This window comes from Trichosurus vulpecula, chromosome 1, assembly GCF_011100635.1.
Source record: "Trichosurus vulpecula isolate mTriVul1 chromosome 1, mTriVul1.pri, whole genome shotgun sequence".
Lineage (NCBI taxonomy): Eukaryota > Metazoa > Chordata > Mammalia > Diprotodontia > Phalangeridae > Trichosurus > Trichosurus vulpecula.
In genome coordinates, this window is record NC_050573.1 from 30,704,932 (window position 1) to 30,849,110 (window position 144,179).

Here is a 144,179-nt window from a genome sequence, read left to right on the forward strand (position 1 = left end):
GGGGGCCTTAGTTAGCTATGTCTTAATCTTTTCTCTAGCTCCCTTTGGTGTCTCACCCTCCGACTAATTCATTCTAGCACCCACTGGCCCGTACTCCCTTTCTCATAGCTGCGGCAGCATATTCCACAGAAATCAGCATAGAAGCTTAGGGTCCTTCGCTCTGCCGCCACCTCCAGGACTCCAACCTGGTCTGTCCCCCTGGTTTGCCCAGAACATACAAGGAGGGGATGAAGGAGTGAGGGGCTGCTTTCTGATCTACCTTCCTGGGGTGCCCATCTGGAGATGCGGAGAAGCCTGGATCATTCCTTCCACAGTGTAGGCAGGGGACTGGGCCGGGCCCTGGATAAAGAGGCCGGCAGAAGATGGGTACTTGGGGGTAGGGATAAGAAGGAGTGATGCTAGTGCTGGGTGGGGGGAGCTGAACTTTAGCGTTTTCCCTCTGGGACTTCAGGACTGAGGGGAGAGAGACTGGGGGGGGGGGTGGCGCTTTCCATGGTGTCTTTCTGTGGCCTTATCCTTCTTGTTGTCTTGCAGGGCATGGAGGGGATTAAAGTGTTTTTACACGAGCGAGAACTGTGGCTGAAATTTCATGAAGTGGGGACCGAAATGATCATCACCAAAGCGGGAAGGTAAGACCTTGTCTTGGCTTTAAAGAGAAAGCAGAATGTGAATTGTATGAAGAGAGAAAGGTGGGGGGAGTGAGAAACACTTTTTAATAAAAGGAAAATAGATAGGTAGATGGATAGATAGATAGATAGGTAGGTAGGTAGGTAGATAGACAGATTAGTTACTTGTTTAAAAAATCCCTGCGAAAATTCATCCATTGATCTCAGACAAACAGGAGGAGTGTAGGGGGAGGGAAAGTCAACTCTTCAGCTCCGGAAATTTGGCTCCTCTTCCACCTCGTATATAGACAGAAGAAAGGGCTCCAGAGAGCATGATATCTTAAGGGATTAGTAATGAGAGAAAGAGAGAAAAGAGGGAGAGGGAGGTGGGGTGGGGGAAGAGAAATCGAGAGAGGTGAGACTGAGAGAAGGAGATGCAGAGAGGCGAAGCTGAGAGAGGAAAAGGGAAGGAATTGGGGGCCTGGAAGGAAGCGGGGTGGGGGGAAGAGAGAGACAGAGAGAGAGGGAGAGAGAGAGAGGGAGAGAGAGAGAGAGAGAGAGAGAGAGAGAGAGAGAGAGAGAGAGAGACAGAGAGACAGAGAGAGACAGAGAGAGAGACAGAGAGAAGAGGAGAGGAGAGATTGAGATAGACACGAATGAAAAATGGGAAGAGACGGGATTGGGGGAGAGTGGGAATTATTGAAGAGAGAACCAGCGGAGTGAGACAGAAGGGGTTGGGAGGCGGGGAGAGATTAAGACAGAGGACAGAAACTGAGAAAGATTGGAAAAAGAGAAATCGAGGGACGGAGGAAGAGAGGAGAGAATGAAACAAAGAAAAGAGAGAGACGGAAGACTGGGAGATGAGAGAGAATGAGAGATAATGGGGAGAAGAGAGACAAGGGAGGAACAGGAGGAGGAGGAGGAAGAGAGAGAGAGAGAGAGAGAGAGAGAGAGAGAGAGAGAGAGAGAGAGAGAGAGAGACGAGAGAGAGATTCCATTTAATCAAGCACGAGTCCAAATTTTTCTCTCTGCTCTCCCCCCTCCTTGCCCCCAAACTTGGCATCCTTCCAGGGTCCCACCCGTTTGCCAAATCCCGAATGTTGAATGTATTCGCTACCTCTCTCATTGTTTATAGGAAGCAGCCGAAGCCTTTGAAACGTAGACGGGGCTCTGCTGAGCTCTTTATACAGACACAGATAAACACGGCAGCTCTCACAAATAGACACTCACCCCAGAGTCGCTGTTAAAAGCCCTTCAGGGCCGAGCGAGAAGGTTAGCCCGCCTGGCGGAGGAGGCTAGCCGAGTTCTGCTTGCTCTGAATTCTCCCCGCCTGCATGATTTAAGGAAACCCACCCTCAGCCAATCAGTGCCCTCATATCGGACTTAGGCCGGTGATCCCCATTCTCTTTCTCCAGCCCTAGGTGGTGAATGGACTGGGGGCTGTCTTAAAAAGGATCTCTCCCCCCCCGCCCCCCCACACCACCCCTGCGGCCTGAGGACCGACAGGCTCTGGCTCAGAGGGGAAGAACCTCTTCAACACCGCCCCCCCCACCCTAGGCCTGTTCCGCAGTAAAATTGGAGAAATTTGACATTTATTATTATTTGGAATTAAACAATGTCTCTGTCCCCGCCACGCCGAAGGGCCCGAGTGATATATTACCGGTCTGTTTACAGTAAAATAGAAAGGGGAAAAAAAGGCAGACTTTCCTCCGATTCCGTTTTGGAAGCTGAGGCCGCGGGCCCAGCGTAGTCTCCAGGAAAGATTTCACTATAAAAGGATTGCAAAGCACTCCTCGACGCTAAGACTTCTGGACGAACCATTGTGCATAAACACAGGGAGACTCAGGTTACCTTCCGAGGAAAGGGAATGGAGGGAAGCTGGGGGGTGGGGACGTTCCCCCCACCAGCTTAACTTTAAACACTTCTCACCCCCACCTCCCCATCCTTCCTGCCTGCCTGCCTTTGGAAGACACCACCAACCGGGCTCCTTTCCCAGGCAACTGGAACCGGTCATCCCGGAGATGCTAAGGGAGACCCCTTGTGCATGATTTTCTTCAGGGCAAATGTCACTGAATCCTGACTCTAGGTAGAAGGCCAGACTGCTATTGGCATTACTTCCAAAGAGGATGCTCTTTTCGGTTTGATTCCCCGCCCCCTCCCCTTGATGGAGTCCATGCAGGTTAGATGCCATTGGAGTGGGTGCAGGGGTTAGAGGTGGAAGAGAAGAAAAGAAGAGAACGTGGATAAAAGGGAAGAGGAGAGACAAGGAGAGAGAGAGAGAGAGAGAGAGAGAGAGAGAGAGAGAGAGAGAGAGAGAGAATGTAAGGAAGAAAAGCAGAAGAAAAGGAGAGAAAAGGAGGAAGGGAGAGACGAGGAAGGGAGGGGAAGAGGCAAATGGCAGAATCAGTTTCAAAATCACGAGTGTTAAAGGTGATCAAATGAGATAATATTTAGAAACCACTTGGCACATAGTAAGAACTTAATAAACACTTATACCTTCCCTCCTTTCTCCCCTTCCCCCAGCAAACCGGGCTAGTAAGAGAACCGCACCAGTAGGGAGAAGGCCTGCGGCCCCAGTGTCTGTGTGTGGATGTGTATTGGGGGCGGGGGGAGGAGACAGGATTAGTCGTCTGTAAATTCCCTTGGGCTATGGGCTTGTGTGTGTCCCCCGGGGTCTCCACAGGATCCTGTGTGCACGTGTGTTTCCGGGGTCTCCACAGGATCCTGTGTGCACGTGTGTTTCCGGGGTCTCCGCACGATCCTTGTGTGCACGTGTGCACGCCCAGACCGTTATCACCACCAACGATAACAACTCAAAGAGGAGAGGTTATTATGGAGTGAGCTTCCTCCTGAAATACCTGCCTCTGGGAACTAAATTTAGCCGGAGTTGAAGAGTTGAAGTGCGTGTGTGTGTGTGTGTGTGTGTGCGCGCGCGCGCGCGCGCGCGCAGAGGGGTAGAAGTGGTGGTGAACTTTCTATATTCCAAACGAGTCAACAAAAAGAGCAAGTCGTCCTGGCTTTTCCTTCTTCGAGACCGCTCTGTCGCTCTCCCCCACCACACCTCCGCTGTTCCTTGGCCCCCGCCTCCATCCCTGTTCTCAAAATAGGCAGGAAAACCTGGGCTGGATCAGTCCTGGTGTGGAACTGGAAATCAGGCTTTCCCTCTGGATCAATCCCTTCTTCTGCTGCACAGGTGAAGCGAGATCTCTGATCTTCATATTAGTATTAATCAGTTATTCTGTCTTCTCCCCATCTCTGTCTCCTCCTTTTCTCCCTTCAATCCTCCTTTTCTTTCTGTTTCTTGTCTCCGTGGAAACCTCCTTTTCATCCCTTCCCTTTGTCTTTTATTACTCTTTCTCTCCCTCCTCTCCACTCTTCTCTCTTCTTCTTCCTCTTCCTCTTTTCTCCTCCTCGTCTCTTCCACTTTTTTTCTCCTCCTCTTCCATTTGTCTCTCTTCCCTCTGTTTCTGTCCTCTGTCTGTTTATTTCTATCTCTGTATTGCCCTGTCTCTTCTCTCTCTGTTTCTCTGCTTGTTTTCTGTCTCTACCTGGTCTTCTTCACTTCCCTCCATCTCTCCCTTTCCCCTTGTGTCACTCCTTCTTTTCCCCATCTCCCTCCATCTCTTCTTCCCTCCCTCCCCTCTCTCTAGGCGTATGTTCCCCAGTTACAAAGTCAAGGTCACTGGACTGAATCCCAAAACGAAGTACATCCTGCTCATGGATATTGTACCAGCTGACGACCACAGATACAAATTTGCAGATAATAAATGGTAGGCATCTGGGGGAGGGGGGAGGAAGATATGTAGACACAGAATTCCAGGCCCATCACCATTATTCCCAGATGTGCTGCCCTACCTATGGGATGACTCTCTAATGTCCCTATGTGAAAAAAGTGTTTCTTAGCATAATGTCAGCACAAGGTTATTTACTATTTTTTAATGAGTTAGCTGCTTTGAACATGCCTTTTATTAAACCACTGACTTGGTATTTAAGCGAGCTAAAGGGCCAGGGGAAGCCAGAAATGGGATGAGAGAAAATAGTCTTCAGAGTCTTTGAAAATCCCTGGAAGGGATTTCTGGCTCCTGTTTCAGATCTTTGGTGATTGGATTGTGGTGGTATTGTGACCCAGGTGAATCTAAGGGCTCCAGAAAAGACAAAAGTGAGAGAGAAGGAAAAACGAAGCCTTAGGTGTATGCAAAATCGGGCTACCCCAGGAGATGCTGGGGCCCTGGCAGTGCATCATAAGGATTGCAGGAGAGGGATTATATTAGATCCACAGTAGCTTAAAGAAAACATCAAGAAGAAAGAAAAAACATTTCTGGATGAGAAACAGAAGTCCAGCTTTCTGTAGGGTAGAGCAACCTTTTGTTCTGAACTTGTGGCTTGCCAGGTTCACTTGGTGGGCTGGATTAGGCTCCTTGGCCCTTGGACTCAGTGGGCTGGAATTTCCTTTGGGGCTAGGTCTGTGACTGGGAAAGCAGAACCTGCTATGCCTGGACGGCTGTATGTGCACCCAGATTCTCCAGCCACAGGTGCCCATTGGATGCGGCAGCTGGTCTCCTTTCAGAAACTGAAGCTCACCAATAACCATCTGGACCCATTTGGACATGTGAGTACCGGGCACTTGGTGTCCTAGCTCTTCTACTTCTTCCCTTCCTCCTCAACCTTCCCTTCTGCCTCAACCTTTCTTCCTTGTCCTCCTCTTCTTTCACATTCTTCTATTATTCCTACTTTTTTCTTCCCCTTCTCTTCCTTCTTTTCCTCCCCCTTTCTTATCTATTCCTTCTCTTCCTTTCTCATTTTTCTTTCCTTCCTTATCTTCTTTCTCCTTTTTCCCTTTCCTGTTTTCTTCTCTTTCTACCTTTCCCCTATATTGTGGCCCTCCCCACCTTCACCAACTCTTCTTCCTTCCTTCCTTGTCTCCTATGACAATCTCCTTTCAGGTTTTATAAATCCAAGCTTTCCACTGCTGATTAGGGCATTGAGTCAGGGCTTGGCCTAGGTACCCTTGCCCAAGATGACACTGCATCCATAGTCCTCCTAGCATCCCCCAGTTTGGCCCCTCTGTAGGTAAGGCTAGGGCTGAAAGACAACAGAAATGACCTGTTGACTTGGGCAACAATATCCTGTCCCAGTCCTGTCCCAAATACAGATCCCAATTGGTGTGCTTGGCCTGGGTGATAGGGACCCTGGGGAGAAAGGGAGGGACCTGCCAGGTTTTTGATATAGTGATTCATCAAAGAACCAGCGTCAAGTCACCTGGGCCAAGCTGAACCTTTAAATAACCATAAATGGCAGGTACACGACCAAGGCCAGATAGAATGCCACCTCTTCAAAGGCAAGAGTTATGTCTCTTTCCATCTTTTGGAGCAAACAGGAGGTTCAAATAGTCAGCCCACAAATATTTACTAAGCTCTTACTGTTTTCAGAGCGCTATGGTGGGTACCGGATGGAGAGAGATATTGAGTTTATCAAAGACCAGGTCCTCCTCTTTGAGTAGTGGATAAGACATTGAACAGAGAGGTGTAAGGTGTGATATCAACAAGTACTTTAGATAGGATGGAAGCAAGTCCCAGGTGAGGTATAAGGATCCTGACTTGCCATGGAGATCTGGTAATATTGTTAACAACAAGAGCAGAGACTGTAGGCAGCAAGGCAGTGGGTTCAAGTACGGCTTCTAATTTACACCAACTGTATGATCTTGGTCAAGTCACTTAACCCCTGCTGACCCTAGGCACCTCTCTCTAGGGGACCTTGAGACCCTTTCAGGGATCATTGTGGTCAAACTAGTTTCATAACACTATTGCAACATTTTAATTTCCAATATGGTAGCTATCCATAGACATAGATCATGCACAGGGAGGGAGTTCCTCAATAATTTTAATTGTAAGGGGTCCTGAGGCCCCAGAGTTCTGACAATTAGCTGATCTACATGTATGGAGGAAGTTTTCACTGTGGGGGTTCCCCACACCAAGAAGTCACAGGCCAGGCTGATAGCATGGTGCCATTGTAATAATAATGGACGTATACGTAGTAGCACTTAGGATTTTTCAAAGCCTTTTGTATAGAATATCTAAGGGTGCAGTGGGCAAAATGATGGACGAGGAATAAGGAAGACCTAGCTTGAATTCCTGCCCTATGTGTCAATGGACAAATCGCTTAACATCTCTGTGCCTTGGTTTACTCATGCAAAATGAAGGGCAGCCAGGTGGCAAAGTGGATAGAGTGCCTAGCCTGGAGTCAGGAAGACCTGAATTGAAATCCCACCTCTGAAACTTACTAGCTGTGTGACCTTAGGTAAGTCACTTCTCCTATTTGCCTCAGTTCCCTCATCAGTCAAGTGAGGTTAATAGTAACCCCTAACTCCCAGGGTTGTTGTGAGGACCAAAGGAGATCATAATTGTAGAGGGCTTAGCACAATGCCTGGCACATAGTAAGTGCTATGTAAATGTTAACTATTATTGTTATTAATTATGATTTATGGCCTCTAAGGTCCTTTCCAGCTCTAAATCTTCTAACCGAGTAGATTTAAGGTAACCAGAGAAGGGAAGACACTAGCAGCTGGGACCATGAGGAAAGGCTTCATTAGAAGGAAGTGTTGCAGCCAAGCCCTGTCTAACTTCCCTACTTCATTTCTCTACACCACTCCCCTTCCAAATTGAAGCAAAGTGTATTAAATGGATCTACCATGTGATAAAAGTGGTCCAGAAGTCCTTGAATCTCTGTAAAACTCAGGGAGGTATGTGCAGGTCACCACCTGCACCTGAGGAAGGGTGTGGGAAAGGGCTAATTCTGGGACCTCTGTCAGGTTTAAGATTATTTGAACTCTTAAAAAGTCCTGTGAACAGTTATTCCTGTCCAGGGAGGAGACTAATGTAGTTAGGCCCTGAAGGCCTGAACTGAATTCACTGGGGCCTAGGCAGGAAGGAGGGAGTTTAATGGGGTTTGGGTGGGGTGTCTCACTTAAAATCTTGACCTTCCAAATGGGGTCCCACAGCCTTGTTCATTTGTTCTCCCAGGAGAGTGAGAACGATGTATTTTGGGATGTGGGGCCCTCTAAGAAGCGAAATGGCCATATTGGGACAATGAAAACTGCAAGGGCATTGGGAAGGAAGACTAGGAGAAGGGGAGTAGACCCCAACCCTATCCTCTCCCAAGGTTGATGGGGAAGGACTATTGTAAAGAGCACACGCTTTGGAGTACAAATTCCCACTGCTACTTATTGGCTGTGTGACCTCGGACAAGTCACTTCTCTGCCCTTCAGTTTCTTCATCCGTAAAATGGGGGTGGGGTAGGTGTTAGATGTTCACCTCTTAGTGATCCTACAGATCCTTAGGTCCTATAAATAATAATGACAATAATCATAGCTAAAATATAGTGCTTACTACATGCCAGGCACTGTGCTAACATTGCAGTTATGATCTTGTTTAATCCTTACAACAACCCTGGAGGTAGGTGCTGTTATTAACCCCATTTTACAGATGAGGAAACTGAGGCAAACATGGTGAGGGACTTGCCTGGAGTCACAAGCTAGTGAGTGTCAGAGGTCAGATTGGAACTCCTGGCTCCAAGGACCCCAGCACTCTATGATACCATAACTAAGTTTTTTCCCCTCAGGAGGGACACACTGGCCTAAAAATGTGTACACATGTTATATAATACATGTACATGATCTAATACATAGATATATTTGCATGCATGTAGGTCACTGGACTGATTGCTTGAGTCTGGGCTTGTACCGGGGGTTGTTTGTCTGTACTTCCAGCCTGTGAGCCCCAGAGTCTCTCCCCCACCCCCACCTCCCATGTTTCCCTGGAAGCAAAATATTTACAGTGTGATGAGGGAGCATCTCTCAACAACTCCCCCACCTCTATCTGCTTTTCTGAAGCACGTTTTGCTCAGGCTGGGCTCTTTTGACGGCCTCCAGGCCACTCCAAACAGGGTTCCTGGGTTAGCAGCAACCTCTTGCTCATCAGAAAAATATGCCTTGGGTCACAGACTCTAAGGTGGAAGGGACCTTAAAAGTCATCCCCCTCCCCCTCCATTTTGTGAGAGCCAGAAAGGGAACTAGTCTGTCCAATGTCACTCGGGGACTGAGGCAGAAGGGACATCGATGTTAGGTTTGGGGTCTCCAAAATTGCTTGTGCCTTTGCAGTGCCTAGGATTGGGGTCCCAGACTCCACCTCCTGGGGCTCTCCCCTCATTCTAGGTTTGGTTCCCGGGAATCTGGACCGCATGGGATTTGCTGTCCACCCACTAGCGCCTCAGATGCACGCGTGGATTCTCGGCAGCGCCGGCCTCCACGCCTCCCCTCTCCAGTTAGTGGAAACTCGGAGGTGCCCACGGCCTCCAAGTCTCCGCTGGTTCCCAGAGCCCCAGCTGGGGCTTGGGCCCCCAGTGGGGGGCCGCCCTAATGAAATTAAAGGCCATTAGATCGTTTCGCCGTTGATGGCCAGCGACTGCCCTTGGATGTCAAAGCAATTTGGTTAAGCCGGGGCGATGGCAGCGCCGGCCTGGGGGCTCCGGCGGGCCTCGTGCGCCCAGCTGCGTCTCTCGGTCGGTCGCCAGGGCGCCCGGCTCCGCGTCGCCATCGGGCCGGGAAGGGAGGGAGGCAGGCAGCCCGGCGGCCGCTTCCCGAGATTAGACGGAGGCCCAGGAGTCCAGGGCATCCGCGGCATCCCAGGGCACTGCTGGCCCCTCCCCGCCTTCCATTGGGTCCACTCCCATTCCCGAAGGAAGGCCGGGAGGAGATCTCTACCGCCTTTGTCTTCCTCCTCTTCCTCTTTTTTCCCCGGATCTTTTCCTTCTTCTCCTCCTCCTCCTCCGCTTCTTCCACTATTACTACCCATCCAGTCTATTTAATGAGCATTCTCTTAGAAAGGGAATTAGAGCCACTTTCTTTGCTCATACTTTAGGAGCGGCCATGAACGGTGATCCCCACAAGTTCATCTGTAAAGTTGAGAATAATAGTGCCGAGAAAGGACTGACTTCATAGGTTTGTTGTGAAAATCAGATAAAATACTATAGGTGAAGTGCTTTGCAAACCTTAATGCACCGTTTTCCTGGTGATCAAGAGATGGTTGCTAAACCAGGAATCATGCACTGTTATTTTGGTCGCAGCTGTGAAGGAATATCTCCTGGAGAGAAAACTCCCCACAATAGTGATTTTGGCACCTGTAATTCAAAAGCACTTATCTGTCAGTACAAATGACTGTCCTATGTTCCAGGAACTATACAAAGTCCCCAGGATACAAATTCAGGCAAGCAAACAACACCCTGCCCTCAAAGAGCTTACTTTCTAACAGGGAAGTCAGAACTGGGGAGGAATGCTTTGGTAGTGTGGGTCTGTTTACCCTTTTCCAGAATTAGGGTAACAAAGTTGCCTGGGGCAATGAGAGTTTCCAGGAAATGTCAGAGGTGGGATTGGAATCCAGATCTCACTGGATGCAAGCCCAGTTTTCTAGCCACTGATCATAGCACTTTTTACACCAGCATCAAAAGTGCCCTCAGTGGTATTTTAATGAATTTTTTTATAGGAATGCTAAAAACAAGTTTGCTTTTATGCATTTATTAATTTCTTATATACTGGTTTAGAAGGGAGAAGCCCAGGAAATGAAATGGAGGTGATAGTGAGACAGTGAGTCTAATAGGATCTCTTCCCCTGTCACATGCTGCTTCCAAACCCAGCCCAAATAAAGTGATGGGGGTAAAGGGAGAAAATATAATCATTCTAAAATGAAAAGGCAGACAGTTCTGTGCCTAAGGAACTGTGCAGAAAACTTGGAAAGTTAGGGGCTGCATGGCTAGTTAAGATCCCTTTGAGAGGATTTGAACCTGGGTCTTATTGACTCCAAATCCACTACCAAAGGTGTCAGACTCAGGCCCACAGGCAGTATGAGAGAAAATGTGGCAGAACCAGATGAAAATGTAATTGAGAATGGTTTCACAAAATAAATAAAAATCTAATACACCATGAAAAAAAGACCTCTTAGATGAAATCTAAAAATCAACCCTAGGGTTTTACTTTCTAGACAACACCACTCTAGAATTCAAATGAGTGAGGAGAAAGCTGTTTTGTTGTCCTCCTACCCAACCCTACTAGGCTTTTTCATTTCCCCTGCTGTTCTCTGACTTTCAGTACTCTGAACAAAGGGCTCCATCTCCCATAGTGTGGCCACCAGGAAATCCATTCCCAACCCCTACCAGGTAGCCAGGAGACCAAGCTGTGAATAGTACCTCAAAGTCCCAAGTCCCCTTCGCCAGGCCCCATCTACACTCCTCTCTCCCTCTTTCCTCCTATGTTCAGTTCCCAAGTTGCCATCCCCGTTTCCTCCCAGAAGAAATCATGGGAGCTGACTATCATAGTGGTTATTTAAGGTTCTGTGAGCAGGGAGATAATTTATCGAGCAGCATTTATTAAGTATCCTGATTTACAGTTGTGTATGCCGTTGGGTATACTCCCTCGACATTTTCCAGGATATTTCTGGTGAAAAAATTTCTTTGGAAAGAAAAAGAAATCGTTGCCATTAAGCTGCTTACCATTATCCACTTTAGAAAGCCCCCAAACAACCAAGCACGCAATATATAGATCGTCATCGTTGTTATGGTTGTCTTTTAGTGATTCATAGCGATGCTTCCTTATGCGGCCCGAGGTTTTAATTTTTTTAAATTTGTTTTTAGATTATATTGAATTCCATGCACAAATACCAGCCTAGACTGCACATCGTAAAAGCAGACGAAAATAATGGATTCGGCTCGAAAAACACAGCCTTCTGCACCCACGTCTTCCCAGAGACGGCTTTTATCGCTGTGACCTCCTACCAGAATCACAAAGTAAGGAGATCGGTTGGTTAAAACATCCCTGTGTACGTTGTAGATACTGCGGGGCCCGGGACCCAGGACCGTGCTCCACGCGGAAACACCTGTGCGGCTCGCTACGGTTTTCCTTTCCAAAGCCAGAGAACAGGGGACACGCATGCGCACCCTGACCCTCCCTTTCCCTCCCCCGCCCCAACCCCTTTCCCCCTTCCCGTTATCCAAGAGTGAGTCCCCATCCTATTACATTTACATGCCCTAAGTATATATACTCCGCAGGGGTTGCTGCTCTCGGACTCCCACCATGGGCGTGTAATCTCAGGGCAATCTGTAGTTTGTAACTGTCTGTTTTTCCACTCTGACGCAGAGCCGCACAAAGAACAACAGTTTGTACCTACCCCAGGGCGAGCTTCAGAGGGGGTTAAGTTTACTAGAGGGAGTACTGGCCAGGAAAATTCTCTAATAGGATACTTAGCCGAGCGTGCTCTGGCCCAGCACCTAGTCTCTTCCCTTCCTCCCCACCCCCATTCCCCTCCGCCTTCTGCTAGCCACGAAGGCTGGGAGAGGATGACTCCCCCAAATAACTGTCAGGGATCGCGGCTACAGTTATCCCCTGCCAGGGATCTTCGATTCCTCGATTCTTACTTGGAAGGGGAAATATCACACTCCTTTAAAAGCACACAAACCAGCCACAACTATCTGTTTACTTTATGTTTTTTTTTTCCATTGTGGTTATTCCACAATGGGATAATAGGACCATAGATTTAGAACTGGAAGGGAACTCAGAGGTCATTCAGTACAACTCTCTCATTTTGCAGATGGAGAAACTGAGGCCCAGAGTTTAAGTAACATACCCAGGTTCACACAGCTAGTAAGGGGAAAGTGCCATATGCTTGCCAGATATTGTTAATATCCTCACTATGTAATAATAATAATAATTTACTAGGCTGGGGTTGAGGGCCCTTTTCTTTATACAAAGAAAAAAAGATGTTAAGCAAAGCTGACCCATACAGCAATCAGGTCTGACAACTAAGGACTTAGCGAGACCGAAATGAAACATGTCGCATTGGTCGTCCCCGCCCCCCCCCCCCCCCAACCAAGAGGAGGGATGGAACATCTCTAATAAACACGAAGATTTCCATCGAAAAGAACTTCATGGGCCACATAGATTGAAAAAAAAGGAGGGGGGGGGAGGAGAAGATAGTTAACACCTTCCAGGCTACAACACCTCTCCCCACCATGGGTTGAGCCGACCAGGACTATTTGTATTGCTCAGAGCAAACACATATATAATCCATATGTAACATGGGCCGTGGATCGAGAGAGTGTGGCGTAGTAGATAGAGAGCTGGGTTCGGGCCCAGCCTTTGCCACATTCTGGCACTGTTGGCAAAGCGCTGAGCTGTGTTGTCTACGTCAGTGAAAGGAAAGGCGCGGTCCCTGTCCCCCCATGCTGAGGTAACAAGTATCCGGCGGCCCAGAACCCCTACTGTGATTTTATCCCCCACGGGTCCGGATGTCAGTTTCTGCATTTTCGCTTTTCTCTGCTTGTATGCCTGCATTCAGTATATATTTTTGTGGAATGTTTCTCATAAAGGGGATTTGCAAAAGCAGGGATTGAAAACATGAGGCCTGAGTCTTGTTCCCGGGGAAAGAAAGGAGCCCCACCTTTTATTTCTCGTAGAGGGACGACAACTTTGTTTTCCTCTCTGTCTGACCTTAAAAAGCCGAGTCGTCTTAAATCCTACTCCCCTCACCCCTAGGAAAGAAGCATCAGCCTAGGTGTTAAAGGAGGTGGAGGAAAGAGGTGCTGGTAGCGGCCACCTAGGCCGGGGTGGGAGGGAACGGTTTGGATTACTCTTTTTATGGTTCGTGATTACCGGGGAATGGTGAGATGGTTGGGGCTGCGCCAGGGGGACGATTGGAGCCACACAACCTGCCCGGGGCTCCATTCCCCAGCGCCCCGACGTGGGCGCAGGGCAGTGTAAGGAGTGGCCCCAGGAGTCGAGTATCCCACGGTAGCCTGGAGCTCCCCAATCCCGGTGCAGTCAGTCCAGCACCCCAGAGGTGCGGACAACGTCAGAGGGAGGGGACTTCTCCCCCAGACTCCTTACCAACCTCCCTGTCTCATCCCAAAGGCCTGGGAAGGAAGGAAGCTCCGTGGCTGGGTGGTGGAGACCCGCGGAGGATGCGGAAGGGGGAGATTATGAAATGGTGTGGTTAGACTCCAGCTGGGGACTGTCAGTGCCTCGGCTGTGCACATGACCGATGGCTTTCCCCAGAAGAGATGGCCCATTCCTTTGCTGTGCTCTCCGAGGCTGAGCTCCGTCGGGGACGTTCCACGGGCGGGCCAAAAGCAGCCAACCCTCAGAGATCGGCTTTTAATAGGGAAAGAACCCGAGGGGCCTGGCGAGGCAACAGAGTAAGAAAGAGGGGAATGTGTGATGCCCAGGAGATTGCAAAGGTTGAGCTGCGGCCACACTTTCTGCTTTATAAGATGTCTGCTGTGCGCGCCTTAAACCCACGTCTAACTTCTGATTGCTGACCACGGCGGGGGCGGGGGGTGGGAAGGAATCATTGGAAAAAATAAGGGGCATAGAACAGGAAAGATTAGCCCCCTCCTTGGAAAGCTAGAGTCCAGGCATGGTTTGGGTTTGTAAGTACGAAGAGAGATGTAGTATGATGTAGTGGGACTGAGGAGGAGAGAGACAAAGATGGAGGGAGAGGGAGAGGAAAAGGGAGAGGGAGAGGGAGAGAAAAAGGGAGAGGGAGGAGGGAGAGAGGGAGGGAGAGGGGGGGCGGGGAGAGAGAGAGATCTGTGATTTCCTTAATACAGGGAACTCCCTGGTAAGGAATCTCTCTCCACCAATGCAGCTAGAAACCTTCACTGCAGTTTAGAGTCTTAAAGAGTTACCTGGAGGCAAGAGAAGTTAAATTATTGACCCAGGGTCACACAGCCAGGATGGATCAGAGGCAGCTTTGAAACTAGGTCTTCTTGGTTTTGAGCAGCCTCTCTATCCATTAAACCAGATTGCTATTTTATTCAATATATAACATACTGAATGATGATGATGGTGTTGATGAAGATGGTGGTGGCAGCTAGTATTTATATAGCTCTTCAAGGTTTGCGAAGTGCTTTACAAATCTCCTATTATATTCTCACAAAGACCCTTAGAGGTAGATACTATTAATTCCCCATTTTGCAGATGAAAAAAAAAACTGAGGCAGACTGAGGTTAAAGTGACTTGCCCAGGGTCACACAGCTGATGAGTTTCTGAGGCCAAATTTTGAACTCTGGTCTTCTGGAACCCAGGCCCAGTGTTCTATCCCCTGCACCACCCATGATGCAGAATATTAATTAAGAGTAGAGATACTCTCAAAATATTATGTGTGGATATGCATATGTATATAATAGTGGAATGTCAACTTTCAGAAATTATTACTAAAGTGTGAGGATTAGGTAGTAGAAGTTGGTATTTAGAAATATATGCATCCTGATGTAGGATAGTGGGGGATATACACAATACATATATACTATGAGATATATTATCTCCAATATATATATATGTGTGTATGTCTAAATGTTCTTACACCTTTAATGTATGTCTTGGTGTATACACAATGGTATGCATTTGGCTTCATGGAATGTTTTTCAGTGTACCCATCATTGTGTGTGTAATGGGTCTGGGGTACTTTTATCTGAATCAAAGATCTGGTTGTGTGTGTATGTGTGTTTTCATCAAGCTTTCCCTAGCCTTTTCTAATCAAATAAGATCTATGATACTTCTCTACCTATATCTATATGTCTACGACAAATCTTTACCTCTATCTACATCTATATAAAACTTTGATGAGATGGGGAGTGGAGAGTTTATTGAACCTCAGACTTATTCAAGTAACAGGAAAACACAGTCATGAAAAGATACCTCCCCCCCAGCCCCCCATAACTGACATAAAAGAAACCAGCAGCTGTTTGACTTTAGAAACTTACTCTTGCTGAGACCATGCAGGACAAAATCCCAAAACGTGTTCTTCCCTCCAGTATTAAGGATTGTGAGTAATATTAAGATTATGCTTTTAATGTTCAGTGTGCACATGTGCTTTCTCCCCCATCCCTACCTGTTTTCCAATCTAACCACATAGAGCACATTCTTTTCCCCACATTCCGTGTGTATGTAAACACAGATCATGTGTGTATGAGGCGGTACTAAATGTTCTCAAGTCTGGCTTCCTTTAACTGCACCTGGAAAGCAGGCTCTTTAATTCTTTGCTCTTCTCTCCTCTATTTCCTGCTGCTCCCAACCCCCATCCCCCCAGATCTGACTGTGTCTAGCAAAACAATAAGTTAAACTACATGAACAGGTCAGTGACTAACCAACTAATTAGTTCCAAGTCCACAAACCATCAGTCCCATCCCCCAAACCCTCCTTTAGGCACAAGACATACCCGTTACTTGTAAGCCCGTAAAAGTTTGTAATTAAAGTCACCCCCAAAAAACAAACAATCTCCCAAACTACAATTTCATTAGTGGAGGCAGTATTGTATGTACAATGGAAAGTTAATTGCCTCTAGATTCAGAGGACCTGAATTCAGATTCTGATCCCACTAGTACTTGGATGACCTTCGGCAGGTCACATCCCCAATCTGGGCCTAATTTGCTCTTTTGTAAAACCGGGGGGCATCCCCAACTAAATGGCCTCCAAGGTCCCTTGTAGCTTGAGGTCTGAGATCCTAGAGTAGGAAACATATCTGTGATTCCTATTGGTAGAGAGGGGCCTTTTGGGCACTGAGGGGTTAATGGCCTCACCTATGGTCACTGAACTGGGATCATAGGCAGGACTGTTTGAAAAACATTTTAAAGCTTACAAAGCATCCTTCCCCCAACCTTTGGGAATTCCTTTGTATCTATTTAGTATTTCTTTTTCTAAGTATACATTGTTTGCCTTTGGTAGAATGTAAGCTTCTTGAGGGCAATGATTGTTGGATTTTTGTGTTTGTAGCCCCAGAGTCTGGCATAGAGAAGGTCTTCCACAAATGCTTATTAAACTCAACAGACTTGAATTGAATTGATATGCCTTATAACACACATACATATACATGTATTTACATATATATGGGGGGGAGGGAAGGAGAGGGAGAGGGAATGAGGGAGGAAGGGAGGGAGAAAGAGAGAGAGAGAGAGAGAGAGAGAGAGAGAGAGACAGAGAGAGAGAGAGAGAGCTTAAGGTCCAGCATTCAACCAGATTTAATTCTGTGAGGGGGAAATCTGTTCAGTCTGTTGGACTGAATAATCTATTTTTGTGTTTGTATTTTTTAAAGTCAAATAGATTGGCTATGCTAATTAGGGTTCTGGAGCCTGTAAAAAATCCAGGTCTCAGTCCATATGGCAGGTCCAGCATAGTAAAGTGAGAAGATGCTTTGATTTGGAGAGAGAGGCCCTGGGTTCAAATCTTAACTCTGTTATCACCTACTTGTATGATGCCAAGTAAATCTTTACTTTGCTTCTCCAGACTCCAGTTTCTTTCTCCATAAAATGAAGGTGATTAGATGAGACAATATTCAAGATCCTTTTCCTACTCCTAACACCATGAGTTCTTAACTTGGGGTCTGTGAATGTGTTTTTTAAAAAAATATTTTGAAAATTGTATTTTAATATAATTGGTTTCCTTTATAATCCCATATATTTTATCTTATTTATTTTAAAATACCATTCTGAGAAAGGAGTCCATAGGCTTTATCAGATTGCCCAAGAAGTCCTTGACCCACAAAAAGATGAAGAAACCTTGCTCTGAGCCAACCAACCAATCAAAAACCTTTATTAAGGCACGACTGTGTGCCAGGCACAGTGTTAGGCACTGGGGATGAACTACTCAGTCTCTTCCTCCTCTACTTAAAAGCACAGCTGGAACTGAGAAATAACTTATTTCCCCAGATGCTTTATAGCCTGAAAAGATATTTTAAAACCTGACTCTTCCCCTAGTGAGACTGACACTGAAGTGGGGTTTTGTAAAGTTTTCCCTAAGTTGTCAGAAGCTCTAGGACTGAACCCAAGAAATATTTAGGTGTTAAAAAAGGTCACGTGGATGTTTCATTTCCTTGCTAGTCCAACAATGGCTGTGTATGTGGAGCAGGTTTATCCTCCCCCCGCACCCCCCCCACCTTATATTAACTTCCCTTGTAGTTGGCCAGGACTTGCTCTCTGCCTGAGTCATTGGGTAACTGGTTCATATTTATTAGGTTTGAGTTTTCTGGTCGGCATCAGGAAATGACCCTCTCCTCCCCATATAGAGAAATAATTAAGATTTTTTGCCCTCATGAGAATTCTTTTCAAAAGCAAGAATTTGAAACAATTATTCTCATTAATTTTTACAACATCTGCCTTGCCAGTTGGACATGGTATTTATTTTTGTCCCCTTTCCCAGTCCCTAACCTGCGTTCTCTCCCTGGGATATCCGGTTTGGGGCTCATTTGGGGGGAGTTGTTTAGTATTGTGGGCAGGAGGGGCCTGTTCCAGTGGTATACTTGGCATGAATATGGACATCTGCACTGTTTAGATACTTAAAAACATGTGCTCACATGCAGAAGATGCCAAGATATAACTAAGAATAGCTCCCATTTATCCAATTCATTAACGTTTGCAAAGTTCCCTACATACCAGGCTCACCAGATTCTCACAACGACCCAATGGGGGACTGTTATTGTCATCCTAATTTGGCTGATTAGGAAACTGAGACCCAGAGAGCTTAGACTAAGCCAGATTTGACCAGGGTCATGGTCAGGCTGAGATGGGCTTCCAAACCAGATTTTTCTGCCTCCAAACATATAATACTATTCTGTACAGAGTCTCATGGTTTTTGTACAGTCAACAAGCATGGGGGGGAACAAGGTGCCTGTATAAGATGGAACTGTGCTTTTTCCATATGTGAAAAGCACTGACAACATAAAGGTGTATATTTCATTTTTTCCATGCGTAATTGACATCTTTCTATACACTATAGATATGCATATATAGACATGTGGGTCTATATATGCATACATAAATATGTGTCTATATATAAAATATGTGTAAAGATGTGTAGACACACATATGTGTGTGCATATATACATTCATCTTTTAAGGTTATACATATATATGTGTGTGCATTTGTGTATATGTGTATATATATGTGTATAAATATATGTATGTGTGTGTGTGTATATATATATATATATATATATATAGTAAAAGGGGTTTGCATGATCCATACATGTATATCAATCATTCAAACAACCTGGGTTTATTAAGCACCTATTATACACCAAGTACTCTGCTAGGTGCTGGGGATAGAAATACAGAGAATGAAACAGTCCATCCTTTTAAGGAAATTACACATATGTGTGACTTAACAGATTCAAACTCCGGTGAAAAGATAGGGAGAAGAAAGTTAGGGAGACATATTAGCTGTGTATGGCCATAGTTCAAGCCACTTAACGCCGTTGATCCTCAGTTTCCTCATCCATAACATGTGTGTAGTAATAAAAATCGATTGTGCTTCCCTCCTCAAAGGGCTGTTGGAAGGCTCATGTGAGACAATGAACACTAAAGGCTTTGTAGATCTCAGAGTGCAATAGAAATTTCAGATGTTATTTTGAGAGGTGGCACATGGTGTAGTGCATAGGGGAGTAAAGAAATCCAACTTTTAATATCTACTAGCTGTATGACCCTGGACAAGTTACTTAATTTCTCTGGGCCTCAGTTTCCTGGCTTTTAAGTGACCTTCTAGCTCTAGAACTACAGTCCTGTGATTGTCAGTATGGAATTCTTAGCTTCCTGGCTATGTCATTTGCTACCCATGAACCCTGGAGAAGTCAATTAATTTCTCTCAAATTAAGTGATTTACTTAGTTCTCTCCTACGTAAAATAGCAGTGGTGGTGGTATATGGGAGAATGAGATGAGTTTTAAGACTCCTCGCAGTTCTGTGGTCAACGACAGTTCTGTTAGTTTTAAATAGAGGGAGTTTGTCACTCCAACAACAGCCTTCCTTGGAAAATGAATTCCTGCAATGTGAACCAAGTTTCATAGGATCACAGCTCTGGAGGTAGAAGGCATCTCAGTGGGTCATCTAGCCAGGTGAGATCAGCAACATTAGGTGACTTGCTTGATGTCAGACAGGGAGGATTTGAACCCAAGTCTTCTGCTTCCTTTAGGGGTCAGCTGAGGAAGAAGAAATGTTTTTAGTGCTACTTCTTTGTAGATTTCACAGTTGAAAATTTAGTTCCAAATGTCCTGCTTCAGTGATTTTCCAGTTCTTTGGGAATTCTTCATCTCTCAACCACCTTCTTTTCCCTACACAATCCTCTCCTGCCTAAAAATGATGTAATACCATGATTTATGATCAGCTAGTTTGAATTTTATTATGTCAAAAATATAAGTGAGGACTTTGGAGCCCCTGAACATCAACTTTTGGACAGATAGGTGATTTAGTGGATAGAATGCTGGGCCTGGAGTCAGGAATACCTGCATTCAAATCTGGCCAAAGATATTAGCTATGTGACCCTGGGCAAGTCACTTAACTCTGTTTGCCGGTTGAAATTCTGTCTCTGACCCTTAGGTAGCAGCTTGAGAGTTGGCTAGTGAGCTTCTGAACTTCTCACTTTGATGGGGGGTATAGGTTGATTTCTCACAGAGTTATTTTGAGGAGCCAACAAAACAGACAATGTGAAGTACTTTACTGTCAATGTCAGCTAATAGGGTTGTTTTTACTTTTGAGATGGCCATTTTAGTGAATGTATAATTTGTCATAGATGTCATGTATTGTCTTATCGAGCACTCTGGGTATATACATATATACATATATGTGCATGTATACATGGCTATTTGTATACATACAAATATGTGTATATGTGTTTATTTGCCTTGCTTTATATCCCCAGCCTTTAGCACAGTAGCTGTCACATGCCTCACTATATCATGCTGTCTCTCAGCCACAGGATAGATTTTATGTGTGTGTTTGTGTGTATATATGTATATATACACATTGAAACAAATATATATATATAGAAAATATATACATGAAAACAAACGTATATACACGCTTATTCATACATGTCCATATACACGCATATGTAAAATCCATCCTGTGCCTGAGAGCATGATAGAGTGTCTGTCAGTCTGTCATCAAGTATTTGTTAAGTGCTTACTATGTGCCAGGCACTGTGCTAAGGGCCACTGGTACTAAGCAAAGCAAATATATTGTCCCCATCCTCAAAGGGCTAGCATTCTAATGGAGGAGACATCAAGTAAACAGTGATGAACATAAGGCATTGACAATATCAGTGGACAGTCTCTCAGAAGGAAGGCACTAGCACTGAGGGTGGGGGTGGGGAGGAGGAGAAACCTCTTACATAATGGGAAATTTGAGTAGAGTTTTAAAGGAAGCTGGGTTCGAATCTTGCTTCTGACACTGTGTATGAACTTGAGCCATTCACTTCACCTCGAATTGAACAAGCGAACTCACTACAATTATCATCATTGGTGCAATGAACAAAAATGCTGGGTCTGGGGACAGTAGACTTGGTTTTTAATTCTGTCTGCCATTGTGTCTTTGGGTAAGTCACCTGACTTTTCTGAGCCCTCAGTTTCCTTGTCTGTAAAATGAGAGTATTGGACTAGGCCTCTAAATCTGGATCCATGATTCTATGACTCTGCATAAAATCTATTTGAGAAAGCATCAGTGTAGACTGTGGGAACTGTATTGTTGTTGCTTTCCTAGGATTCTCAAAGCAGCTTTGGGAGAGACCATTTGCTTTCCCTCAAAACCTAGCTTAGCCCTTTATTAACCGGTTGTCGTAGTGAAGATTGCCACACTGCCAGATAGGGAGTGAACATGTCAACGAGTTAGATTTAAAAAAAATTAAGTGTGGGGACCTCTATTGTGTCTGAAATACCCAATGTCATCGAACCAAGCTGGAAGGATGCAAAGGATATGCATTCAATTAACAGAAAACAAATCCAGGCTCCCCCTAGCCCCTCCCCTTTGAAATGAAGTCTGACCGTGGACATTTTTCAAAGCATCCACGACAATAAAGCCCAGGGCCCCGTTGACGTGATTGGCTTAATCTGCTTTGCTGCTGCCAGCCCTTGAATTTCCATGGTGCCTGTTAGCTCATGTTATGGGGTGGCTTTGTAGCAATCTACTGCAGACTCATTCTGTTCCCTTCCTCCAGATCACCCAATTAAAGATCGAGAACAATCCTTTTGCCAAAGGCTTCCGGGGAAGTGATGATATGGAGCTTCACAGAATGTCAAGAATGCAAAGGTAAAAAAGAAATTTAAATGTTTTAACTCCCTCTTTCCTAGCCCTGAACCAAATCTGGAACAGAAACAGAACTTCTGGGTTTCTTAGCATCATCCTTTGGCCACTCCTGGAAGCCTTCATATCACAAGAGATAAGTAGGCAGAGACAATTTTAATTCTGCATTCTGATAATCAGCCTTTTGGGGTTTTAGATCTCTAGGTGAGAATCAAGTACAGGGGTGGGGAACTAGTGGCCTTAAGTGCCTTCTATATCCTTAAGTGCAGCCTTTTGACTGAATCCAAAGTTTACAGAGTTCTGTAAAATTTGGATTCAGTCAAAAGGTCAAACTTAAAGACCTAGAAGGCCACATATGGCTTTAAGGCCACAGGTTCCCCACCCCTGATCTAGCAGGTAAGTTGAAGCATCTCCCATCCCACCTTCTAGGCCTTCTCCATCTGCTCTTTCAGCTGTCCCAGCACCTTGTTCAATCTGGAGCTTGGCAGAGGCCTTGCTGTCTTCCTTCCTATAAGTCACAGCTGATGAACGTTCTCCTTTTGGCACCAGCTCTGGCAAATGAAAGGAAAGTTAATGACTTGATTTCCTGGGGGTAAAGTAGAAACAAAGTTGACGCCATATGCTGTCCAGGGCTCAAGGGAATTGGGACCTGGTGCTAAAAACTGCTTGGTATTCTTACATATCCTGTGGTCACAGTTGCTGATATGATGGATAGAAGGGACTGTACCAAATATATACGGTGGGAATTTGGTCTGGTGGAAGGGCCATGTAAACAGTGCCATATTTTCTATTTTCTGCCTCGATTTCATTCCAAAAGAACTTACCAGATGGCAGAGGGATTATAAGTACACTTTTTGCCTTTTTACAAAAAAGTTACATTGCCCTCCTGCCACCTGCCTTTCTTTGGGGGAGGATTCGTTTTTTCAAAACCAAGAAAAGATAGATGAGATTGAGTTCTGTACATCTTTTTGAGAAGACAGAAAAATGTATGTCTCCCCTAGTGAAGGATGCATATAGGGAGAAAAAGAGGGCGAGAAAGGGAGAAGTAGAAAGAGAAGAGAAAGAAAGAGAGGAATAGGGGAGGTAAAAAGAGAGAGAGGAGAGAGAGGGGAGAGAGACAGATACAGAGAGACAGACACAGAGAGGAAAATGAGCAAACTTTGTGATTTTACAAAGGTTTATTAAATTCAATGAGAAGGATTTCCCCCACCCTACATAAATATCATCTTTCCCTCAGCTCAGGAATCAGGAAGTGATTGTGAATCAGAAAAACCTGGCTCTGCATTTGGCTTCTGATGCTAACAGTATGACTCTGGGCAAGTCATTTACTCTATATGAATTTTATTTTCCTCCTCTGTAAAATGGAGAAAATGATACCTTTCCTTGGATGGTTGTTGTGCAGCTCAAACGAAATAAATCACATAAGGTGGTTCAAATCCTTGAGACCTCTTTATAAATGCTAGCTATCACCCTTATCTTGGGGATTTTAGATTCCTTCTTTCCATCTTCCCTTCCTTCCATCTTTCCTTCCTTCCTTCCTTCCTTCCTTCCTTCCTTCCTTCCTTCCTTCCTTCCTTCCTTCCTTCCTTCCTTTCTTCTTTCCTTTCTTTCTAAAAGAGAAATCAAGTCATGGTTGGCCAACCAGTTTGGGGACTTCAGAGATGGTTGATTAATAAGGTGTCAATTTTCTTAGGCAACATAACCAATGATGAAAGGAATTGGAGCCCCATTAAGAGAGGCTGACCCCAAGAACTTGGGAGGTTACAGGTGCTCTGTTTCTGCCCTGGTCAGATCCTACCTGCAGGACTGTGTACCTCTCTGGGCCACCATAGTTTAGAAAGACTGTTGATAAGCTGGAGAGATCCAGAGAAGAGCGATCAGGATAATAAATGCCTTGGTTGAAGGAGATGGGGAATCTTAACCTGGAGAAGAGAAACCTGAGTGGGGGACATGTCTTCCAGTATTTGAAGGCTGGTCATGTGAGAGAGGTATTGGGCTTGTTGTTCTAAAGGGCAGAATCAGGATCAGTGGATCAAAGTGATCCTATCACTATATGTGACCTCCGGGCCTCAGTTTCCACATCTGTAAAACTGAGGGGTTGGACCAGATGACTTCTAGGATCCATTCCAGTTCTAGATCTAGTCTCCTAAGTTGCAAAGAGGCAAAATTTGGCTTGATGAAAGGAAAGGCTCATTAAAGTAGAAGGAGTCCTAGCCTTGTGAGATAAGAGGGTCGTAGATCTCAGCCTGGAAGGGACCTCAGAATTCATCTAATCCATTTTACAGATGAGGAAAATGAGACCCAAGGAGTTTTAATGACTTGCCTGAGTTCACTGAAGTAATAAGTAGAAAAGTCAGGATTTGAACTCTGGCCTTTCAATTCCAGAGCCAGGATTCCTTCCTGTAAGTTGCTTCTAGGGCAGCTAGGTGGCACAGTGGATAAAGCATTGGGTTTGGAATCAAGAAGACTCATCTTTATGAGTTCAATCTGGCCTCAGACACTTACTAGCTATGTGACTGTGGGCAAGTCACTTCACCCTGTGTACCTCAGTTTCCTCATCTGTAAAATGAGCTGGAGAAGGACATAGAAAACCACTCTAGTGTGTCTGCCTAGAAAACCCCAAAATGGGGTCACAAGGAGTTGGACAGGACTGAAACACCAAAGAACAACAACAAAAGTTACTTCCTCCCCTAACCTTCAGAGGCTAGGTGTCCATTTGCTAATAGTGCTGTCGAGGGGATTTATGTTCATGTACAAGTTGGACTTGATGGCCCCTGCTGATGAGAGCCATTGTTACCTAAGAGAGGTGTTCTTTGGAGAGGCAGAGTGGGTTATGAATAGAGAGCTGTCTTTAATTTCTTTTTCTTCTTTTTTTGAGGGGGAAGGAAAAAGCAATTGGGATTAACTGACTTGCCCAGGGTCACACAGCTAGTAAGTATTTGAGGCCAGATTTGAACTCACATCCTGCTGACTGCACAGCCAATTCTCTATCTACTGTGCCACCTAGCTGCCCTTTAACTCTCGAGCCACAAAAACCTACCTTGAATCCCCATCTCAATGGCTCTGTGACCTGGCTTGTCACTTAACCTTCAAGGGCCACTCCGACAAAAAATTACAGAGAAGGTGTCTACCTGCATTGGGAGAGGGGTTTTCCCATTTGGGATTTTCCTGCATCAATGAAATCATGGGAGTAGTTCCTGTCCTATTGTTTGTCATGGTTTGAAACTGGGTCCTGGGTTGCTGGTTGGGGAAGGTCATCTTTCTGCCAGCGTGACCAGAGCCAGCATCTCAGCTTAAAGGAGAGATGGCAAATCGTCTGCTCCCCAAGGCTCAGAGGACCGGTTTGTTCCTGTTAGGCTGAGCAAAATTCCATTCTATTCATCAGTTATTTTTACAATCCTCATCACCATAGTGAGTAAGCCTTTACCAAACAAAATCCTGTTCCTAGCTTGGGAGGGAGGGAAGAGTTCTCTGTGAGGGCCCCTCTTGTCATGGCTGGGGATGGGGTGGAGGCAGATCATATTACCCTCCCTCCTTCCCCCAACTCCCCCCTCCACTCACTTCCCCACCAATATGGCTGTATGCCATGGTGAGGAGGGGTCATTGGGAGCAGGCCCAGGGGGATGAAAGTAGGGGAGGAGGAGCAGGGTGAGGGATGGTAAGATGTGGGATGCGAATACCCAGGTTTAATTCCCAGAGCTGTTCTTATTTCCCATGTGCCCCTTCACTTCACCCAGTAACAGGTAAGCTCCTTGAGGACAGGGCATATACCCCAAAAGATGTGGATATAGGTATAGATATAGATATAGATAGACAGAGATAGATGGAGATAGATGGATAGATAGATCGATAGACAGAGAGATTGATAGATAGATGATAGATACACAGATAAACAGATTGATTGATAGATCAATCCATAGATAGACAGGATAGATAGATAGATGGATAGATAGAGATAGATCGATAGACAGACAGATTGATAGATAGACAGACAGACAGATAAATAGATCCATAGATAGGTTGACAGATGGATAGATAGGTGGATGGATGGATGGGTAGATAGATAGACAGACAGACAGATAGAGACAGACAGCACAATACAGTATGCAAGTGCTTTGGTTCTAGAAATCAGAGGACCTAGGTTCAAGTCTTACTCCTGACACTGACCATCTGTGTGCCTCTGGGGAAGTCGCTTAACTGCTCTGTGTCTCAATGTCCTCATCTGTCAAACAAGAAGTTTGTATTGACCTGGCCTCTGAGGTGCCTTCCAGTTCCAGCTCTGGGATCCTATGACCTTGGGCAAGTCATTTAGCCAACTGTACCTCAGTTTCCTCACAGGTAAAATGGGAAGTATGAGCTGAAATGGCCTCAGAGGTCCCATCCAACTCGAGATCCCATGACTGTTTCATTCTTGTCTTTGTATTCTGAGCATAGTGCTAGCCTTGAGACATGAATGACCTTAGGAAAGTCATTTCATACAATCGTAGAACCTAAGGATTGGAAAGGGTATCTAGTCCAGCCTATTCCTGAAAATGAATTCTTTCTACAAACAACTAATAGTTCCCCTTTCTCAGCCTCAGTTTTTTCACCTGTGAAAGAAGAGGGGGGGTCACTCTAAATTGTCTTGAAAGTTTCAGACTTTAATCAGTTTAGGTAAGGTAACTGCTGTTGCCTAAATTACCTGGATTTGACCTCAGTAGGATATCAGCTTCTCAAGGGCAGGAACTGTGTGCATTTTGTTTTCTTGCTTTTGCCTCTGCAGCCTCAGCATGGTACTTTACATGTAATAGCAGGTGTTGAATGGACTCTGTTTTTAAGTGGAATGCAGTAGAAAGAGCACGGACTTTTAGGTTAGAGGATCTGGGTTCTGGTCTCACCTATGACTTTTATTTGAAGTGTGATCTTGGACAAGTCTCTTCCTTTTCCTGGACCTCAGTTTTCTAGTCTGTAAAATGGAGGGGAGATTGGATTAGATTGCCTCTAAGGTCACTTTAAAGTGTAAGTCTATGAACAATCCAGTTGGCTTGGGCATCCTGACCATCTCAAGCTCATAAAATGTAGAGTCTTGGTTTTGACCAGTGTCAGGGAAGGAGAAAGGACAACAGGAAGTCTCAGATGAAAGACCCAGAGCCTTTGATTTCAGTGTCCATTTTAAGAATTATACATGAGAACCACAAGACTGGATCCATCCTTGGGCCCAAGTATTATTGGGCCCTCTGCTTTTGCTGCTCCAGCTCTCCCATCCTACCAACCACAGGTCTGCTCCAGTTGTGGTTCCAGTGTCTTTACGGATGGCTTGTAGCTGGGAGCTCGGCTGGATAATAGAAACACAGAAGCAATGACCATCTCGGAAAACTTTCAGCCATCATTTTGGAGCTGGCCTCTCAGATGCTCCCTGGCTTGTGAGAAACTTCCACACACAGCCCAATTCATAGGATTAGAGCTGGGATGAGTCCAATCCAACCCTTATTTTACAGATGAGGAAATTGAGGCCTAGAGAGGTTAAGTGAGTTGCCCAAGATCACACAGCTAGTGTCAGAAGAGAGATTTGACTTGAGGTCCTTCCTCTGGGTCCAGAGCCAGTGCTTAGCGCATCTCCTAGCACACAGTACGAGTCTAATCAATGTTAACTGACTGATTGATGCCCACAGAATGTGTTTGAGGTGGGATATGAGCTTGGATCTTCTTGATCCCATGTCCAGTGTCCTATCCCCTTCACCATGTTGCTTCTGTAACTACTTTAGTCTTTGGGTCCTAAAGGCAGCAGAAACAAACGGTCACCCCCAAGTGTCACATCAGCTTGGAATTCCTCTAGTAGGTGATAGTTTCCTGAGATGAAGGAGATCATATGGAGGACCCAGGTGTAGACATGGTTTTGGAGAAGCTTGCAGTGATAACGGCCAGGGCCCCAATGCTGAACACTTTGTCAATAGACAAGACTGTGCATTCCCCTCCTGCATAGACCAAAGGTCAGTTGGGGGTGGCAGAGTAGAGAAGGTATGGTTTATCTAATGGTAGAATCAGAGATTTCAAGCTGGAAGGGGCCTTAAAGGTCATCTGAGCCAATCTCTGTCTCTTCCAAATGAACAAACCCAGAGAAGTGATAGAACTTGTCTGAGATCACAGAAGCAGAAGGTGGCAGAGAACCAGGTCCTCCTGCTCCCAACTGTAACATGCTGCCTCCAATCCAATGCCCAGGATAAAAGAACCTACGGTAAAGGGCCCAAAGTCACATCTAGATTTGCCCATATGGATTATTTGTGGGTTGTGGTATTTTTTTCCATAGCAAGCCCCCCCATTACCCAGCATACTTCTGGGGACTCCTTCCCCACAAGCACGGACACATCTGGCATGTGCTTATGGGAAACAGATTGGTTTTCCTATTATACCAAGCCCAGCATACTTAGGAAGGTAAAGCCTCCCCATACCTCCTCCTCCCCCACCTCCCCCAACCCCTGCCATTGGGAGGGAGTTTTTGGAGTATACTTTATGCAGCTTTTTTATGCCCCTGCTTTTCCCTTCCTTCATAGAAGCTTCTCTGCTCCTGTAGTATGGATTAGCAAGACTTGGGGACTTACTAAGGCCTTTTAGAATTAACGGCTTCCTTCAAGGCTCATCTCAGGCGGCACCTCCTACAGGACACTTTTCCTGATTCCCTCAGGTGGTTAGTGCCCTCCTCCTCCTCCTCCCCGTCCTCCTCGTCCTCCTCGTCCTCCTCGTCCTCCTTGTCCTTGTCCCCATCCTCCTTGTCCTTGTCCTCATCCTCGTCCTTGTCCTCCTCCTCTTCCTCTTCCTCCTCCTCCTCTTCTTCCTCCTCCTCCTCCCATGTATTTATTGCTCTCTTTGCCTATCATATGTTTCTTCTTCCATAGAAGGGCAGCCTCTTCAGGGCATGGCCTGTCTGGCCCCTCCTAGTCTCTTTTTTCTTTCCCCCTTCTGCCCCCCTCCCCTGCCCTCTCCTTTCCTTCCATTCCAATTCTTCATCTTCTTCACCTTCTCTCTCTTTTTCTTCCCTCTCCTCCTTCCCTTTCTGTTTTGTTTCCGACACCATCTAGCACAGGACGGGAGGTGATGAATGCGTAATTATTGGCTGATTCGTTAAGAAAAAGCACTTGTGGTTTTGTTTTTATTTTTGGATCCATATATTCCCAGCACTTGGTAGAGTGGATCATTTGGGGAAGCCCATCCATTCTGGAGGTCAGTCCCCCCTCCTAGTCTTCTTTCTTTCCCCTTCTGCCCCCCATCCCCTGCCCTCTCCTCTCCTTCCATTCCCATTCTTCATCTTCTCTCTCTTTTCCTTCCCTTTCCTCCACTTCTTCTTCTCCACTTCCCTTTCTTTTCTCTCCCTCCTTCTCCTTCCTTTTTCTCCTCTTCCCTTTCCTGTCCTCCAAGCATCTTTTGAGTGAGTGCCTGGCGCTGATTTCAGGGCTAAGACCTTGCTTAGAATCCTGCCTTTGCCAATAACTGGCTTGGTCCTCTCCCTTCTGTGCCCTCAGCTACCTCATCTTTAAAGTAAGGGCCTCAGTCCTTGTTCCCCTTACCTCACTGGGCTTGAGACAGGCATTAATGTATATCAGGTGCTTTAGAATCCTTCAGGTGCTACATAATGCTAGCCATTAATGATACTAATTGGTATCAATAAGTATAAGATTTAGACCTGGAAGAGACCAGTTCATTCAACCCCTACATTTTACAGAGGGGGAAACTGAGGCCCAGAATGGCAAAGTGACTTGTCCAAAGTCACACCAGAAGTAAGGGAAGGAGTCAAGGTTAGAGAACCCAGCAAGAAAGAGTATAGTTTCCCCTACATCATAATGTCTCATGTCTTCTGCTAAAAAAGAAAAAAGAAAAAAGGCAGCATGTTGTCATTTATAATTCTCTCTCCACCTCCAAGGAATTCTAGATAAAAATCAGCTGGCCTTTAATCATAAGAAATATTTATATTTATATCTATAGTGTGCTAGTAAGTAGAGCCTGTGTTAGAAAAGAAAGGGCAGCCAGGATTTTATACGCACACATACATATACACAAACACATTTATTTATATATAAACATATGTAATATGCTACCACGTATATTTATGTATATATACACATACATCCATTTATATATGGATATATACATGCATGAATACATTTATTTATATATAAACAGATAACATATTTGCATTTATGTATGTATACATATATACATACATGCATTTATTTATGTATGAATGGATAATATATTTACACACATATACATTTATTTATAGGTAAATATATAATATTTACATATATGTATATGTACATATATGAACATATACATTTATTTATATATAAATATCTAATATTTACATATATATTTATACACTGTATATATGGATATATGGATATATTCTTCTTAGAATGTATCACTCCCTTGTTTCCAATAAACAATGTTATAATGAAGTACAGTTAAGCCAAGCAATTCTACACATTAGCCTTGTCCGACATTATATACCCCATTCCACACCTGTAGTCCACCACCTTTCTCATAAGATTTGGGAATACCCAGAATTCAGAGTAAGTTGGTTCCCTGGTTGATTCCTCTTGTAGAAGTCAGGGACCATCAGTTAGGTGGCCAGATCTTTTTTTCTTCTCCCATCATTCCCACTCTTGCTGGGTGAGTTGAAGATGTCTTTAGCACAAGTTCATTCCTGGAGCTGGGATACATGCTTTGGCTAGTGGCAGGTCTGAACCACAGAGGAGATAAGATGGTGTTTGGGGCCCCATCTCCTCCCAGCTAGGCAAGCTCAGTCACTTATGCCTAGATAGCTTGATCTGTCTCACTAGGGTAATAAGAGGCTGACACTATGTATCCATTTATCTGTCTTTGCTGCAGAGACTAGAGTTATGGGTGGAGCCTCAAAGCTAATTCATACCTCTGGGCAGATGGACATGTTTTTCACAGGGGTGACCTTAAGATCATAGCTGCAGTCTAAATGACCAAGACTCATGCCTCTGGGTATCTGCCTATCCCGCTCTGACATCAGTGCCACGGAAGTCATTTAGTTGAGTGGGCCTTCCTGTTACAGTATTGTCTGTGGGGGAATGCAAACCTACTTGATAAGTGGCTGGTCCATAGATCGCTGGCTTGGGAAGTCTATTCTTTGCTCTTCTCCTTATATCCTACTCTGAAAAATGAAGATGGTTTCTAACGCCACAGAACTTCCACTGATGAAATTCCCTGTTCTAAGCCTCCTTCCAGCCCTGACATTCTCTGTTCTAAGCCTCCTCCCAGCCCTGACATTTTGTGTTGTAAAGCCCCTCCTAGCCCTGACATTTCTGTGTTCTAAGGCCCTGCCCTGTTGTAACACTCTCTGCTCTAAGAAATGCTTGTATCCTTACATTTTGTGTTATGAAATTTCTCCAAGCTCTGGTATTCCATGTTTTAAAATTCTTCCTAGCTGTGAAGTCTGATTTCTTCAAGCTCTGGCATTCTATATCCTAAGACTATATCCTTCCCAGCTCTGACATTACTAGGCCCCTTCTGGCTCAAACATTTGATGATGCTTCCTAGCTCTGATATTCCATAATTCTATCTTACAGAAGTGACACAATCCAAGCATTCCAAGCCCAATGTTGGGGCAATATTGGGGGGTGACCGTGAGGGGCACAGCAGGGAGTGGTCTCTGGGTGCCCTTCAGATCATACCATGGGGGAGGCCTAGTTCTAGCTGTGGATTCTAGTTTGGGGCCTTGCTGTGTGACTGTGGGAAGTGAACATAACCTCCCTGTACTCTTGTTTTCTTAACTACGCAAAGTGGAGCAGACAAATCTTAATGACTGTTAATCCATCTCCCCAGGTTATTGGTGAGGATTGTGTAGTAAAACCAATTGTAAATCACTTTGTGAAAATAAAGGCTCATTTGATTATTTAGTATTTACATGGGACCAAATCCCTGACTTGGGATTCCCTTTGCCTGCCCCAGCTGCTGGGTATATGCTGGATGAAAATAACCTCCCTGATGTATTAGAAAGTTAATAACATGGGTAGGATCACTACGGGCCTTGGAGGCAGCTCTCCCTCCCCTTAAAAAAATTACTGAATAAATGGCTAGTGAGAGGACTCACTTGATTGGCTAGAATGAGATTTTATAGTCTCTTGGTTCACCCCAACTGGCTTCTCTATTAGTTTGGAAAACCCTGCCAAGCACTGGGTAAGGTAATTGCCAGGGGGAGACTGGCCAGGACCCTGCCACCTGCTGCCATGAATGGCCAATTCAGGCGCTGTGGTCTAAACAGTGAAGCCCGGCCCTTCGTTAGCAGGCAGCCCAGGCAGGCAGTCAGGCTGGGGGTTTCAATATTCCCTTGTAAGGTTTTACAACCTCGAACCCTGGCAACAAAGGCAGCATTCACTGGGCTCACTCATGCAAGACAGAATGCAGAAAGGGGGCCAAGTCCACAAGCCCTGCTCAAGGTGAGCAGAGGGCATCTTCTGGGCTTGAGCCTGGGCCAGGAGTTAGATTCTTGGCCTCTAGGCTGAGATGAATCTCTGCATTGTGTGGAGTCAGTATGACGGGGAACCCAATGGGCATGTCGCAGTAGCAGCCAAAGCAGTTGCTGGGCTTTGTGTTGACTGGGGGTCTCCAACCAGTCAGTCTTCACTTTTCTTGGTAGAACTTCATTTGTTCGTCAATAACAACTGATATTTTCAATAGTACTTTGTATATATTATCTCACTTGAAAAATGACATCCCATCTCCTCTTTCTAAGTCTTTGCATGAGCTGTACTCCCTGCCTAGTACACACTCCCTCCTTCCCTCCATGTCTTGCCATTCTGAGCTTCTTCCTATGCTCAGTTCAGGTGCCAATTTTTGCAAAAGCCTTTGCTGATCTTCCCACCTCTCCCTCCTCCAAAAAATTCTTGTATTTATTTTGCATGTGCTGATAGGGTATTATCTTTTCTGACAGAATGTGAGTTTCTTGAGGGCAGGGATAATCTCATTTTTGTCTCTGTATCATCACTTGTGCCAGGGCACAATGTCTGACACATAGTAGGTGCTTAATAGGGGCAGCTAGGTGTCACAGTAGATAGAGTGCTGGGCCTGGAGTCAGGAAGACTTATCTTTCTGGGTTAAAATCTGACCTCAGATGCTTACTAGCTACCTTATGAACCTGGGAAAGTCACTTAACTCTATTTGCCTCAGTTTCTTAATTTGTTTTTTGGGGGGGGGTTTGGAGGGGGGAAGGCAGGGCAATTGGGATTAAGTGACTTGCCCAAGGCCACACAGCTAGTAAGTGTGTGTCAAGTGTCTGAGGCCGGATTTGAATGCAGGTCCTCTTGCTTCCACCTAGCTGCCCCAGTTTCTTCATTTGTAAAGTGAGCTGGAGAAGGAAATGGCAAATCACTCCAATATCTTTGCCAAGAAGATCCCAAATGGGGTCATAAAGAATAGGATGCAACTGAAGTGAATGAACAAGAACCATAGCAAAAGGTGCTTAATAAATGCTGGTTGATTAAGTCCCAAGACATCACCAATGGGTAGGTGCTATAGATGTTAGCCTTGTGCTACAGATGAGGAAACTGAGTCTCAGGGATTTTAAGTCATTTGAACCTATGTCTTCTTGATGACAAGCCACCAGGCTCTAGTCACCATACCACATTCCTTCTCTGCCTAGTTTGTTGAAATCATCTCCATCGGAGGATACCCAGGATGGTGAAGATTAGTTGAAGGAAGTGGAGATTTTTAGCCTGGAGAAGAGGAGACTTGGGCTCCCAGGAGAGTTCTTTTAAATTTTCTAAAAGGCTGTGATGTGAAAGGGGTATTAGATTTGTCTTGCTTGGTCCTGGAGGGCAGAGCCAGGAACAATGGACAGAATTTACAAAGAGAAAGATTTAGGCTTAGTATCAGAGGGGAAAACAAATAACCAACAACAGTAAAGCTAACCCAACTTCCTACCAAGTACCTGGCCCCCAGATGGAATGAGCTGACTTGAGAAGTGGTGACTTCTCCCTTCTCAGAAGCCTCCAAGCAGAGGCTTGACAATAACCTTTGCAGATACGTTATAGTGGGGATTCCTTTTGTATATGGATGAGTTGGACTAGATGGCTACTCAGGACCTTTCCAACTCTCAAATTCTTTGATTCTGTAATTTCCATTAGGGTGGAGAGTGTGGCTGACCAGGATGCTCACAAAGTCATACAATGATTTTTTTCTCCCCCTAATACATCCACCTCTCCATGGCTGTATCCATGAGTAACTGTAAAGTTTTAGGGTACAAATGTTTGGTCGACATCATTTTTGGTCAATAATCAATCAGGAATCATTGTTTAGTCATGTCTGACTCTTTGTGACCCCGTTTGGGGGTTTCTTGGCAAAGATACTAGAATTTTCTGCCATTTCCTTTTCCAGCTCGTTTTACAGATGAGGAAACTGAGGCAAACAGGGACAAGTAAGTTGCTCAGGGCCACATACTAGTAAATATCTAAGACCAGATTTGAACTCAGAAAATGAATCTTTCTGACTCCAGGGGCTCTATGTACTGTTCTACCTAGTGCCAGACCAGTAGTATCAGACACAAATAGAAATGAATCCCCACTGACCACATGTTGACTTAGACAACCACAACTTAACATTATCTAGGTTGTGATATATTATTTATTTTGTTAAACATTTCCCAATTACATTTTAATCTGGTTTGGGTCCCACTCTGGAGCAGTTTAGTGTAGATAACCTTTGCCCTACCCTGTGCAAAAACAAAACAAAGCAAAACCCTAGCTTTCTGTTGTTTTAAAAAAAAAAACCTCTCAATTTTCAACCTGTTTCACGTTGCGTAGACTAGGCCTCAGCTAGAGGCCCTCCACTGCCATGTACATCCCTTGCTCCCATTTTGGTGCCTATAAATTGAGGTTGTTAATATCACTGTCACATTCTAGCGCAGATAAAGAAAGGCCTCCAAGACTAAATGAATCAACAAACACTTATTAAGCCATCTACTAAGTTGCAGGCAGTGTGCTAAGCTCTGGCATTACAAAGAAAGGCAAAAAGAGCCTCCATCCTCAAACAGTTCACATCCGAATGGAGGAGGGAGGCATCATGTAAACAAATAGGTCCATACTAGACACATAAGGAGTTGATAGAATAGAGAGGACAGTTCTAGAGCTGGGGGATGCCAGTGTAGCTGGATCGTTGAGGGTGTAGAAGGGAGTAAAGGACAAGAATTTCCAAGAAATAGGAAGGGGCCTGGTTGTAAAAACCTTAAGGAGTGAGGTGCTGTTGAGAAGGCGCTTGGAGCTCTTTGGAAAGAGGTACTATGTAAGGATGGAGTGATTATTCTAAGCCATCGCCATTATGCTTAGGGGAATGTTGATAATCAGAAACAGGATTTGGTCTTTGCAGAGCATTATTTTGGAGCTTGGCAATATTGCCTTACACTTTGAGAATTCTATGAAGCCTGCTGATACAGTCCCTTGTAAAATCTGGGGGCCAACATTTTCAGGCCATTTTCCTTTAATTAAAAAAAATAAACATCTCAATATTAAAAAAGAAAGGAAGACCACGCCCCCATCCCCCATCAGTTCTGCTGGAATGCCAACAGTGTGTACTCCGTGACTAAGTAGGCCGAATACAATTGGCATCTTGGTTCATCTCCTCCTACATGCAAGGGAGAGGGAGGGGAGAGAGAGAGAGAGAGACAGAGAGAGAGAGAGAGAGAGAGAGAGAGAGAGAGAGAGAGAGAGAGAGAGAGAGAGAGAGAGAGAGAGAGAGAGAGAGAGAGAGAGAGAGAGAGAGAGAGAGAGAGAGAGGGAGAGGGAGAGAGAGAGAGGGAGGGAGAGAGAGTTTGTAGTTCAAGCTGTGTAATGGAAAAAATACAAAGTAGGAGTCAGAGGCACATCTGACTGAGGCCCATTAAACAAAATTCATTCCATTAAACCTTCTAGCCCTAAAGCGTGGTTCCTTTTGGAGTGGTTTTTGGTTAGGTTTTAATCAAAGTGGTAGAATGCATAGGGTTAACAATGGAAAGTATATTCCAGCAGGGAATAGAAGGGCTGGAAGAGCTCTTAAAATAGAGCAGGGCAGGACCTTAGAATAGGGAATGTCAGGGCTTGGAGGGGCCTTAGGAGAGGGGATGTCAGAGCTGGGAGGGGCCTTAGAACAGGGAATGTCAGGGCTAAGAGGGACTTAGAATAAAGAATATCAGCAGTGAAAGGGGCCTTAGAAGAAAGAATGTCAGAGCTAGTAGGGTCTTTAAATCCCACCTATTCCAGGACAGATTTGAACTCAGGGCTTCTTGTGCTTGGTAGAAAGTTGAATCAGCCACCTTCATGACCATGGGTAGACATCTCCCTAACTCACTGATGGATCTGAGGCCCTTTGGTTACCTTCAACCTGGTTTAGCCCACCTGCCGAGGTAGTTTTCCTTAGGTGTGGCCTCTGTGCATGCTGTAGCTTCTTGGAGCCAAAGGTAAGCATTGGGTGAAGGTGAACATCAAAGCCGAATGAACAGCGCTGAAAAGAACCCAGCGGCCCTCCTGCTAGAGATGCTAGTCCTCCCTGAACCGCGCCCCCCAAGTATGGGAAGTCTTCCCTCGTGTGTTGGGAAGATGAGAACAGCTTGTTCCAATAACCATGGAGGCAGCTGAAGCAGATGCCGAGGAGCGCTTAGAGCTTTGTCATATATGGAAGATGCCAAGGTCACCCACTGCATCCCGGGCCATCGCCAGTCATCTTGACCTTTGTCCTGCCACTGGACTTCAACAACTCTGGAAGAGAGAGTGAGGCTGGTGACTTTGTACAGCTCTGTCTCATTTAAATCCAATTGGCCCATGAGTCAAGACATCACCCCAAAGGACAAATACCAACATGCCCAACACCCCTCTCTACAATACATTATGCATATAGCTATTCAGCTGGTAACAAAGGGGAGAATTTAGGCTATGAGGCTGACATTGTCTGAGTCATTTTGATTTTTTTTTCATGTTTTCCATATTTATATATTCTATCTATAGTATCTATATGTAATATATTTATATTTTGTGGACCAAAGGGCAACATCTATTTTTAAAGTGAACCCAATATTTTTAAACACACCTGTGTTTTCCAGTAAAGAGTACCCAGTGGTTCCCAGGAGTACGGTGAGACAGAAGGTTGCTGCCAACCACAGCCCCTTCAGTGGGGAGGCCAGAGTTCTCTCAGCCTCTTCCAACTTGGGGTCCCAATACCAGTGTGAGAACGGCGTCTCCAGCACCTCCCAGGACCTGCTGCCCCCTCCCAACCCTTACCCGCTCTCCCAGGATCATGGCCAGATTTACCATTGCACCAAGAGAAAAGGTAAGCCTTCTCTCCCCACCATCCTTCTTCCCATTGGCTTTCCCCTCTCTTCTCTCCTTTACCGCTCCACCTCATCCCACGATGCTTCTCACCCCATCTGGGTTGAATGGCTCTTTCCTCATCCATGCTGGAGAGTTTCAGGTAGATTTTGAGTTACCATGACAGCCAGAAGTTAGATGAGGCTTTCGGCAATCAACAAGCATGTATTAAGCACCTACTGTATGTCAGCATTTTACTAAGGATAAAAAAAATGAAATAGGCATCTGGTTACTAAAGTGCTATCCGGAAAATAAATTTTAGAGAGATCGTTATATCTAATTTCCACGGGAGGAAACTGAGGGAAATTATTTATCTGAGATCAGAGAATGGCTGAGCTAGAACCCAGCTAGATCTCCTATCCTTTGCCTCCTCTCCTCCCCGGCTTTTCCCATCGTGCTACATTGTCTAAGAAAAGCTGCTACAGTCATGCCCAGACTGAAACTCATTTAGATGATGTGGTTGTTTCGTGTGGCAAAGCATTCTGGGCTTGGTCTCAGGAGTCCTAGTAACACCTTTGACATTTACTAGCTGTGTGACCATGGCCATATCACTTACCCTCTCTGAGGTTCCCTAAGCCACATTTTTAATAACACCCATAGGACCACAGGCTTTGCATTGTGGATCAAATATAACTTTTCTAACCCGAACATACTATATAAATGCTAGCTTGTTGTCACTGTTAACATTATTATAAGTCACGGAGATATTGTTTCATCCAGGAAGCCAGTCCCAGGAATAAGGAGCTGGTGTGTTGGTTATTTCCATAAAGCTTCTCCGGGCCGATAGAGTGGGCTGGGCTATACCTGGATTGGAGTCTAGAGGATCTGGGTTCAAATCCTCTTTCAGACTCTTCCTGTCTGTGTGACCATGGGAAAGTTGCTTAAGCCATCAATCGACAAGCATTTATTAAGTACCCACCATGTGAGGAGTTACAAAGATAAAAGGCAAAGTTCTCTAAGAGATAGCTCTTTAGTTGGAGGACGTGGGCCAGATAAATGATATCCAATCAGGGGTGTGCTGGAGCCAGCTCAAAGTGACTCAAGAGAGATGATTGTTAAATGTTCAGTGTGAGCCTTTACACCACAGAATTTGGTAAATGCTACACAGCAGGGTTTGATTTTTTTTTTGATTGTCTAGACTGAGAGGAAGTGATGGAGAAAATGTTAAGTATGCAGGTTCACTTTAGAGTGTGTCATGTATGCATTTTTCTCCCTTGAGAGCTGGTTGTTAAACATTTGCCAGCACATTCCCGCTTCCAATCCAATCTAACCCAATTCAACAAATTATTAGCAATTGCCTACTGTATATTCAGTGCTGGGAATAGAAACACAACCTAATAAATGATCCTTGTCCTCAAGTGGCTCACATTCCAGTGCCAGAATAGTAGGTAATGTTGTTGTTGTTCAGACATTCAGTTACGTCTAACTCTTTGTGACCCCATGAGTCATATTGTCTCTGGGCTTTTCTTGGCAAAGATATTGCAGTGGTTTGGCATTTCCTTCTCCAGCAGATTAAGGCAAACAGAGGTTAAGTGACCTGCCCAGGGTCACACAGCTCATGAGTATCTGAGGCTAGATTTGAACCAAGGTCTTCCTGATTCCAGGCCCAGCGTTCCATCCATTGAGCATCTAGCTGCCTATATTAAGTAACAGAGACAGAAATTGAACTCAGGTCGCCTGACTGCAGATCCAGGGTACTCCCCAATCTTGCTGACCTTCACTATATCTATAGCCAAAAATGAGTGATTTCCCCATCCACATGAGAAAGCCCCACAACCTCCCAAATCACTGCTGGTTGTTTTCATGTTTTGTTTTGTTTTTTGTTTTGCTTTTTTCAACTTCTTAACAAGTGACTTTGGTTAAAGTGTGATTTTCCTCTTGGAATCCAGATTCTAGAGGAATCCATGTGTCTCCTCCCACCCCCTACCCTCACCTTGGAAAGTTGAGTTTGTCTGGGGATTGTTCTGGGGCTGGGCTCCCCTCAGATCAAGGCCTTGTTCCCAGAGTTTCTCAGCTTACCTGATGCACATTTCAATGATCCAAGCTTCAAAAGCCTGAACAATATCACTTGAAAGGGCCCTCTGGCAACGTTCCCAGCATATCTACTCCTGACACATGTACACAAACATTTCTGAATCTCCTTTTGGAGTGATAGGCTGGGTTGCTCAACTTAGCAGAAATGGAAGGGCTTTCTCTCAGCAGATGAGCCTGATAAAATGGTCCTTCCAAGACACCAGCAGGAGACCCATTTTAAATGCACCATCTTTTACGTCCTCTCCTTATCGGCCATGGAGCCCTCAGTGTAGAGCTCCAGACTCTATTGTGGCCCATCCAGACCTGGGACTGGAGATAGGGGTCTCTGGGGGCCCCAGCCAAGACTTACAAGGTTTGAATTATAAAACACTGTCGATTAAATTAATACCAGACCCAAAGGAGGGGGAGGAAGAATTTTTAAAAGAAATCCATGCCCTTTATAGATTAAATATTTACAGTAAAGTGCATGTAAATAAATTCTTCTAAATGCATTTGGAAATCTTGGAATACCTAATGGGTGAATGCAAACTTGATGTTATGAAGTTGCTGTCGTTGTTAAGCCAGGATAGATTTTTCCAAGATCTAGTTTAAAAGCCCCTGAGGATCATGGACCTCAAGCTGGAAGGTACCTTTGAGGGCCTCTTAGCAAAAACCTCTCATTTTTATCAGAAGGAATCTGAGGTTCAGAGAGTCTAAGTGACTTGCGCAGAATCACACAGCTAATTAATTTAAGGCTGAGCTGGGAATGAAATTCAGGTCCTGTGGTCTCAAATCCCAAGGTATTTCTGTTGTATCATGATTTTGGCTAGTGATAAAAGAGGCAGGTAGGAGAAAGATTTGCTTAGTTTACAGTCAGAGGACCAGAGCCAGATAACTTAAGTGCCTTCCAATTGGGGGTGAGTTACAGTCAACCCAGTCTGGCTTGAGAGAACCAGTCGTTAAATTTTACTATGAGCATTCATGCTTTGGAAGTTGGCAAATGTTACAAATCAGAGTGTTGGAGCCAGCTCAGACTGGCTCAAGAAAACCGGTTGTTAAATTTAACTACGAGCATTCATATTTTGGAAATTGGCAAATGTTACATATCACAGTCCTGGAGCCAACTTAGACTGGCTCGAGAAAGCCGGTTGTTAAATTTCAAATCGGAGTGCTGGCTCTGCCTCCTTACTACCTATATGTCTTTGGACAAGTTATTTAACCTCTCTGCCTCAGTTTCCTCACCTATTAAAGGAGGAAATTGGATTAGATAACCTCTAAATTCCTTTTCAGCTCTAAAACTATGACACTGTGATCTTGAGTAAGTCACTTTGCCTCTCTGTGCCTCAGTTTCCCCATCTGTAAAAGTAAGAGACCCAACAGTTCCTTCCCATTCTGTAGCAAAGATCTTATGATAGAGGTGAGAGGGCAAAGGCCTGCTGATGGAGGCCACTGCTGCAGTGGCTGGACAGCCCCATGGCAGTGTATCTCAGACTGCCTTAACCTTTACAGAAATCTCTGCCCTTCTCACCCTGCTGGCTGGTCTGTCCCAGAGAAGTGACAGGCAGCATTCCAGCCCATCTCTGACTGCTCTGCATCCAGACAACTGCAGACCATTCATCATGGGCGTCCACATTGTAAGGTGATAAGGAATCAGCAGAAATTTCCTTCCAGTTTGGAACCCCTGTTAAGTGATGTCTCCCTGGGTGGTTTCCTCACCACCCCCATCTCCATTATCTCATTTCCCCTCATTGTCACTGGGGAGACAACTATCTCTTTGCCAGTGAGCTCCTGAGCTGGGGCCCCTGTGATGGGAAAGGGCCAGAGCTGGCCAGAGGGATGGATGGAGCTCTTGTGTTTGGACTCTACTGTCTCCTGCCTATCTGTCTCCCAGTGGATTGAGTCAGCCGGGGAAAGGTCTTTTATCAATGTCATGAAGCAGGGGGGCAGGCCGGGGCCTGGGAGAGACCCCCCACTGGGCCCCTCCACTGGCCACTGCAAGTTAGAACTGCTCCATCCTTGTTTTGATTTCTCCCCTCCCCCCACCTAAGGAATCAAACAATGGCAACCAGCAGGCAGAATTTCACCCAAAGCATCATGGTGAGTGAGGAGCTGGTCACTGGGTTTGCTGTTAAAAGGAAAGCCAGGGTAGGGTGAAGGGGTTGAAGCTCAGTCTCCTACTTGTCTGGTGCTCCTCAGCATGGTGGTCCATTGGATGGACCTCGATTCCAGACTCGCCTCAGATACTCACTAGATGCATGATGTAAGCAAGTTACTTAACCTCTCCCCTCCTTAGTTTCCTCATCTGTGAAATGGAAAGATCAGACTTGATGGCCTCTTAAAGTCCCCACTCACCCTAAATCTAGAATCCTGTGGTGCCATGACTTGGAGTCAAGGAGAATTGCATTCCAATCTCATGTCAAGTAACTTCTCTGAGCCTGAAAGATGATAACACGTCCCTCAGAGGACTGTTTGGGGGCCAGATGAGATAATGCATGCAGAGTGCATCCAAACCTTAAAGCACCAAGGACAGGTCAGTTATTATTAAAAAAAATCACATCCAACATCAAACCATCTGCCTAGGGCTTCAAATACTCATTGTGTGATTTTGGGACCACCTCTGTACGATACCTGCTTCCCAGGGTTGTCAAGGCTCTAACCATAATAATAATAGCAACAGCTAACATTGATATAGCACCTACTATGTGCTCAACGCTTTATAATGATGATCTCATTGGAACCTCACAACCACTGGAGGTGGGCGCTGTTATTATAATACCATTTGACAGATGAGAAAAGTAAGGCAAATGAAAGTTAAGTGACTTACCCAGCATCACACAACTAGGAAATATCTGAGGCTGGATTTGAACTCAGGTCTTCCCCACTCTATACCTGATGCTCTATTCATTGACCCATGCAGCTGCCAATATAAAGCTCTGATATGCATTGTGACCCTGGACATGTCATTTAACCTCTCTCCACCTCAGTTTCCTCTTCTCTAAAATGGGGGTAGTGATACTTCAGTCAGTCAACTAGTACTTATTGGTACTTGCTACATGTCAGATGGGGCAGCTAGGTGGAGAAGTGAATAGAGTGCTGGGCCTGGAGTCAGGAAGACTCATCATCTTCTCAAGTTCAAATACGGCCTCAGACATTTACTAGCTGTGACTTAATGCTCTTTGCCTCAGTTTCCTCATCTGTAAAATGAGCTGGAGAAGGAAATGGCAAACCACTCCAGTATCTTTGATGAGAAAACCCCAAATGGGGTCACGAGGAGTTGGACAAGACTGAAAAATTAGTGAACAACAAATGTGCCAAACTCCGTACTAATCGATGGGGAGACAAAGAAAGGGAAATGCCAATCTGTGCCTTCAAGGAGCTCACAGTCTAAGCTTCCCAGGATTGGCAAATCTTAAAGAGCTATAGAAATACTAGTGACCACTATTGTCCTGTGGCCTTAGGCGCCTCCCAGCTCTGACATCCCCTGTTCTAAAGTCCCTCCTGACTTTTTTGTTGTGTTCTAGGATTCCTCTCCCCTTTCAGAGCTCTGACATTCAATATTCTAGAGTCCCCACCAGCCTTCACATTCTATGTTTTAAGGCTCCTCTCCTGGCTCTGAGATTCCATGTTAGAGACTCATCCTAGCTCCTCCTCTGTCAAATGAAGAGATTTGTGTTGCATGATCTCTAAGAACCTTCCAAACCCTTAAAATGGGATTAATTTAGTTTCTTTCTTAAGTTCCTCTATTTTAATCATTATTTTTTTAAAAAATTGCTCATTTCAGCAGAACAGGGAAGGGTAAAAGCAACCCAGAACATGCTACTCTGTGAATTATTTTAATCCCGTCTAACCTTGCATGCTGTAGGCGTCTAATAAATGTTTACTCATGGCAGCCTTGAGATAGCCTCAATCAGTGGGATGGCCCATGAAGCAACCTGCCCTGAACATTTACTCTAGTTAACATCCTTAAAGTTTAGGATACTCCTTCTGTAAATTGTCTCAAACATTGGAAACAGTTTTCATTTTCATAAGCAGTCCTTAAAGGAAATGAGCCATTTTGAAAAGGTATCGATGCATTTGGGAGTTAGAGATTTTTCTGTTGTTTCTATTGCTGGACTTTTTACAGCAACTCCCTATGTCCTGAAAGTACAGTAACAATTAGGATAGCTAGCATTTGCAAAGGTTTGCAAAGACTTTTACATATATTCATTCAACAACTTGGACAGGTCTGTGCAAATATCATCCTCATTTGATAGATAGGGAAACTGAGACGGAGAGCAGTTAAGTGACTTGTCAGGGTCCCACAGCAAAGTGTCTGAGGCAGGATTGGAATCCACATCTTCTTGACTCCAAGGCTAATAGTCTAGCCACTGTATTTCACCGGGCAATGTGATTGCTCCTATTCAACATGACTTTAAGGGCCACTGGGTTGAGGTTTCCTAATTGGCTGCTGCTCTTTCTCCCTCCCTGATTCTGAAAGTCCAGGGTGTGCTCCACCCAGCACAAGATGTGCTGGAGTACAAAGGGCGAGATGCCAGGAATGAGGAGGCCTGGGCTCCAGTCAGTCCTGTTAGCAAACAACTGCTTGGTCTAAGGTGTCACAGTTCTTTTCTAAGTGTCAGTTTCCTCATTTGGAAAAGTGAGGGGGGAAGGGTGTCATTCCAAGGGTGCCCTGTTCAGCTCAGAAAGTCTGTACTCTTAGGGTCTTTCAGCTTTTAAAGGGGGATGTGGTGAGACGCCCTATATAATGGATAAACTTTCTAACAATTTTGAGTCACCCTAAGGGAAAGTGGGTTCATGATGATTTGTTGGAGATGCTGGAGATGGGATTCTGGTTAAGAAACAGTTGTACTATATAAACTTTCAAGGCCCCTTCCAACCCGGAGATTCTATACCTCCCAACTCAGATATTCCATGATCTAAAGCCCCTCCCAGCCCTGACATTCTCTGTTCTAAGGCCCCTCCCAGCTCTGACATCCCATGATCTAAGGCCCTTCCTACTTCTGACTCTGTTTTAAGACCCCTCCCAGCTCTCGCGTTCTCTGTTCTATGACCCTTCCTTCATCTTCGACATTCAGTGTCTAAGGGAGATTCTGATATTGTGTTCTAAGCTCCCTTTCAGCTCTGTTATTCCATGTTCTACAGTCCATCTGAGCTTTGATATTCCATGGTTTAAGATCCCTTTTAGCTTTGGTCTTTTATATTTTAAGTTTCTGCCCAGCTCTGGCATCGTTTGATCCATAGAAAGCCCCTCCTGGCTTTGACATTTTCTGTTCCAAGGACTCTTACAATTCAAACATTCTAGATTCTAAACTCTTTTCCAACATCAATGTTCTGTGTTTTAGGATTTCTATCTACAATCCAAAGAACCAGATCCATTTTTCAATAAATGAGAATTGGTCTTAATAATGGTGAGTCTGAGGCACTTTTGGGTCCTGCAGTGACTTTTGATTCTTCGAAGAAAGATTCAGTCCCCATTCCATGTTGTCTTCATCATTCGTCTGTTTTATTGGCCTTCTTTGAAAAATACTCATCCTCGTTACTCTCAGCTAACCAGAAGATAACTAGAACTCCTTCCCTCCCCCCAGGTTCCCACCCTTACTGCAAAAAAATGAGAACTTATTTGAATAATTTAAATAATATGTTAAATTTATATTACTCATGTTTTGCAAAATAAGTGCTTTATCTGCACAATGACCAACATTCAATCCTTTTGACGATCCTGTGAGAGATGTTTTTAGTATCTCCTCTTTACAGATGGGGAAACCGAGGCCCAGAAAGAGGTAATGTAAATTGCCTATGGTTACATAGATGCTAAGTGTTGGAGATGGGATTGACTGTAGGTCCCTCCAGACAAGTCTGTTTTTTTCCCATGATGCCTAGCATAAGGCAGCAATGAAAATACATCTCCATAGATTGTACCCCAAATTTTTTCCATGGACCCAAAACCCCTATTCCTGCTTAAGCTACAGGGGATTTGAGATGGTCAGTGGCCAGTTTGAATGAGGGAGCTTCCATTTCATTCTGCTAAGGTTCAGAATCAGATCTCTGAGGAATTAAAGACAGGAATTGATCATTTTACAATTTTCTCAAAATGTGTGCTGGCCCCTTGCTTATTTTTCTTTCTTTTATTTGCAGCAAATTTGGAAGGGGATCAGAAACTCTTGAGTAGTATTTTTCCCCCCTCCCTGCCAAGGGTGCCCTGCAGCTGTATTTTCTATTATCGAAAAGGGAAAACGCCCTGGTTAAATGGAAAAATTTGATAGTTGTATTTCAAACAACAATGGAAAAATACAGAGCTATGGATCTTATCATCTCTCCTCTTTCTTCTCCTCTTCTTATTCTTCTTCTCTTCTCTCCTCCCCTCCCCTCCCTTTTTCTTTTCTCTCCTCCCCTTCCCCTCCCCTCCCTCACCTCTCCTCTCCCCTCCCCTTCCCTCCCCTTCTCTCCTCTCCCCTCCCCTCCCCTCCCCTCCTCTCCTCTCCTCTCCTCTCCTCTCATCTCCTCTCCTCTCCTCTCCTCTCCTCTCCTCTCACTTCCCCTTACCCCCTCTCCCCTCTCTTCTTCTCTCCTCTCCTTCTTTCTTTCCACTCCTGAGTGTCAGAATTTTAAATTTTTCATCCAGATGCTTTGGCATCCTGGGTCTCCAGGCCCCAGATGTGTCTTGTACTGGAGGGGAATAGCTAATAGCACTAGGCCTTTGGCCCTAGGTTAAATAGGTACAGAGCTGGCTGAATGAACTTTCATTTTATGAGAATCAGGCTGAGCGGCTGCTGCCATTTGTAGATATGGCAGTTTCACAAGCCCTAGTGGAGCAACCAAGGTCCCCCACTGCAGGTGTCCTTGCCCAGTTGTGCCTTCACAACCCTGTAAAAAACCGTGAAGTTGACCAAATTCTGAATGGACATAATCAGGTTCCTCCTCAGTGACCTCGTCTCTAAATCTCTCCAGTAACTGTTAATGCATTTCCTTCTCTGTGGTTTTCTCCCCAGCCTTTTTAAAGAACAGTTGTCAGGGCCACCACAGGTGGAGTACAGAATCTTAGAAATCCAAGAACCAGAGGCTGCTTGGCAACAATGAATTCAGACCTCTCCTTCAGCTCCGTCAGTCAACCCAATACACTGTGTTTCAATCTGTCCCCACTTCTCCCAGACATCCCTATTGTACCCTAATGGGTGTATATCAGAGGCGAAAATTCACTGTGGGTTATAGCCGCTCTTCTTTCAATTCTTGGGTTGCTCGTATACACACTTACATGGGTGCATGTTGTACTCTTGGAGGGTAGAGGCCAGACTTTGCTCTTTCTTTGCATCGTCAATGCTTATTATGTGCCTGGCACATAATAAGAGCTTAATCAGCGTTTGTTTATTGGCTAATTGAATTCAAGTGACCTCTGGACAGAAAATAAAGCCTTCTACATCTCTGCCTTTGAACAAAAGCTTAAGATTTCGAAGGTTGATTCAGAGAGGATCCTTGCATCTCTGTAAAGTGGGAGTCTAGGAGCACAGGGTGGGGTAGCAGAAAAAAAGGCAGAGAATCTGGGTTAGAACTTTGATGCAACTACTCACTACTTGTATAACCATGGGCAAGTCACTGAATTGCTCTGTGCCTCAGTTTACTCATCTGTAAAATGAGGGTGGATGGATCTAGATCAGTTAATTGACCAACATTTCAGTGAAATCAACAAGCACTTATTGGGTTCTTCCTACATGTTAGATACCATGCTAAGCTTTGGGGATACAGAGAAATATTAAAAAAAAATCTTCCTGCCCTCCAGAAGTTCTCATTTTACTGGGGAAAGAATATGTGCATAAGTGAGTATATACAAGAAAAGGGAACCTAGATGGTGCAGTGGATAGAGCACTGAGCCTGAAATTCAAATCTGGCCTCAGACACTTATTAACTGTGTGACCCTGGGCAAGTCACTTATCCCTTTTTGCCTCAGTTTCCTCATCTGTAACATGAGCTAGAGAAGGAAATGGCAAGTATCTCTGCCAAGAAAACCCCAAATGGGGTCACAAAGAATCAGACAACTGAAATGACTGAATAATAACATCCACATAATGCACATAAAGTAGATGCTATATAATCTTTGAGGAGAAGGTACCAGCAGCTGGAGACACCAGGACAGACTTTTTGATTCAAGGCAGTACTTGAGCTGGGAGTCTTGAAAGCCAGGGGTTCTAAAGACAGAGGTCAGGGAAGGGCATTGAATGGAACTCCAAATCATGGAGATGGGAGATGGAGCTGTGGGTGAGGATCAGAAGCTAGGCATGGAGGGAGGTCCAGAGGACTGGAAAGGTAGGATGGAGCCAGGTGGTGAAGCACCATAAATGCCAGACAGGGTTTCAATTTCTTCATCTGTCAAATGAAAGGGTTGGACTAGATGATCCTTCAAGGCTCCTTCTCACTCTGAATCTTAGGATAGTAACATTGCTTTTATTTTTGTGTAACTGTTCCTAGTTCAGGGTTTCAAATGTTTTGGGTCCTTTGTAAATGCTTGTTGATGCATTGATAGCTTCTATCTCTGAAGGAGTAAAATGGAAAAACAAACAAACACTAACTCACTTTTGTTGCTAATCTGTCATGTGAGTTCAGCTTTGTGCCTCAGTTTCTTCATCTATAACTTTGAGGTACCTTCTAATTCTCAATCTATAATGTTAGGGCTTGAGTGACCTTGGTCAGATCACTTTGGGACTCAGTTTCCTCACCTGTAAAACTGGACTATATGGCCTCTAAGGGACTCTTCCAGATCTAAATCTTGTGTTCTTATGAGGTTACCTCTTTGGGTCTCAGTTTCTGCGTCTGCAAAATGAGGAGTTTGGACTAGGTGATCTCTAAATCCTGCGACCCGTGGGTGTGACCTTTTCCAGGTCACACGTAACACAGTGGAAATGGCTACTGTGACAACAGATGAGGATTAGAAACCAAGTTTCCTAACAAGTCAGTGGACTTTTGTTAAAATTGTGTCTCTGCAACCCATGGGTCCTTGGGCATTAAATGGATCACTTAACCCTTCTAGGTTTCATCCTTCTCCATAAGGTGAGCAGGTTAGACTGGCTGGCCCCCGAGGTCTGTTCCTGATGTAAGCCCACTGTGGTCCTGTGTTTCACACTCACCAACACTGAATACTTCTGCTTGTCCCCTAACTAGCCCATACCGAGATTGTCATTGCCAGCTTTCTCTTACTGTCCTTTGCTCCACTCGGGGGGCTTTGGTGTATTCACTTTCTTGTCTTTTAGCAGATGAGGAATGTTCCACCACTGAGCATGCCTACAAAAAGCCCTACATGGAGACCTCCCCCACTGAAGAGGACCCCTTCTATCGGTCCAGTTACTCCCAGCAGCAGGGGCTGAATCCCTCCTACAGGACTGAATCTGCCCAGCGCCAAGCCTGCATGTATGCCAGCTCTGCTCCCCCCACAGACTCCGTGCCCAGCTTGGAAGACATTAGCTGTAATACCTGGCCTGCCATGCCTTCATACAGCAGCTGTACAGTGACCGCCATGCAGTCTGTGGATAGACTCCCTTACCAACATTTCTCGGCCCATTTCACTTCGGGGCCCTTGGTGCCCCGTTTGGCTGGGGTGGCTAATCACAGCTCCCCCCAGCTCGGGGAGAGCATGTTTCAGCATCAGACGTCCGTCTCCCATCAGCCTGTGGTTCGGCAGTGTGGGCCGCAGACCAGCCTCCAGTCCCCTGGCAGCATACAGCCTGCTGAGTTCCTGTACTCCCATGGGGTACCTCGAACCCTCTCTCCTCATCAGTACCACTCTGTCCATGGAGTGGGCATGGTGCCAGAGTGGAGTGAGAACAGCTAAGACTGAGCAAGGGGCTGTGATGATAGACATGAAGAGGGAGGATGAGAGACAGGAAACCCCTTTGGCAAGATTTCCTCCAACTGGGCCCTTGTGCCAGCTGGATGCTGATTTGAAACCACAATTCAAAAAATGTGACTTTTTTGTTTTGTTTCAAAAACTCAAAAAAAGGGAAAAAAACCCAACCCCACAAAAAGTCAACCTGTTCCATGACTCCCTTTCCTCTCACCTTCCAAACTCATCTTCTACAACCACCCTGAGGCCTGAGCTGTGTTTTTGCATCTCAACACCAGAGTTGTAACTAGGGTAGGCCAACTAGTGCTTGGTCCCAGAGTGCTCCGATTTAGGGAGCATAGACAGCTCTTGCAGTCAATCAATCAACACATCAAGTCAACAACCATTTATTAAGTGCTCACAGATACACCAGGCACTGTGTTAATTACTGAGGATGCAAAGAAAGGCAAAACCAACTCCATACCTGAAGAAACTCACATTCTAATGAGGGAGACAATATTTAAAGTGCCTACTGTGTACCAGGCACTGTGTTAGGGGCTGAGGATACCAATACAAATAATGAAATGATCCTGATTTGAGACTTCATGAGCTCCTCCCCCATTTTTCTTTGTTTCCTGGAGACCCTTCATCATCCTCCCAGCAGTGGCCTCACGTCACACCAGTGTTTCAGGGTCTTCGTCTCCCCTTTCCCCTAACTCTTGGTAACTGATATTGGCCTTTCTAGCTACTTGCCCCAGGCACTGTTTATGGTGCTTGTCCTTGGTACGACTCTGCTCAAAACATATTCAACAAATCAAGCTAAGAAACTTTTACAAAGTGCCTACTATGTACGAGGCACTGTGCTAGGTGCTGGTGATACAGAGACAGACAAAAAAGAGGTCTACATCCCAGTGCATCGGATGTTTATTTTCTAGCCCTGGTCCCTTGGTGTTAATGTTAACATTGTTATATAATAAATTATAATATATTTTTTCTTTCTATTCTCTGAAAGGGACCTGGTCCCTTTTGTGGGGGAGACCTAGACAGGTTGTGTTCCAAAGTGTGCTTGTGTATGGGTTTTTTTTAAATCATCTCTTGCTTCTTCCTGCCCCTCCCTGCAAAAGACCCACATTCCCCTTGACTAAAGTTAGGTACCTACCTCTGACATGTGATGTTTCTGCAAATATCCAACACTTACCTTCGTGATTGATCTTTATAATAAACACGACACTCTCTTTTGATTTGCCAATGGGACTAAGAAAGCTATTCCTGTCTAGGCCTGGCAATGTTTCTTGCAAAAGACCCTGTCTTCTTTCCTGCTCTCTTTCTTTGGATTCAACCCACGTTGAAATGTGAGCTGATGGGAAATGTGTTGCTTTGGGAAGAAAGTGGAAAGTGGTGGGTTTTGACTTGGGCAGAACTCGGATGATAAGAGGACCACCAGCTCAGGAGTTGATGCAGAGACAGAAAAGCCAAAATAAATGTACTTACTGACCAAAAAGCAAACTGGTAGAGACTCCAGCCTCTATCCCCTGCCCTTGAACCCACTGCCCCTGCCTGCCAAATGGAAGAAGACTTTGCAAGGCGCTCTTTTCTTTTCAAATTCTTTCTTTCCAAAGAAACCACAGTAATGCCAAAAGGAAACAAACTGTGTTGGGTGGTGGGGTGTGTGGGTGTGTGTGTGTGGGGGGGATTTTTTTAAAGAGCATAAAATGATAAAAAAAAAGTTTGTAAGTAAAACTATTGCAGGGTTCTTCAGATGTAATATTTTACTGGTACTATTTATTTATAAATAGGATTTCTAATTAAGTAATAACAGGTAATAAAACCAGCATATCTGCTGGTTAAGAGCTTTTTATTTTATTGATACTCGAATCTAAGTTTGTTGTTTTTTCCCCCTTTTCACAGTGCTTTTCTTGTATTTTTTGTAATTGACCCTAATGAAGAGAACAGGGTAAAATGTCTGAGTGTGGGAAAGTGTGAGTAAGCATGTGTACGGCTGTGAGTGTGCTCTTGCTATGTCTCCATCTATGTTGCTAAGGAAAAAATATCCCCAAGTATTCTTTCCATATTCTTGTGTGTCAATTTATGCCTAATAAATGCCACGTGCTTCAAAAGCACCCAGCGCCCAGATACTTGCTTTGATGATTATTCTAGTTCTTTTTTTCAATTAATCAACATTTATCGAGCACCTGCTATGTGCCAGGCTCTGTGCCAAGCAGTAGAGATGCCATAAGAGCAAAAGACAGTTCCCACCCACAAGGAGCTTACAATCTAATGGGGAGGGGAGAGACAACATGTGAACAAATATATCCAAAGCAAGCTATATACAGAATAACTAGGAAATAATTAACAGAGGGGAGGCATCGGAATTAAGAGGGGTTGGGGAAGGCTTCCTGTAGGAGGTGGGGATTTAGTTGGGATTTAAAGGAAGTCAAGTCATAAGAGTGGAGGAGGGATAGCATCTCAGGTATGGTGGGTAGCTGAAGAGAATTCCCAGAGATGAGATATGGAGTGTCTTGAGGTCAGTGTCACTGGATTTCTGTCCCTTGCTTCATAAATTGAAGGCAAGATGTGTTGATAAAGGCAATGTTGGAGTCAAGTCCATGAGCTTTCATTAAGTATTTACTCTGTGCAAGACACTGTGCTGGAGGTACAAAGGAAAATGTCCTCCACGGGAGGGAGACCACACGTAAACAATTCTGTACATACAAGATATATGTTGGAGGAGAAAGGCCTGGGCTGCCTCATCTGCTCATTTTGGTTGCCCCCAATTCTGTCATCTGTGGGTAAACCACTTCATCTTTCTGAGCCTCAGTTTCAATGTGTGTAAAATAAGAGGTTTGGGCTAGATTATCTCTAAGGTCCCTTCTAGCTCAATTTTGTATGAACCAATGAAGCATCTGAAGGACCATTAAGTGGAAGAGGGAGATCACTTGCTTAGCCCAAGAGGGTAGAACCTGAAGTAGAGTGTGGGAAGTCAGAGAGCCATGTTTAGGATTCATATAAAGAAAACACGGCCACACAATTGGAACTGTCCAACAACTGCATAGGCTGCCTTGGGCATGGTGAATTTTTCTTCACTGTAGTAGGGCTTGAAAAAAAAGAGGGACACCATTTGTAAGAAGTGTTATAGAGTATGTTTTAGCAGAAAGAGCAGTGAATTTGGAATTAGAGGCCCTAGGCTTGAAACCTCCCTCTGTTCTTACTACCTGGTACATCAAACTTCTCTGGCCTTCAACTTCCTCATCTTTAAACTGAGGGAGACTGGCCTAGATTTTCCTAAAAAAGACAGGGGGAAAAGTACTTTGTCTGAAGTCAGAGCACCCAGATTCAAATCCTACATCTGATGCTTATTACCTATGTGGTCTGGATAAGTTATTTAATCTTTTTTGAATGGGTTTGTATAAATGGCTTTTGGGGACCCTTCCAGTTTTAGGTCTGTGATCCTCTGATCCATCCCAACTCAAAAATCTATGATTTCCAAGATTCTTGTTCAGGAGTAGGTTGGACCAGATGGTCTTTTCCAGAAATTCTCTGATAGTTTTTTACATTCAAACAATTTTGTTCTCCTTTTTACTCATTAGAGATCATTCTTAGCTGTGCCTTTGGAATTTCCATTAGGCACTTTGTAAGCCTGGCTTGAATTGTTTTAGGTACTTGAAAGAGACCAAATTTCTTGACAATTCTGGGTTTTCTTGAATTCAGAATAGCTTTCTGCATATGAGCCTAGCTTAAGAAATACCTATTGTATAAGGTGTGACTCTAAAGCAAAAAATGTGGGTTTATTAACAAGACCATAACTAGCAATTTTTTCCTCTTAGAGCACATTATGTGAAACATACTTAAACCAATTTTTAAAACAAATAAGGCACAAATAGGGTAGAAATGGGCTAGAGAGGCATGACCATTGTTGGGGAGTGGGTGGAAGATGAATCTTTTAATCTTGTAGCTTCCTATTTCAACTGAACAACACTGGCAAGTCTCTTTATCTCTGTGGGCCCCAGTTTCCTCTCCTGTAAAATGAAATGGTTGGACTCATTGGCCTCTGACAGGGTTGGGCCAGATTATCTCTAAGGTAATCTAGCCTCTGCTTCTAACTCCAGATGATATTATATAATAACTTACTTGTCTTGCTGACAGGGAACTAAACTTGGTTGCTTCTGTATCTGTTGCATGACCAGTGCTGGGAGTGTCCTAAAAATGTTGGTGCCCTGTGTCAAGGCTCCAAAAGGTTCACCGTGGTTATTGCATCTTTAAAAATAACAAGGGGAAGGGGGCAGGGAGAAGGGAGGACAGAAAGAGGAGGAGAAAGGGGAAAGAAAAGAGAGGGGCACTGATAGAAGGGAGGGCAGATTGAGGGAGGCAGTGATCAGAAGCAAAACACTGGTGAGGATGGACAGGGTGAAGGGAGAAAGAAAAGTATAAATGGGGAAATAGGATGCAGGGAAATATACAGTAATCATAACTTAATGGAAATGGAATGAACTCTCCCATGAAACAGAAGTAGATAGCAGAGTGCATTAAAAACCATAATCCTACAACGTGTTGTTTACAAGAAACATCTGATGCAGCGAGATACATACACAGTAAAGGTAAAAGAATGGAGTAGAACATATTATGCTTCAGCTGAAGTAAAAAAAAAGCAGGGGTAGCAATTCTGATCTCAGACAAAGCAAAAGCAAAAATAGATCTAATTAAAAGAGATAAGGAAGGAAAGAAACTATATCTTGCTAAAAGGTACCATAGACAATGATGTAATATCAATACTAAGGATATATGCACCAAGTGGTATATAGTATCCAAATTCTTAGAGAAGTTAAGTGAGTTACAGGAAGAAATACACAGCAAAACTATACTAGTGGGCGACCTCAAACTCACCCTTTCAGAACTAGATTAATCTAACCACAAAATGAATAAGAAAGAAGTTAAGGAAGTGAATAGAATTTTAGAAAAGTTAGATATGATAGACTTCTGGAGAAAATTGAATTGAAGTAGAAAGAAATATATCTTTTTTCTCAGCTATATGGCACCTACACAAAAATTGACCATGCATTAGGGCATAAAAACTTCACAAGTGCAGTAATACTAAATGTATCCTTTTAAGACCATGATGCAATAAAAATACATGTAATAAAGGACCACAGACAGATAGATTAAAAATTAATTGGAAACTAAATAATCTAATTCTAAAGAATAAGTGGGTCAAACAACAAATCATAGAAATAATCAATAATTTCATCAGAAAGAACAACAATAATGAGACAACATACCAAAATTTATGGGATGCAGCCAAAGTAGTTCTTAGGAGAATTTTTTTTTATCTCTAAAGGCTTATATGAATAAAATAGAAAAAGAACAGCTCAGTAAATTGGACATGAAACTAAAATGACTAGAACAAGAATAAACTTAAAATCCCCAATTAAATACCAAGTTAGAAATTCTGAAAATCAAAGAAGGGATTGACAAAACTGTTCAACTAATAAATAAAACTAAGAGGTGGTTTTGTGGGAAAAAAAACAATAAAATAGATAAACCTTTGGTTAATTTGATTAAAAAAAAGAAACAAGAAAATAAAACTATTAGTATCAAAAATGAAAAGGGTGAATTCACCATCAATGAAGAGGAAATTAAAGCAATAGGAGCTATTTTGCCCAACTGTATGCCAATAAATCTGACAATCTTGGTGAAATGGATAAATATTTACAAAAATACAAATTGTCCAGATTAACAGAAGAGGAAATAAAATACTTAAATAATCCCATTTTAGGAGAAGAAATTGAACAAACCATTAATGAACTCTCTTAAGAAAAAATCTCCAGGGCCAGGCATATTTGTAAGTGAATTCCACCAAACATTTATAGAACAATTAATTCCAATACTATATTAACTATTTGGAAAAATAGGTGGAGTCCTACCAAATTCCTTTTGTGACACAAATATAGTGCTAATATCTAAACAGTGAAGAGCCAAAACAGAAAGAAAATTATAGATGAATTTCCCTGACGAATATTGATGCAAAAAATTTAAATAAAATACTAGCAAATATATTACAGCAATTTGTCATGAGGATAATACACTCTGACCAGGTGGAATTTATACCAGGACTGAAGGGCTGGTTCAATATTAGGAAAACTATCAGCATAATTGACCATATTAATAACAAAACTAACAGAAATCATATGATTATCTCAATAGATACAAGAAAAGCTTTTGACAAAATACAGCACCCATTCCTATTAAAAACACTAGAGAACATAGGAATAAATGGAGTTTTCTTTAAAATGATAAGTAGTATCTAACTAAAACCGTCAGCAAACATTATATGTAATGGGGATAAGCTAGAAGTCTTCACAATAATGTCAGGGGTAAAACAAGGATGCCCATTATCACCATTATTATTCAATAGTGTACTAAAAGATGTTAGCTATAGCAATAACAGAAGAAAAAGAAATTGAACGGATTAGAATAAGCAATGAGGAAACAAAACTATGACTCTTTGCAGATGATGCCATGGTATACTTAGAGAATCCTAGGGAATCAACTAAAAAAAACTACTTGAAATAATTACCAACTTTAGCAAAGTTGCAGGATTTAAAATAAACGCACATAAATCATCGGCAATTTATATATTGCCAACAAAGTCCAGCATCAAGAGACAGAAAGAGAGATTCCATTTAAAATAACTGTAGAGAATATAAACTATTTAGGAGTCTACCTGCCAAGACAAACCCAGGAACTGCATGAAAACAATTAAAAAAACACTTTTCACACAAATAAAGTCAAATCTAAACAATTTGAAAAATGTCAATTGCTCATGGGTAAGACAACCTAATATATTTAAAATTACAATTCTACCTAAATTAATTTATGTATTCAGTACCACACCAATCAAACTACCAAAAATTATTTTATAGAGCTAGAAAAAATAATAACAAAATTCATCTGGAAGAAAAAAATGATCAAGAATATCAAGGGAATTAATGGGGAAAAATGCAAAGGAAAGTGGCCTAGCCATATCAGATCTAAAAGTATATTATAAAGCAACAATCATCAAATCTATTTGGTATTGGTCAAGAAATAGAGCGGTGGATCAGTGGAATAGATTAGGTACACAAGACACATTAGTAAATTACTATAGTAATGTAGTGTTGATAAACCCAAAGACTCCAGCTTCTGGGATAAGAACTAACTATTTCACCAACACTGCTGGGGAAACTGGAAAATACGGCAGAAAATAGGCACAGACCAACATATCATATCATATACCAAGATAAGAACAAAATGGGTACGTGATTTAGACAGAAATGGTTATACCATAAGCAAATTAGGAGAGCAAAAGAATAGTTGATCTGTTAGATCTATGGAGAAGTGAATAATTTATGACCAAAACAAGACATAGAAAACATTATGAAATGCAAAATGGATAATTTTGACTACATTAAATTAAAAAGGGTTTGCACAAACAAAACCAATGCAACCAAGATTAGAAGGAAAGCAAAAAGCTGGCAAAAAATTTTTTTACAGCCAGTTTTTCTGATAAAGGACTCATTTCTGAAATATATAGAGGACTGAGTCAAATTTATAAGAATACAAGTCATTCCCCAGTTGATAAATGGTCAAAGGATTGGAGCAGGAAGTTTTCAGATGAAGAAATTAAAGTTATCTATAGCCATATAAAAATAGTCTAAATCACTATTGATTAGAGAAATGCAAATTAAAATGACTCTGATGTACCACCTCACACCTATAAGTTTGGCTAATATGACAGAAAAGGAAAATGATAAATGTTGGAGAAGATATGGAAAAATTGGAAAACTAATCATTGTTGATGGAGTTGTGAACTGATCCAACAGTTCTGGAAAGCAATTTGGAATTCTGCCCAAAGGGCTTTAAAAGTGTGTATGGCCTTTGACCCAGAAATATCACTTCTAGGTCTGTATCCTAAAGAGATCATAAAAAAGGAGAAAGGACCCACATGTACAAAAATTTTTATAGCAGCTCTTTTTGTGTTATCAAAGAATTGGAAATTAAGGGGATGCTCACCAATTGAGAAGTGGCTGAACAAGTGGTTGTATATGAATGTAATGTAATACTATTGTTCTATAAGAAATGATGAGCAGGCATATTTCAGGACAAACTTGGAAAGACTTATACGAACTGATACTGAGTGAAGTAAGTAGAACCAGGGGAACATTGTACACAGTAACAGCAACATTATGTGATGATCAACTATGATAGACTTAGCTCTTCTCAGCAATACAATGATCCAAGACAATTCCAAAAGACTCATAATGGAAAATGCTATCCACATCCAGAGAAAGAACTATGGAGTTGGAATGCAGATCAAAGTGTACTGTTTTCACTTTTTTTCCCCTTTCTTGTGGTTTTTCCCTTTTGTTCCAATTCTTCTTTAATGACATGACTAATGTGGAAATATGTTTAACATGATCGTACATGTATAACCTATATCAGATTGCTTGCTGTCTTGGGAAGGGGAAAAAAGGAGGGGGAGGGGGAAAGAAGGGAGGGAGGGGGAATTTGGAACTAAAAAATCTTATAAAAATGAATGTTGAAAATAAAAAAGTAATTGAGAAATGTCTACAAAATAAATAAAATTATAATACAGCAGGGAAAAAACAAATACAAAAACAAAAAAAAATGAGAGGTGTGAGGGGAACTGATTTAAGAGGATTCTAGTGCTGAGCACCTTTTGATAACAAATGATAACAAAGATGTTGATAAAGCCTATAACCTTGCACTTTCTACTTGTAGACAAAACCACCTGTTTGGTGGCTTAAAGGTAGTACCACCTTGTGACCAAATCATATACTACACTCCTTAGCTAGTATCTATTCAGTCAGTTGTTGGTTTGTTTCTACAGGTTGCAAAGAGGAAGGAAAGAAGCTTGATATGCACTATTGTCATGATAATACCCACTGAGTATATACTAAGTCTGCACCAATATCACAGTGTTAAACATTTTGCATTCTTCTGTGGCTCAAAGGACCAACTTATTATCTTTTACTATTCAATTAGGAACAGAACCTCCAGTTATGAGGTCAATTGGAATAAACTGAAGGAAATATGAATATTGCTGGAGTGCAATAAATGTAATTTGATGGTTAGAGATTTTAAAAGTGACTTAACAATTAAATTATTTGATACAAGGACACTGAAAAATCCATAAGATAAGCTAAATTATATTTAGGATATATGTGTCCACCAAGAGAATAGACCTAGAATGTTGGGAGCAATTAATTTTAATTTAATATGAAAAGACAATCTACATAAAATGGATATTATGCTCACTCTATTAAGTTGAAATTATTTAGCACTCTCTCTACCTATGGGAATACCTCATGGAGTTTTATAATGATGATTAAAAGATGATTGGAGAATTTCTATGTGATAAAGGGAAATTGAGCATATATTACCTTATATGACCTTGCCTAACAAGGATGGTGGATTTGCTATTTCTGGCCTTTATCAAGGCAGGAGTCATCTGTAATGAATGTGGTAGCCTAGGGACTTTGGATCAAGAACTATGAGCTGATGCAGAATGAAATCTATTTTATTGTACTGTTTACCAGAAAATTAAAGAGGAAGAAAAATAAGGGGAAAAAAAATAAAGAACTTACACACCTCAGTGTAAAAAAAGGTGCCTTTTCAGAGGCAGTTAAGGAACCACAAGATGTTTTTCCCTTCCTTTATGGTTGCCTTTTATTTAAAAAAAAGTATTATTAAAGTGTTTTCATATTAAATGTTTCTGGATTACTCCACACTTTGAGAGCTCTCTTATAGCAAAGTAAAACTCTTTGACCAGAGCTGACATGCCCCTAGGTTACTTAATCACCTAATTGACCAAGTCAGACTCCAAAAGATCCTTGGTGGTTTCCAAAAATCAGATTTGACCCCACTAAGGAGAGCTGAAGACTGCCCAGCAGTCTCCGAAGGCAAGGTGGAAATGTGGAAAGAATGCTGGATTGGAGTTACAGGTCTTGAAACAGATCCAGTCACCTCCCTGGGCCTCTGTTTCCCCATTTATGAAGTGAGGAGGAAGAATTCAATGGCCTCTGAGGTCCGTTCCTGCTTTAAATTTGTGATTCTATGAGCTCTAATGGAGGCTAATGGATGTTGGTTTCTGTGCATGCTCTAAGCAATGGGCACATCTTTGGAATATGTGTGTAACCTTCCAAAGATGATCCATTACTTTGGTCTATAAGGTGTAGCAAAGCAACTGGTAAATCAATATCTTAATTCCCTTAACTTCACCACTTATAAAATGCTTCCAGAGACCCACAGAAATGATGTCATAGGGTAGTGGTCACATTCAGAAGGACAGGATAAGATATAGGGAGCAGAAAGCCAACAAGGCCAAGCCCAGATTAACCAAGTAACACAGAGATGCTTCTGATTTATCTTTTTGCTAACCTGACTGGTTTAGATGATGGAATTAACCCACTCTACTAGGCCATGGAATTGAGGATTGGATGGGGATAACTCAAGACACTTATCTTGTAACAGTGACTCATTGGCCAGGAAACCCCAAAGGTCTTCCCCTCCCAGTTTGATTTGCTTTTTTGAGTTTTGATTAAAGGGGCCATCCTTTGATTAATTTCTTAAAGAGACCTATTCACTGAATGGGCATTACCTCACTCAAAGTGAGAACCTGAAAAGACTTTAGCCTGAAAGGACCAGGGTCTCCCAATGCATCCTGGGCCATCTCCAGTTGTGCGGTGAATATCAGGTCACTGGACCCATATGGCTCTGGAGGATAAAGTGAGGCTCGTGACCTTGCACAGCCCTGCCTCACTCAAAGTCAACTGTAAGTCATGGCATCATCTCCCTGATGTCATGGTAATCTTTGAGAACTTAGGACAAACACAACAACAATAATACTTCTAAAAGATGACACAGTACATTCTTCACAGCATTGTGTATCTGGTACCAAGAGGTATTATTCTTGTCTTATAAATGAGGAAGCCAAAGTTCTGAGAGATGGAGTGCAGCTTAGTATCTTAGAGAGCTTCCCAGGGCACTAAGAAATCAAATGACTTGTTTAGGCTCATACAACTAACATGTGTGAGTGGCAAGACGTGAACCCATGTCTTGTTGAATGGGAGGCTGGCCCTCTATCTAGTTATCATACGATCCTGTTTCCTAACATGGGTTTAGGCTACAGTAAGAGAATTATAGCATATGGGGCATCCTGTTATAGAGAGACAGGGATGATGTGATGGTAGAGGGGAGACAGTATTGGAGGAGAAAAGGCACGGTAGGCATGTCCTGCCTGCTGATCTTGTTTGCCTATGACTCTGTCACTTACTAGCTCAGTGACCTTGGGAATGTCCTATCACCTCCCCAAGCCTTGATTTCCTCATCTCCGAAATGACGAGTAAGTTTTCTCCCAACTCTATTTTTATGGTCCTATGAATTTAGGGTCACATTTTATCAAAGGGTCTGGGCTTGACTCTTTCATCTCATGAATATTAAAGAGCAGAGTCAGGATCTGAATGCAGGTCCTCCAACACCAAATGGTTAGTGGAAGCAAAACTAAATGTGGGGTTCAAATTGCTGCTCCCTCCCTTGTTACCTGTGTGAAGTTGGGTCACATCTCTTTACCTCTCTGTGCCCTCACCTGGAAATGAGGTCAGATTAAGATGACATCCAAGGTACCTTTGAATCCAATGTCCTTTGATTCTTGCCTGGCCCCATTTGGCCACACTTAGTTCTGAGTCCACATCTTAGGAAGAACATTGACAAATCAGAAGGTGCCCAAAAGAGGATGACTCAAATGATGAGGGTACTAGAAACTATGTCACAGGATTCTATTATCTTAAATCAAACCAATAATGAAAATCTTCTTAAAATTATATTTTATCACTGTAAAATATTCAATTTGTAAATTTTTTCAGAACTTTCAAATCTCAAAAAAATTTCAAAATTTTTTTAAATTTTAAATTTTTAAAAAAATATTCATTTTGAAAATGAAGAATCACCTTCTCTCCCTCCTCTCCCATCCCCTCACCCCTTCATTGAGAAAGCAAGCAAAACAAAACTCCTTTTACAAACATGTATAGTCAAGTAAAATAAATTCCTGAACTGACCATGTCCAAAAAAGTCTCTTGGTATCTGAGTTCTTTGCCTTTCTATGAAGATGTGGATAATACAAGTCGTCTGGAATTTTTGTGATTATAAATTGTTCTCTTGGTTCTGCATCAGTTCATTCAAGTCTTCCCAGGCTTCTCTGACACAATCTCCTTCATCATTTCTTACAGTACAATAGCATTTGATATATCATAACTTCTTCAGACATTCCCGAATTGATAGATACCCCTTCAGTTTCCAACTCTTTGCCGTTGAAGAAAGAACTGCTATATTTTTACACATCAAGAAGACCCTTTTCCTCTTTCTTTGATCTCTTTGGGACATAGATCTCGAAGTGACATGACTGGATTATTTTAAATGCAGGTATGTACATTGTAATAGTTTTGGGGACATAGTTTAAAATTGCTTTCCTGAATGGCGGGACCAGTTCATAGCTCCATTAGCACTCTATTACTGTATGTTTTTCCTACAGCACTTGTCATTTTTTCCTTATTATCAATCTTGCCAATATGATGGATATGAGGTGAAATCTAAGAGTTTATTTTTATTTGTGTTTCTCTAGGAATTAGTAATTTAGAGCATTTTTCATATGCTTTTTGATAGCTTGGATTTCTTCCTATGCAAATTGCTTGTTCATATATCCTTTGATCATTTAATTAATTATAGAATGGCTCTTAATCATAAAAATTTGAATCACTTTCCTATATGCCTTAGAAATAAGATCAAAGCTTGCTGCAAATATTTTCCTATGTAATTTACCCATTTTCTTCCCATTTTAGCAGCATTATTCCTGTGTATGCAAAACCTTTTATTTTTGTATAATCAAAACTATCCATTTTGCCTTCTGGGATCCTCTCTATCTCTTGTTTGGCAATGAGTTATTCTCCTGTCCATAGTAGATCTGACAGGTTATTTTTTTTCCCTCTAATTTGTTTGTGATATCATCCTTAATGTCTAAGTCAAGTACTGGTTTGGAACTCAAATTGGTATACAGTATGCACTTTTGGTCTGTATTTAGTTTCTTCAAGATTGTTTTTCAATTTCCCCAATAGCTTTTGTGAATGGACAATAAAAGCACCTACCTCCCAGGGCTGGTGTGAGGATTAAATTAGATGATGTTTATAAAGACAATTGCAAACCTTAAAGTGCTAGTTCTTATTTTTCTTAGTAGTATTGCTGTAGATAGCATTTCCTTAATTATATTGAATAGTAATAGTTACTATGGAGATCATTGCTTTACCATTAAACTTATTGGAAAGGCTTCTAGTTTATCCCCATTACAAGCAATGCTAGCTCTTCATTTTAAATAGATATTACTTATCATATTTGAGGGAAAATGCAGATCATATGCTTTTTAGTGTTTTTAACAGGAATAGGTGCTGCATCTTATCAAGAGCTTTTTATGTATCTATTGATCATCTTAGATATTTGTTGTTCTTGTTATTAATATGGTAAATTTTGTGGTTTTCCTGGTATTGAACCAGTCTTTCATTTCTAGTATAAATCCAGCCTGGCCATAGTGTATAATATTTGTGATGTGTTGCTACAGTCTCCTTGTTAATATTTTATTTAAAAATTTTACATTAATATTCATTAGGCTATTAGTCTGTAGTTGCTGTTTTCCTGGTTTGACTCTCCCTGGTTTAACTATCAAGATCATTCTTGTATCATAGAAGAAATTTGGTAAGGTCTCCTTTTATCCTATTAAAAAAAAAACAGTTTATGTAATATCAGAATCAATTACCCTATAGATGTTTGATAGAATTTGCTTGCAAATCTAACTGGCCCTGTTTTTTTTTCCCTTTGAGAGTTCATTTTTGGGTTGTTCAATTTATTTGTTTAAGATTAGATTATGCAAGTCTTCTACTTTTGGCTGTATTAATCTGGAATGTTTATATTTTTGTAAATATTTATCTATTTAATTTATTTTGTCAGTTTTATTGACATATAATTAGTTAAAATCATTCCTAGTAATCTCTTTTGTTTTTGTTTTCATTGGTTTTGAATTCAATTTTTTTTTCATTTTTGATAATGGTAATTTGGTTTAGTTCTTTCTTTTTGTTTTTAAATTGTGTCAACTAATGATTACCCCTTTGAAAAAAAAGCTCTTAATTTCATTTATTGTTTCAATAGCTTTTGATTTTGTTAAATTTCTTCTTTGATTTTCAGAATTTTCTATTTTGTGTTTAATTGAGAGCTTTAATTTATGGTTTTTTTAGTTACATGTCCAATTGATTGATCTGTAATTTCTCTCTTTTATTGATAGAAGTGTTTAAAGATATGATTTTTCCCTTAATAACTCCTTTGACTGAATCCCCCAAATTTTGATATGTTGTCTTGTCATTACCTTTAATGAAAGTATTACTTGCTCCTATAATTTGTTCCTAAACCAGAACATTCCTTAGAATTAGATTGTTTCATTTCAATTAATTTTAATCTTTCCTTCAAAGGCCTTATACTGAATGTAATTTTTGTTACATTATGGTTAGTAAAAATTTGTTTAATTTTTTTGCAGTTGTATGTTTTTTACGTATTAATGCATGATAATTTTTTTCTCATGCATAGCTGAGGAATCAGTATTATCTTTTGTATTTCCTTTCAAAATTCTCCAGAGGTCTTTCCTAGATAATTTTTATAAAATTCTATTCAGGTAGTTATCTTCTTTCTCATATTTTTTGATTAGATTTATCTGTGTCAGAGAGGGGATAAATTGAGGTCTCCCATTATATTTTTACTATCTATTTCTCCCTACGGTTTATTTAATTGTTTCTTTATGTACTTAGATGCTATGACATTTGGTGCATATATATTTGATATTTATGTTAATTCATTGTCTGTTATCTTTCAGCAAAATGTAGTTTCCTTATTTATGCCTTTTAATTAAATCAACATTTTTTTGCCATTGTTAAATGGCTACTAATTCTATATGATCTTGACTATGGTTCCCTTGGTATTTGAATTCTTTCTTTCTGGTTTCTTGCAATATTTTTTTTTTCCTTTACTTGGAAGCTCTAAATTTTGGCAATACTGTTCCTGGGAGTTTTGATTTTGAGGTCTCTTTCCGAAGATGACTAGCATGTTTTTTTCTATTTTTACTTTGCCTTCTGGCTTTAAGAGATCTGGACAGTTTTATGAATTCTAGGAATATGATGCTAGGCTCTTAATTTTTTTTTTGTTCATGGCTTCTAGATGGACATGTGATTCTTAAATGATCTCTCCTCAATTTCTTTTCCAGATCTGTTGTTTTTGCTATGAGAAATCTTATACTTTCTTCTATGTTTTCAGTCTTTTGGCTTTGTTTATATTCCTTGTTGTCTCATGGAGTCATTAGCTTCTATTTGATTCTCTAGTTTTCAGGGAGTTTGTTTCTTAGGTAAGGTTTTCTACCTCTTATTATAAGCTATTAATTCTCCTCAAATATTTCTTCCATAGCTTATTTCTTTTCCCACTTCCCCTCTAGCACTCTCATTTTATTTTAAAAATCCTTTTTAGCTTTATTAAAAACACTCTTCTTTCATCTTCCAGGAATTCTAGTTCAATTTGTGCCCAAGGTGTGTTTCCCTTTGAGGCTTTGTTTATAGATGTTTTGGAATCATTCTCTTTTTCTGAGTTTGTATCTTGAACATCCGTCATCATAATAAATCTTTTCTTTTTGTGTTTGCTAACTTTTACAGCCTACTTTCTGACTTTGGACTTTATGTTAAGGTCATGCTTTTGTATACTCCTGGGGGGAATGTCTGGGTTGATATTCTGTACTCTTGGGTCCTGCTGACACTTTCTTGGGAGTCCTGAGTGTTGTGCTATTCCAAGATCTAAGGAACAGCTCAGGCTAGTGACCTGCCAGCTTCAAGTGCTCCCAGAGTGTTCTGATCTAGCATAAAAGTTTGTTCCTTTTGCTCTTGGTTTAAACTTTGACATTCCTGACCTGGCTCTGGGTCTAAGTAACACACCTGCGGGCTTGCCCTTGGTTAAAGTTCAAGTAGACTGTTACTAGACTAAGTCACTATCAGCCAGCTGAAAAACTCTGCAGGTTCAGAATGATAGAGCTTGGGTTCCCCCTTGGTCTGAGAATCTTGCCTAGGTTATTCTGCTTCAGCTTCAGACTGCACTGAAGGCTGGAATTGTGACTCTGTTCTACTCCTGGGTCAGAGCAACATGGCTACCCCTTGCTTCTGAACTTGCTAAGTATTCAGTATACAACCCAGGAACACCTGAGACACACAGGTTCTTTCCACAGTCTGCTCTGGGGGTCTGTGATATGGAATTTAGTGAGTAGCAAAGAGCAGAATTACCAGTTGGCAACTTCCTATAGCCCATACCAGATCAAGGGTTTATGAGTCTGGGATCTCTTCTTGCCATGGTGCACAGTCTTGATTCTCTTTCAATTCCTGTGTGCTGGAATGCTCCACATGATGCAGTCTTGGCTGAATCAAGTTTCCATTTTTCTCTGACATCCCTACCTCCTATTCTGACCTTGACTGGAAATGTGACTTTTTTTCTTGGATTTCATAATCAAGGATTGGGTTGGTGCATTTTCTAGATCTTTGTGGAAGAATTGTGTTGGAGAGCTTGGCTATATTTTTTTTCCTACTACTCAGGGGTGTGTTGGTAAATGTTTAACAACCAGCTCTCTGAAAAAAAAGATACATGTGACACTGCCTTACTGACATTTTCTCCCTTTCTTAATTCTAGAAATCAACAGCAACAACAACAAAATAGTCTAATTTGTAGCATTTGCCAGTTTTGAGGGGTGAAAACTCATGTGGAAAATTTAACAATATGCTCCCTTATATAATAGCTCGTTCCAGCATACTCCTGCTACTGCTCCATTATCTGTGCTATGCCTTCCTGTAGTCAGAAGTTTCAGGGTTAAAAATAAAGAAAGGCTTGCTAAATATTAGAGCTATACAAAAATAGGGTGGGCTGCCCCAGGTGATAGGGAGCTCTCTCCATTACTGGAAGTATATAAGCAGAGATTGGATAATCATTTATGTGGGATGTCCTGGAATGCCCCACAGTTGGTAGAAGGGACTCTTGCTGGGGTTTTTTTGGGGGGGAGTTGAGCTAGATGATATCTGATGTGCTATCTAACTTTGACATATTATGGATCTATAGCCTCCATTTTACAAATTAGAAAACTGAGTCCAAGAAGAGGATGTGACTTTCCCAGCATTACACAAAGAAGATATGAAAAAACCAGGACTAGAAACATATTCTCAATTCAGAGGGCAATGGCTGTTCTGCTTTAGAAAATAAATATATTCTGAGGGGTCTCTTACCACTGCAGTCTATGCCATATTGCCCTTTGGAAACCATTTTTCTTTCTCTTTCAAGGTAGCCATTCACCTCAGAATTGCTGGAGCCATCCTGTATACTGAGTATACCCTTTGCAAAGCTAGCAAATCACACATAGTCCAGGAAAGAGAAGTAGAAAGAATATAGAAGCCAGATTCTAGAAAGGGCTTTTTCCAAATGATCTTGGACAAATTACTTTACCTCTCTGGGTCTGAGGGGTATTTAATATAAAATGAAGTGGATGAAATAGATGGTTTCTTAGATCCTTTCTGAGTCTCAGTTAATGAAAGGTACAGGAGTAATAAATTTGGTGTTGGAGGACCTGAATTCAAATCTTGACTCTAATATTTATTCTTTATGTGATACTAGGCAGTATTTTTCCCCTCTGGATCACAGGCTCCTCATCTGTAAAATGAGAGGTTGGATTTAATTTAATTACCTCTAATGACCTTGTTTGCTCTAAATATATGGATAATATATTGGATTTGCTGCTTATAATCTGGGCAACCTCTGATTGACTTTCCTCATTAGTAAAACAAAGAGGTTTGAATCAGTGATGTTTATGTCTCTTCCAGCTTTATGAGACTAATTTTGTTATGTATCAAAAAAAACCCTCATAGTAGCCAGAAGGGACATTCAAGATCATCTGGTCTAATCCTCTTGGTTTTTCTATTGGGAAAAAATGAGGACCCAAGAGAGTCAACAATGACCCAACATCACACAGAAAGTTCATGGTAGGGCCAAGATTAGAGCCAAGGACAAAACTAGGATGAGGCAGATAGAGTTTTGCCCTAGGGCATCAATTTTAGACAGTCTCTTTTATTGAGTGTTCTGACAGCAATTGCTTTCCTTTATCAGCATAGAAAGGACAGGAGAAGTTAACACCAAATTAGCAGAATAATTAGTTAAAATAGGAAGCTACTGCCTTAGAGGGCTGGGGAGCTTCTCCCCACCAACTGGTACCTCACAGCCTCTATCTCCACTCCTTAGACACTTAATCAGTGCATGACTCTGGGTGAGTCACTTTACCCAGGCCTCATTTTCCCCTCCTGTAAAATAAGGGGGTTGGACTCACAGGTTCCTAAGGTTCCATGACGCTCTGAATCTATGATGACATTTTACTAGTGGACTTTCTTATTTAGTCCTTTGAAGCAATGGTTTTCTTAGGCTAGAAGACTGACCCCAGGCCCTGTAGGAATTGGCAATTTTTAAAGCCAAGACTTCTCCTCTCCTAGTTCATTGGCTCAATGACTAATTACAACTTAATGGAAGAGATGGCAAGGACTTCTGTATTGTTTTCAGATTTGTTCTCCTCCCCAGAGCTGACCTAGGATCATTCTTATAAAGGGCTTACGGCTCAGTAGGGGAGCTGGACCAACTCATCCCCATTGGCAAACAGCCCCTCATGGTGCAAGCAGGACTCCACAGGAGCCTGCCATTCTCATTATAGTCCTGGCGTTCCCAGGGATACTAGAGAGGAAGTTTCTGTCCCAGTCTGGGATTAGGAAGAACAGCTTCTGACAACACCATCAAGTGACTCGTAATGAGCCAGGATCATTCCAAGCAAGTACCATCTCTCAGTCATTCATCCCAAACTGCCACTGAGGTCAGAAATGAATAAAGCAAAAATAATTATTTCTTGGTTTGCAAAGAGATTCTGTGACTTTTTGAAGGGTGGGGCAGATAGCACCATACATTTGTCTTTCCAAGTAGATTTAGCTTATGATAGAATTATAATTAATTTTCATTTCCTGAGCTGTGTGGGTTTTAGCTGGTGGCAGGAGACATCATTTCATGGGTCACTTGGTTGTCTTCCATTTCAGTAATTGTGGTGAGCATTTGTAAGTAGACCACCACAAAGATAGCTAAAATTCATGCTCCAACATTCGTTGAAGATGATGAAATAATGAAATTTTATAAAATACTTGATAAGACCTTATGAATAAAATAAATATGTATGTTAATCCTTGGTGATTTTGATGTAAAGGTGGGTTTAGGGGATGACTAGGAAGAGTGTTTTAGAAAAGATAGCTTAGAAGTGACATTGTGGTGTGGTGCATAGAGAGCTAACCCAAGAGTTGAACAGGTGCTGAGTTCAAGGCTCATGTCTGAGCTAGATTGGCTGGGTGGCCTTGGACAATTGACTTAACCTCCCAGTGACCCAGGCAGCCCCCTAAAACTACCTCTTGCAAAGCAGGCCCCAAGCAACGCTGGTAGAAAGGGTCTCTTCAATGGGTTTTCCCTCTATCAGTGATATCAAAGGTCAAGACCAAATAATAAATACAAAATAAAAACATTGTTTAGGAGTAAAACATGAGAAGCCAAAGACTTGGAACTATACAAAATTCTCATCTCTATACACCATGTATACATATCTATATCTATATCTATATATATTATGTAGATAGATAGATAGATACGCATACAAACATACATATATAGATTTATACATATGTATATATAGATCTTCTTTTGCCCTAAAAAATTTCTTGTTTATATTGATACCATTTGTTTTTCTATTTCTTTAGTTTCTGGGTGGGTACATCCCACCCCCCTTTCCTTATATAATGAGCAACCATTGTGACAAAGAATATAAAAGAAAGGCAAAAAAATTAGCAAAACGAGCTAATACATCAACTGTTTCTGACAGCATACGCCATAATGAATACTTCCCTCTCCCCACCCTGAATAGAATTAGGAGGCATTTTTTTGTGATGGTCACAAAATAAGATAGGTATAACAAATGGACCTGTAATTTCATTGGTTTGGGAACTCCCAGGTAAGAAAGTTCCTTTACTGATTCAAGTCAGCACCTTCTCTGTGGTTCATCATCTCAGAGAACTGCTGAGGCACTAAGCTTGAGTCACTTGCCCAGGATCATAGTCAGTGCGGCATGGACTGAGGGCTTTCTCACTTCGAGGCATGCTCTCTGTACATTCTGACTCTGACACAAAATAATATCACAGACACACACACACACACATACACACAAATTCATTAATATTTCAACAGACAAGAATTGTCCTGTTACTGATGGGGGGAGGGTAGGTCAGCTTTACATTTTCCTTCTCACTGTTTACATCTTAAAACTAAGATGAAAATTAATATAAAGTTAGTTGGTACATCCCTTAGAAAACTTCAATCTATTCAGACACACCATTGACACTGAAAAATGGGAAATGAATGGGGGAAATGGACATGAACACAGACTATTGCCATCTCCCGTGGCGTTTAAGAGATGTAAATCCATCACCACAATGATTGAAGATCCTAGAAACCACCTTATCCAGCAAATGCTTGACTTCCGTGCCAAGAGGAAGGCTATGGCGGCCAAGGGCAACACTGGTTTCGAATATAAACTCATTTGTGAAATCCTATGGAGGAGGGCGATGGAGATCATGAACAGTGTTGTCTCATAAAATAGCGAGGAGCAGGAGGGTGAAAAACTAGTTTATGGAAAGCTTGGCAAGAGACCCAAATAAGCCAGAATGTCTCCAGGGAACTTACAGCTGAAATAGGAAGGAGAATGATGAATGGATGAAACATGAAGAAATATCTGTCTGTAAATACTTTAATAACAAAATCTTTTCTTCTTCCATGCTAGTGTGGCCACTACATTTGTGCTCCAAGATTACAGCTCCGGATATGGTTCATGAGAATGTAGAAATATGTTGCTTCTGATATCACAGGTCCTGGGTTCAAATCCCACCTCTGATTTTGACTTATCTCAGAGGCCTTGGGCAAGTAACCTAAAGTTTCTAGGCATCAGTTCTGGATTGGTAATGGTCTAGATGACCTCCAATCCATCCAATTCTAGATCTATAAATGGCAATAAGCAGAACACAGATGGGAAGATAGTTGGAGGTAACACAGCTTGGAAAGTGTAGAGCGATTGAGTCTCAAAATATTTAAAGGAGAGGAGAAACAAACATGGCATAATGGGTAAAGTACTAGATTTAGGATCAGGAAGACCTGGATTCAAATTTTCTCAGACACTTTATAGCCAGGTGACTAAGAGATGATGAAGAGGAAGGTTTCACAGAAACTGGGAAAGATTTGTATAAAGTGATGGCAAATGAAGTAAGCAGAAAGAACCTGAAGAATAATATGTACCATAATAACAACCTTGTAAAGATAGACAACTTGGAAAGACTTAAGAACTTTGATCAATACAATTATCAATTATGATCTGTAAGAGTGATGGTTAGGGGCAGCTAGGTACCATGGGGATAGAGCACTGTTCCTAGAGTCAGGAGGACTTGAATTCAAATCCAACCTCAGACACTTACTAGCCGTGTGACCCTAAGCAAGTCTCACTTAACCCTGATTGACCCTTCCCTCCCCGAAAAAAGACTGTTGGTGGAGAGAGAGAGAGAGAGAGAGAGAGAGAGAGAGAGAGAGAGAGAGAGAGAGAGAGAGAGAGACAGAGAGAGAGAGAAGGATAGAGAGACAGAGAGAGCATGGGTGATTTTCAAATGTGACAGACATTTTTGGGCACAGCCAATACAGGAATTTGTTTTACTTGACTATGTGTAATTATTCAGGTTTGTTGTTGTTGTTGTTTGTTTTATTTCTCTTTATTTTTTCTTTTCTGTTGTCTATTTTCTTGGGTGGGGTGGGAGGTGGGAAAATGCTGGAATGAAAGATGAGAAATGCATGTTAATTAAAAAAAAGAGAAGAAAATACAGTTGTGCTGTGTGACTCTGGGAAAGTCACTTATCTTCTCTGGGACTCAGTGTCCTCATCTGTAAAATGAAGGGTTTGGGTTCAATGACTTGTACAATTTCTTATAGCTCCAAGATGATAATCTTCTGATTTCAAAGACTTGGGAGAAAATTGGTAACTTTATTATTGGCAATAAAAAAGGCAACTGAGAATAATAGTTAGTACCAATAACTAGCCACCTGAATGATAATTGCTAGCATTTATATGGTGCCTACTGTGCTCCAGGCACTGTGCTAAACACTTTACAAATCTTATCTCAATCTATCCTCACAACACCCATGGGAGGTAGGTGCTATTATTATCCCCATTTTACAGTTGAGGAAATTGAGGTAATTGCAAAAAGGTAAGATAAGGGAGATGAATCAAGAGGGAAGGTAAACTGAGGAAGGCAGTGATCAAAAGCAAAACTCTGTTGAGGAGTGGAAGGAAGAAGGGAGAAATAAAAGCATAAACAGGGGGAAATAGGGTGGAGAAAAAGACATAGTAATCATAACTGTGAATGTAAATTGAATGAACTCTCCCATAAAACAGAAGCAGATAGCAGAATGGATTAAAAACCATAATCCTACAATATACTGTTTACGAGAAACACATTTGAAAAAGGGGGATACACACAGGGTAAAGGTAAAAGGCTGGAGTAGACTATATTGTACTTCAGCTAAAGTAAAAAAAAAAAAAAAGCAGGGGTAGCAATCCTAATCTCAGACAAAGCAAAAGCAAAGATAAATCTAATTAAAAGAGATAAGGAAGGACACTACATCCTGCTAAAAGGCACCATAAACAATGAAGCAATATTATTACTTAACATATATGCACCAAGTGGTATAGCATGCAAATTCTTAGAGGAGAAAGGTAATTACAGAAAGAAATAGACAGCAAAACTATAATAATGGGAGACCTCAACCTCCCCCTCTCTGAACTTGATAAATCTAACCTCAAAATAACTAAGAAATAAGTTAAGGAGGTGAATAGAGTTTTAGAAAAGGCAGATATGATAGACCCCTGGAGAAAACTAAATGGGGGTAAAAAGAAATATACATTTTCTCAGTGGTACATGGCACATATTCAAAAATTGACCATATACCTGGGCATAAAACCTCACAATCCAGTGCAGAAAGGCAGAAATAGTCAGTGCATCCTTTTGAAATCATAATGCAATAAAAATTATTTATAATAAAGGACCATGGAAAGATAAACTAAAAATTAACTGGAGACTAAATAATCTAATCCTAAAGAATGAGTGGGCCAAAGAACAAATCGTAAAAACAATCAATAACTTCATTCAAGAGAATGACAATAATGAGACAACATAGCAAAATTTATGAGATGCAGCAAAAGCTGTTCTTAGGGGAAGTTTTATATCTCTAAATGCTTAAATGAATAAAATAGAGAAAAAGGAGATCAATAAATTGGGCAGGCAACTGAAAAAACTAGCAAAAGAACAAATTGAAAATCCCCAATTAAATATCAAATTAGAAATACTGAAAACCAAAGGAGAGATTAAGAAAATTGAAATCAAGAAAAGTATTGAACTAATAAATAAAACTAAGAGCTGGATTTATGTAAAAAAAGACCCAATAAAATTGATAAACCTTTGGTGAATTTGATTTAAAAAAAAAGAAGAAAACCAAATTACCAGTATCAAAAATGAAAAGGGTGAATTCACCTCTGATGAAGAGGAAATTAAAACAATAATTAGGAATTATGTTGCCCAATTGTGTGCCCATAAATTTGACAACCTTAGGGAAATGGATGGATATTTACAAAAATATAATTTGCTGAGGTTAACAGAAAAAGAAGCAAAATACCTAAATAACCCCATCTCAGAAAAAGAAATTGAGCAAGCCATCAATGAACTCCCTAGGAAAAAGTCTGCAGGGCCAGATGGTTTTACATGTGAATTCTATCAAACATTTAAAGAACAATTAATTCCCATACTTTATAGACTATTTGAGAAAATAGGTGAAGAAGGAGTCCCACCAAATTCTTCTTATGGTAAAAATATGGTACTAATACCCAAATCAGGAACAGTCAAAACAGAGAAAGAAAACTATGGACCAATTGCTCTAATGAATATTGATGCAAAAATTTTAAATAAAATATTAACAAAAAGATTGCAGCAACTTATCACAAAAATAATACACTATGAACAGGTAGGATTTATTCCAGGAATGCAAGGCTGAGTCAATATTAAGAAAACTATGAGCATAATTAATCTTTTCAACAACAAAACTCACAGAAATCATATGATTATCTCAATAGATGCAGAAAAAGCTTTTGACAAAATACAACATCCATTCCTATTAAAAACACTAGAAAGCATAGGAGTAAATGAGTCTTTCTTAAAATTATAAGCAGCATCTACCTAAAACCATCAGCAAGCAGTATATGTAATGGAGATAAGCTGGATCCATTCCCAGTAAGATCAGGGGTGAAACAAGGATGGCCATTATCACCCCAATTATTCAATTTGGTACTAGAAATGTTAGCTCTAGCAATAAGAAAAGAAAAAGAGATTGAAGGAATTAGAGTAGGTAAAGAAGAAACTAAGTTATCACTCTTTGCAGATGATATGATGAGCTACTTGGAGAATCAAGTAAAAAACTATTTGAAATAATAAACAATTTTAGCAAAGTTGCAAGATATAAAATAAACCCACATAAATCCTCAGCATTCCTACATATTACTAACAAAGCCCAAGGCAAGAAATAGAAAGAGAAATTCCATTTAAAATTACCATAGACACTATAAAATATTTGAGCGTCTACCTGCCAAAACCTGGGGCCTATTATGAAATACTTCTCACACAAATAAAGTCAGATCTAAACAAATGGAAAAACATCAGTTGCTTGTGGTTAGCCTGAGCTAATATGATAAAAATGACAATTTGACCTAAATTAATTTACTTATTCAGTGCCATACCAATTGAACTACCAAAAAATAATTTTACAGAGCTGGATAAAATAATAACAAAATTCATCTGGAAGAACAAAATGTCCAGAATATCAAGGGAATCAATGAAAAGAAGTGCTAGGGAAGATGGCCTAACCATACCAGATATTAAACTGTACTATGAAGCAGCATTTATCAAAACTATTTGGTACTGGCTGAGAAACAGAGTGGTGGATCAGTGGAATAGGTTAGGTACACAAGTTGCAGTAGTCAACTATCATAGCAATCTAATCTTTGATAAACCCAAAGAATCCAGCTTCTGGGATAAGAACTCATGATTTCACAAAAACTGCTGGGAAAATTAGAAAATTGTAGGGCAGAAACTGGGAATAGACCAATGTCTTACACCGTATACCAAAATAAAGTCAAAATAGGTTCATGATTTAGGAACAAAGGCTGACACTATAAGCAATTTAGGAGAGGAAGAAATAGTTTACCTTTGAGATTTATGGGAAAGGGAATATTTCATGACCCAATGAGAGAGAGAGAACATTACAAAATGCAAAATGGATTATTTTGATTATGTTAAATTGAAAAGTTTTTGTAAAAATAAAGCCCATGCAACAAAGATTAGGTGGGAAGCAGAAAACTGGGAGAAAATCTTTACAACTAGTGTCTCTGATAAAGGCCTCATCTCTAAAATATACAGGGAACTGAGCCAAATTTATAGGAATACAAGTCATTCCCCAATTGAGAAATGGTCAAAGGTTATAAATAGGCAGGTTTCAGAGGAAGAAATTAAAGATATCTATAGGCATATGAAAAAATGCTCTAAATCACTATTGATCAGAGAAATGCAAATCAAAACAACTCTTAGGTACGACATCTTTCCTGCTAGATTGGCTAACATGACAAAACAGGAAAATGATAAATGTTGGAGAGGATGTGGGAAAATTGGAACATTGTTACATTATTAGTGGAGTTATGAACAGATCCAGCCATTCTGGAGAGCAATTTGGAACTATGCCCAAAGGGTTATAAAAATGTTCACAGCCTTTGACCCAGCAATACCACTTCTATGGCTGTATCCTAAAGAGATCACACAAGGGGGAAAGGGACCCATATGTACAAAAATATTTATAGCAGCTCTTTTTGTGGTAGCAAAGAATTGGAAATCAAGGGGCTTCCCATCAATTGAGGAATGGCTAAACAAGTTGTGGTATATGAATGCAATGGAATATTATTGTGCTATAAGAAATGGGGAAGACATGGAATTCATAACAACCTGAAATGCACTACATGATATGATGCTGAGTGAGAGGAGCAGAACCAGGAGAACATTGTACACAACCACAGACATACTGATTCTGTGATGACTAACTTTGATAGACTTGGCTCTTCTCAGCAATACAAGGTTCAAAGACATGTCTCATGATGGAAAGAGCTATCTACATCCAGATAAAGAGCTATGGAGACTGAATGTGGATTGAAGGAAACTACCTGCTCTGTCTCTCTCTTTTTTGTATTTTTTTTGGTTTTGTTTTGTTTTTCTCATGATTCGCTCTATTGATCATGGTTCTTCTTTACGACTTGACCATTGTGTAAATGCTTAGTGTGAAGGTATATGTAGAACATATATCAGATTCCATGCTGTCTTGTGGGTAGGGGACAGGAGAGGGAGTGGAAGAAAATTTGGAAATCAAAAACCTGTGGAATGGAGTGTTGTAAACAAAAAATAAAAAAAAAAACATAAAAAACCCCAAACCTTCAACTGATTCTATCCATCTATTCAAACTATTATGCTACATCTCTCTTTTTTCATTAAAAACCTCCCCAAAAAAGCTGTCTACACTCAGCATTTCCACTTTCTTACCTCCCACTCATTTCTCAACGCCATGTAATCTGGCTTCCTATGTCATCACTCCACAGAGACCTCCCTCTTCAAACTTGCCAATGATCTCTTGATGACCTTTTTTTTCAGTCCTCATCCTTCTCACCTTCTCTGCAGTATTTGGTATTGTTGACTACCATCTCCTCCCAGATACTCTCCTCCCTAGAGTTCTATGACATTATTCTCTACCTGGTCTCCTCCTTTTGACCCTCAGTCACCTTTCCCTGGATTATCATCTCTGTATTTCCCCTCCCCCACCATGTCCATATACCCCCAAAGCACTATCCTTGGCCTCTTTTCTCTCTATCTGTTCTTTCCTGCTGATATCATCATCTTCCATGGGTTTCACTATGCTCTCTATGCATATGAATCTCAGATCTCTACACCTGGCTCTAGTACCTCTCCAATCCTGAATCTCCAAATGCCTTTTTTTAACTGACATTTCAAACTGCAGTCTTTTGAACTCAATGTGTCCAATAAGAACTCATTATCTTTCTTCTCGAGTTCTCCCCTCTTCCAAACTTCTGTTTCTCTTGAGCATACCACCATCCTGCTAGTCACTAAGATTCAAAACCTCGGAGTCATCCTTGATATTTCCCCTTCTCTCACTCTCAACAGCCAATCAGTGATATGAGGGAGTCCAACAGTTTTGCAATGTTCTACACTTAAAGTGCCCTGTCTCTCCAATGAAGGGAGGGAAATGCATTTTCTTATTCCTCCTTTGGATATAGACTTGATTACTCTGAGTAAACAGTGTTTTCTACCTTCCTCCTTTCTTTCCTACTTCCCTCCTTCCCTTCCTTCCTTGCTTCCTTTCTTCTATCTTCCCTTCTTTCCTCCCTCCTTTCATTTTTTCTTTCCTTTCCTTCTCCCTCCCTCCCTTCCTTTTCTCTTCTTCTCTCTTTCCTTTCTCCCTTCTTCCTCCTCTCCTCCCCTCCTTCCTTTCCTTCCTTCCTTCCTTCCTTCCTTCCTTCCTTCCTTCCTTCCCTCCCTCTTTCCTTCTTTCCTCCCTCCCTTCTTTCTCTCCTCCCTTCTTTCCTTTTTCCTTTCCTTTCTCCCTTCTTCCACCCCTCCTCCCCTTCTTCTGTTCCTTTTTTCTCTTCCTTCTTCTTTCCCACTTTCTTCCCTTTTTCCCCCCCCCCTCCCTCCCTCCCGCGTCCCTTTTCTCTTCTTGTGTCTTTCCTTTCTCCCTTCTTCCTCCTCTCCTCCCCTCCTTCCTTTCCTTCCTTCCATCCCTCTTTCCTTCTTTCCTCCCTCCCTTCTTTCTCTCCTCCCTTCTTTCCTTTTTCCTTTCCTTTCTCCCTTCTTCCACCCCTCCTCCCCTTCTTCTGTTCCTTTTTTCTCTTCCTTCTTCTTTCCCACTTTCTTCCCTTTTTCCCTCCCCTCCTCCCTCCCTCTTTTCTTTCTTTCTTTCTTTCTTTCTTTCTTTCTTTCTTTCTTTCTTTCTTCTTCCTTTCTTCCTTCCTTCCTTCCTTCTTTCCTTCCTTCCTTCTTTCCTTCCTTCCTTCTTTCCTTCCCTTCCCCCTCTCTTCTTTCTTTTCCTTCCATTTTCATAACATTATTTCATTATTTTATATCATTTCCCTTGCTCTGCTATTTCACTTTGAATCAGTTTATATAAATGTTTCCATGACACTCTCAGGTCTTCATATTTATTGTTTCTTACATCACAATAATATTCTAATACATTTGTGTATCACAATATATTTAACCAGTCTTTGGTTGAGGGTCATCTGCTATGTTTCCATTAGTTTACTTCTATAAAAAGTGCTAGTATAACTATTTGGATGTAAATGGAACCTTTCTATGTTTGACATCTTTTGAGTATATACCTACCAGTATCCTCTCTGGGTCAAAGGGCATGGATATTTTAGATGTATTCTTACAATAAATTTGAATTGCTTTCCAGAATGGTTGGACCACTTCACATCTTCACCAATAGTATATTAGTGTGTCTACATTCTAAAGTTTCTCTGAAATTGACAATTCCTATTTTCCCCTCTTAACTACAAACTGATATCCTAAGTGATTCTGGCCATGTTAATTCACTGCTCAAGAAACTCTTTTGGCTCCCTGTTGTCTCTGGGATAAGATATAAATCCTCTATTTGGTTGTTAAAGTCCTACAAAATCTGCCTCCAGCCTGTCTTCTAGGTTTGCCTAATATTATTCTCCTTGTGCCCAAACTGGACAATTGCTGTTCTCTGAACAGGACTTTTTGTCTCTCACCTCTGTCTTTGCACAGACTATGCCCCCTACCCAGAGTAGCCTCCCTCCTCATCTCCATCTTGTAGAACCCTACTTCACCTCAAGTTCTATGTATAAGAAGCCTATTCTGATGCCCATCTGAATGCTAGTACCTTCTTCCTCAGAAAATCATTTGTATACATTTGAGTTATATGTGTATGCATGTAAGATATATGTTGTCTAAATATATATGCATATATACTCTCTATAACATATATGTTGTATAAATATATCCATATATGCTTTCTCTGTATACATACATACACATCTACATACACACATATATGCTTTTGTTTATATATACACATACATATATATACAAACACACATAACCACATACACATATATATACACACATATATCTATATCTATCTATCTATCTATCCATCCATCTATCTATCTATCTATCTATCTATCTATCTATCTATCTATCTATCTATCTATCTATCTATCTGTTGCCTGAAGGAATAAACATGCTTAACTCACCATTAGCAAGAATGTATATCTCTGGAAACTAGCTCCTCTCTCTCTTCAATAGAGATCACCACTTCTGCCTTAATGAGAGAAGGAGAAAGACCATGACTAGGTGCTTTCTTCTTTTTTCTTATCTCCAAAAGGAGAGTTGCACTAAATTTAGATCTATATTCCCCTTAAAATAATCCTGATCTAGGGATATGATTTTTTTTGAGGAGTTCAAAACTAAAGCCACTTTCTTGGTTTCTCTTAAAGAGGAAGGTAGCTCTAACTTATACTTGCTAGCTTGGCTCCCTCCCACCAAGTGCTGGTTACACAAAAGAACCTCACAAATAGTGACTAGAGATTAAACCCATTTAACGGAATCAATCATGGATGGAAATTTATGCAAATTAGAATATACTAGAAAATGCAAGAGTGAATGAGTTCTTTATATGTGAGTGAAATGAGATCTCTGCACAAATGAAGGGAGAGAGCCTCATCTCACCAAAGGGAAAATCTTTCCCTGAAGTCTTTAGGGAAGTAAGCTAGAGATTAGGGAAATGTTGAGGAGTTGGCTTCACCTTTTGCAGTTTACAAAAATCTTTACACTCTGTATGTGTATTTCTCAAAGAGTCTCTGGAATCACAAGTGTCTCTCCCTTTAGCTACAGTGGATAGAGTACTGGGCAAAGAGTCAAGAAGACCTGAGTGCAAATCTGGCCTCACACACTTATTAGCTGTTTGACCCTGGGTAAGTCATTGCACTTGTCTGCCTCAGTTTCCTTAATTATAAAATGGCATGTGATACTAGTACCTAGCTCCCAGGGATTTTGTGAGGAACAGATGAGATCATATGTGTAAAGCACTTTGTGCAAGGCTTGATACATAGCAGATACTTCATAAGTATTTGTTTCCTTTCTTCATTCTTCCCAAGAAGTTCTGTCACGCTCCACCAAGGAAGAGACATTTCTCCTCTTTACCCAGAGAGAATCACAGGTCTGCCCCACCCTCATCCAAGGTGGGAACTGGGCGAATGTAGATCTTATATTTACTTTTCTGTGTACAGATCATTTCTTCACCAATAGAATACAAGCTCCTTGAGGACTAGGATTATTTCCTTTTTATACATATGTGATGATCCACTCCAAACAGATGATTCCCCTGGTCTTTACATCTGGCCTCATCTTTCTTCTAAGTTTCAGTCCCACACTACCAACAGTCTTTTGGACAGTTAGAACAGTTGTTGTTCAGTCATTTTAGTCATGTCTGACTCTTTTTGACCCCACTTGGAGTTTTCTTGGCAAAGATACTGGAGTGGCTTTCCATTTCCTTCTCCAGCTCCATTTAAAGATGAGGAAGCAAAGGCAAACAGGGTGGGGTGACTTGCCCAGGGTCACACAGCTAGGAAGTGTCTGAGGTCAGATTTGAACTGATGAAGATGAGTCTTCCTGATTCCAGGCTGCACACTCTATCCACTGTGCCACCTGACTGCCATAGAATGTCCCATACATGCTTTGGACTCAATTCATCCAAAACAAAACTCATGATCATTCTACCCACACTTCTAAACTCCCTTCCAAACTTCCATATGACAGTCAAGCTATGACACCACCATCCTTCCAGGTTGATACTTTTGGTGTCATTCTTGAATCTTCACTCTTGCTCACTCTGATTATCCAATGAGTTGCCAACTCAGTGGCAATGAGATCAAAGGAGGACTTCATGGTGGAAGTGATGGATGAATGGAGCTTTGAAAGGTAAGTATGAATTCAGGAGGTAATGAAAGGAAGTGAGGACATTCCAGGGAAAGGGGATGGCTTCTGCCAAAATACCAGGACAAAGAGTCAGGCATGACTGAAACAACTGAAAACACACACACACACATGTGTATACATACAGAGCTTACTATGTGTCAGGGACTGTGCTAAACACTTTACAATGATTATTTCACTTGATTCTCACAACAACCCTGGGAAGTATTTTTATTTAACTCCATTTTACACATGAAGAAACGAAGCAGGTTGATTCTCTATCCCCTGAACCATCTAGCTGCCCTAAGATAAGACCTGCAAGGAGGTTATTTGAGGATATTGTTCTAGGCATGTGGAAATGGGCATGTGTATTGGTGTAGATGGCAGGGGGTGTTGGTATTAGAGGTGTGGGAGAGAAAGCTAATTATCTTTGGCAAAAAGAGACTAAAAGACTACTTGGCATGGTGGGAAACGCACCAGAGGAGGAATCAACACTGGGGCTAGAAGCCAGGTCTCTACCACTACCTCTCTTGTGACCTTTAAAAAAATCCTTCAGACTCATATTTTCTACCTCTCTGTAGAGAGGTGGTAGACTATAGCTGCTGAACGAGGCATACGTTTTCTTGTATCAATTTGTTTTACTCGGCTGCACTTATTTGTAACAAGAAATTCTTTGGGGAGAAACAATGGTGTAAAAAAGAAAAGGAAACAATGTTGATAAAAAAACAATCAAAAGAAGACAGAAGAATCATTCTGTAGTCGGAAGTTCCCAAAGTGGGCAAAACCACCCTCTGTGGGGTGCTGGAAAGATCCAGAGGGGCGGTACAAGCCTTGGGTGCAATTGGCTGGGGTGAGGGGAGGCATTGAATAAAGATAAGGGGATGGCGGAAGCATAAGGGAAAAAGAGAACAGAAGAAAATTTTGAAAATCATTCGCACATGTTTCATCTGTTGTGTAACAGAGCTAAAGCCATAGTGAGTACTTTATTTTCCAAATAAACACACAAAATGCAAGTTATAACTGATCAGTAGTCAAGTCTACTGAAAGGTCTTAAACAAGTGTTGGCCGGTGAGCATGTTGCCCATTATCGGGAAGTCCAACATGCATCTACAGGAATATGTGCATGTAATGACTTGTTTATAGTATGATACTATATGATGCAATATTGCATCATCAAAATTTCAATGCAGAAAAAACACGAATCTACAATAAATTATTAAATTTAAGATGTGCCATTTATTTTAAAGAAGGTATTTTATATTTTTTTGAAATAACTCAATTTTAAAAAAAAATCATTAAAGGATTAAAGAAAGTCAATTTCCAAGGTGGGCTCTGAGTAACTGTTTTTTTTAAAAGCGGGTGGTAGGTCAAGTAAGTTTGGGAACCTCTGCTGTAGGTCACAGATCCTCTGAAGCAATGGAGTACACTTTCCCTCCATCTTTATAGGTAAGATAACCAAGGCCAGAGAGATGGACCGTGAACTCAGAGCCTCTAGCTTAAGAGACAGTTTTCACTCTACTACCCCACACTGTCTCTCAAGTTACAGGTCTGTTATCATTTTTCTCCCCACTACTATTATCCTCCGGTGGGAAGCAGCTTCTCCCACCTGAGGAATCCCCTAGCCTGGTACCACATTTTTCCCATTCTATCTCATGCTCTGATACTTTGAGGACATGCCTTATCTCCCCCTTCTAGATCTGAAGCTCCCTGAGGTCAGGGACCATGAATTGTTCATCTCTACATCCACCTCAACACCTAGCAGAGGGCCCCAGAGATAGCAGGCACTTACTTCACAAATATTTGCTGAGCTGAATGGAATTGCAGCTTCAGGTGGGAAAAAAAATGTTTCTGAAATGCACTCTTATTAGGAGAGAGGCAACTTCCTGGGCTATGTCTGGAAAACGTGTTTGCTCAGCTGCCTCTGGAGTTAAAGCCCCCTCTGTATGGCTTCCTGTTCCACCTGGAAGCTCTGAAGGGGGCAGAGTCTGGGCCAACACAGCTCTCTTTGTGTGCTCCTACCAGACCCTTCTCAAGTACTCAAGGCCAAGGTCACCAACTCGGTTTCTCATTGCAGAGCCTTTGCCATCCCCTCAGCGACTTGCTTACCTTTCAAGGCAAGTCTCTGGACTGGAATTCTTCAAGAAAGTGTTTTAGAAATACCTGCAACTCCTAGAGCACCCACCTTTAGAAGCCTTTTCATGCCTTTCAGCTCATATATTTTCTTTATTTATAGTCAGGGAAACTGAAGCAAAAAAAAATAAAGACAATCTACCTTGGCAGCCTCGTCTCCCATCACTTATTTGCATAAAGTTTCTGCTTTGGCCAGATTGGTCCAGTCACTGTCCCCCTACAAACACATCTTATACTTTCCTCATGGTCAAATGCTTATTCCACCCTCTCCTTGCCCAGACTGACATAATTTGTCTATCATCTTTACATGTGTGAATCTAATCACCAGTCAAAGTTTGGATCAAGGTCATAGAACCATGAATCTCCGACTTGGAAGGGCCCTTAAGAATATAGAACAGAGAATGTCAGAGCAGGGATGCCCTTTAGAACAGAGGAGGTCAGAGTTGGAGAATTCTCAGGACAGAGAATATTAGAGCTGGGGAGGGGTTCTCAGAATATGGAATGTCAAAGCTGGAAGGACACTTAGAATACAGAAAGTTAGCATTGAAAGTGTTCTGGGATTTTGTGATAGATTAATGACGGTCATGTACATCAGGCTAGGCTTTTTTTTAATCTCTTAAAAGGCAGAGAAGTGGTCCCTGAGATTTGATTGGTCCAAGGGACTAAGGTGGGTGCTGCTGTGATTTCCTGGCATCCTACCCAGCCTACCAGAAGCCAGGGCCCCTCACTGGTAGATGTCCCACTGATGGGCACCTCATCACATTCTGCTGGCCACGTGAATTTCTGTAAGGAGATCTATCTAAACATGGGGTATATCCTTTCCATGCTCTGGTTGAGCAAACCTCCTTTTGTTAACTGTTACATTGGGCTGTGAATCTATTGTTTCATTCTAATTCTGAACGTAAGGCACCAAACCAGCCTGAATCAGTCCTGGTCTACAGGAGAGGTTGTCTATATTTCACACAACACACAAGTCCTCCCTTTTTGTTGTCGTTGAGTCATTTCAATTGTGTCCAACTCTCCATGGCTCCCATTTGGGGGTTTTCTTGGCAAAGATACTGGAATGGTTTGCCATTTCCTTCTCCAGCTCATTTTACAGATAAGAGAACCGAGGAAAACAGGCTGAAGTGACTTGTCCAGGGTCACACAGAGGTAGTAAATATCTGAGAGCGGATTTGAACTCAGGTCTTCCTGACTCTAGGGGTGCCTTCTATTCATTGCACCATGTAGATGCCCTGAGGCCCTTCTGCCACAGCCATATAAGATCTAGCCTCTGATCTTCTGCCCCAGGTGAACCCAATTGCCTCTTCCTCAATCTCCTAGTTGTCCCAAATGTTCCTGAGACTCAGAGTTGTGTCCCAAAGGACTGGCTAGAATCTGGTTGGCTTCTGCTTTGGCTCACAGAAGGGGAGATAAGCCCACTAATTCTCACTGCCAGAAACTGTACCTGAGAGCTTACCTTAGGAAGGTATTTTGTTATAAGAGCAAAATAGTGAGAATTTAGTGAAAATTACCTGACTCAAACTCAGGTTTATCATCTTAATTGCTTAGACTCTCTGTGCCGGATGAAGGTTCTGGAGTTCGTCTCATCTGCTTTTGGGGGAAGATGCTGGGGATTCTCTTTCAAAATGATCATCTAACCTCTGCTTGAAGGTCTCCAGGCATGAGAAATTCCCTTCCTCAGGAGGAAGCTCCTTCTATTTTTCTGAGACAGTGTCAATTCTTAGGAAACTTTTCCTTACATAAAATAGAGATATACTCTCTGAGACTTTTACCCACTGCTCCTGGTTAAGCTCTTTTTGTCTAAGCAGAATAATTCCTCCTCCACATAACTCACCTCCATAAACTTAAAGGGTCAAAGAGAATGATAAATTTAGAGGTGGGAGTGACTTTAGAGGTCACCAAATCCAATCGCCTCATTTTACAGATGAGGAAACTGAGGCACCAAGGGGTTACGTGACTTGGCCAGGGTCACATGGCATGTACCAACTGAGGCAGGATTCAGAACCAAGTCTTCCTGATCTTCCAATCCAGCACTATGTCTGCTACACCACCCTGGCTCTCAAGACAACTATCATGTCTATTCTCAGTCTTTTCTTCTCCAGGGTAAACATTCCCAGTTTTTTCAACTGAGCCTCGTAAATGATTTCTGGCAGCTAGGTGGCAGCAGAGTGCACAAAGCCCAGGGCATAGAGTCAAAGAAGACCTGAGTTCAAAACCATCCTCAGACACTTTTAGGCTTCATGACCCTGGGACAGTCACTTCACTTTTATCTCCTTCCTCTGTAAAAATGGGGGTAATAATAGCCCCTACCTCCTAGGGTTGTTGTAAGTATCCAATGAGATAATAAAAAACTACTTAGCACAGTTCCTTGCACATAATAGTTTCTATATAAAGGCTTATTTCCTTTATCTTCCCTTGCTTAAATTCCCTTTTAAATGGAGTCACTTAGAAGTCATATGACCCCGGGCAAGTGCCTTCACTTACTCAGGCCTCAGTTTCACTATCTGTACATGGGAACAAAAAAAAACCTGCTCTATCTTTTTCAACGGATGGTATGGAGTAAGCATCATAAGCATCCACAACAAGCATTGATTAAGCACCTACTGTGTGCCAGGCTCTGTCCTAAGCCCTGAGGATACAAAGAGAGGCAAAAAATAAAAAAAAACAATCCCTGCCCTCAAGGAGCTCATATTCTAGCAGGGGAGAAAACATGCAAATATCTATATATAAACAAGATTTGGACAGGATAAATGAAAGTTAATATAGCAGTCAATAAGAGAGAATTTGGGAAAATGCAAAGTATTGTGTAAGTCACTTCAATTTGTTTTTAAAAAGTGCAAAAGCAGCTTTTCCTAAGATGGAGAATATACGAGAGGCAACAGTGATGAACAGTGTCATAGGCTGCAGGGGGTTCAAGAAAGATGAGGATTGAGAAAAGCCCATTGGATTTGGCCTTTAAGATATTGGTAACTTTGCCAAGAGTAATTTCAGTGGCATGATGAGGTCAGAAGCCAGACTGCAAAGAGTCTAAAAGCAAGAATTGGAGAGGAGGGCAAGCAAAGATTATAGATGATGTCCCCAAATAGTTTAGCCAAGAATGGGGTGAGAGATGATAAGAGGGTAGCTATGGGGGATGGGCAGATCAAGGGGGAGGAGAAACATGCAGGTAGCAGGGAAGCCTCCAGTGACTGAGGACAAATCAAACATAAGAGAATGTGGGGATAATAGTGGGGATAATCTTCTGGACAAAGTAAGAAAGAATGGGATGGGATGAAGGGTACATGTAAATGAGTTGGCCTCAATGAGGAAAAAGACCATCTTTTCTTCTGAGACTGGAACAAAGAGATAGTTGGGGGGGGATTCTGAGAGATGCTGGATCCATGTGTTCTGACTCCAAATTCAGTTCTCTTCCTTCTCTACTATGACACTGAAATCTTATAGTTAGGAAGCTCATAGTTCAGCTGTATGAAGACTAAGGACATTTTACTCCCCATTTGCTCTTGTCCAGCTTTAAAATACACACACACACAGAGTATATATGTGTATATGTATGTATGTATATGTGTGTATGTATGTGTATATATGTATAGTATATGCATATATGTATGCATGTTTATAGTGTATATATTTCTGTTCTAAATATAGCATATATTTATTATACTATATATAATGTACAGTATACAAGTATACTATATATAAATATATTTATATTATATACTCATATATAAATATATACTAATAATACACTAATAATTTATTTATATATTTATTATATATTATACATATGTAACATATTTATAATATATAAATATATGCATGAACAATATTTATATATTTATTATTTATTATACATATGTAACATATTTATAATATATAAGTATATACATGAACAATATTATTATAAGTTACGTATTTATTATATGTTAGTTACATATAATAAATATATGAGCACACATATCTATGAGTGTATATATTTATGAGCATATATTAGTGTGTATATTTATTAGTATATATTTATGAACATGTATCTATTATTGTATATATTTATTAGCATGTGCCTATTAGTATATATATTTATGAGCATATATCTATTAGCATATATATTTATAAACATATATTTATTAGCATACATATTTAATAGCATATATCTGTTACTGTACACATATTTATGAGCATATATATTATGAACATATGTCTGTTAGTGTGTATATATTTATGATCATATATCTATTAGTGTATATATTTATTAGCATGTATATTTATGAGCATATATCTATTAGTATATACATATTTTCTGGCATATATATTTACTAGTGTAATAGGATATCAGAGATCAATGCCCACTAGCAGGCTGAAAGTTCCCCCAAGTTCTTCTATTCAATCTTCCGAGGCGCTGTTGGGGTTCACTTTGTGTTCTATAACTTAGTACTCCTCATTCCTGAGGTAGGGGGAGGGGAGAAGAAGCCTCATTACAGGAGAATATGAAGTCGGAGAGAGCACAAACGATGGGCACAGGGATGGGTGGAGAGGGGAGGCTGCCACCATTGGGCATTAGGGACAGTGGAGGCACCAAAGGAGGCCCTGTCACAGCCACCAACAGAGACCTGGCTGAGGAAGAAAAGCAGAGACCTTAAGAGGAGGACTTGGGGCAATGCAGGCAGGAGTGTAGGAATCACGTGCACAGTGGCTGGAGCAGTTCTTGAGGCTGAGAACAGGAATGGGAATTCTTCACTTTCCTATCCCTTCACTCTCACTCTCTTAGTCCCCAAGAGGAGAAGCTGCCTGCCTTTGTGGCTTAAGAGTTTGCTTTGCTTCCCATTTCACTTTTGTTTGAAAAGAAATTTGTTTCACCAAGATAAAGCATTTAATGCTTGTGCTGCAGATGTATCCTTATGCAGGTGCTGACCTGGGGATTTGTTACAGCCCCCAGCCGGGAGGGATTTTTATAAGTGCTATGGTGGTTTAGAACTGAGCAAAAGAGACAATTATTGATTTATATTTTTATAACATCTCAGAGCAGCAAGAAAAACTAGGATTCTAATTCATTTCTAGACAAATAAGAAAAGAAACCTTGGGATGGGGGTAGGGGAAAGTTGTGAGTGAAATGAGAGCTAGTGTTAATGAGTTAGCTGCCTTGGGCGCTTCTTTGCATTGTCTTCCTCTGGTCTGTTTGAAAGGAAAACCATCCCCCCCCCCCCAAGGGGTGGATCTAGCATTTCACGTTCTAAAGTGAACTTGCCTGTCCTGATCTGTGCTCTAAGACTCCCTCTCAGCTTGGATGCTTTAAGAATCTATGATATGCTGTCCATCTGTGCCTGAATGTTAAAAATATTTCATTTCATGGTTTGTGAAGTTATTAAGGACACCACAACTAAGTTAGCTGCAAATAGATTTAATTTATTAATTGCTGACAGGCACAATAAATAGTGAAAATGATTTTGAGTTGCTTAAGCAAATGTTAACTCCAGATGACAGCCATCGAAACCAAGGTCTTTTCTGTTAGCTTCTTCCACACCCAAAGGACAATTGGCTTTGGAGCCATCACGTAGGAAAGATCAGAGGAAGTTTGATCTCCATTTTACAGCATCAAAGTGATGATGGACTTGTCTTTGGGAAGAAAATGGTCTGAACTCTTGCTAGGGTAGTTCTGGTTGCAGTATACATGAGCAGAGGAAAGAAGTAGGAGCAGAAACCTGGAGAGGTGGAAGTAGCCGGCTCTCAAACAGCATCTGTTCAGAAAATTCCATGAGGCTGCCACTCACTGTAGCTACAGATAGATAATATGCAGTAGTCGAATTAGGTAGGAAACTTGCTTGCTTGTTTCTGCTGTTTGTCCTTCATTCTCGAAGAGGACCATGACTTCAGGAAGGTGATGCCATGACATGCAAGTGAACTGGATTTAAATGAGGGAGGGCAGTGCAAAGTCACCAGCCTTACTTTCACCTCTGGAGCAATCTGGGTCCAGTGGCCCCGACTTGGTCATTGTTTGTGTGCCAATTGGCTCAGCAATTGTTTCTGTTTGGGCCAGAAACCCTGAGGGTCTTCTCCAGTTAGATTGATTTTTTTTAAAGAGGCTTTTCTTTGCTTCATTTCTTATTAAGCCTTAAAAGGCCAAGGATCCCCACTGCATCCTGGGCCATCTTCATTTGCCCTGATCTATATAAGGAGCTGCCCACTGGGGACCAAAAACTGGAAAACTGGTTAAAAAACTCAAGTAATGAGTAGAACCTCCATTATGTTGTTTAGGGAAAAGTGCTGAAATGTAGACCTTTAGAGCTGGAGTGAATCCTGGAGCACAGAGCTGGGAGGGGCCTTAGAAAAGGGGATGTCAGAGCTGGGAGGGGCCTTAAAACAGGGGATGTCAGAGCTGGGAGGGGCCTTAAAACAGGGGATGTCAGAGCTGGGAGGGGCCTTAGAACAGGGGATGTCAGAGCTGGGAGGGGCCTTAAAACAGGGGATGTCAGAGCTGGGAGGGGCCTCAGAATGGGGGATGTCAGAGCTGGGAGGGGCCTTAGAACGGGGGATGTCAGGGTTGGGAGGGACCATAGGATCATGGCTTTAGAATTGGAAGGGATCTTAGAAGTCATCCAGTCCAAGTCTCTCTTTTTACAGATGAAGAAGGTGAGGCAGACAGTGGTTAAGTGGCTTGCCCAAGGTCATACAGCTAGCAAGTGCCCAAGCAATCACATCTTCCTGACTCCAAATCCAGCACTCCATCCACGTTGCCACCTAGCTGTCTAGGCCTTATTTAACACACAGGATGTCAGAATTGGAAGGTGCCTTAGAACCTAAGGTGTCAGAGGTGGAAAGACCCATATATTCTAACACTTATTTTATACAAAAGTATGACCCTGGGCAAGTCACTTAATCTTCTTTGCCTCACTTTCCTCATCTATAAAAGGAGCTGGAGAAGGAAATGGCAAACCACTGCAGCACTTTTGCCAAGAAGACTCCAAATAAGGTCACGCAGAGTCAGACACAACTGGAAAATGATTGAACAAAATTTTAATTAATTATTGTAGCTGGCCAGGTGTTAAGCTCAGTTGATACTAAGCTTTTATAGGAGAAGTGCTTTTAGCATTCTGTAAGACCCTCTGAATTTTTCTGCTCTGGGAGAAAACCCTCCTCAACCTACCCTTGTTAAGACTAGGAAAACTAAGGTGGAAGAGAGAGAGACCAGAGAAGTTGGGCACCAGAGCTTCAAATTACTTTTTAGAATGAATCCATCCCTAGCTCATCCTGTGTCCAATGAAAATAAATGGCGTAATGTATTGTGTTATGTGTTTTGTAAATATTATCTCATTTGAGCCTCACAACAGCCCTGGGAAATAGGTGCTATTTTTATCTCCATTTTACAGATGAGTATACTGAAGCAGACAGAGGTTAAGTGACTTGTCCAGGGTCACATAGCGAGTAAGTGTCTGAGGCAGGATTTGAAATCTGGTCTTCCCTGACTCCAGGGCTAGCATTCTATCCACTGTACTCCTTAATTGCTAGGATTCTAACTCAGGCTCCTCAGCTTCAATACTGGTGCCATATCCACAACACCAACCTAGCAGATTGTCTTTGGATTATTAAACTGATCCTTTAGTAAGAGAGCACCAGCTATATAGTTGGAATGACACTGAAGCAGTCCTGGCAATAACAGGCCCATCTCTCCCCAAAGTTCTGCTTGTTTTATGTTTAATAAAGTACAAGGTGAGATATCCTCCTGACATTTTTTCCTTGGCAAGAAGCTGATAAATTTCTGTTCCTCATCTGGGAGTAACAGAAGTTTTGGTTCTGTGAAATGGTGGAGGCATATTTCTTGGTTCATCCTGTAATTCACATTTTGATTGCCTTTCAATGATTACAGGGCATTTTCTTCATTACTACCCCAAGAAATAGGCAGTATGACTTATCCTTTACAGATGAGGAAACTGAATCTCAAGAGATTAAATGGCTTGCCCAAAGTCACAAAGATAATAAATGTCAGGCACCCAACCAATGCTCTTCCCATTACAACACACAAGTTGAATCTTCTCATTCTGGAACATTTCTCTGCTCCCATGGACCCCTGTCTCCCATTAGTGAGTTCCTCTTGTGATCTGCATTTTGGGGAGGGGCACATTTCTTTCCTGAGTGGGGATTTTTCCACCATTCACTTATGTAGGTACCTCCTTCTTCCTCTCTTTTCCCCTCCTCTCTTTTTCTTTCTCTTCTTCCCTCTCCTCTCCTCTCCTCACCCCCCCCAACTTTCTGAGCTCTCTTTAAATATTGCCCTCCCCCATTAGAAGGTAAGCTCCTTGAGGGCAGAGGCTGTCCCTCTTCTTATCTGAATTCATTTCCTCAACTCGGTATGTCTGTCACATAGTCAGCACTTAATAAATGAATGCTTGTTGCCTGCCTACCTGAATCCAGCCAACATATTATAATGCAAAGAAATGGAAGTGTGGTTGACAAGAAGAGTTCCTTCTGATCAGCTGAATAAGCATAGCTTTCCTCATATGGTGGTGGTTCTCAAAGTGTGCTCTGCAGCCTGCGCTCCCCCCACCCCCTTCCCAAAGGGTCCATGAGGTCAAAACGATCTTTATAACAATACTAAAACAATATATCTGCTTCCCCCCCTCTCATTCTCTCAGGAGCCTACCATGGAGTTTTGCAGAGGCAACATGACTTGTGAATCAAAGATTCAGCTGCAAACACGAAAACTGAGTTAATATCGCGTCTGCAGAATGGCGCTTTTGCTTTACAAACGGATGAATCTACAGACACGGCTGGACTTGCTGTTTGCTTGGCTATGTCCCGTATCAGCACCACCTAACTATCAAAGAAGGTCTTCTTTTATGGGGATGCTTGGCAACAAACACACATGGTGCTGAAATATTTAGAGCGTTGAATAACTTTTTGGAATCTCATGGTTTATGCTGGAACAACTGTGTTGACATTTGTACTGATGGAGCAAAATCGACAGTGGGTAAAACTACTCAAGCTTTAGCACGAATCAAGACAGCCGTGCCAAGTCGGACAAGTGGTCGTTTTATTTAGTCTTCACCACGGTGTGCTTGAAATAAAAAACAAAATCAGCTTCCCTTAAAGATCAAGCAATTAATTAAATTAACAATTTAAATAAACTTTAATAAATACATAATAAAATAAAGTTAAATAATTAAATTGATAATTAAGAAGTTAAGCAATACAATTATTAATTTTATTAAATCTTGATTCTCCAGTTACCTCCTTTCTTCATATTCTGTGGGATGGGAAGGTGGGAAGTATGCATAAAGCATTCTAGCCTCGTACCGACTTATGATGGCCGCCTTATCCAGTTGAGTCGGGAGCTACGTGAGAAGCTTTTTTCATGGAGCACCATTTTTTTGTTTGAATGAATGACTGACAAATGACAGTTGTTCCGATTTGGGTATTTGGCAGATATCTTTTTGGAAACGATCGAAGCCAGCCTGCCACTTCGAGGAAAACAATTTTATTATTATTGACGATGATAAAATTTGACTTCAATTGAAAATTAGAATTGTTGAAAACATAACCTGCCACGATGAGTTTGGCATCTTCCCAACATTTAAAGATTTTTTCTGACGTGATCGGTGGTGATATTAATGATTTTTTTTTCCATATTGTATAATGAAATGTGTCAACATCTGGAAGATCTTGGCGAGCCCACACTTTCTAAATGATCAATGCATGATATAAAATAACACATGAGTAAAAGATCCATTCAAAGTACAAGGTAAACCAATGAATATTAACTTTACAGAGTAGGAAAAGGTTATTAATATAGTTTCAGATTTTACATTGCAAATAATTTAAGAAACTCCCACTTGCTGAGTTTGGGTGTAGTTATCAAAGAAAAATATCTACAAATATTGGAAAGGGCTATTAAAATACTTCTCCCATTTCCAACTACATATCTGTGTGAGGCCAGATTTTCTTCACATACTTCAATAAAAATATATATATCACAATAGATTAAATGCAGAAGTAGATATGAGAATCCAGCTGCCTTCTATTAGGCTAGACATTAAAGAGATTTGAAAAAAAAAAAGGGTAAAATAGTGCCACTCTTCTCACTATTTTTTTTGTTCTGGAAAATATAGTTATTTTTCATAAAATGTTATCTATGCTAACATGTAATAGGTTTATCATTGACATTTTTAAAGGAAAGAATGAATATATATATTTAAAATTTATAAGTTTTCATTTCTAACATGATAAATATTAATAGATATAATGCACATAAACAAAAGCTCTTTGGGGACCTCAATTATTTTTAAGAGTGTGAAGAAGTCCTAAGACCTGAAAATTTGAGAACTGATGTCTAATAGAGAATGGGTATGTCCACCAATCTCTTGTTGAGAGGACACAGACAACTTCTGATTAGTTTTCTGTCACTGGGGCCAATATGGTTAACTGACTGGGATTCAGAAGGATGGGCTCCAATTCAAGGGAGCATCTCTCTTTGCCAGACTTTGAAAGAAATGAGCAGTGAGTTCTTAGTTCGTTTACCTTTTCTGCCTTTTTTGCCTTTTGTTCTTTCACTTTCTGGAGTGTCAAACAGTGGGGGGCGGGGAGGGGAAGGATTTCTCCTTCTTGATCCCTTCCAGGACAACTACTTGGCAACTTTTTAGCAGAAGCAATGGCAGCCATGTGCTTGTTGATGGAATACCTGAGGTGAGTTCTTGAAAGTGGACTTGCCTAGCTCAAGAGAGAGCAGCAGTGTGAGAGTTCCTGCAGGGGCACAAAGGAGACAGAGGCTTATAGACCCTTCCCACATGGTCCAAGAAGGTAGTTCATGGATAGTTCATGAGTCTCAAACTCGTGGGTAAAGGAGAATGAGGAGGAGATTTGCATTCTCTAGGGAACATGATCTCAAAGTTTACCCTAGTCAGAGAAGAAAGATTTATTGGATACCACCTTGGAGTTGTCCTTATGAGTAAGCCTAAGTTCTAGATTTTCCAAGATTAGAGTTTGGAAATTGTGTCTTCTAGAGAGAAAAGAGAATTACCTTGGCAGCATTGTCGGTTGGATAAAAAGTGAAATTTCCCATGTGACTCCTGTAGCTGGAGAACAAAGCCAGGACTTCAAGAGACAATAGAGGTCTCAGTCTTGACAGTCCACTTAATTATATTGACTTATTTGGATAGTACAGTTCCAAGTTTAACAGTGTCAAAGTCTTCTGAGGGAAATCCAACCATAGGGTGGCACTATGAGTATGGAAGAACTAGGTGGGACTCTGTGGGAGAGAGGCATTTTATTAGAATGTACTGAAATAATTAGCAATAATAATAGCGACAACAACTTCCATTTATGTGTGGTACTTTAAGGTTTGAAAAGCACTACATATATGTAATCTTATTTGATGACCACAACAACCCTGTGAGGTAGCTGTTATTATCCCCATTTTACAGATGAGGAAACTGAGTCAGAGAGTGATAGAGACACAGAGGGATGTTAAGTGACTTACCCAGGGTCACATACCTAGAAAAGGTCTAAGGCAGGATTTGAACTCAGGTCTTCCTAACACCAAGTCCAGGACTCTAATCTCTATGTCACATAATGATAATGGCTCACATTCATATAGCACTTACTATGTGCTAGGCATTGTGCTAAGCACTTTACATTCGTTATCTCATTCAGTCCTCACAGCAACTCTGGGAAGTAGCTATCACTATTACTCTAATTTTAAAGAGGGGGAACCTGAGGCAGTCAGAGCCCAGAGTCACACAACTAGTAAGTGTCCGAGGCTGAGAGATCTAAACTCAGATTTTCCTGAGCACTCTATCCATTGTGTCACTTAGCTGTATCATGTGTTTTCTGTATCTATTTATGGGATTATGGGATTATTACGGGATCCTATGAGTTCCTCGTTTCTTCTCCATTTTCTATAGTGTGAAATAAATGTCATCCCCTACTCATTTTGTTACTTAAAGTGCTTGTACGCCCTATTTTCTGGCCATCTTCTCAATAGCCTCAACATCCTTGCAGTCACACCAATAATTTTTGCAACTCCAGTTTTGAAATCATAATCTACTCAACAGTGTTCTTATTCTAGGAAGAGGCATATCAGTGTACTCCACTATGGTCTCACTCACCATCCCTGTAACTTTGGGCACCAAAGTGGTCCTCCCTGACCACCATTCCTTTATCTGTGATGCCTACCTCTATTTGAATGCAAGTTCCTCGAAGGCAGGAACTATCCTGATTATAGTTCTATCCATAGACTGACCTGTCTTCCGTTTGACAGCCATTCACATATTTGAACACAGATACCATGAATCCCTTTCACAATGCCCAGAAGTCTCAGCTACTTCAACAAATCCTTGTAGAGTCTGATTTTGAGGACACTTGTTTTTTGTATCCCCCAGCTTCTAGCATCATGTCTGACACATAATAGGTACTTAATAAATGCTTGTGGATTGATTGAGAAAGGAAGCTTGGAAAAGTGGGTAGGGTGTTAGAATTGGAGTCTTGAAGACTGGGGATCAAAACCTATATTAGATATCTGCTATCTGTGTGATCCATGGATAAGTCATGTCTCAGTTTCCTAAACTGCAAAATGGAGATGTTGGACTCAACCTTTAAGGTTCCTTCCAGCTCTCAATCTATGACCCTATAATTGATTGATTCTGGATGCCTTTAGCCAATATCTCTCCCCAAAGCGTGGCTTTCAGAACTACATACAACACTCCAGATGTGGTCTGACCAGGGCAGAGTGAACCTTCCTAATCCTGGATACTACACTACACTTCTCTTAATGCAGCCTATATAGAGGATTATTTTTTTTTGGCAGCCATATCCCACTTATGACATATATTGGGGTCCATCTCCAGTTGTCCTGATCTATATCTTGCCACTGGACCCAGATGGCTCCAGAGAAGAAAGTGAGGCTGGTGACTTTGCACAGCCCTCCCTCACTTAAATCCAATTCACTTGCAAGTCACGGCATCATCTTCCTGATGTCAGTCTTCTTCAAGAACAAGGACGAACAACAACAGTGACATATATTTGAGATAACATATCTAAAGTGTTTTGTCAATCTTAAAGCTCTATGTAAATGTGATGATGATGATGATGATGATGATGTTGAGGTTGGAGTTCACTAAAAGAAAAAAAAACCAATGAATTAACTACTGTCTATTTATGTTTACATAGATAATATATAACAATATATAATATATATGATATATATATATATATAAATGTGTTGATACATATTCATGTAGAGAAAAATACCACAAAATAAATACATGTCATACATACATATATATATATATGTATATATATATATATATATATATATATACACACACATAGGCACACAGAAGTATGAAAAACATGTTTTGAAATTAATAAAAGTTCCATGCTGGGGTAGTTTCTAATCCATACCTCCAAAAAAAAATTTCAGGTCTTAAAAATGATAAAGTTCCTTCACAGCCCTCAGCTCTGCAGTCTCTGCATTATATCCAGCAGTGGATCAATCAGTTATAACGTGCAACAGCTGGAAGACAAAAAGTCCATGCCTCTTGTGGCAAAGTAAAGGTACCATCGAGAATCAGGGAGACTGCTGAGCTAGAAGGAAGGGGTTCAAGCAGTAGTTTAATTCTTAACTGAGAGCTGGATCTCAGGCAAATCACTTCCCTTTGCTTGTTCTCTAATTGTCTTCTGTCAAAGGAGAGGGTTTGATTAGAATTCGGGGGTGTCAAACTGCAACAGAAACTTGTGGTTGAATATTTATTGATTTAGAAAACCACAAATAAATCTTACCTATGTTGTATTTTTGTTTATTTTGTGAAATTTTTCCTAATTACATTTTAATATGGTTCAGGAACGCTGTGGAGTTTTGCAGGCTGCATGCAAATTTGACACTTCTGAATTAGATGATCTTCCAGGATCCTTAGCCCACACATTCTATGTTCTAAGGCACTGGCCAGGTTCTCAACATTTTTTTTTGGTTCTGTGAACCCCTTTCTATAATAACAAAAAATGTTGTGAATCCTCAGGATTATTGAATTTTACTATTCATCATAGTATTTTAGATTGATTCATTAAGGGCATATCATAGCTATGATGAAAACTTTTACCTTCTAAAGTTCCAACTTAATATTTATATTATATAAATATAAGACATAAAATTTCATTCTAACTATAATTAGGAAAACTCTAAGTAAGATGATAAAACTCTCATTACAAAATAATTATAAATATTTTATGTGGAACATCCTATAAGAATTAAAAGAAGTAATTTAGCAAGACCTCATATGCTTATTATTATCTACAAAACTTTATATTATATTTCTTTATTTTTAAAATTTTGTTTAATATAAATAATGTTTTAATGAAATAAGTTACAACTTGGAGAATGTTTAACATAATATAATAATACTATATAAACAATTTTAATGTTGGACTTTTTTATTTGAATGAAAGTTTATGATATTTGGCTCAACACCAGTCTTAAATTTTGTTCCACCTTGAGTTTATTTCTGTATTTTTATTTAAAACAAGAATAAAGTGAAAATGCTTGCTCACACAAGTATGTAGTGGAAAATGGTAGGTAAATTTTATGAGCTTTCTTGCTGAGAGGTGGAAATTCATTTTGGAAAAATTTTAGCCACCTAACCAATAGTGAAAATGAATAGCTATTTACAATATAAAATATTTACTTTCCTATTGGATAATGGCAAGCACTGAATCAAATGACAAATTTACTTGTAGTTCAACTGCATATATCGCTTCATTTCAAATGATATATAATACATAACTAATCTTTGTAAGGATAGAATCTCTTCAGATATGACTCCCTTCTCTTCTATCATTGGTATACTGGTTATACTCTCACAGAAACTCTACTAGATGACTACCTAGGGTTACCAACCAGTTAATTTGAAAATCTACCAGATAGGGGAATAATAACATAAGCAAAAGATGTTTTGATCAGAAAACAGCCTTAATACTTCCATGGAGGACAATATAAGTTTGTTTCTGAAGAATATTTGTGAGGGTCCATGGTGGTTTCAAGAAATGAGAATGCTCAGCAATCATGTTTTTTTCTTTTAACAGCCTGGCATTTGCACTGCAAGAATTAGAATTCTCATGTCTTAATTTGTGATTACATAGCTAATGAGGTATGACCATAGGGTAACAGAGGGAAAAAGAGAGCCACTCTGGTGCAGTGTCCAGAACACAAACATTGGACCCTTGTGGTAGTTTGGAAACAATTTGATGATAGGTTGAGAAACTTTAAGAATAATTGTCAGCAGTTAGAATTTGGTGTGATCCTTGTACAAACGCCAGAATCATGGTGCACATGATCATGATGGTTTTGAATCACTGCAGAAACAAACCAATAATGCTTCAACTATGCCCATGTTAGTTGTCATAGAAGAAAAAAATATATGGAGGTGTGCTGGTAAATGTTTAACAACCAACTCTATGAAAATGTATGCTTGACATACTTTTAAGTTTAATCTGCATTATTAACCTTTTCTTCATTACTTTCTTAAGTTTAGACAATCAACAAAACACTAAATCAAGCCCTGATTTGTAGCATTTGCTAATTTGTGAGGTGTCAATGCTCTTGCTGAAAATTTAACAATCAGTTCTTGGAGCTGGTATGATCCGGATCTAGGACACCCCAGTTAGTAACATAATTGGGCAATTATTTACTCCTTATGGTGCCTTTAAAGAATTTTTAGTGTGAACCACTTGGAATACCTCCTTGAACCACTAATTGGAAGCTCCTGTTCTGAGATTACCAGAACTCACACAATTTTTTACACTGTATGTTCTAAGGCCCCTCCCAGCGCTGACATTATGCATTCTAAGGTCTTTCCAGCTCTGATATTCCCTGTTTTAATGTACCTCCCAGCTCTGATATTCCATGTTTTAAGGTCCTTCCCAAGTCTGATATTCCCTGTTCTTAGACCCTTCCTGGCTCTGACATTCCATGGTCTAAGGTCATTCCACATTTGGCATTCCATGATTCTATGAACCCAAGATTCAGCTGGAGACCAAGTCTATAGCAGGACTTATGTTCATCAAGGACCACATTCCAATTTAGGAGAGGAAGTGAGGAGCTAAAAACAGCAAAGTAACAAAGCAAGCCTGGATTTAAGTGGGTGGGGGAAGGGAGCACTGCATAGTAGCAGCACTTGACACCCCTTGTCATCTCAAACACATAATCCTAGGACAAATCCAGCAAGAAAGAGTCTGTCAGCAACTCTCTTTCATGGCTTCCCTACAGGAACCCTGACTTGTTTGTCCAAGAAATCGTCAGTGAAAGTAGAAAGAGAGTCTCTTATCCTTTTGTCTCTCTAGACTCAAAATAAACACCTACATTTGCACAGCCCCTTGTTCACTACTCTGCTCCCCCCCACCTTCCACCCTCACATAAAGGAAAACACCCCATGGGATTCTGGAGGTAACGAAGTATCACAGGGAAAGCTGGCAGTCATTCAGCTTGGGTTTGGAATTTTGGATCTGCCATGCGCTAGACAGACTGACCTTGGGTTAGTCTATTCCCCTGTTCTCCTAGGTCTCTTCAATAGGCAGCTGCCATTTTTCTTCGCTTTCAGCCACTTTCTGGGCTGAGGAAGGTACTGGATTGTCTTCTACTGGAATGCTACAAGAGCTCTTTCAACCTAGGCAATAGCCCCTCATTTGGGATTGGCAAAAGTGTCCTCCCTTTTCCCCTATCCCCTTTAATTCTGGCCCTTTCCCTCTGTTCATTATCTCTAATTGATTTTGTACACAGCTTGTTGTTTGCGTGTTGTCTCCTCCATTAGACTCTGAGCTCCTGTCTTTTGCCTTTCTTTGTATCCCCAGGACTTAGCACGGTGCCTGACATGTAGTGGCTACATAGTAAATATTTACTGACACTCTTAGAAATTCTGCTCTGGGTTTGGTTATCACTACCAGAAAGGATATGAAAAAAAAATTTGTTACTCCTTTGCAAGAAACTGTCCCCTCTAAACTGTCCTTTCTGTAACATGGAGTGGTTACCCTGTGTTCTCTTTGGGTGATCAGGATTTTCACTCTTCATACTCCTTTGGAAAGCCGATGTAGAAGATTGGCTGGTAGGGTCAGCAGTGGGAATATATTTCACAGGCTGGAGGTCCATGGCTAGCCAGTCTCTTCTTAAGCAATTAGAGTATTCAAGCCTTCACCTCCTTTTTAGGTTGAGGAATGTCTCATTATGCATCTGAAGGCTTTTCATTTAACCTTTCACTGTCTTCTGTGTTTTTAATCTCTATAGACCTTAGGCTTTGGCTGAAGTTTCCCTGGGGTACTGGCTTTAGAAACAGAATTGGTTTTCTTGGTATTCCTAGGTATTTCATTTTATTCATTTAAAAACTTTATCCTGAGAAGGTCCAGAGCTTCACCACTTGGTGGCCAAAGGGAGCCAGGAGACAAAAAGGGTTAAGGAGCCCTGGCCTTGATGATCTCTGAGGTCCCTTTCAGATCTGAAATTATTGAATTTGTTGCTTCTCCTGGCCAGGTTTTAGCCTTGTTGTAAACTCTTTTTATTTGAATCAGAATCATGAAATCTCAAAGCTGGAAGGGACCTTGGACCAGAGAATGTCTGAGGTGGGATAGAACTGAAAATGTCAGAGCTGGGAGGGGTCTTAAAGCAGGGAATGTCAGAGCTGGGAAGAGCCTTAGAACAGGGAATGTTAAACCTGGGAGGGTCTTTAGAACAGGGAATGTCAGAGCTGGGAAGAGCCTTAGAACAGGGAATGTTAGACCTGGGAGGGTCTTTAGAACAGGGAATGTCAGAGCTGGGAAGAGCCTTAGAACAGGGAAAGTCAGAGCTGGGAGGGAGCTTAGAACATAGAATGTCAGAGCTGGGAGAGTTAGAACAGAGAATGTCAGAACTGAAAGAGACCTCAGAACCAAGGATGCCTAACTTGGGAGGATCCTTAGAGTACAAGTTATCAGAGGCAGGAAGTGGCTCTCCAGTATATAAAGTTAGAACTCAGAGGGACTCTAGAATGTGACATGTTAGTTCTGGAAATTCCTTTAGACCCTAGAATGTCAGAATGGGAAGAAACCTTAGAATCTATCATGTCATCGCTGGGAAATCCTTAGAACACAACATTTCTGAACTGTGATAGCTGTAGAACATAGAACATTAGAGGTGGAAGTGACCTTAGCACATAGAATGTCCAAATTGGGAGGGGTCTTAGAACATGGAATGTCTAACTAGGAAGGACCCAGCCCAGTGCTCTACTTACAGTGGGAACATAATAAACATTTTTCAGCTTTCTTGAATGTGTATTTGCCTTCATTTCCTCAGCCTTCCAAGTTTAGAGAGGAGGAATGGGGTCTATCTGTTCCCTAGAACCATCTCTAAGGGGAAAAGAGGATGGGGGGAGACAGGGTAGGGATGGGGGCAAAAGAAAAAGGAGAAGGAAATGGAGAAAAGCTCCTTATAGCCCAGTAATTTCCAAAATATAAAGGCTCCTCTTTGAGAGCACATCCATTTTTTTCCTCTCAGCATTAAGGGTAGAGAAATTCCTTGGAAAATAATTTGTCAAGTCTCGGCTGATCAAAGATACATATAAAAGGACCCCCTTCCCCCTTTTTTTCCAAGGGGGGGGGAAACCCATCCGAGCTCGGAATGAATTGGCAATTCATTTACCGCCTGTCAGATAGAGTAACGCACCCCTATCACATCTTTAGCCAGAGCTGGGCCAGAAGGAAACAATTCCACGGGCACCAACTCGACATGCTTGGGGTATGTTAGTGATTAGGGGACTCCTGCCTGGGGGAGGCAGAGAGATATGACTCAGATTCACAGAAACACCATAAATCTCCCCCCTTTTATTCAAAATGTGTGTTTTATAGTCATTTCCTGGCCAATTGTTGCTTTGAATAAATATATAACATATCTGGATTTTGCTTTTAGGCACAGAACCGGGGTCTGGCTCTTGGGCCAAGTATTTGCAGCATTTCTCAGGGCTGGGGAGGAGGAGTTATAGAATGAGTTTCTCCTCTTTTTCCAATGGTGAACTGCCCCTCCCCACCCACATCAAAATTACCAAAACAATTAAAAATTACCGAAGGATTGGGAGACCCCATGCTAATTAGAAAGTGAGAACAGCACCTGCTCTTCAGAGAGAATTCTTTGCATTCCAGGGACACCCAATCATGATAATTAATGATGGACACAGAGCTGCAAAACTAGTTTTTAGGGGCGAGACTAGAGTCCTGGGCTTAGAGGCAGGAAAGATCTGGGTTCAAAGATTATGTCTGACATTAATTATTGACATAATTCTGGGCAGGCCTCTTCTCCTCCCCAGGTCTCAGTTTACTCGTCTGCACAACAGAGATAATAATTGCTGTAACCATAGAGCTATCGTGAGGCCCGCATGAGATGATGCATGAAAGTGCTTTTCCAAACTGGAAATCTGTTCTCTTCCCTTCTGCTACTCTTCCTCCTTCCTTTTATCCTTGTCTTCCTCTTCCTGTCTCCTTGTTTTCTTTTTTCTTTTTTTTTTTGTTTTTTTTGCTTTTTGGCAGGGCAATTGGGGTTAAATGACTTGCCCAAGGTCACACAGCTAGTACATGTGTCAAGTGTCTGAGGTCTAATTTGAACTCAGGTCCTCCTAACTCCAGGGCTGGTGCTCTACTCACTGTGCCACCTAGCTGCCCCCTCCTTGTTTTCTTTTCCTCTTCCTCCTCCTCCTCTTCCTTCTCTTTATCCTCTTCTTCCTTCTCTTTCTGCTTCTCTTCCCTCTCTTTTCCTTCTCCTTTTTTATCTCTTCCTCCTCCTTCTCCTTCCTCTCTTTTTCTCCTCTTCCTCTGCCTCCTCCTCTTCATTCTCTCTTCTTCTTCTTCTTCCTCCTCCTCCTCTTCCTCCCTCTTTTTCTTTCCTTCTTCTCTTCCTCTTCTTCCTCCTCCTCCTCCTCTTCTTCTTCTTTCTCCTACTTTTCATTCTCCTCTTCCTTCTCCTTCTTTTTGTTTTTTTTTTGGAGGGGGCAAGGCAGGGAAATTGGGGTTAAGTGACTTGCCCAAGGTCACACAGGTAGTAAGTGTGTCAAGTGTCTGAGGCTGGATTTGAACTCAGGTCCTCCTGACTCCAGAGCCAGTGCTCTACTCACTCCTCCTTCTTTTGTCTCTGCTTCCTCCTTCTCCTGCACTCTTCTTCATCCTCCTCCTCTTCATTGCCATTGTCTTCATCCTCATCATTCTTCCCCTCCTCTTCCTCCTTCTCCCCTGAAAAGTCCTTGGCCAGGGGACAGGGTATTGAGAACTCCAGCTCCCAATAAATGCCATGGTTGTGTCTTCATCCCTGGGTACCAAGGCAACTGTTTTCTGCAGAGACCCAGACAGGAAGGAAATAGGGCAGGAGGTGAATACATTTGTAATTTTCCTCCTTCACTTGAGATTGTGAGTTCAATGCAAATTTGGAGAGGGGCCCAGGCTTATATTTGCTTATCTATGGCATGATTTGGAGTTGGAAAACTTAGATCTGGACTTTGGCCCTTACATTGCCTACCGGGATGACCATGGGCTAGTAGGTAATTCCTCTCTCTCAGACTCAGTATTCTCATGTGTAAAATGATGAGGTTGGCTCAGAGTATGGGTTCTTTTTTTTTCTTTTTGAGGCAATCAGGGTTAAGTGACTTGCCCAGGGTCACACAGCTAGTAAGTGAGGCCAGATTTGAACTCAGAACTCCTGGCTCCAGGGCTAGTGTTCTATCCACTGTTCCACCTAGCTGCCCCTAGAGAGAGTAGGGGTTCTTAATCCTTTTGGGGGGTTATGGACCCTTTTGGCACTCTGGTGAATAGACCCCCTTTTCAGAATATTTTTCTTTAAAGAATAAAACATTACAAGGAAACCAAAGGTTAGTGGAAATAAAAATTTATTTTTTCCCCATTTAAGTTTATGGATCCCCTAAAATCCCTTCATAGACTCCTTTGGGCTCTATGGACTCCAGATTAAGCACTCCTGGTTAGGTGATCTCCAGGGTCACTGACACATGCTAGACAGAGGGGCACTCACTGGGGACTTCCAAATATTTCCTAGAGAGGTTAAATTCAATGAACATGTGTCAAACACCTACTATGAGTCAAGTATTGTATCAGCCTCTAGGATTATACAGAAAAAAATTAATAATAGTAGCTAGCATTTATATATTGGATCGAGGTTTGAAAACGTTTTCCCAATATACTCTCATTTTATTCTCAAAAAAATTTTGGGAAGTGAGCGTTAGTACTGTCTCCATTTCACAGATGAGAAAGCTGAGAGAGATAGAAGGTAAGTAACTCGCTCAGGGTAACACAGCTAGCAAGTATCTGAGATAAGATTTGAACCCACATCTTTCTGACTCCAGGTCCAGCACGCTGCCTTCAAGGGCAGTACATTCTTTTGCAAAAGGATTTCAGGTCACTAGAGAAAACGTTAAACAGAAGTTAAGCGTGGCACAGCAGATAGAGTCTGAAAGACTCATCTTTGTGAATTCAAATTTAGCCAGAGACACTTGCTGTCTGTGTGATCCTGGGCAAGTCATTTCACCCTGCTTGCCTCAGTTTCCTCATCTGTAAAATGAGAAGGAAATGGCAAACCACTCTAGTATCTCTGCCAAGAAAACCCCAAATAAGGTCACAAAGAAGTCACTTAACTTTGTTTGCCTCAGTTTCCACATCTGTAAAATGAGCCAGAGAAGGAATATCTCTGCCAAGAAAACTCCCAGAGGTCACCATGACTCAACAATAACACCAGAGCAATCCTTCTAACACCCCTCACATCGAGGACTCAGCTATTTGAGCAGGGCAAGACCTAGGAGACAGCCTTGGGAAGGTAATATGGGGCTTGAATGATCTAGAACAGGGCTGTCCAACCTTAGGTTTTTATTGAAACAATAGACCGTATATTTTGATTTGCCATTTTAGTGAGAGCTCTGTCGTAGCTCGGCTTCCTTTACTAAAGCATTTACGTTAATTTCTATGCTTGTAGGTAGGCTGCATGCTGCCCTTGGGCTGCATTTTGGACAACCCTGATCTAGAAAACTGACTTGTTTGGATTGTCTGTAGCTAGAACTAGGTGGGGGCAAGGGGGGCTTTTTCCCCAGGCACCAACACTTGGGGAAGCAGTTCCTCCCTGAAATGGTTCTTCCATCCCTTGTCTCTGTGCCTAGAAGTCACATACTCCCTCTGCTTATATCTGACCCTAGGATGCTGCATCCTTTCTACAGAGTGGTATGATGGAAAGAAGCCCAGCTCTGGAGGCAGAGGCTGGAGGTCCAAATCCTACTTCTGAAGGTCCCTCTCTGGGTGGCCTTGGACAAGCTCTCTAGGCCCTAGTTTGTTTTTCTAATAATTGGAGTGATTCATAGCCAGGACGGGCAATCCTCAGGGGAAGTAGGCCCTGCTTTACTGGGTGTCTTCAAGCAGATTCTGGATGAAAACATGGCCATTATAGTGTAGAGACTCTGGGCAGAATTAATCAGAAGCATTTATTAAATACCTACTGTATGCCAGGCCCTGTGCTAAGTGCTAGGGAAGCAAAAACCAAAATGAAATGGCCCCTGCTGTCAAGGAGATTATGTTCTACCAGGAGAGACATATTTAATTGTATGCAGAATAAATAGGGATAGGAACTGGACCTGTAATATCTTCTGTTCAGGGAACCCCTAGATGAGGAAACTTCCCCCCACTGGTGCAGGTCAGCCTTTTTCTACCTTAGAGTCACCTAGAACAAGAAGAAGGGAAGGGACTTGTCCAGGGTCTCACAGACAGGATCTGTTACATCCCCTTTCAGAATGCACAATTAAGCACAGGAAAATCAAAGCTCGTGACTCTATTTTCTGCCTTTTTATGAGGGAAGGTTTTGGCATCTGTAAAAGATAAACTTTTCCCACTAAAAACAAAAACAAGACTTGCCTTGAGATTTTGCTGAGTCGGAATGCTGAAGCTAGCTCTCTATCCACTTTGTAACACTGAGCACGCAGAGTGTAAATGCTTGTTTTATTCCATAAATTAAAAATTAAAAAAATGCTGTCTATATCTCTCTGTCCATCTAGCAATTCACCATCGTCATCATCATCATCATCTCTTTTTCTCACTCTCTCTGTCTCCCTATCTATCTGTTCATCTATCCATCCAGCCATCCCTCTATCTGTTTTTCTATCATCTATCTGTCTATCAGTCTACCCACCCCTCTCTCTCTCTCTCTCTCTCTCTGTCTCTTCTCGTCTCTCTCTCTCTCTCTCTCTCTCTCTCTCTCTCTCACACACACACACACACACACACACACACACACACACACCATACAGAATATATACAAAAATAAAACCTAATTTAGTGTGGTGAAGGAGGATCCAAGCAGCTAGGGTAGATCAGGAAAGGACTCATGTACAAAGTGGTGCTTAGGCTGAGTCTTGAAGGATTCTAAGGGGCAGAAGTGAGGCGGGAGGGCATTCCAGGTATGGGGAACAGCCAAGGAAAAGACATGGAAATGGGAGATGGGGTGCTGAAGCTGAGAAACAGAAAGGAGGCTGCTTTGTTGGACTTTAGAAGGCTAGAAGAGGATTCGTGTACACTGAGGTCCCTTTTCCCTCTCCAATCCTGAGATAGTTCTTTTCCTCCTGCGGGCTGTCCCATTGTGACTGCATCTCACCAGGGTGGTTTGCCGTCTTCCCCACATTTCACTCCCATCCGCCGCCTCCTGAGGCTCCCACCTGGGGCTGACTCTGCTCTTCCTTTTCCTGGCCCTGCCCTTCCCCCTCTAACTGAATTTGAAAGAATTCTACTTATGTCTCTTTTCTTGTTGCTGCTGTTGCTGGTTTTCCCCCTTCTTCCTCTTGGCTTGACTCTCTCTTTCTTTCCTGACTTTTCACACTCCACGATAGCCTCTTGAGAAAGACAAGTTGCATTTTGAAGTGGTTCCCCTGGGAATGGGGGCTCCCTGGCCTGTACACAGGCCGACATTGCCCAGGCTCCCAGGGCCAAGCTGAAGACAGAGGCCAGGCTCCCAGGCCAGGCCTTGGCAGCGGGGCAGCGGCTCCCTGGCTCCTTGGGGAAAGCCAGGCCTGGCTTGGGTGCCTCCCCCCACCCCCACCCCCTTTAGTGCTTGATTTCCTTCCCCTCCCCCACTCCCATCACATGTCAGGTTTTCTCTCTTTTTTCTTAAGGAGGGGACTGTAAGTACTTAGGCTACAGGCAGATAATGTCAGGGGAGATTGATGGGACACGCAGCTTATCTTACTTAAAGAGACATGACTCTCTGGCCACTCCTCCTGCCCTCCCCTCCTGAATTCAGTCATCTTTAAAAATCCCACACATGCCCAGGACCCCTGGGAGATTCTGCTTCCTTCTATGTACAGGTCACTCTAGCTGCCTCCTCGGCCCCTTCACTTCTCCTCTCCCCTTGGCAGAATGAGGCAGCTGAGCAAGGACCACTTGAGTATGAAAGGAGTGGGGCTAGCTTTCTAAGGACTTAGGGGAGAGGGGAGCTTCTCCGCTTGAATCTCTACTAGAAATGCCCCACTCTCACCCCCCCATATACAAATACAAACCCAGAGGCAGCCAGGAAACTCAATGGATAGAGCTACCGGCCCTAGAGTCAAGAAGATCTGAGTTCAAATCCAACCTCAGACACTTACAAGGTGTATGACTCTGGGCAGGCCATCTAACCTCTTTCTGCCTCAGTTTCCTTATCTGTAAAGGGGATTTATAATTACCGTATCACTTAGGTACTGGGGTAGTTGTGAGGATAAGATGAGATAATATTTGTAAAGAGATCTGTAAATCTTAAAGTGCAGTAGAAAAGTGGGTGATTATTATCACTATCAGTTCAGTTCTGTTCCCTTGCCGTATCACCATTTTACAGAACCAGAATATCACAATCTGGTATCTGGATAGTTCGACAAGGCAGGATGTCATTTTTTTTAGTGGAGTCAAGGAGGCAACAGCCGAACGATGCCAGGATTCTACAGAATCTGAAAGTCCTAAAATGTCAGAACTGGGAGGGACCTTAGAACAGGGGATGTCAGGGCTGGGAGGGGCCTTAGAGACTACCTGGAAGAATCTCTCCATTTCTCAGATGAAAGCTCCACTCCAATGATCCCTATGTGAAAAGTGTCCTATAGAGAATTCAAGGTGATTTGCATGGTGCTGGGTTTGCCCTGCTCCCATGGGTGCCTAAATGCACCCCAAACAACTCAACATTTTCCTGGGCTCATGCAGACAAGAAACATTCATTATATTATTTATGTATTTTAATACAGAGGAATCTCCATTCTGGTCTTCCCCACAGAGACCCACTCTGTCCAACTCCCTCCAACGCTCTGGGAAGGCTGATCCTTGGCCCCCCTCCTTCGAGCCTCTGGTTGGGTTAATGGGAGCAGGGCCTGACAGCTGCTCTTTTTATTAATAAGTGTCATGTCCAGGGAGCTTACTACACTGCCAGATTCTGCATCCCCCAGCCCCCTCCGATTCTTCTTTCCAGAAGGCTCCTGTCAATGATCAAAGCCTTTCAGCCTCCCAGCCAAGCTAGGTCTAAGGGAAAGCACAAAGGGGGCTGGGCTGGCTGGGCTGGGTGCCTGTGGTCCCTGTTTCACTGTCAGGATGAAGGAAGGGAGAAGCTAGAGAAGATAGAAATGGACGGAAGGTCTGGAGGAGGCCTAGAGACAGGCAGCAAGGTCGGGACTGGACTTGTGCCATGCCTGAATCCTCCTCCAAGAAGACCTCCCTGACTACCTCTCTGCACATACTGATCCCTGACTTGTTTCATGCGCTTTAAACAATGCTGTTAATGCAATAGATGGAAAAGTACTTGGAACCGAGAAAACCGGAATGGGGAAAGTCCTTAGAACAAAGAATATCAGGGCTGGGAGGGGCCTTAGAACAGAGGATGTCAGATAGGGGAGAGGCTTTAGAACAGGGAGTATCTGAGCTGGGAGAGGCCTTAGAGTGGTCTCTAGTCTTATCTCTTTCTTTTATAGACAAGGAAATTAAGAGTCCATTTGATTTCCTCAGGGTTACCCATAATACCTACTTCTCAGCGTTGTTTTACAAGGGAAATTCGCCCTTTTGTGATGGTTCCCAAGAGCTTGAGAACACTTCCCCAGCTCCCAATCAGCCTCTCAGTGGCTCTGGCTCAACTGCTGACAGTGAGAAAGGAGCAGCACAGGCTGGGCCCAGCAGCAGGACAGGGACCCAAGGCCTAAGGACGGCTTTCTGACCATGTTCCAAAGCCAACTGATAAGTGATTTTATGATGAACTATGATCTAGCATTATTCTACTTAAATCTAGCAGGGTGCTTAGAGATCTTCTCTTCTGGCCCACTCTGAAGGAAGTTAAAATCCCCAAAGGTTTAAATGACTTTCCTAAGGTAATACAAAGAATAACAGCTGGGATTGGAACCCAGGGCATCTGAATATAAATTTCATATACCCCAAGGCTGCCATATCCTCTTCAGCTGCTTAGTAGGGTACCTGGAAAAGACCTTAGCTTGATAGGGCCAAGGTCTCCCACTGCATCCAGGGCCATCTCTGGTCATCCTGATTTATACCTTACCACTGGACCCAGATGGCTCTGGAGGTAAAAGTGAGGCCAGTGACTTTGCACAGCACTGCCTCACTTAAATCCAATTCACTTGCAAGTCATGGCATCACTTTCCTGATGTTATGGTCCTTTTTGAGAACAAAGGTCAGACCACAGGTTAGATGGAGCTTGGGGTCTGCAGTCAGTAAAATCTGAGGTCAAATCTAGGCTCATACACTAGCTATTCAACCCTGGGCTAGTGGATTAACCTCTGTCTGCCTCAGTTTCCTCAACTGTAAATTGGGCCTGATAAATGACATCTGCCCTCTTCAGGTTGTTGTGAGGATCAAATAAGACAATAGTTGTAAAGTGCTAAGCTCAGTGCCTGACACATAGTAGGTGGTATATAAGGGCTTGCTATTAGCAGGATTATCATTATTATTAATTATTCCCCTCCTTTGTCCCCCCTTTTGAGGGCAGAGTGGAGAATAACCTCTAGAGAATTTATGAATCTCCCAAAAATATCCTCACATCCTACAATAATCCCTAGGCCTTCCTATTGTATTCATTGAAGTCTCGATCAATGAAATTTAAGGCAGAGACCCTCAGCAAGGGAAAGCATCATAGACTGGAACGTGGGAAGGGTTAGGAGAGGCCCTCCCCGCTTTCCTCACTGATCTATTGGCCGGGTCTGATTTTCAAAAGTGGCCCTGAGCTCATGTTCACAGTGGACCCCATACCTTCCCCATGAGTTTTTAAAATTTCATGGCACCAAGAAACACAAGAAGTGTGGTAGAGTGGAGATAACTTGGATAGCTGGGGTCTTCTCTGGCTTTTGCCAAAGACAAATTGTGGGATCTTGGGCAAATCACTTTACCAGGTGGGTTCTTGATTTCAGCTACAAAATCAGACAGTTAGACAAAATGATTTGTAAGACCCCTCCCAGCTCAGATGCTCCCTGTTCTAAGGACCCTCCCAGCTCTGACACCCCCTGTTCTAAGGTCCTCCCCAGCTCTGACCTTGCCCGTTCTAGGGACTTTCCCAGCTTTCACTTGCCCTGTTGTAAGGCCCCTCCCAGCTCTGATAGTCTTCAAGCCCTCCAATAACATAGCAGCTTTTTATAAAACAGCTTAACATATGCAAAGCGATTTATGTGTATGATCAGATTTGATTCTTCCAACAGCCCAGAGAGGTCAGGGACCCCAGGGCTCTCCTTTGTCTGGCAGGTTCAGACAGGCTAACCTTCTCCATCATCACATGGCTCCTAAGGGTCAGAGTTGGGATTCATAGGAATGGGTTTCAGAGGCATTCTCTCCCAAGCTCCTTCATCTTACAGATGGGGAAACTGAGGCCCATAGAGATGAGGGGACTTACCCAAGAGCAATAGTTAGCAAGTGTATCTAAGCCCCATTTCTCTTAGCCTCTGTCTCCTCATGTGTAAAGTGGGAATGATGCTAGCACCGATTTTGCAGGGTTATCACGAGGATCGAATGAGATGATATGTGGAAACCTTTAACTGCTACGCCAATGCCAGCTCTTATTTTTGTCATTGCATCACCAATGCCATCACCTGAATTCAAACAGCTAATAAGTGTTTTTCAACCCATTCAAACGCCAGTCCCTCCAGTGTTCAGGCCCAGGGCTTATTGCACAAAGCGAGCTGCCCCCATGACAGTCTTGTCCAGTGGGTTGCAAGCCCCCTAAGGACACCTGGGTAGCAGGGGTGGAGAGTTGGGGGTGGGGGGTGACAGGCTAGAGAATGACAAATGAGACCCCTTTCTATAAGGACAAAAACCCTGGGCCTTGAGCAATCAGCTGGCCGGAACTAGGCACTTTGAGCCCACTGGGGAGGGGAGAACCACTTTAGGATAATCTTGAGGGATCTCATTGAGTGAACACCTGGAAAAGATTGATTGAGAGACAGCCAAGATGGCTGTGTGATTTATGATGAGGAGGTCCTGCTTAGCTGGGATTTCTGTGAAGTTGTGGCTGCCAAGGAGCTGGGGGGAGACGAGGGGATGTTACGTGCTTACTGGGCTGTCAGAAAAGCCCTCGCCAGAGTTCCCTCACCAGGCTTGTTGGCTTAGATAGGGAGGCCAAGCACAGTAGGTGGGGTGAGGGAGGTGGGGGCAGGCTGCCTGCTGGATCGAATGCTGGCAGCCATGGGGAATGTCTCCCCAGGGAGGCAGGCTCCAAGTGGGACCCCCAAGGGTCTGTCTCAGCGCCTCTCATTTATCATGGAGTGAATGGGCTGGGTGTGAAATAGTCGATCTGTCAGAAGTCCCAATTGGGGTCTCCAGGACTCAGGGCTGGCAGATCCTACAAGGGGTCTTCACTGGGGGAGCCAGCAGGCAGATTTTCCCCTTCTATTTGATCTCATTGGATAAATCACTTGCCCATCCTGGGCTTGAATTTCCTCATCTGTAAAATGAGAGAGTAGGACTAGGTGGCACTTAAGGTCACTTCCAGCTTGAAACTTAGAATCCTATAAACCCTTACTAGCTGTTTGGAGTTCACCTGTGAAGTGAATAAATTACTGGCTGCCTGCTTCCATTCCTTGGGGGGAAAATCAATCAATCAGCATTTATTAAGCACCTACCATGTGTGTGGCTGAGTATACCAAAAGAGCCAAAAGGCAGTCCCTGCTCTTAAGGAGCTCTCACATCAATTGGGGAGACAATATACAAACACATAAATACAAAGCAAACTGTATACACGATAAACAGGAAATAATTAACAGAGGGCAGGTTGGCTGTTGTCCTTCATTCTTGAAGAGGACCAAAATGTCATTACTATGCTAGAGTCAAGTTTCAATGTGTCTCATGTGCCTGATCAGACTCATATGAGCTCGGAATGCTCTACCACAGGTCAGGCACAAATAATCCGTGTGAACATTTGGGGTGGATTCTCTAAGTTTGCACAGCTTGTATTTCTTTTGAGCTACTTCAATTCTGCTTTGTTCACAGAGAACAGCACCTTTTCTGATGTGGGCACGCCATGCTGGGCAGTCATGTGCCAGTGTCTCCCATGTTATGTAATCAGTTCCTAAGTTCTTAAGAGAGGTCTTAAGAATGTCCTTGTATCACTTCTTCTGACCACCATGTGAGCACTGGTCTTTTGTGAGTTCTCCATAAAATAGTCTCTTCGGCAAGTATACATTTAGCATTCAAACAACATGGTCAGCCCATCAGAGTTGTGCTCTCTGCAGTAGAGCTCGAATGCTTGGCAGTTTAGTTCGAGTAAGGACCTCATCCTGCCAGGTGATCTTCAGAATCTTCCTAAGACAATTCAAATGGAAGCAATTCAGTTTCCTGCCATGGCGCTGGTAGACTGTCCGGGTTTCGCAGGCATACAACAATGAGGTCAGCACCAGGGCTCTGTAGACCTTCAGTTTGGTAGGCAGCCTAATACCTCTTCTCTCCCATACTTTCCTTCGGAGCCTCCCAAACACCAAGCTAGCTTTGGCAATGCATGCATCAACCTCATTATCGATGTGTATATCCCTGGAAAGTACACTACCAAGGTAAATGAACTTATTCACAGCATTCAAAACTTCTCCATTTGCTGTAACTGATGGTTCCAAATATGGATGGTGTGGTGCTGGCTGATGGAGCACACTACAATGAAGAGAGGGTGGGAGAGGCTCATGGTAAATGGTGGTGTTGTAGTTGGGACTTCAGAAATGGAAGTAGGGTAGGAAGAGCAGCCTAGGCATTAAGGAAAGGCAGAGAAAATGTTGCAGGTGAGAAATGGAGAGTCTTGTTCATGGAACAGCCCAGATGTCGGTGTCATTGGATGGAAGAGGAGTAAGGTGTGAAAAGAATAAAAAGGTAGGAGGGGGCTGGGTTACAAAGGGCTTTGAATGCCATGCAGAGGATGTATTTGTTCCTGGAGGCAAGAGGAAGCCATGGAGCTTATTGAATAGGGGAGGTGACAAGACCAGATCTGTGCTTTAGGAAAATTGCTTTGGTAGGAAGATGGATTGGAATAGAGAGAAATTTGAGGCAGGCAGACTCTCTAGCCGTTGGTGGAAAAGTCCACCTGTGAGGGGTAGCAGTGTCAGAGAAGAGATGCTGCAAAGGTTAGGAAAAGAATGAGGAAGGAGGAAAAGAAGAAGAAGGGAAATGGAGAAGAATCCCTTATATCATTTGTTATTGTTCAAAGGCTTCAGTTGTTTCCTACCCTTTGTGACCTCATTTGGGGTTTTCTTGGCAGGAATACTGGAGTGGTTTACCATTTCCTTTTCTAGCTCATTTTACAGATGAGGAAACTGAGGCAAATGGGATTAAATGACTTGCCCAGGTTCACACAGCTAGTAATTATCTGAGGATGGATTTGAACTCAGGTTTTCCTGACTCCAGGCCAGATGTTCTATCCACTGAGCCACCTAGCTACCCATCTTTACGTCAGAACAATTGTCAAAACATAAAGCTTTTCTTTGAAAGCATATCTGTTAAAAAAATCTACAGAATGAGGGTTTTGGACCTGATGATGGCAGAGGTTCCTTTTATTCTCAATTTATACCCCTAAAAGGCCTTACTAGCTGAGGGACCCAGGGAACATCATTTATCTCTGGACCTCTCATTATCTCTAAAATGAAAGAACTGGACTAATGATCTCTCAGGTCCCTTCCAGCTTTAAACCTATGAAATCCTGTGGGCTTCAGTTTGCTATCTGTAAAGTCTGACCAGTGGCTTCAATGACCTCTAAGATACCTCCTCTTCAAAATCTATGATCCCATGTCCAGCGACCGTAAAATACTGAAGTCATTTTTTGTCTGAAGCATGTGTCTTGAAGCACTTTGCCTTCTGTCAAGAGAAAAAGATGTTTTTATCTGATGCTGAAACCCTAATTTTTCAAGCAAAATATTGTGTCTGTCCCTCCCCAGCAAGATAGAAGCTTCTTGAATACAAAAACTATTGTGTGTGTGTGTGTGTGTGTGTGTGTGTGTGTATGTGTGTGTGTGTGTGTGTGTGTGACTCAGCTCCTTGCTTTTTTATGTCCTACCTATGTGATCTTAGGCCCATTTCTGGGCCTCGGTTTCCTCATCTGTAAAATCAGAGTGTTAGAACAGATTGTCTCTATGACCTTCACGTGTGTTTCTCATGTCCTTACTAAGCTCCAAGCCCCGTGAGGACCAGGACTGTTTAATTGCATTCTTTTTTCCTAAATCTTTTTATCTCCTTCAGAATCTGGTATGAATTATAAAGGAGTTAATTAAAGAAAGTAGCTAATTAACCATAAACATAAAAGTAGTAGAATGAAACATAGTATGAATAAAAAAGCATTTACTAAATACCGATTCTGAACCAGGCACCTTGACAGGTGATGGAGTTACAAATAGTAAAGAAAAAAGAGTCAGGCTCTGGTCTTTAGCTTTTAGCACTACACCTCGATTCAGGAAGACCTGAGTTCAAATTCAGCCTCAGATACGTACTAGGTGTGTGACCCTGTGCAAGTCACCTAACTGTTAACCACCTCACCTCAGTTTCCTCATCTGGAAAATTAGGTATAACAGCAGGGTTGCTGTGAGGATCAGATGAGATAATATTTGTGAAGTGCTTTGCAAACCTCAAAGTGTTATGTAAATGCTAGCTATTATTATTATTATTAATCTTATGTTATTAAATGATGTTATCTTCCCTTAGAATTATGATTAAATTATGTAATTAATGATTGATGATGATGATGATGATGATGGTAGAAGGTAGCACATGTAAGGGAAGGGCTCACAGGGAAGGATGCTTTGTTTGTGGGAAGGGGTAGCCCTTAGCATAATGCCTGGCACACAGTAGGCACTTCATAAATGTTTATTGGATTGGATTGGATTAGTCCACTGTTGGGAGCAGTTAAAGGGTGAGATGTTAAGAGGTAAGGACTTAAATGTTTGCTGAATGAATAAATACAAGTAAAGCAAAGTTTGGCACTGGTGAGGGGGACCCATGCTCAGTTTTGTTGGATTGTGGGCCAACAGATTGAGATTACCCACAGCTGCTCTTTTAAATCCAAGAGGTAGCTACGAGGTACCTTGAATAGAGAGTGCAGTCAGGAAGATCTGAGCTCAAATCCTGTCTCAGATACAAACTAGCCATGTGACACTGAGCAAATCACTTGATCCCTGTCTGCCTCAGTTTCCTCAACTGTAAAATGGGGATAATAAGAACACCCACTTCATAGGATTGTTATGAGGATCAAATGAGATCATATTTGTAAAGCCCTTTTGCTGTTAAGCAAGGCAGACAGCTTAGACCACTTGAGTTATTTGTTTCTATCCAGTCCTGAAGCTCCCTCCTAACCCAAAGCAGGTCCTGCAAAACTTTTTCTCATTTTATAAAAAAAAAAGTTTAGTTGTCTTCCAGTGGGAAATAATCTAATTAATGCTTACCAAGAGATTTGATTACATGGAAATGTGTAGAGGCTTTATTCTTCATCAAGTCAAGTAGGATTGGTTTCGGCCTACCTTGATCTTTCTGTTTCTAAAAAAATTGATCAGAAATCCCTTAGGAAGAACTACTATCTGATATGTACCTTGTGGTCTCCCTCACTTTTAAAAATTAAAAAAATACATAATTTATTCAGATAGTAATTTTATATACATACACATATATACATATATACACACGTATACATACTACCTAAGAACTTATTTCTTAGTGAAATCTGTCCTTTTGGGTTTTCTTTTAAAAATATTTTTAGTGAATATGTTTTGTTTCCATCCTGACCTGGTAGATGGGGGAGGAGGGAAGAAATGAGAATTTATATGGCGGTTACCATGTGCCAGGCAAACAGAGGATGGTCCTGGCTTCAGATTCAGAAAGATCGATTTAAGTTCCACTTCTGACAGTTATCGACTGTGTGATACTGGGTAACTCACTTTGCCTCTCGGCAACTCTCTAAGAATATAAATTTCAGAGCAGGTGTTGGTAGAGGAAATTTCCTTCACAGGAATTCCAAATATTAATGAAAACATAGTTCTGGTAAAAGAAATATTAATAAGAAAGAAGGAAAAAGGAATGAAGGAAGGAAAAAGGAAGACAGAAAAGAAGGAGGAAAGCAAGAAATAAAAAAAATGGAAGAAAGAAAACTACCCTTTGGCTCTTTAACTGAATTTCCAACCTTTGAATAAGAAAGTAATTATGATATTTATTCAGCTGCCTCCATAGAGGGGACACTATTCCTGGATTACCTATAGAGCCCACTGTTTAGCCCACATCTAAGGCAAGATCTCCATTTAGCTGTGGTCTCCTTTTTCAAAAAGAAGGGTTTTGCTATCTCTGGGAGAGTGTTTTAGCAATGCCTCCAGATGGAGAGGGAACTCTGAGCAAACCCAGGCAGTCCGATTCAAGTTAGTAAAGATTTAAAACGGAGCAGAACAAGATGGATTGTTCTCTCTGGTTGTAGAGAAGGGAGAAGAGAGTTAAAAGGGGGAAAATGAAGGGATTGACTTGAACTATTAAGAAACAAAGAGTGGAGGGGAAATCCCACAGCCTATCTGTCAGAGAAGGGAAATCTGAGTCAGTTGCCAACATAGGCTCAGGCAAAAGGATCAGGGACATTTATTCTGGATGTGTTGAGATGGGAATGGGAGACATTTAGACTGTGTTTCTGTGGTTTTCTTGGTTCTGCTAAATAATGGACAGAATACAGCCATCTGTAAAGGACCTTCTGCCATGTCCAAGAAGCTGGGAGACCCACTCACCCTCCTGCTGCCAACCACCCGTGCATCTCTTAAGACAGAACAGCCTTTGAAGTCTGGTATGGCGCCATCCAGGGCAAGAGCCTATTGCTGGACAGCAGAAGAGGTGAACACTAGGCCAGCAGATAAGCAGCCTAAACAGCCACCCATGCCCTCCTAGCAGTCAAGCCAAGGAATTCCTGTGAGGGCTTCCTCCAGTGTTTGCTTAGTCTAGGGTTTTTGTTTTTCTTAAAACTGATATGACACATTACCCATCCCATTTGAAAGGAGGCACAAATAGAAAGGGCTAGGCACTTCAAAACTAGTGACCAGCTTTGCCTGGAATTACAGCTCTAGGATCCCCTCTTCCTCCTGAAGCCTGCTTCTCTTGCTCTTAAAATTTTTAATTTTATTTTTTTGTTAATATTTTACATTACTTTTATTAGAAAATCAAATTATACTTTTAAAATCATAATTCCTCCTTTTTTACTCCCAACTCCCATCACCTTCATTTCCAAATGCCTTTCTTATTTCCTTCTACAGATTCATACTCTACAATACAGAATTTTAAAATAGAGGAATTTATCATGGAATCACTGGAGGGAGAAGAGAACTCAGGGGGCAGGTTGTCAATCCCCACTATGATGTAAACCATAAATGGCCACCCAGTACCTGCTTTAAGATGTTTAATAAGGGCTGGACTGAGAGTTCTGCTAACTCCAAAGCCACACCTTCCCATATATGGATAGCTAATTATCAGGAAGCTTTTCCTTATTTCCAACTCCAACTTGCCTGTTTGTACCCTCTGCTCTTAGTTTTACTCTTTGCCTGATCCCTCTTCCATATAAATAGCCTTCCAATACTGTAGTATTCTCCTGGGCAATGTTTTTTAGTGTGCCTTGTCCCTTTCATGTCTCTTTCAATGTGCATTTGTTTTGTTTCAATTTCAATAGTATAAAAGATTGGTTATCTGGGATGCCAGGAAAATCATCCTTGTTTTAAAGTGCTGATACTTGTGTTTACATTGCATGGTTACAGATTTTGGACTTACCCCAATTGATCTTTTGCAAGGGACTGCAAGAGTTTTGACCCAGGGGAGGAATGTAACCACAGTCCCAAAGAGAGTTCTCTGTGTGAGGGGAATGTCAGAGTTGATGAGAGTTAGCTTCAATTTTTGGATATCTTCTTTAAGTTTTCTTTAAGTTTTGAGTCACTTTGAGCCCTACAATCATGTTAGATGCTCCTGGCTTCTAGCTTTGAGAGGTAAGATGGATGAGATTAGCCTCATTTCATGTTCTTGAAGGAAAAGATCATGGGAAGCAATGAGAGGAGCTCCAATCTCCATCATGTCCCTGTTCCCAGCTTGCTACACTAGAGACTTTAGGGAAGTTTCCTTTTGGGTGAGATCTAAGACTGGGTAAGTCCTTCACTCTGTATTGTATATACTCTTATCATACCTTCCCTGATTTCTGTTTTGCTATCACATTGTATAACTGGATTTCATTGCTCAAAAAAAGGAAATTATTTAATCAGGATCACCCAAGTAGTGAGTGGCAAAGCCATACAATGAATCCAGGCCTCCTGGCTGTTTCCATTATACTACAGTCTCTTGACATTTGGTTCGCTGTTTTTTCCTTCTTTCTTCCTTGCATACATTTATAAGTTGTAAACAGGGTTGGGCTGGTGAATGTTTAACAGCCAGCTCTCAAAAAAGCCTTTTTTTTTTTTTTACAATTCAAAACATACTCAGAAACACTTTTAAGTATAATTTGCATTATTCTGCATCTTAAATTTAGACTATCAACAGAATAATTAAAAAGCTCTGATTTGTGGCATTTGCAGATTTCCAAGCTGTGGATGCTGTCACTGAAAATTTAACAATTGACTCTCTGGAGCTAGTCTCCAGATTTTTGTCAGTTTTAGCAATCTTTTGACAATCGAATAGGTATGAAGTAGTATTTGAACTTGTGTAGATTAGCATGTCTCTGATGATTAGTGATTGAAAGTGACAGAATTACACCAGAGTATTTAAAGGAAGGTGGACATAATGGAAGACATTCTGAGCCTCCAAGGCTATTAAGGAGGGCAAACACAACTTCCTCCAGTCCACTGATCAACAACAGTAGGCATTTATTAATTGCTTGCTATGTTCTGGGCACTGTGATAAGCTCTAGGGATGCAAAGCCAAAAGTGAGATAGTACCTTCCCTCAAAGACTTTCCATTCTAATCGGGCAGATAATACGCATAAATCTATGCACATTCATATACACATATATATGCATATGCACAGTATGTGTACAATACACATAATTATGTACACAAATGTTTATGTATATCCATGTGCACATACATACGTATACACAATAGATATATACTATATATGCACATATATACATACATGTAGATAAATGACACACTCAGAAAGATACATGAATGGATAGAATATTAATTAAGCACTTACTGTGTACCAGACATTGTGCTAAGTTCCAAGGATACAGATGTAAGAAAGCAAAAGGGCCTATAAGATCAAGCACCTCCCATTTTAAGAAGGAAGACAAAACATAAAAGGCTTCTGGAAAAGCAGGTGGAGACAGCATCTATGTGGGGATAAGCAGGTGGTGGGAAGACAGCACAGTCCTAGGAGTTAGTTAACCTGGGAGTGAAATGAGCAGGCCCCTTGAGTAAAGGAGATCTCATCTGATATGTAGGTATTAAGAGGACCAGTGACATCATGGGTTGATGTCTTGACTTTCATGTGAACTGGATTTAAGTGAGGTGGAGTTGCACAGAATCATCAGCCTCAGTCTCTTCCAAAGCCATTGAAGTCCAGTGGCAAGACAACATTCAAGACCGGGATGCAATAGATGACCTTGATGTCTTCAATGTCTGACCAAGCCTTTAGCATTCCACAGTGCCTGCTTAATCTCCTTCATGGTCATTGGAACAAATTGTTTTCATCCATCTACTCTACTAGGGGAAGTCTTCACATGCTTATGATAGACACTCACCTAACTCACCAAAGGGTTTGAGGTTACCCTCAACCTGGTTGAGTCCCATCTGGGAGATGGTTTTATTGGGGTATGGCCATTATGCATGCTACAGCATTTTGTATCCATAAATGAGAATTGGGTGACAGATGGATGAACAGTCCTGAATAGGGCTCCCTAAGCTCTCACATCAGATGTGCTAGTCCTCCCTGAACACCCCACAAATGTATAGTGATTTTCAGGCTTCCACTGTCTGAAAGCCAGGTGTGTTACATTTTGCTCCTCCTTGTGAGAGGCATTACCCTCTTTCTTCAGAGGTCAAGGAGATTAAGTTCACAGCTTGGTTGGGTTCCTATGTTGCATTAATTTCACCAAGATCCAAGTTGAAAGCCCTTCTTGGGCTTTTGTCCCAGAACCCTCACTTCTCATGTCTTCATGTTGGGATGATTATAGTAATTAGTTTGGAATCTGGGGCTTCTGGGGGTCCATGGTTTGAGCTTGCACCTATAACTGAGAAAAGAATAAAGGCCACAAGGCCCAAAGCCCCAAGGCCATTTCTCAAGGCCATAGAGTTTAAAGGGATGAGGAGGAAGTGGCTCTCAGGTCCATCCTTCCACAGTTTACAATGTGGCGTCCATTCTGCGAATGAACAAGACCCCTGGATACTATAGGAAAGAGGAAGACTATGTCTCAGACAAAGGCAGTTCTGGCTACATAGTCAATTGAAAGATGCTGCTCCCACCCACGTGGTAACCAATGAAGAATGGCCATGTAGACGCCTGTCTTCTTGTGTCAGAAGCAGGTCCCTAACATCCCCCACATGGGTGCTTCCATTTTAGGTGGTCTGGGCACAGACTTACCTCCTGTTACACATGTGAAATGAATAACAGGTAGTCTTGTGAAGGAGGACACTAGCATTACCAGCAATCAGGAAAGACTTCCAGTGGGAATTAGTGCTTGCTTGAGCTGAGCTTTGAAGGAAACCAGGGATTCCAAGAGACAGAAGTAAGGAGGGAGAGCATTCCAGGCATAGGGGAGAGCCAAGGCAAAGACACAAGAGCAAGAAGACCAGCATGGCTGGACTGCAGAGTTCATGGAGAGGAGTCATATGTATGAAGACTGGAAAGGTTTTGTTGTTCAGTCATTTTCATTTGTGAGTGACTCTCTGTGACCCCATTTGGGGTTTTTGTGGCAAAGATACTGGAGTGATTTGCCATTTCCTTCTCCAGCTCATTTTACAGATGAGGAAACTGAGGCAAACAGGGTTAAGTGACTTGCCCAGGGTTATGCGGCTAGGAAGTGTCTGAGGCTGTATTTGAACTCAGGAAGATGAGTCTTCCTGACTCCCTAGCTGCCCCTTGATTCGTAAGAAGACTGGAAAGATAGGAAGCTTTAAATGCCAAAGAGGAGTCTATATAGTATTTGATCCAAGAGACAATATGGAGAAACTGGAATTTATTGAGTGGGGATGTGGGTATGGGAGGGGTGTGGCACTACTATACCTGAGCTTCAGGTGATTGTGTGGAGGGAATGGATTGGAGTGGAGAATGGTTTGAGACAGGAAGACCAAATAGAAGGTTGTTGCAAAAGTCTGGTAGCTGCCTTAGTAGAGAAGAGAGGATGTATGTGAGAAATGTCATAGGGGTAGAACTAGTAAGAGTTGGCCGTGAATTAGATTTCGGAGAGTGAGTGAGAGTGAGGGGTTGAGGATGAGAGAGAGAAGGAGGCTTTGAATCTGGGTGACTGGAAACATCAAAATGTTCCTTGATATCATGAAAAACAAAATTCCAGACTGGAATTCCAGACTAACCTGTACTCAGTTACTAAACTAACTCACATCTATTTAGGATCAAAAGTTTTGGATCCTACAGGGAGATCATCTGGTCTAACCTTCTGTATTTGGTAAATGAGGAAACTGAGGCCCATAGGCATTCCTAAGGTCACACATGTGGTAAGGAGCAAATGTAAGATCTGAACCCAGGTCTTCTGACTCTAAGTCTCAGGCTCTTTCTGCTACACGGCGATTCAGTATGTTAAGTACCATGTTGGATATATCAAGAGCGTGCTAGAAACAAAATTGGTGGTTTCCTGTAACTACACACAGACAGCATTATTTAATTCACAGGAAGGAGTCATTAAGAGCTGCTGATGTCTCTCCACCTTCTGATCACACCAGCTGCTCCCACCTTTCAGCACCAGGAGATGATGATCCCACAGGAGGAGTCTGTTGGCCAGCTTTCTGATCTCCTGATTTTACTATGGTGTGTGTGTGTGTGTGTGTGTGTGTGTGTGTGTGTGTGACAGAGACAGAGACATAGAAGGAGAGAGTGGAAGACAGAGACAGAGAAAAAGGGAGGAAGGGAGAGAGGAAAAGGGAGACAGAAATTATGCATCCAGCAAACATTCTTTGTAGGAAAGAAGGGTGATGATGAAGATGAAGATGATGATGATGATGATGATCTGCTTGAAGGTTTGCAAAGCACTTTATAAATTTTATCTCATTTGATCCTCACTTCGAAGAAGGTGCTATTATTATCCTCATTTTATACATGAGGAAACTGAGGCAGACAGTCACTTTGCCCAGGGTTACACAGGTAATAAACATCCGAGGCAGGATCTGAACGCTGGGCAGCTGGATGTCACAGCAGACAGAGTGCTGGAGGACCTGTGTTCCAATTTGAGCTCAGTTACTTCCTGGCTATGTGGCCCTGGGCAAGTCACTTCATCTGTTTGCCTTAGTTTCCTTGTCTGTAAAGTGGGTATAATACTAGCCCCTGCCTCCCAGGCTTGTTGTGAGGATCAAATAAGATGGTTTTTGTAAAGTGCTTCGCAGTGCCATGTACACAGCAGGTGCCATGTAAGTACCAGCTCTTGTTAGGATGTCTCGCTCTTCAAAGTAGAAAGGAGAGCAAGAGATTTATCTTGCCTTATCCTTCAGTTTTCCAATCCACACCACCCCAGGGAGGGGAGCATATTTGGGATAAAGATTGTAGGATCATAGCTTTAGAGCTGAAAGGGACCTTAGATATCATCGAGTTTATGGCTCTTGTTTTACAGATAAGAAAACTGAGGCACAGAGAGGTTAACTTGTCCCACGTCACACAGCTATTAAGGTTCTGAAGTAGGATTTGAACCCAGATTTTCTTGCCTCTGAATCCAATGCCCTATTCACTATGACATGCTCAGGTGTGTGGGGGCTAGATAGGTGTCAGGGTCCAGGATCTTGAGGTTAAAAATTAAAAGCAAGTTTATAGGATTCAGTTAGAAAAACTCGTAAAGCTCATCTAGTCTGATGCTTTCTATAAAATGGGGAAACTGAGTCCCTGTCAAGTTTAATGACTTTTCCGATGTCTCACAGGTAATCAGTGCCAGAGCTTGGATTTGAACTAAGGTTCTCTTTCTAAATTCTTTACTTCTTCTCCTCTCCCATGTTTCTTCTCAGCTGTGAGATGAGGAGTTGGTGATTTACTATGGTCAAAGGCAGATTCAGAGTCTGACAGCCACTGTGTCATCCAGGTAGGGAGGAGTAATCAGGTCTCAGGTACGATGCAGGGAAGAGTCTAGGAGGTCAGGTGATTTTTGGCAGAAATTCTATCAAAGTTCCATTCTGCTTGGTGGGGTGGGGGCAGAAAATGAACCAAAGAGTGGCTACAAAATGTATACAAAATAATTTGTGAACTGAGGAAATCAGGAATGGGCCTTTCAGGTAATCTTACCAAGCGGCAGAGGTGAGGAGTCAGAGAGCATTCGAGGCATAGGCAAAGTCACAGAGGTGGGAAATGGGATGCAGTGTGCCAGGCACAGCAAGCGGGCTGGACTACAGAGTGTGTGAGAGTGACCAGCAAGGAAAGACAGGTTGGAACCAGACAATGAAAGGCTATAAATGCCAAACAAGAGTTTATATTTTATTCTAGGGGTAATGGGAAGCCATTGAAGCTTCTGGAAGAAGGGTAGGTCTAGTGGGAAAGATAATTATTGTGAACCCATTGAGTTAGAAAAGCCTAGAACAAGTCCATATGGAGATGTTTAGCAGGATCACCTCCAAGAGTGGAGCTTAGAAGGGCTGGATATGTGGATTAGTCAACATTAGCATCAAGATGATTTTTGAATCCAAGAAAGCTGATGCATTATGGTATAGAAAGAGATGAGGCCCCAGGACAGATCCTTGGGGCACAACCATGTCTAGGAGGTGAGACCTGAATGACAGAACAAAGGAGACTGAGAAAGAGTTTTCAGGATAGGGTTGTGAGGACATAGCAGTGGCAGGGAAATCCTGGGATGAAAAAGTATGTAGAAGGAGAGGGTGGTCAGTAGTGTCAGATGCAGAAAAATCAAAGTCAAGGAGAATGAGGACTGAGAAAGACAATTGAATCCACAGATAAGTTGTTCAGTCATTTCCGACTTTTCACAACCCCATTTGGCGTTTTCTGGGCAAAGATACTGGAGTGGTTTGCCATTTCCTTCTCCAACTCATTATACATATGAGGAAACTGGGACAAATAGGGTTAAGTGACTTCTTCATGACCCCATTTGGGGTTTTCTTGGCAAAGATACTGGAGTGTTTTGCCATTTCCTTTTTTCTTATTTTATAGAGGAGGAAAATCAGTCCCAGATACACGAGATACCCTACTGAGAGTCACATGGGTAGTATAAAGCAGATTTAGGATTTGAACTCATATCCCATGACTCCAAATTTGAGGGGAAAGTTCAGCCCTCTGTGCATTTTGCCAAGGTACTCAGGCTAAAGGGAGCTAAGTATTCAGTGACTGGAAATTTCATTTGATTGATGCAGGAAACCAGTGGGGCAGTTCAGGGTCCTTAGCCCACCTCCACCCCCCACTCCCTTCTTGGCAATAGCTCTAGTAGATTGTGGTTGTGGGACTGGCTTATCTGGCTAATTCCTTTTGCTCCCCTCCTCTCTGTATAAACACAGATTCCAATCTTCTCAAGGGCATCCTAACCTTAGGTCAACTGGGAGTAGTCATCTCTACCTCATATTACAAGCACAGTGGTTTATTGACTTCCTTTTAATGGTGGGGGAAGGGGAGAGACACATTGCTCACCTCCCTTTTCACACCAGAGCTGGGAACCATTGAAATGGAAGGCCCTGGACAGTAGTTCATTGGGAAAGTGCCTGGTTTGGGGTTTTTAATACTCAGAGCTCCTTCTCTCTTTTCCCTCCCCCCACTTCCCTTATCTTTTTCTTTCCTCCCCCCACCCAAGTTGGGAATTCTTAACCTGGAGTCCATAGACTCTCATCTCCATCCAAGGCATCCATAGATAGATTTCAGGGAATCCTTGAACTTTGATGGGAAAAATACATCTTCATATTCACCAATCTCTAGCTGAAATTGAGGATTTGCTTGAGTTATTATGACTCTGCAAAGGGGTCCATGAACTTCATCAGATTGTCAAAGGGATCCATTGGACAAAGTCGGTTAAGAATCCCTGATTTAAGCATTGGGCTCACTCTTTTGTCAATGAATCTTAGGTCCCAGAAAACCAGTTGCAAGACAGCTTTGCCAAAACCAATCTGGCAGGACCTGTTTCATTCACTTAGCATTAGTGGCACCAGACAATTTGGAAAAATTCCTTGTGCATGACTTTTCTGAGCTTTTTGGTTTCATAATAGACAACCCAATACTTCCAAAAGTCCACCCCCATAAGAAAGCTTTGAGAATTTTTTTTTCGGAGGTGAAAACCCAACCAACACCAGCCTGAGCTAGGCCTTGAACTAGGCCCAAAGGGGAATAAAAATCTTTCCACAAAGTGAGCTTTGGCCCTGTTTCTTCATTCTCACTCCAAGAACGCCTTTTGGAGATCATGTGCTCGCGAGCCTTTGTTCCAAAAGGACAGGGGTTCTGCCACAGACCCCAGGAAAGTACTCATGGGTCTAGCAGAGCTGGAATAGACCCATTCACCCCAGGGAGACATAAATGAGCAGCACTGTAGCAACATGATTCTTTCATTCCAAAGACCAGTCCAAAAAAGAGTGATTTAAAAATTTATAAAAGCACCCAAGATAGAGGGGAAAAAATGTTTGGCTACTGCAGAGGCTGGCTGCCTTCAAAACTTATGGCAGGGCTGACTCACCTCCAGTTCATTAGGATGGGAGGGACACCAGTCCTCCTTTTCAGACTGGTGTGGGAGACTTTATGAGAGAAGGAAGGGATAGGGAGGTAGGTAGCTGGCACAAAGTGAAACCTATAAAAGGCACGTGGAGCCTTGTTGATGGAAGGGGTGACTGAATTAGGCAATCCTATGATTTAGCTTCCATTCTTCAGCTGCCCTCTCACTCTGGTACTTCCCTCTGAGCCTGGGCTTAGAACCTTCCTCTGCTCTAATTGGCCCCTTCTCCCATTGGTGTATTTCTCCCAGGGCTTCCATTTGGGGGAGGGGCCGAATATGGGCCATCTCTCATTCCCCACACCATCCCTTCCTCCCAATGACCCTCCCCCCATCCTTTTCAGTTCCTCCATTAGAATATACGCTTCTTGAGGGCAGGCACTGTCTTTCTTTTTGCTTGGATTCATATCCCCAGCACTTAGCACAGTGGTTGGCACATAGTAAGTGCTTAATAAATCTTGCTGCTTGCTTCCTTACTTGGCAGAAACCATGATTTTGCCCCTCCCCCATCCATTACGGTTTGCCTTGTTGATTGCCCATGTTAGAAGTGACAAGAGAGGAAAGATCATAGCATTAAAGCATCATAGATTGAGAAGTGGAAGGTTCTGTCTCATTTTGCAGATGAGGAAACTGAGGCACAGAGAGCTAATAAGTGTCTGGGGAAAAATTTCAACCCAGGTCTTCCTAATTCCAAGTTCAAGTCCATATCCATTATGTGAGAAAGGGGGAAAGGATACTGGAGGGAGGGTGGTTTAAATTCTGGCTCTGCTACTCACTACCTGTGTGACCTGGGATGAGCTGACTCACCATCTTGGTTTCCTCATCTGTAGAGTGGTGAGGTAGCAACTTCCAAGGGGCCTTCTAGGACTAAGTCTTCAATTTATGGTCCTAAGTGACCTCAGGATAAGCCAGAAAATAGAAAGCTCTGGAGGTTTTGTGGGACAAGACAGTATGTGACAGACCAGGAACCTCATTAGTACAGACCGTGGAGGGCCATGTCAATAGTTTGACTCACTTTATATCATTCCCCTATGTGTGTCGTAGCACACCCGGGATGGCCTGTTAGCAAAGGTTCTTTGATCTGCTTTTATAAAGGAATGACAGCTTCAAAGGGGTTAACAATTAAACAACGCAGACTTTATTCTCACCTTCTCACAAGGGTGGCTGAGCACCAACTCCTACAGCATTCCTTCTTGAAGGGGCTGGTGAGAAGAGGGGGACAACTCCCCCTACATCTGGTTGGGGCCAATCAAGACAGGCACAACTTGTGCATTCCCCTAAATCCCCTCAAGCCTCAATGGGGGCCAGTTGAGGCAAACACAGATTCCTGCCCCACCCCAGCCTTGATGGGGGCCAATCAAGGCACACACAAGGCATCCTAGCTTGTGCATTTCAACCCCAAAGGTTCCCCACTCACTGACCAGTGCATGCCTATTTTATACTTACACTCTACCCCTCCAGGGTCCTGCCCTTTACAATCTAACAGGCAACACCTGGCCCTTACAATCTACACTGGTCATGGAGGAGATGTTTTGAACCAGAGAACTCATATCCAACACCTGGGGACAAGAGATTGTTATGGCCATGGATCCTGGAAAATCAGACTCCTTATGTTCATACCTTGCTCAAGTTCCTTGAGGGCAGGGACTGTCTCACTTTTGTATTTGCATCTCCAGTACTTAGTTGTGTCTGGTACATGGAACTGATTAATAATTCTTCCTTCTTTCCTTCCGTCTCCCCTTCCTTCCTTCCTTCCTCCTCCTCTTCTTTTCTCCTTTCTCTCTCTCTCTCTCAATCTCTCTCTCTCTCTCTCTCTCTCTCTCTCTCTCTCTCTCTCTCTCTCTCCCTCCCTCTCTCTTGCTCTTCCTTTTGGTGGTTCATATGTCTCCTCCCACCTTGTATCTCCTATGTTCACCAAGGTCATGGGATAATGAGTCAATCAGTCAAAAAACATTCCTTAAGCACCTACTACATGCCAGGGACCAAGTTAGTCGTTTCACCAGGGATACAAAGAAAGGTAAAAAGATATGGTCCTTTTTCTTAAGAACCTAACATTTTAATGGGAGTGATGATGTATTTATATATCTATCTATATATATATATATGTGTATATACACACATATGTGTTTATCTTGTAGATAAATATGGCTATTTATATTCAAGGTATATATAGTGTAAATGGAAGGAGAGACTAGCTTCAAAGAGGACTTGGAAAGGCCTCCTACAGAAGGGGGGATCTGAGCTGAGTGTTGAAGGAAGCCAGGGAAATGAAAAGGAAAAGGTGAGAGGGCAGAACATTCCAGGAATGAAGGCTAGCCAGCACCAATGCCTGTAGTTAGGGAATGGAACATTCTGGGTAAGGAACAGTAGCTGTATAATCAAGTATGTGGAGGAGAGTAAAGTGTATGAAGACTGAAAGGGTAGGGAAAGCCTAGCTTGTAAAGGGCATTGGCCTTGAAGTCAGGAAGACCTGGGTTCAAATTTTGACTCAGTTATTTACTCACTGTGTGACCCTGGGCAAGTCACTTGACCTCTCTTTGCCTCAGTTTTCTATCAGTCATCTAGCATTTATTGAGTACCTACTGTGTGCCAGACATTTCTGTAAGAGATCAGTTCCTTCATCTGTAAAATGGAGGAGTTTGACTCCATGGCTTTTAAGTTCCTTTCCAGCTCTCAATCTGTGAGCCAATGAGGAATCCAGACAAAATTATATTTTGTTCTGTTCCCATTATATTAATCGTGTGCAGTGTGACTAACTGACCCAAGTTACTTATAGAAAGGGGCTTAGCCATGTGATCTCTCTTCTAGTTGCCTTATATAGGTCCATAGATCTAGGACCAGTGTACATAGGTTCACTGAATGGTACCCATGTGCTTTCTGATTTGCCAGTGCTCCAGTGACAGCTGGGTTGGTCATTGTCTTTGACCTGGGGGTGACTGACTGGTTAGAAATGCCACTTTCCTCTTACATCTATCTCCCTCTCTCTACCCAATTCATTGTTGTTGCTGTTTGGTAGCTTTTCAGTCGTCTCTGACTCTTTGTGACCCCATTTGGGGTTTTCTTGGTAAAGATACTGGAGTGGTTTGCCATTTCCTTCTCTGGCTCATTTTACAGATGAGAAAACTGAGACAAACAGGGTGAAGTGACTTATTCAGGATCACACAGCCCGTGAGTGTCTGAGGCCATATTTGAACTCAGGAAGATGAGTGTACCTGACTCCAGGCCTGGCTCTCTATCCTTGGCTCCACCCAGCTGCCCTGTTCTTTACCCAACACAACAGCTAATTTGAACTATTAGAAAGTGAGCACACTCTACTGGATTTTTCTTTGGGTTAACTTCTCGAGCCTGAGGGGAGGGCATATCTCTCATAGGACTGTACCTTGAGAACTGTAAGGGACTTTAAAGGTAATTTTTCCTAATCTCTTCATTTTATAGAAGAGGAAACTGAGGCTTATAATGGCTAAAGAACTTCCCCAAGGTCACACACAGAGCAGAGCAGCAGAGCTAGGACTCGAACCCAGGGCCTGCAACTTCAACTCCAATGTTCTTTATGTTGTCTTTTTATTGCTAGTCACTGATCCATCTGGCAGGCAGCTTTGAAGTTGGCCTAGTGCATTTTTGCCTCTTTAATTCAACATGCAGCTCAAGCCAAAAGTGACAATGATTTAAGGTGTGCTGCAAATGGAGGAGGGTTTTTCCCCAGGTTCTGAGATTCTCCTTGTGCCTCTTTTGCCTGTAGTTGACACCGTACCAGCTCATCAAGGTCTGACATTTCTAAACCAAGACTGCCTCTGCTCTGGCCTTCATCCTCATCTCCCCTTCACCATAACCATGTATCCTGGCCCTAGGCCTCCATAACATCTACACACTATGCCATTACTCAGTCCTCTTCTAGCTCCCCATTATGTACTGTCTTCCCCCTGAGAATGTACGCTCCTTGAAAGCAGGGTCTGCCCTCACTTGTATTTATATTACTAGTGCTTAGCCCAATGCGTGATATATAGTAAGTGCTTAATGTATGTCCTCTCTCTGTCTCCCTCTCTCTCTCTCATCACTTAAAAGAGATCAGCCTAGCCATCCACACAGGAAACACCAAATGGATGGAGAATATATGCTACCCAGACTATAACAGGAAGCCGGATGAGCTGTACACTGAGTCATTTCATTTGTACATGAAGCACAGTAGATGGATGGTGAACTTCATTCCCTCAATCATAGAATCTCAAGGGTGGAAGAGACCTCAGAGGTTAGTTAATCTAAAACAAACATGACAAAAGTTATTCCTCAGAAATGGCCCCAATTCGGGCTTTTCTTAGTACTCTAGTGAGGGAGAGTCTCTTTCTTGCCAAGGCAACCTATTCTACTTTGGGTCAGATTTCATTCCAGGGAAGATTTTCCTGATATCAAGCCCAAATCAGTTTTCTTTGTAGCCGTGCCCCCTCCTCCCCCCCATTATGGATGGTTCTACCCACTGGGGCCAAGCAAAACCAACACAATTTCTTTTTGACCTAGAATTGAATAGGAGGAGTAGAGTGGTGTAGCCAGAATGGACTTTGTTTTCTTTGAATGACTCAGCTTGCCTCGTTGAGCTTCCCTTGGACGCTGGGGCTTGCTCTTCCGGGGCAGGAGGCCCAGCAACCATGCCAGGGATTGGAGAGCTTCCTGTGTGATGAGTCGTGGGGCTGGCTGAGGGGAGGTGTGTTAACATGGTCTACACTAGGGGGAGGGGCCAAGTCAAGAACCAATCGACCCTGGTCGTTCAGGCGGCGCTTATGATGTCAAAAACTCTATAAGAGGGGAGAGGACAGCTTGAAGATCCTCTTTTCCTTTTCTGGTTGGAGCCAGAGACGCCTACAGCCGAAGCTGAGCTGCCGGTAGCAGAGCTGACTAGAGGCTAGTGGGTAATCGTCTTACCGTAGAGGGGAAGCATGTATACGATTTTGCCTTATACCATCTCGCTTCTCTGTGGCCTCCAGGTTACCCTTGTAAGGCGGACTTATCGGGCCTGGAAGCTTTTGATGAAAATATCAAGATGGGGACGCTGGTTTGTGGGCTTGTTATTGTGGAGTGTAAATACATGCTTTAGTTCTCCTGCCTTCTGCCTAGAGAATTCCTTATATCCTGCGGTTCCAGACCTTTTAGGCACCTATGAGATTCTCTTTGAAATCATAAATTCTGCCTTCCTAATATAAGTGGTTTCAACCACATCTGAGAAACTAGGATACATGTTTATTCTACATGATTCCCAGATACCTGTTGCTTCCTTCTAATTAGTTGCCTTGAGTTTAAGCTTTCCTTTTTCCAGTTCATCCTCTACCAGCTGCCAAACTGGCATTCTGAGAGCCTAGGTATGACCATGTCATTCCTCTACTCAAGAAGCCCAATGACTCCCCATGTCCCCTAGAATAAAATCAAAACTACTCTATTTGGCATGTAAAGCTCTTCACGGTCTAGCTGTACAACATCAAAATGTGTTCTGATGGTTCATTTTGTACAATATTCCTTATTCTCATCTCTATGCTTTTGTATAATCTCTCCTCCCTACCTGGAATGATCTCTCATCACCCCTACCTTTTGGATAGCCCTGCCTTCCTTCGAGGCTCATCTCCTATGCCATCTTCTTCATGAAGCCCTTCTTGATTCACCCAATTCACCTATCACCCTTTATTTACTTTGTGTATACACACAAACAAAACACACACAGACACATCTTCTGTAATCACTTACCTGTGAAAATGCTGTACTCCTCCTCCCCCATATAGAATGTAAGATCCTTGAGGGCAGGATCTGTCTCATTTTCGCGTTTATATCTCAGTGCTTGGTACATAGTACCTTAATAAACACGGGGTTTTGATTGATTTTATTTTGACCTCTGATTTTATTGGTATAGAAAATGATCAGCAAGGCAACTCCTTCTACTAATGCAGAATGGGATTTACTCGGGCTAAACTAATAGCCTTAGAGAATGATGGGTTGATTTTTAACACAAATGTTCTCCTGGTGACGCCATGCAGCTGTGAATCCCAGGACTCAGTGACTTCAGATGAATCACAATCAGTCTTGTGACCAAAAGTTCAATGGAAAGATCCATGGTGGCAGTAAGCAGATTGCATCATGTGATTAGCAAAGCCTTGTGGAGGAATGCTATGGCAAAGTTACCATGCAGGATCTTTATCGACCAATCAAAAACTTAGTCCAGCCCCCTCAGAAAAATGAAGGTCAGAGGGTCTAACTGGGTAAGGAGGTTAAGGCTATGGTCCCATTCTGTCTGAGATGGGATCGAAACCCCCATTTTCCTGACTCCAAGTTTATCTATTCCTCCACATTCACTGCCTTTTTGTAACTTTTTCACCTTCTTCTAGCCTTTTTCATTTCCTCTATGTAGGGAATTCCTAGTGTGGAAATACCCTTTACTGATGTAGATTATCAGCTCTCTGGCACTTATAGTCCTAGAGAGTTGCCTACTGCATGAGGTTGTGCCTTGCCCTTAGACCCAAAGCCAGTATATGTCAGATTTAGGGCTTGAACCCAAGACTCCCTGACTCCAAGGCTAGCCCCCTAGCCAGCATGTCATGTCATACATCCTTAGATTATAATGATAATTTGTTGGACTTATTGGACAGGCCTCAACAAGCAGTCATGTCTAAGCCTCCTTTATCAACAAAAGTACAATTCCCCACCCCCTCCCAACCTCCTTCCTCCACCTCCCAAAACCCAAACTTTAAAGTTGGGCTGGATTCAGTGCTTGGGGACAATTGGCCCACTTGGAGTCCAATCCACGTGACAGAGGGTTTTGTTTCACTTTCTGTGCCCCTCTCTTCCTGGATGGTTCTAGAAGGGCACCTGATTCGACATGAAAAAGCCGAGGATTTATTCCAAGCTTTTGGTAGAAGCCTGTTATTTTCACCTGAAACTGGGCCAAACTCAGGGTCTTTCTCAGGTTGCAAGACTCAAGAACAACTACTGGCTGAGAAAAGAATGAGATGAAGTGGAAGAGGGAGCACTCAGTGGGGTCAGGGAGATGGAGCATGTCAGCTTTTGTTTTAATGGTCTGGCTTCAGACACTGAAGGCTTGCCAGCCCTGTGCTGCTCAGTCCTGAAGTCTGTGCAGATTCCACAGGGATCTTTAATCCTGGACATTCAGATCCACTTACACTCAATTCCAAAAATATATGTAGTGGGGTGGGGAGGAAGTGAGGGGGAGGGAGAGAAAGAGAGAAGGAGAGAAAGAGAGGGAGGGAGACAGGGAAATGGGGAGAGAGAGAGAAAGAGAGAGAGAGAAAGAGAGAGAGAGAGAGAGGGAGAGAGAGAGAGAGAGAGAGGGAGAGAGAGAGAGAGAGAGAGAGAGGGAGAGAGAGAGAGAGGAGAGGGAGAGAGAGAGAGAGGAGAGAGAAAGAGAGATATCCAAAGAGAGAGAGACAGAGACAGAGAAACAGAGAAACAAAACAGAAAAGACAGAGACTAAGAGAGACAGAGACACAGAGACAGAGAAACAGAGACAGAGATAGTCAGAAACAAATGCAACAGAAAAGACAGACTAGAAGAGATAGAAACAGAGACACAGAGAAAAGAGAGAAACAGAGAGACAGAAACAGACACAGAGCAACAAAGACAATGTGATGAAGAGAGAGAGATTCAGACAGAGATAGAAACAGAGAAGAGGAAAGACAGAGAGAGAAAAGGACAGAGAAAGTAAAGAAGAGAGAGATAGAGAAACAGAGATAGAGATAGTAAGAGATCAGAAGAGAAAGAGATAGACAGACACAGAGGCATAAAGAGAAGCAGGGAGACACACACAAACACACATACACACACAGAGAAAGACAGAGACAGACAGAGAGAGAACTGGTTGCCCTTGAAGCCTCCATGGCCTTTTGCTATTTTCCCCTGTCCCAGGGAGTAGGTATTTTGCCAGTTCTGAGAAGAATTGGAGATGAAGTCATCCTCAATCTCAGTTCAAAATTCAGAAGCCAAAAATAATGTTAACAGCATGCAGAGGTGTTGTCCCCACCCAGATGAGGGGACTCCAGCAATTTCCCAATGACCCAATCCATCAATCCATCAGTCAACAAGCATTTATTAAGCCTTCCTTACATGCCAGGATCTGTGTTAAGCATTAGGGACAAGGCAAAGCGGGTCCAGGAGAGCTGGTCTGTAGAGCCCTATACGATCTACAGCAGAGAAAGCAGCTGGGCTGGACAGCCGGTGAAAAGCTTAAAAAGAACCTTCCAAAAGGCAGGATCTTGCTCAGCCTCCACTGGGGCCCCCAAACTTTGGGCCGCACTTTTGCAAAATGTCACTTCCATTGCTACCAAGGTCCCTTCAGGTCCTGAAAGTCTGTAATCAGACAACAGTGTCCACTGTCATGCTGCTGCTCCATGACCTGGCCTTGGCTCCCCCTAGTATATATGACAAAGTCAGGGTCACAGCTTTTATATTGTAACTAGCATTTATAGAGCACTTAAAGGTTTGACAAATGCTATACCTATGTTACCTCTTTTAAATTGTGTTGTGTAGATTCTCACAACAACCCTAGGGGGTAGGTTCTACATTATCACCATTTACAGATGGGTAAACTGAGGCTCAGAGATGTAATGATTTGCCCAGGGTTGCAGAGCTAGTGAGTTTCTGAGGTAGGGGTTTGAATTCACATACACGCTCCTGTCCACTACATCCCCCCGAACAGTACCTTAGAGGCAATCTCTTTTTACAGGTGAGGAAATTGGGGCTCAGAGAGGGAAAGTGACTTTTTTTGCTATCATCCCCTCCCTCACCCCCATCAAAAATTGTTCTGTCACTGGCTGTGCCCAAAATGCCTTTCCTTCTGACTGGGGTCCCTCAGAATCCCTGACTTACAATCAGCTCAAGCATCAATTTCTGTTCAAAGCCTTTCCTGATTTCCCTCCCCTCAGCTACCAGTACCCTTCCTCCCGAAGCTATGTTGTGTTCATTTTGTATCTATCCTGTTTGTAAATCTGTTTATCTATCCATCATCTCCATCACTCTCTCTCTCTCTCTCTCTCTCTTTCTTCTCTCTCTCTCTTTCTTCTCTCTCTCTCGCTCCTTTCTCTCTCCCTCCCTCCATCCCCCCTCCTCTCTCTCTCTCCACTGTATATGTGTGTATATATACATAAACATAAACACATACACAAACATGCACACATACATACACATATATACATGATACATAAATACGTGCACTATATACATATCTATACATACACACATATACATACATATACTTACAATACATGCATATATACATACACACATACATATATAAATACATAGACATACATATATAAATACATAGACACACATATATAAATGTTGTCCTCCTTGAGGGCAGGGGCTCTTTGTATACCGTGCCTGACATACTCTAATAAATGTTTGTTGATTGTTAATTATACATTTTGGCTTCCTTGTATGCTCATCAGTTAGCACAGTGTATAGGACAATGTTTGTTGACTTGCTGATTTGATTAAATATAGTCTAAGTCTAGGCTAATGGGGCAGGGATATATCCATGTCCCAGACATGGATGGACATCCATTCATGCATTCTCCCTGAAAGGAGAAATCAGAAGGTGGGGTCAGTCAATAAATATTAAGTGCCTACTATGTGCCAGGCAGTATGCTAAGCCCTGGGGATACAAATATGAAAACCTTTGCCCTCAAAGCACTTATAATCTAATGGGGAAAGATAGCACAGAAAAGGAAGCTGAAGGGTGTGTGGAAGGCTGGGGAAGAAGGTACCCCGTGAGGGAGCATGGCTGGTCTGGAAGCCCTCTTGAAATGGAGGCTTTGGGAGAAGTTCTTTCTTCCACTCCCCAGTCCTCCAACCAGAGGGTCAGAAGGTTCTGAGGATACTGACAATGTGTAAGTACTGAAGCTGATATAATCTTATAGGATGATTAATTTCCAGGTGAGGAGTTTTCCTAGGGGTGTGATAGAGTCCATTCCAAGGAGGGCAAGCTGGTGGGAAATGAGATCAATAAACAAGGAGCATTTATTAATTGCCTACTATGTGCCAAGCACTGTGCTAAGAACTGGGAATTCAAAGACAAAAATGAAACAGCCCCTGCCCTCAAAAGCTTGTAGAGGGAGCTACTATGTCCCACTATATACAAAATAAATATAAGGAGGTGCTTTTTTGTGGGGAGCCACTTGGAAGGACCAAGGGGTTGGGATACAAGGTGAACTTAGAAGGAAACTAGGAATTTGAAGAGGTAGAGATTAGGAGGAAGGGCATTCCAGATAATCAGTGCAACCCGGACAAAGTCATAGAGATGGGGGGTGGAATGTCATCTATGAGGATTCACAGGGGTGGACCATAGAGTGTATGAAGGGCAGTAATATATGATAAGCCTAGAAAGATGGGCTAGAGCCAGGTTGTGAGATGTAAGAAGTACTTGGGTTGAATGGAAAGAATAGGTGAGTGGATACATAAGGGATGACAGGCACTGGGTAGAAAAAACCCTGTTGGTAAGTGAGAAAGGCAGAAAGGAGAGGTATAAGGCATATATGTTTAATAAGGTGAATAAGTGTGTGGGAAGCTGGAGGGGGAGGGTCACAGCTAGTGGGTAGGGAACTAATCATGCAATTTTACCTTGGCTTTATTGTTGTGATCTGGTATAGCAGAATGAACTATAGACATTTAGAGATACAACAGACCCGAGTTTCACTCATAGCTCAGTAGGCTTACAGTGGGAGCTTAAGAAAGTCATTTATTTCCCCTCTCTGAGTCTTTGTTTTTTCACTATAAAATGAAGGGGCTATACCAGATCAAAGGCTCTCTGCTAATTGATTCTGGGATCAAGGGCTTTGAGCAGCCGCTCCATTCTCCCTTCTGCCCAGGAATTCATCATTGACATGATTCTTCCACCTCTAGAGAGGTGATGATCTCAAGGTTTCAGAGATAACAACAACAAAAAAGGGATAAAGTCCTTTCATAAAGAAGAGTAAATGAAGCAGGAAAGGAGAAAAAAGACATCTAAAAAGAATTACAAATGAATTTAACCTAATCATGGATTTAGAATCATAGACTGTCAGAGGCAGAAGAGGTTTCAGGGTCATAGGACTTAGAGCTATAAGGATTGTTAGAAATCATCCAGTTTAGGGGTTCCCAACCTGAGGCAAGAGGACAAGAGAAGTATGGTGAATATTAGGTAAATAATTACATTATCTTACTAATCACTTGATTTTGTTTCTTATGTCCATATGCATAATGAACTTTAGAATTTATTTCCTTTCTTGCTGAATAGGGGGTAGGTGAAGGTCTACTGAAAATCTGTAGAGAACTGTAAGGGATTGTGAACCCCTGATCTAGTGCTAGCCTTTCATTTTACAGAGGTGGAAACTGAGGCCTAGAGACCCCAAGTGACTTTCTCAACAGCATATAGGTAATAATGACCAGAGCCAAGACTTGAACTCAACTTTGGACCTCATAAACAGAATATTAGAGATGTAAGAGGCCTTAGAAAGACTCATGTCCAACCTCTACATTTGAAAGTTGATTAAACCAATGTCTAGGGCAGGATGGACTGCCTTTCAGAGGTTCATTGGACCATAGATTCAGAGCTGTTGGGAATTTCAGAGGTCATCCAGGCACACAGATGAGTGGTAGAGCTGAGAGTAGAATCAAGATCTTCTGGCTCCAAATTCAGCACTTTTCCCATTGCATCTTTCTTCAGACCCTAGTGTTCTCAAAATGATGATCTGGAATCTTTAAGGTAGAGGTACTGAACCTTCTTTTGGTGTCCTGGAGCCCTTTAGCAGTCTACTGAAACCTATGAAACTCTTCTTAGAATAATGTTTTAAAGCACATTAAGCAAAATACACGGGGATTACAGAAGAAATCAATTGTATTAAAATAGTTATCAAAATACATAATGTAAAACCAAATTCATGCAACCTAGATTTAGAAGCCTTGCTTAAGGACTCATTTTTGTTTCATTTTTAATTAATGAATTTTTTGGAGAGGAAGACAGATTGTTGGTATCCAAAATCCAATGATTTTCATCTCTCAGATGCTTGGTAGGTCAGCAAGCCATTGGCTGAGAAAGGGTTAAACAGTTCTCCCAGGTACAGAAAAACTCCATAAAGAGGCAAGGAAATATTTCCATCTCCGATAAGGAATAAAAGGGAGCAACTCATTCCATATGGCTGATGAGCGCCTTAGGCCTGAGAAGGACCAAGGAGCAAGTCTGCCAATATGGCAGGCGGGAGCCGGATTTCTGATGAATGACCCCATTGCTTCAGGAAGGCTGATCTGATCTCCTTTGGAGGAGAGTGAGAAAAAAAAGGGCAGGAACCTGGAACAGGAGGGAGGGAAAGTTGCCAAAGTCCAACCCATTTTTCTTGTCTGATGGGAGCAAGAATTTTTGTCAACATCTGTAGAATTTGAAGAAGTCAGGACATGAAACAGGCAGGGGTGGCAGAAGGGAACGTTGGAAAAACCACTGGGCCAAACTAGAAACTGTTTTGAAGAAACTGCTTGGAGAAAGATCTTTGGGGAGTCATTGTTTGTTTTTGAAAGGAATATTTTTTATTGGTTCTTTTTTAGGGGAAATGTGGTAAAGCAGAAAGGGAACATAAATTTATAGCTGGAAGAGGGGCTCAGATGTTGCCTAGTCATAAGGGTCTTAACTTTCGGGGTCTAGGGACTCAGATAGATTTTAGAAGGTTCATGGACTTGGACGGGAAAAATTACATCTCTATTTTCTCTAATGTCTAACTGAAAATTCGGATTTTCTTCAATTAGTTAAAATGTAATTTTGAGAATGAAGCATGGCCTTTATCAGCATGCCAAAAGGAGTCCCGGATATGAAAAAGATTAAGAATCCCTGGTTTAGTCCAACTTCTTTGTTTTATAGATGAGGAATCTGAGTTGAAATAACTTGGCCCTTGTAAATGGAAGGGCCAAGATTCAGACCTATCCATGTCCACTATACCAGGCTGTTTTTCCTGGCTCTGAAGAAACATGATCTGAATTCCAATGTAGGCTCTGACATTCACTACCTAATATGATCCTGGGTGAGTCACTTCACTGTTTGGTCTCTATAGTGTAATCTGTAAGATGAGGAGAATGAAACCTGAGCAGAAGTACCTGGAGAAAATACTTCATAAGCCGAAGGCTTCATTGAAAAGAAGTGATTTCTGGGACTCTCTTTGGTATATACTTTGAAAGCAAGTTTTAAAAATCAGTTGTGTTTATCAAAGAACTGGTTAGTAAATTCTGCTATATTTCCATTTGTTCGTTTCAAATTTCTTATTTATTTTAATCGAATCAGGGAGTTGTTTTATTTTCAAACCAGTTTGGGAATGTATAGTCATAGATGCGATTGGTGTTTAAAGCTGTAGGATGATAGGTTGAGAGCTGGAAAGGACCTTAGAAGTTATCTGGTCCAACCCACTCATTTTACAGATGAGGAAACTGAGGACAGAGAGGGGAAGTAAGTATGAGATCCAGGAAGATAGACAGGGTGTCTCAAAGGTCTTAGTTCAGTTTTAAGTTTTAACAAGAAAGAGGGAAGAGAGAGGGTAGGAGACAGGGAGGAAAGAAGAGGGAGGAGAGAAACAGAAAGAAACAGAGGTAGAGAGAGAGAAGGAGAGAGAAAGAGAGAGAGAGAGGGAGAGAGAGAGAGAGAGAGAGAGATAGAGAGAGAGAGAGAGAGAGAGAGAGAGAGAGAGAGAGAGAGAGAGAGAGAGAGAAAAGGGCAGGGGAGAAGAGGGGAAGGGAGGAAAGGAGAGGAGAGGAGAGGAGAAGAGAGGAGAGGAGAGAAGGGAGAGAAAAATAGAGACACACAGAGAGAGAGAGAGAGACAGAGGCAAAGAGACAGAAGAAGGGAGAGGGAGAGAGCTTTTAAATTAGATCATCCAGATTATTTTTCTACATTAAAGTCATGTGTGGGTGTAGCCAACACAGGAGCATAGATCTGGAGCTGGAAGCCTAGGTTTAAAGATGTTTTTACCTAGCCTCTTCATTTTACAGATCTAGAAGCCAAAAACCAAGGTCACATAGGTAGCAACTGGCAGCGCTGGGGTTTTAATCCAGGTGTTCCAGGATATGGAAGAAAAATGAACACCTCCTTCAGTCACCCCTCTTTCCCTTCCTCTCCCCAGTGCTCAAACAGCTGCATCTTTTGCATATGCTAAGGCTTGGGAGGGGTATGGTAACACAGCCTCCCTGGAGCTAACACAAGAGTTGACACCCTCTCTCCTGGTTTTCAGAGCATTCCTTCCTCCGTTGTTTTCTGTGCTGCGTCTTAACTTTGTCCAGGTCCATCTGTCCTTAGACTTTATCTGAGCTTTGCAAGGCCCTGAGAAAATCCAGCTGCTCCTGTAACAAAGAGTTTCCCCTTCCCCTCCCCCACCCAATACACACTATGGCCTCTCCTTACTGTACCCTAAAGGGTCACGTTGATGATAAAGAGCCTTGAGAGCATGAAATTTTAGTGAGATTACTTGTGGTTTGATGGAAAAAAATATAGCAAGTCAATTATTAGTTTATTATTGCTCAGAAAGTCAGCTATTCAAATTAATGAGAGATAAATCATCTACAAATGTACATTATATATGTGCATACGCATATCTATGTATAGACATAGGCATATAGGTAGGAATGTGTACAAACATGTACATATATAGACTGTAAGTGGCAGTTGTTAATTTCCATTGAGAAAAAGAATTTCCTTACTTGAAATTCTCTATTCCAATGAAGTCATGGGTTTGGAGGGGAAAAGAAATGGGAACACGTATAGAACAACTCCCTCCTTTATCCAGACGCTTCCAGGTATCCAGAACTGAGAGACTAGAAGGAAGTAAAAAAAATTAATAAATTCTAAGCAGCCAAAACTGAGGTCATACATACAAATATGAACAAAATTCTTCTTCACTCAGAGGAGAGACCCTTAGACTCTGACACACATCAGAATCTGTTTACATTAAGTTTCCTCTCGGTTTTGACAGTTTGGTCGTCAAGTTTTCTCGACTCATAATAGACTAGAATCAACAGGTTAGAAGGGTGCGTATGGGGGACATTAGATGCTGGGGCCTTTTAGCATTTTTGTCACTGTATCCCAAACACCTAACATGCTTCCTGGCCTACAGGTGCCTGAGACAGCTAGGGGGTGCATTAGATAAGAACGTTGGACCTCGAGTCAGAAAGATCTGAGTTCAAATCCAGCCTGAGATACTTACTAGCCATGTGACCCTGGGTAAGTCACTGCCTTAGTTTCCTAATCTATACAATGAGAATAAGAGGAACCCCTACCTTCCAGGACTGTCGTCAGGATCAAATGAGATAATATTTTCAAAGCCCTTTTCAAACCTTAGCTATTAAGCCAATGAGATAGCATCTGTAAGGTGCGTCGCAAACCCCAAAGTGCTATCTAAATGGTAGCTAGTATACATTTGGTGCTTAATAAATTCTAACTGAACTGAATTAATCATGGGCAGCAATGTGTCCCAGTGGATAGAGTGCCAGGTCTGGGGACAGGAAGACTCATTTTCACGAATTCAAATATGGCCTCAGATATTTACTAGCTGTGTGACCCTGGGCAAGTCACTTAACCCAGTTTGCCTCAGTTTCCTCATCTGTAAATGAACTGGAGAAGGAAATGGCAAACCATTCCAGTATCTCTGCCAAGAAGACCCCAAATGGGGTCACAGAAAATCGGACATGACCATTTGAGCCACTGAACAATGTCAACAATCATAAGCCTTTGGGGATGACTTTGTTTATGCTGTTCAATTCAGTTTAATAAATATTTCTTAGGTGTAGACTATGTGCCACTCACTGGCCTAGCTAGGCTGGAGATATAAAGGCAAAACCAACATGGTCCCTGCCATCCAGAAGCTCACATTCTCAATACCATCCCTCTTCCAGAGTTCATAGAAATAGAGTAGGATGGCTCCTTAGTGATAATCTAGTCTAGCTTCTTCATTAACAAGAGGAGACCCATCCTGGGGTCATAGCTCTAGAGTTTAGAAGGGACCTTGAAAACCACTGAGTCCAATGCCCTCCTTTTACAGATGACATGACTGAGACCAAGGTCATCCTCAATGGTTTGGACTTGAAGCCTTGTCCTTTGACTTCAGAGTTAATGCTCTTTTTATCCAATTAAAATGAGGTGGGAACCCTGACAGCAGTGAGAAGTGGCAGCCTTACAGTGAGAGGGGAGACAGGAAGAACCCAGAATTAAGGCACAAGAAGTAAAATCAAAACTCAACAGAAAACTGGCCATCAAGGGCCATTTAGTTCAGGGGGGAAAAGCCCTCCACCCTTCCATAGTCCCTGAGGGCCACCCAGTAAAACAAAGGATGCTTCCAACGATGATATCAAGGATGGACAATAGACCATGCTGATTGGAACTTAAGGGCCAGAATTCTGTTGTTGAGTGCAGAAGACAGCTAGCTCTGACCACTTATGGGAAGTTTTAGCAGAGACCCTGAGGACCTTCTCATCATACTCTCACTGCGCCAAGGATGACGATGACTTCAGCCAAAAAATTTGGAGGCACCAGCTCCTTTACCGAGTCTTTCATTTCCATTGGATACAATTCCAGATTGTTTAAATAGGTTTATGGGTCTCTTAAAATACCTCTCAGCAGGAGAAACACATCCATCAAGGGCCATCCTGATGGGGGAAGTGATGGGCCCTTTCAGTGGGGATCCTGAGTGTATAGTAAATCTGCCTGCCTCCTACACTTGGATCCTATGGTTCAATCCTTTCACTGGAGCCAAGACTGAGCAGTCCAACACATTCCCTGTGGAATGTCTTCACTTTGGTAGATATTGGAGATGGGCCTGTGGTCCTACCCCCCCACCCCCACGCCAGCAGATTCTGAGCCTCAGCTTGACCTGTTTACCCCATGGGATATTACAAGCCTGCAGCAACTTGTCCAGAGACGATGCAAACCAGAGCAAGGACTGGAAATTAAAATGCCTGGGTGGTGTGATTACCAGCTCTTCCACTAACTAGCTGTGGGACTTTTTCAAGTCTTTTCTCTTCTCAGTTTCCTTTTCTGAAAAATGAAGTGGTTGGGCTATATGATCTCTATGGTTCTTTCTCCATTGGGATGTTCTCAGATTCAATGTCCCTCTTCACTTTGGATGCTGGGGATGTGTAATCAGCACACCAGATCGAAGAGCCAAAGAGAAATCAGAACCATTGAGGTATTCTGCCCAGGAGGCAGGGGTGTGCTAGAACCATCTCAGACTGGGTCCTGATACTGAAATATTCATGGTGAGCATTTACAGCTGGAAATTGGCAAACACTACAATTCACAGTTTGATTGATTGATTAACCCATCTTTTGTTCGTTGTCTAAACTTTAAGAAAGTGATGTTAATAATGTTAATAAGAAGATATTGATAATACATATTAAACATAAAGATTGTGTCAGGCTCACATTCTCCCTTTCCTCCCTTCTCCCATCTCCCCCACAAGACTGTTAAACATTCACCAGCCTGGAAGGCAAGAAAACTGGAGTGATTTTGTTTAACTAGTGAAAACTTGGGATGAAAATAATAGCTAATAAATAGTAATATAAATATTTATAAATACATTTATAAATGCTTTAGAGTTTGTAAAGGGACATATATATATATATATATATATATACATATGTAAGGATCTAGAGTTTGCAAAGGGATATACATACATATACGTATATGCCTATATGTGTGTATATACACATATATACATACACATATACATACATGTATGTATATGTTTGTATATAAATCACTTTTGATCCCTTATGGCAACTCTGAGAAGCAAGTTCAATTATCACCCCCATTTTACAGAAGAGGAAACTGAAGTAGTCATAAGTTAAGTGACCCGCCCAGGGCTACATAGCTAGTAAGTGTCTAAGGTCAAATTTGAACTCAAGTCTTCTTGATTCTAATTTCAGTTCAAGCACTCTATCCACTGTACCATCTAGTTGCTTACAAGAATGATAAGGATAGTACCTGGACCCATGATTTCATTGATAGAGGGAATATGAGGACCAAATGGGATAATAATTGTGAAGTTCTTGGCATATGGTAAGTGCTGTATAAATGTTAGTTATTATTATTATCTCTCAGATAAGGAAACTTCCCTTGACCTATATTGATAGGCCAACAGCTTCTTTGAAACCTACAGTCTTAGAGAGTTGCCTAGAACACAGAGAAATTAGAAGACATGCCCAGGGTTTTGTGATCATTATATGTCAATAGTAGGACTTGAACCCAAGTGTTCCTGGTTCCAGGCCTGTTAGGTCTCTATCTAGTATCTCTCTGATAACATTTAATGATAGATTACAGTTGTATAGTGCTTTTTACAACACTGTGGGTTAGATAATCCAATTATTGTCTTGGGATAATAGGATTATTATCGTCAAGGGACTTAAGATCAACCAGTGAAACCTCTTCTTTTTAAAGTGGGGGAAACTGAGGCCCAGAGAGCTGAAGAAACAAATATATCTAAAGTCACACAGTGAATTGGAGGGCTGAAATCCAAGGTCAAGTCCTCGATCTCCAAATCCAGTATTCT

General features: G+C 42.1%; 1 protein-coding gene across 1 annotated transcript; it reads left to right on the plus strand.

Annotated features, from left to right (window-relative positions):
* Positions 1–534: 534 nt before the first annotated feature.
* Positions 535–49,314, plus strand: TBX5 (T-box transcription factor 5; the record flags this gene model as incomplete). The annotated part of the gene is given in 7 exon segments (XM_036750714.1): positions 535–629; positions 4,256–4,375; positions 5,067–5,214; positions 11,286–11,438; positions 21,627–21,718; positions 36,780–37,006; positions 48,300–49,314. Coding segments are annotated over 7 exon segments (1,410 nt in total), but the record flags the coding sequence as incomplete, so codon positions are not given.
* Positions 49,315–144,179: the final 94,865 nt, after the last annotated feature.